General features: G+C 60.8%; 1 protein-coding gene across 1 annotated transcript; it reads left to right on the top strand.

Moving 5' to 3' along the window:
- The first annotated feature begins 85199 nt into the window (after positions 1-85199).
- NECTIN1 (nectin cell adhesion molecule 1) lies at positions 85200-133355 on the top strand. The gene is made up of 6 exons (XM_036258254.1): positions 85200-85473; positions 121613-121963; positions 122368-122670; positions 123269-123386; positions 124711-124862; positions 132771-133355. The coding sequence occupies exons 1-6, from the start codon at positions 85200-85202 to the stop codon at positions 133316-133318; spliced, it is 1746 nt and encodes a 581-aa protein (XP_036114147.1). The 3' UTR covers positions 133319-133355.
- Positions 133356-139996: the final 6641 nt, after the last annotated feature.

Raw genomic sequence — 139996 nt, 5'->3', positions numbered from 1 at the left:
TCCCTGCCACGCAGGAGGCCTCTCGAGTGCTCCTTACGAGAGAGCCCCTGTTTCCTGGCACCCCCATCCTTGAGCTCCATTAGGGAAGAGCTGAGATTTCTTCCGTCTGCAGGCGGGGCCCCTGTCCCTGCAGAGGGGGGCAGTGCAGCAGGCCTCAGGGTGCTTGGCCAGAGTCCCAGGCCCCCGTCCGCTCCCGGCCCCCCCTGCTCCCACCTGCAGCTCCAGTGACAGAAAGCAGGGAGCAGCCATCCAACACCACCCGGGGGACACGGACGGAGCCGCTGGGGCTCAGCTGGCCAGGACCGCGTGTCGCTCTGCTGTGCCCAGGCCTGGCAGGGTCCCAGGGAGGGCGGGGGGCTCCCAGACCCAGTGCCAGCCCCTGCCTCCGGGCTGCCCGGGCCCCTCGCCTCCTCCCTCCCCCAGAGCCTGCTGGGAGCCCCCGGGAACCGAGACCCGAAACAGCAGGTGATCTCGACGGTCTTCATTCGGTTTATAAATGCGTCGTTTGAAGTAGGTCTGGGAGCAAAGGGCAAGTCCTCTGCACCTTTCCTCTGGCTTGGGGACTCGTGTTTGCCTTTCTCCGGGCTGCCGGGGCCCGGGACCGGGAGGCGGTGGCCCCTGGGGGGGCGCAAAGCCCAGCCGGGCTCCCCTGGAAGCTTGCCCAGTGCAATGGTCTGATTAGAACCTTTAGACTCAGGTCCTGCCAAGTCCACATTGGTCCAAGCGTCCTGGGTCCCCTTCCCTTTCGGGCCCAGCACTGGGCTAGGGGCAGGACGGCAATGGGAGGGACGTGGCCGTATCGATGCCCAGGGCCCGCTACCACTGGGCAGCTGTCCCTGGGCGAGCAGAGCCCCTAGCTCCGTGACCCAGACTCCCCGGGGTCTCGGCTGACCCGTGCTCCTGCTGTAAGACGGCTGCTTCCCTCCTCCCTGGCCCCAGCCTGGCCACACGCCCTCCCCTCAGGTCCTGCAGCTCCGCGGAGGCCCCAGTGGTGCAGGTTGGCCCAGGAGAACCAGGTTGGCCCACTAACCAGGGAATTGGACCTCAAGGACACAGTGGCGCGGTGGGGCCCTCTAGGGACCCCTGGACCTCTCGTGTGCTCTGCGGCTGCACCCCGAGGTCTAAGCCAGGCTACAGTCTGCACTGCGCTTGTCCTAACCGCATGGCCTCTGGAAGTCGCTGGGCCTCTCCGGAGCTCAGCTCCTTATCTGAACAAACAGAAATACACAGCGTTTTGTCATCGGCTCTTCCCACGCTCCCCCTTTGACCCCTGCTGTCCGGGGATGCGTCCCACACACCGGGCTCCTTCAGATCTAGGCCAGGGGTCGCCCCTGCCCGCCGGGAGGACCTCCTCTGCTCTGGGACGAGCAGCAGTAGTGCCCTTGGGGACTTTGTCCTGGCCCCTCCCAGGGCCCCGAGCTGTCGGACGAAGGTGCTTTCCGGCTGAGAAGTGGCCACCTGCTGAGAGCCCAGGGCGAGCCTGGGGGTGCCTGACCCTGAGGAGAGACACGGATGTGGGTTAGCCCTGCTTTGAGGACTCGTGGCCACGTGCTGAGCCCGGTCAGCGCGCTGGGGGAGCAGGGAAGGCACAGGCCGGTGGGCGAGTGAAGACTCGGGGGGGGGGGGGGAGGCAGCGTTTCAGCCGGGCCCAGGGGGTGAGAAGGGTTCCCAGGCCGCCGCAGGGGAACGGGGCTCCAGGCAAAGGTCACAGCTGTGCGGAGGCTCCTGGGGCCACATCGCGGGTGCTGTCACTGAGTCCAGCCACGTCCTGGGGTGGGCTGAGCCGCTGGAGGCAGGGGTGGTCCCTGCACCCCGTGGAGAGACGGGACAGGTGCCGGCACCACCAGCACGTGCGCAGGGGAACTGGAAGGGAGCGGAGAGTTCTGACAAGGGAGCGGGGAGGGCAGGGATGTGGTCCAGCTTCGGGGGTAAAGCCTGGCTCACCTGGGCTTGGGCGGCGGGAGTGAGAGGTCCTGGGTGTGGGCAGCTGATGATGGGCCACCAATGTCAGTGTCCACGGGGTAGCCACAGCCACACAATTCGAGGGAGTCAGGAAGGGCTCAGCAAAGGCACGTTGCCGAATCTCTCATGCGCTCACGTGTAAGGGGAGGCAGACCTGTGACCACCTCCAGGCCCCCAGGGAGGGCGTGGCTTCCGGAAGCACCTGAGAAGCTCAGGACTTACGGAAGGAAGGACAGCCTGAGACCATCCGGTGGGGGCGGCTGGAATGACGACTGTGACTGCTTCCTGGTCCCCCAGATGCCCCACTGGGGTTCCCCATTAGCAGAGCCCTCAGGAACGAAGCCAAAGGCACAGGACAGAGGGGTGGACAGTGAGCCGGCTGTCTGAGCGTGTTCCCTGGAGCACGGCCATTCCGGTCCTAGAACCGCGAGGGGCCGAGGGAGACCGATGGCCAAGAGCTCCGCACCGACCCCATCGCCGCCCCTCCTCTTGGGCCTCCGGGACGGCGCCCTTCAGTGCCCACCCTCGCGGTGTTCGTCAGAGAAATTGTTTCCACGGGAGGGAACAGAGCCGACGAGCCCGTCTCCTGTCTACGGTGCCAACTCTTCGCCTTGCAGAGGACAGAAACCAAGTCAAACGGACTTTAGCAAGAAAGTAACACAAGTCATTGGCTCACATAAGTCCAGGAACAGATATCAGTGCACTCCCATGTGCTCACTCATGTGCACACCCACCCCATGCACACACAAACCCCGTGCACACACACACACCTGTGCACACACACACCCCTGTGCACACACACACCCCTGTGCACACACACACCCCTGTGCACCCTCAAACCTCTGTGCGCACACACCCTCACACACACCCAGGCATTCACTCCACGCATGCCTACCCTGCTCAGTTGCAGTCTCTGGGAGCTCGTCTCAACGTCACACACGCGTGCAGCGTCACTCTCAGACACTCCCAGCCTCTCCACACAGCCGAGGGTCCCTCTGGGAGCCCCTCATCTCACTCAGAGAAAGTCCACCTGAGTCAAACAGTCTCACACCCCCATTCCGACCCCAGCTGCCCCAGACTCCCTGTAGACATTCCCGTCCCCATGACCAGCCGTGACACTGCCCTCATCTGAGACCCACTCAGGAACGGTCTGCCTTTCTCCCTGTTCATCCACAAACACCTTTAAAAACTGTGTGTCTACTGCTTGTGAGGCACGCTCAGGTCATTCTATCCCACGGGGGCCGGCGAGTGGGGTCGCTGTCCCCGTTCACTGCGAGAACAAAGCTGGGGGGCGCTTCCCAGGGTCCCAAACACTCTCCTCACCCTCTTAGGTGCGTCAGCCAACGAGGCGCCTTCGTGAGATCATGGAAAGGTGCCGTCCAGGCTGACAGGCCCTGTGCCAGGCTGTTTGACTTGGCAACCCCACGTGGGCTCAAGGTCCTACCTCACCCACCCCTTGGGCCGGGCTCCTGTGTGCTGATGCGCACCTGGCAGCCAGGCTCGGCAGCTCTGCCCGGCCCACCCACCTCCTGGGGGGCCCTCCTCCTCAGCACGTTCCCCTCTTTCCCCTGTGCACAGACATGGCAGGACCCTGCCCCCGAACCATCTCTGAGGCCCGGGCCCTCCCTGGGTTTTGACCCCAACCCTCCCCCCCTCCGACCCAGGCCCCAGGGTGCAGGAAGTCCCTCCTGCTGGGCCCTGAGCAGGCCCACAGACAGCGCCAAGATCCAGTGCCCACCCTCGGGGCCCCTCCTAGCCTGGCTCCCTGTCCCAGGCACAGAGGCCACCCCATCCCTCAGAGTACTCGACTCCCTTTCTCTTTCGGGAGTTTTCTGGGGCCCCGTGGGCTGTTTGGTGAATAAATCAAGGGCAGTGGGAATAATATACCTGTCAGACAGCCGATTCCAATTTCCTCCGCAGTCCTGCCCCCCACACACACACACCACCCCTCAGACCAGCTGCTACAGCAACACATTTCCCAAGGTCACGCAGGGTGGGAGGGTACCAAGGGACTCCCCCTGCGGTGCATGCTGCCCGGCAGACCTAGAAGGACAGGGACTGCGGTGCGACAGGGTTGGGCCATCTGAGAGCCCAGAGGAGTCCAAGGTTGGAGGAGGGAGGTTAGAACAGCCCTGGGGACTTTCTCCACAAGAGGCGCAGGAAGGGTCATCGTACCCTCACTACAGGAGCTTCTGCCCAGCACTGGTCCCTCCTGATAAACAGGCAGGAGGAGCATTGAGACATGAGATCTGGGACCTGGGGTCAGAAAGATCCCGGGGTCAGGAATGCCGGGGCTCCGCCCCAGGCTGACCTGGTCTTTCATTTCCACAGGGGCTGGGAGATTCGTCAGTCTGCCCAAGAAATCTCCCCCAGTTCAGCCACAACAAGCATGTTAGTGTGGAAGTCCTTCCTCTAGTCTACCTGCTCGTGTGGCTTGAGCCTTGTGCTCTGATCTGATCTTGCAGAACAGGTCAGTGATGAGCCTTCACTTCTCGGGGCTCCGTCTTCCCTGCGCACCCCCCCCAGCCTCAGTCCTGCCTCCGAGCCTCACCTACAAGCCCCCCAAGCCGTCAGGGCCCCTTCCCAGTGGCTCGGCTGTGGGTCCCTGGTGGACACAGGCCTCCTTGCACATTCTCAGGGCACCTGGGACTTTTACACACCATTCCCGTGGGGGTCCCCTCCCTGGTCAATTCAGGTAGAAAATAGCCTGGAAATTGGACTGCAGGCTAGCGGCAGGGACTGGAGTGGGAAGCAGAGACCCCTCAGGCAGACGACATCCTGAAGACCGCTCCCCACCCTGGGTCTCGCGCATTAGCCAGAGCGGGGCCTGGCCCTCGTGGCTGGACTGTCACACAGTCCGCAGGACTGAATGTCCTCGGCAGAACGGAGACCGAACTCCTGGAGCACTGTGCTGTCCATGCAAAGACAAGAGAACCTCCTCAAAGCTTGGGGCCTGGCTCCCAAAGAACAAGCCACTGACCAGTGTCCGACTTCCAACGCTGCTGCCCTCTCCCTGGGCCCCTCCCCAGGCCGCTCCGAACCAGGGCCAAGACATTCCCTCCATTTTCCTCCAAGACTCGGGCAAGTGTTTGTGCCCAAGGACGTCTTCCCTCCAAGTCCCATGCCCTTGGCACAGACCATCGGAGGCGGAAGGGATGGGGGACCCTCCAGCCTGACTTACCGAGGAGAAACCGAGGCCAAACACAGGACCTGAGAGGAAGTGACCACAGTACGCAACCTCCTTCGGAGCCGGTTTCCTCGTCTGTGAAGGGAGAGAGACCCCAGGTCCGACGACCGACGGTGAGTCCACTCCAGAAGGCCAGGATTTTCTCTCTCTTGTTACTGCTGCATCCCGCGTGCTAAGAATTGTAGTAAGTACTTTTCATTGGAATACATTTGACATGTAGTAACATTGTGTAAATTTGAAGTGTTCCATATATTAATTGGATACATTAAACAGTGTGACATGGTTGCCATCGTAGTGAAATCAGCGTCTCTATCCTGTTACATTGTGTAGCAGGTGTCTTTGAATGAATGATACTGTTACTCAATGTCCTAGTCAAGCTAGGGGGAGACCCAGGCTTCCAGACTCCTGGTGCCAGGCCACTGTCCACCGCTTCGCTGCCCCTCCTGTGTGGTTCCGCCCCTCAGCCCTGCCACTCGACCCCTGTCCTCCCCTTGGGGACGTGGCAGTGGTCAGAGACGTGGTCTCCACGAAGGAAGGGGCAGCTGAGCCAGACACCCGCCATGTCACCACGGTGAAGGGCAGAGACAGAGCAGCAGGGCGCAGGACGGGCTGGCGCACGTGGTTTCTGTGCCAGGCAGAGGAGCAACCGCCACCCAAACAGCTCTGGGCGGGCCGCCCCGCTCCGCCCTCCCTGCCGAGCCACCGTGTTTGCTCTTGGGTACGAGGATCGGTGACTCCTCACCACCCACTGAGCTGGGAAGCAGCCCGGCCGGGCCTCCAACACACCCAGGGGGCCAGGGAGGCCTGAGACCCACACTCTTGCTCCTAGTTCTGGGGCCCTAGAGCCTGGGGGCCTTCCCTGGCTGTAACCAGTGGGGGTCAGGCCAGCTCCATGGGGCCTCCGCCCCCTCCGTCTGCAGCACATGCATCTGGACACCAGTGGGAGGGCAGGAAGCTTGGGAGCCTCTGGGTGTAGACACTGGCCGCTGGTCAGAGCCCCCCTGTGTCCGGGGCCGTGGCAGTTACCCCCCCGGGGCCAGTCCGCACCTGGAAGCGTGACTGAGGGAAGGCCCCTGGCTCCGCTCGCACCCAGGCCCGGCGGGCAAAGGGACCGAGTCAGAGGGGCCCGGCCCAACTCCAGGATGGCCACTCCCTGCGTCCACCACTGCTACTTCCCCACACGTCCCCACACCACGGTGCTTCCAGACCCTTTCGTTTTCCTCCCCTCGCACACAGGCACGGGCATGCACACATGTGCACACGCACACGTGCACATGCACACATGCACACGCACACACATGCACATGCTCACACGTGCACACACATGCACACGCACACACAAGCACGTGCACACGCGTGCACACGCGCGCACATGCACACATGCACGCACATGCACACACACATACGTACACGCACACGCAGCAGGATCAACCTCCCAGGCAGGGAACTGGTTGCTGCCCAGGGGGTGGGATGGGTCCTGGGGGCAGGTGGGCCTACGCTGTGCGTGAGGCAGACGCTGAGACGGCGGCACATCTGGAGCTCCACCCACCACGCCCCCCCTCCCAGTGAGGAGCACGCAGACTCCAGCTGTCGGAGGCTGGGAAGGTCTGGACAGCACCAGGCAGGGGCGTCAAGAACTGCCTCACACATTCGCCCTTGAGCACCCCAAGGGAGGAAACCCCATCCAACCGGAAGCCACAGCGTCCCACGCGGGCATCTGACGCCAGCCCAGGCCCCTCCAGGGTGCTCACCGAAGGTCCGGGGAGAGGAGGACTGAGTGGGCCTGAGGCTGGAGTGGACTCAAGCAGAGCCCCATCGGGGCCGCCGGGACGTGCCCATTGCAGAGCACATGGGACGCCCGCCCCAGCGGCAGCCCTGTGGTGACAACGCCCTTCCATTCCTGGTGGCCCTGCGGACCCCCAGTCCCCTCCCCTCTGCACCACAGGCATGTGGCATCCAAGCGGAACACTTTCTTCAGTCTCCAAGTACATTTCCCACGGACAGCACACACATATGCAGACGCACCGGCATGCACACTCACACGCACACATGTGCACACTCACACGCACACACATGCAAAAGGAGTGTGTTCTGCCTCCCGCCCTCTGGTTTCAGCTCCGGGCATCACCCCTCTGCTGTCCGAGGGCACCGCTGTGAGGGGGACAGCCTGCGGGGTGTCTGAGTGCGGCCGAGTGTGAACTCAGTCCTCCCCTGGTGTCCCACACAGGCTCCCTGACAGTGTGCGATCGGGGGACAGGCGGTGGAGCAGAGGCCTGGCTGGCTCCTGCCCAGACCGTGCCTATTGGTGCCATTCGAGGCCCCTCCTCCGTCTCCGCGCGGGACAGAGCATGTCGTGAGAACTAACGCGCGGGGGGCACACAGCGCATCTGCTGAAACAGTTGTTCCCGTGACCGCCCACCCTCTGCAGAGTCGGGAGACGCTGCGGCTGAGAGCTCGCTGGAGCTCAGTCAGCCAGGGCGCTGGCCACGTGTCCAGCCCGGGCAACGTCTGCCTCTGAGGCAGGACAGGACAAGAGAAGGCGGGGCAGGCTCTGTCCTGTGGGGACACGCCTGAGACAGTGACATCTCACACCCACTCACACCTCCAGAGGCCCTCCTCATGCCAGGGCAGTGCACACGGCCGCCCCCCAGACGCACACCAGGGGGCCTGCAGGACGCTTAACGGGGCACCGAGAGTGAGCGCAGGGGACCGGAAGGGGTGTAGCTCAAAAGAGGGGCAGCCCTCATGGCAGATGCCAGGGCCCCACAGAGAGGTGCCCATCCCAGCCGTGGTCAGGTGGATGCCCTGGTCAGAAAAGCAGCCCTGGGCGGGGTCCACCCAGGATGCCTGCCCGGCCCCAGGTCCCCCGTGCCACCCGGGGCCGCCAGACTGGCCGCGACCTCGTCGAGTTCTGAACCTCGAGACGGTGGGGCGCCTTCCGGGGTCTGTGAGTTCCCACAAACAGCAGGCAAACATGCATACGTGTGCACACACACTCATGTCCACACACGTGCGTGAGCCTTTGAACAGGGAGAGTGTATGAACCTCCGTCAGATTCCCAAGCGTCTGTCACCAAACGGATCTAAGAACTGTCATCCCACGTTGTTATGGGTTCACTTTGCAGCTGAGGAAAGTGGGCCCCCCCAGAAATCACCTTTCAATCCCTGCCCCTTGGGGACCGCCGGAGGTCTCGGGCAGGGATGCAGGGAAGACTCGCGGCCTGCCCCCCCGCAGGGGACTGAGCCGGTCTCCGCCTCCCCCTTTCTGGAGTGACAGCCTCGCCCCGAATTGTCCTCCCCACACACTCCCACGGAGGGCGGGAGCTCCCGCCTCCCTTCTGCTTGGCGCGTGAAGGACAGAGGAGGAGGAAGTGCTCCTGGCCTGACCTCCACCCTGCCAGCTGCCAGGTGCCTGGAGCAGGGCCAGGGAGCCGGCACCCGGCGGGCAGCTGTGCTCCTGGCAGCTTCCGCAGCCTCCCTGCCCCCAGCCCCGCCTGCCACTGAGAGCCAGGAGTTTCTCCACAGCACAGGGGTGCCCCTGGCTGGGACAGACCCTCACACAGGCTGGTGCGGGCTGGGCAAATGCGCTCACCCCTCGGCCAGCCGGCCAGCCCCTCGGGGAGGCTTCAAGCCCAGCCTGGTCCCCTGGCCCCGTGCCCACTGACCTCCACCCGGGCCCCTTGGCAACTGAGGAAGCTGTAAACACTCCGCAGGCCCCTGGGCACTGGCCCTGACCCGCAGGCGGAGGGCACGGCACCTCCAAGTTGGGGTGCGTGGAAGTCGTGTGGGAAGGACCATGTGGGCCTCTCAGGTGAGGAAACTGAAACCAGGGGGTGAGGGGTGACCAGAATCGGGGTCTGAGGACTTCTATCCAGGGCACACGGCCAGAAGGACGAGGAGGTCTTGCCCGTCAGAGCTCATCAACAAGACTGGCGTGGAGACCCCCAGGCTGCCCCAGCGCCAAGGACCGGCTGGCTGGCCCCTGGCTCACCTGCTGTGTCCCGTCCCCCACCTGTGCCAGGCAGGGGCCCTGGCTCACCTGCTCTGTGTCCCATCCCCCACCTCTGCCAGGCAGGGGCCCTGGCTCACCTGCTCTGTGTCCCATCCCCCACCTGTGCCAGGCAGGGGCCCTGGCTCACCTCCTCTGTGTCCCGTCCCCCACCTCTGCCAGGCAGGGGCCCTGGCTCACCTGCTCTGTGTCCCATCCCCCACCTGTGCCAGGCAGGGGCCCTGGCTCACCTGTTCTGTGTCCCGTCCCCCACCTCTGCCAGGCAGGGGCCCTGGCTCACCTGCTCTGTGTCCCGTCCCCCACCTCTGCCAGGCGGGGGCCCTGGCTCACCTGTTCTGTGTCCCGTCCCCCACCTCTGCCAGGCAGGGGCCCTGGCTCACCTCCTCTGTGTCCCTCTCCAGCCCACACAGGGAGCAGCCTGCCACAGCGGGGTGGGCGGAACTTGGCAGCTTCTACCCGGGGCTCGGGCACTGCTGCCCCGCCCGCCCCTGTCTTGCAATGTTGTTGAGAAGGAGCTGGATTCTGCCCTGGAAGGACAAGGTCTCTACGGACTTGTCAACTGTGCAGCCTCAGAAAAGTCACTAAACGTCTCTGAGCCTCAGTCCCCTTACCAGTGAGTGAAATGGAGACGTAACCACCTCCTGGCTGTGTTGTTATGGGAACTGGAGACCACGCGTGGACAGAACCTGGAGCACCCAGAACTCCTGGGTGCTCATCACCATCGTTGTAGCTCTTGGGGGACAGAGCCGCTCCCACCAAGAAGCCAGCACAGAGAGCGAGGGCGGCGGGATGAGCCCCCAGCGAGGAGGGGCCGCCCCAGGGCACAGGTCAGCCCTGGGGCTGTGCTTCTGCCCCCCCGTCCCCCCCGCAAGACCGAGAGTCTTCCCACCAGGAACGGTGGAGAAGGGGGAGTCGGACACGGGGCCGGCCCCCACGAGCCCTTTTCTGGGTTTCCTGGTCTGAGCCACAGGGGCGAGGCTGGAGGGGCCTCGGAAAGAACTCAGCCCCGGGTCCCCTCTTCACGTACAGGAGGACACTGCCCAGAGCGGTGTCCAAGGCCACCCAGTAGCTGAGGCCCCCGGCCCTGGCCCCCCCCCGGCCCCCAGCACCACCACCCCCGGGTCCCGGCTCCAGGTCCCGTGTTCTGTCCACCGTCCTGACTCCGCCCCGGGGCACGCAGCTGCCCCCCCAAAACCCTGCTTTTCCCAGCTCAGAATCCACCTGCTTACAGGGGAGGCCTCGGAGCGGAGGGGAGGATCGGACACTGGCACCCTCACCCGGGAGGCACAGCGGAGGAGAGGGGCCTGGTCCCCCCAGCCCCTGAATCACCCCCCAGTTCAGAAATAGCCAGGCTCCCTGCTCACCCCACACAGAAGCGTGACCAGGGCGCTGAGGGGCCCTGAGTGGGGCAGCGGCCGGGTGAGTCTCAGGGGCTCAGGTCCCACTCTGACCGGGAGACTGGGCTTCCCCTGCCCAGGGCTGGCTCTTCCCCAGCTGCCCCGCAGGGTGAGTGTGAGTCGGCCTCAGGGGACCCGCAGACGGTCATCTGGATGCTGGCCCGGGCACAGTACAAGACCGGCTGGCATTGCGGGGGGCTTCACCTTCTTCCTCAGCCAGGCACACTTGGAAAGGGGGTGCCTGGGCCCCTCTGGAAGGCAAGTGAGCCGAGACCCACAGCTCACCCTGGGAGCAGGCTGCACCAGCTGGGCCAGCCTGTGACCCCCGCTCGCCTTGGGAGAGGAAGGGGTCCCTGTGGGAGGCGGTATCTGTGTGAAGTTTTGGGGTTCTCTAAAGGGGAGTCGCAAGCCCCACCCGAGGGGCAGCAGGCACAGGGCCGGGCCCAGTCTCTCCTGTCTGGACTAGCATGTCTGTGTGACCTTGAACAGGTCATTGCACCCCGCCGCACCTCGCTTTGCTCGTCTGAAATGAAGACGTAAACGGTGCTGCAGCCCCCCTGGAGGGACCAGCGCACGGGAACGCCGGCCCCCCTCCTGCTGCCGCTGACCTCTGGCCCGCACCAGGGCCAGGGCAGAGCCAGGCCACTCAGCAGCCGCTGCTGGCAGGGCCGGTCTGGCCGGAGTAGGAGGAGGGTGGCAGGGATGGCCGGGAAGAGGGTGGGTGTGGGGGCCTCTCCCAGGTGCCCTTCTGCTGGCAGCCAGACTTCCTTCCCAATGCCAGCAGACCCGGGGCAGAGAGCCACCCACCAGGCCCTCCGCTCTGCCATCCTGCCTGGCAGGGGCTGGCACACAGGCCGAGTAGGCTCTGAACTGACCGCTCGACCAGAAGGTGCTAATTGAGCTGATTAACTGAGCCCATTACCTGGGCCTCCCGGGGGCGCTGGAGCTGGCCTGGCTCCCCGGACCAGGTCTGAGGCTGCAGGATGGGCCCAGGGGGGAGCCCAGCCCTGGGGTGGCGGCTTCGCTCTGTGCACCCAGACCTACCAGCCTAAAGGGGCCCGGGTGGATTCTGCGATGCCCGCTCCAGCAAGGGGAGACTGGGCCTTTGGGCAGGTCCGGGGAGAGCCCACAGAAGGGGAGCTGAAGTGGACGCGGGGATCCCAGACCGGGAGGGTGCACCAGGACATGCGCATCCCACGGGGAGATGACTCTCCCTTCCCACCGCGCCCTGCTCATTCCGGCATGTTGGATGCAGTGAGAGCCAGTGGGAAATGTGGATCGTCCCCACCGAGCCAGGCCGCACAGGGACGGGGCGCACCCCTCAGCCCTGCGGGCAGGTCTGCCCCTGCACAGACAGCACAGAGAGGCCCGGGCTGCTCCCTGGCTGCGGCCACATGCGAAGGGGCCCTCCCTCTGTGGTGCTCGGCCGGGCGTGGGGGGCTGGGGTCACTGGGCGTGAGTGTGTGGCCGAGCTGACCCAGCTCACACGTGTGCCGGGCAGGGGCTGTGGGAAGGGGAGCGTGTCTGCCCACAGGAGTGCCCCTCAGAGCGGCCGGTGCTCTTGGCTGGGTTCACAGGCCCCACCCCCGGGCCACACCCCGCTGAAAGCCAAGGACAGTCCATCGACCTTGGGGAGGAAGCTCCAGCCCCGACCTAAGGGGTGCACAAGTCTCCCCCCGTGACTGCTTCTCTTCCCGCCACCGCCAAGGTCCCCACCAGGTCCCGATCCGAGCCCAGCAGCAATCCCCACTCCCACGCCGCTCCCCCAGGTCCGCCTCCACACGAGGGCGTTGCACAACCCACCATCTAATCATAACTCATTCTTCGTTTTGTTTTGCAAATGGGATGTCTCTTTATTGGGGTAACAGAGACTATATTCATGTCAAGACCCAGTAAAAAGTGCTATTTTCACAAGTCACCTTTATGCACACGATTTACATACAGCAACATGCACTCGTCTTAGCATCTTAGGTGTGAATCTTGACCAACGTAGACGCCTGTGTGACCACCACCCACCCTCTTCCCATCATCTCAGGGGGCCCCTCAGCCATTTGGTCAACACTGCACACCCCTTTCCTAACCCCTCGCTCCCCCCTCCCCCAAACAGTCACTGTGAATTGGTTTTGCCTGTCCTAGAACTTCACGTAAATGGAGCAACACAGTATGTACTCCTGTTTTTTTCTTTATTGATTTTAGAGAGAAAGAGCTAGAAACATCGATGAGAGAGAACATCAATTGGCCACCTCCTACATGCCCCCCACTGGGGATCAGGCCCACACCCTGGGCATGTGCCCTGACTGGGAATCGAACCGGCGACCTCTTGGTGCAGGGTCCACGCTCAACCACTGAGCCACGCCGGCCGGACCAGTATGTGCTCTTTTAATGTCTGGCTTCTTTCACTCAAAACACTGTTCTCAGAATCCACCGTGTCCCTGGGTGTGTCATGCGTGATCACACGTCCACGTGTCAGTGGTCTGTCCCTCTCCGTGGCCTGCCGTATTCCACCGTGGGCTGCACCGCCGTCTGTCTGTCCGTCCACCCGTGCGTGGACATGTGGGCTGTTCCCAGTTTGGGGGCCGCTATCAGTAACGCTAACGATGAATATCTCAGACGCGTTGTTTTGTACACACAGACTTTTATTTTTTGTCTACTGAAGTAGAATCACTCAATAAAATGATTATGTGTTTAATGACCGACGAAAGTGCAAAATGGGCCGTTGGGATCAATGTGGAAATTCTTCAGCCTGAACCCCAGGCCCGGTGCCTCCTTCCCTCTTGCCTACTCCCATCAGCCCGGCTGTTCACGGGGTTCCTTCCGAGAGCACAGCTGCCTGGCCAGGTGTGCGGGTCCCGCTCCCCGGGATGCTTTCTCCTCTCTCCTCTTCGAACCTATTCCCCAGGGGCGTTCCTACCACCCCTCGCCCCGTGTGGGCTTCTCGTACCCTCAAAGCTCCCAGTGCCCTTTGTGGTGCACGTCCCAGGGGTGCTGAGAGATGGTGGTCACCACGGGCTCTGGGGTTAGTGCTCCTCTCCTCGACCCCAGGCCCTGAGCACAGGCACCGGCTCCGTGGGCCCGGCCCAGACCTGACTCCCAGGAGCGGCCCCATCACTATTCCAGGAGACGAAACGAAGACAGACGAGCTCCACACCCCACGGCCCGGGACGGGGTTGGCAGGCCCCGCCCAGGAGCCTGGGAGGCCACCCGCGCAGAGGCCGAGCCGGCCAGATCCCATGACCCAGGGAGAAAGGCAGGGATGGCAGGGAAGGAACGGAATGACTCATCTTCGGAGACGCGTAGCTGGGGGAGAGGGAAACACGACTCAGCAGCTCCTTGACCTTCTGCTGTGTGGCGACAGATGCTCCAGCCCCGTGAGCAGGGGTGGCAATCAGGTGCCCCCCGATCCTGGGAGAAACACTTGCCTGGGCCTGTGAGCAATAAATAAGGAGTGACTTCGCACATTCAGAGAGGAGGCATATTGCACATCCCTCCTTGTCCCCACCTCTGCCCCTGCCCCTCGTCCCCGAGCTCCCCCATGGTGGCTGTCCCCACCCCACCCCAGAGGCCCCGTGCAGATCTGAGGCTGGGAGACAAGAATACCGTGGAGAGAGGGTGGTTTCTCTCCCAGAAGGATAATGCAAAAGCAGAGGAACCTTCTTTTTCAAAAGCAAAAGGGCAAACCAGCCCAGGTCAGGGGCATGGACTTGCAGGACCACGCCCAGAGAACCAAGATGAGGCTTCGACCTGTGAACCCCGGGCCTGCTGGGGCGGGGGGGGTCACACCAGCTAAGCTAAGAAGGGCTCCTGGTGGCTCACTGGGCTCAAATTGTTTTGTTTTGTTTTTTTCTTTATTGATTTTCAGGGAGAGAGGAAGGGAGAGGGAGAGAGACAGAAACATCGATGAGAGAGAATATTGATTGGTGCCTCCTGCATGCCCCCCACTGGGAATTGGGTCCACAACCTGGGCATGTGCCCTGACCGGGAATTGAACCGGCGACCTCTTGGTGCTGGGGTGACACTCCACCACTGAGCCACCCCGGCCAGGCCTGGCCTCACATTTTTAAAAACAGATTCCAGCAGCCATCTCTGCAGAGGGGCCTCTCACCAAACTGCACCCCACAGAGCAGCTGGGCTGAGCTGTCCCCCTGCACTGAGTTCCTACCCTCTGAGCCCCCCTTATAAAGGAGCTCCGGGAATCCTACTTCAACCAATAGGACGGAGGCTTTCCCCAGCCAATCAGAGCTGCACAGCTCCAACCAATTAGAGCCGTTCTATGCTGCTTTGGACCAATCACACTTCGAGGATGTGGAGTCCTCATTTGCATGAGGAGGGACCAATGGTGAGCCAGAGCAGGGACTTCTGTCCGTACACAGAAGCCAGGTCCCCTCGGACTCCCAGCAGGCACTGACCCTTTCGTTCAGACTGGCCCTGGAACTGGTCTGCTCAGAGCAGAGGGACGGAGGCCATCACCGTCCAGAGAGGGGGAGCCTGGTGCCCGGACCACCGGCCAGAGCTGCCTCCCAGCCCTGCTGGATTCCTGTTGACGCTGAATTGGCGCCAATGAGACCACCGGTGATGTTGACGTTACTGAACCAAGCGCGGGGGGAGGATCCTCAGAAACCCTTTCCACGCATGGAGAAGTCGGGGCACAGAGCAGAGAGGGTGAAGCAGGGGAGCAGACGGCAAACGCTTCTCTGTAGGGGTCACACGGAGGCCGCTGAGCCTCTTGCATGGGAACCCGGAGGGGAGAGGCTGTGGGCCTGGGGGATGGCCCAGGCTGTGCAGGACCACAGGTGCTAATGCACGTAGCCTCCCTCTGTTTGTCACCCAGAGCTCATCGGGCAAATCCGCTTGTCACTTCTCACGGCCCAGCTCTTCCCCTGTGGCTCTGTGACCTTTTCTCCTTCACGCCGGGCTCGGATGACTGCTCCTGAGAGGGTCTGAGTCAGTCTGCCACCTGGACCCCGTGCCCCTGCTCCCTGCCGCACCCCCGAGACGAAGTCTGTTAGTCTGAGTCACGCTGCAGAGGATCTTGATCCCCTGGGCTGCTGCAGAGCAGAAGGAAATCCCGGGCCAGAGCCCAGGAACGGTCCTGGCAGGACCCAAGTTTCTCTGGGTTCCTCAGTGCACAGCCTCGGGTCAGGGCCCAGGCAGTGACGGTGCAAAAACACAGACTTCAGGTGAGTCAGTCTCTCCACCGAGCCTTTGTTCCCTAATCCCAACAGGGACAGAGAGACCAACCCCAGTAGTACCTCGTCGGGATTAAGTAAGGTAAGTACCCCCCCAAAAACGGTACAGTCAACCCTCTGTTTTGCGGGACTCGATTTAACGGGCTTCAGATTTAACACACAACCTTTCCGGCCCGTGTGTCATAGGTGAACATTAACGCCTGTTCGTTTTAAAGTGCCTTTCACCAAGATTTGCTTATCGTTCAATTAGCAAGTGATTTTGTGTTATGGATTCACTGTAATTTTTAACAAATTTTAGTGAATAGGCCATATGTTGTGGGGGGAACACTGTAGTCATTTAGCTGATATAAATAAATCTTACATAGCTACAACTGTAGTCTACATATTTAAATCTAAGAGTCCCCGCTTATACACAGTGTTGGGGGGAATGAATAGCATGTGATCACACCTCATCTCGCGTGGTAGTCGGTCCCCTTGTGGTTCGTGTTCCCTGGACGCTAAGCCGTGCCCCAGCCATGTACACCTGTTCAGTATAAATCTAAAACTGCTATAATCCACGCAGGGAACTTTCCTATGAAATAAAACTTTTCATGCATACTAATTTCAATCACACATATGCATCTGCATGAGTAAAACCAGGTAAATTAACTCCTAGGTCAATTTTTTCATACACGCATTAGGAGAACCTACTTTATTATGTTAGGGGCTTTCGGCTCCAACGGACACCCCCTCGCCCGGATTAGCCCGTGACGGTGAGGTTTTACTGTAGCTCATATTATGAATAAGGCATAAATTTATCACAGTTTCTTTTTGACCCTCACATTTTAATCCTTACATTCATAGTATTTTATTGGTTATGACACACTTCTATGTGTATACCATTTGACCCTTATAACAACGCTGTAAATGCACAGGAACAATGCTAGTAGCCCCATTTCACACATGAAATAGCAGAGGCCCAAAGGGGTAAAAAATTGTGCAATTTCCATAGTATGCAAAACCAGAATTAAACCTCCTGGCTTCTAGCCTGAATTTTTTCCCTTTGGACTTCCACTTTTTCATGCAAATCCCTGCCTCCTGCCCGACAGGTGTGGCTCAGGGGTTGAGAGTCAACCCTGCACCAAGAGGTCACTGGTTTGATTCCCAGTCAGGGCACATGCCCAGGTTGTGGGCCGATCCCCAGTGGGGGGCATGCAGGAGGCGGCCAATCGATGTTCTCTCTCATCGATGTTTCTATCTCTCTCTCCCTGTCCCTTCCTCTCTCTCTCTAGAATCAATAAAGAAAAAAAATTTTAAATAAATAAAAATCAACGGGAAAATATCCTCGGGTGAGGATTTAAAAAAAAAAAAAAGGAGTTTGCGAAATCTCATCTCACCCAATAGGACTGAGCCTTCCCCCATCCAATGGGAGCCATGCAGCTCTATTTCATTAACATCTTCACCAACCAATCAGATAAGCTCCATCTGGACTAATCAGAAGAGTTCTTTTCGGACCAATGAAGCCATTAGAATCTGGAGCCCCATTTTCAGAAGGAGGGACCAGAGGCAGGGACTTCTCTGTGTGTGAGTCAGCTCGTCTCTGGCCTGGGGGTGCATTTCCCTTTGCACACAAGACTGAAAACTGCAGTTTCTCGCTGTCACCCAACCTGTGCCCAGCACAGCAAGGTGGACCTGGCCGGAGCGGCCGGGCTGCCTCTCGGCCGCGCTGTCTTACAGTTAAGCTGGAGCCTTCGTGAGCCGCTCCAGGGCCATGCCGTCCACGGCCGTGCGGCACCATTACGCTGAATACATTTGCTTCTTCACTGCACCCCAGACTGGAGAGTCTGGTTGGCAATGAATTGGGACCAACGACCGTCAGTGGACAGGATGCTGCCCTGCCTGCAGCGGAGGGCGGAGGGCGGAGGGCGGAGGGCGGAGGGCGGAGGGCGGAGGGCTCCATCTCTGCCACAGAAAATGCCTGGGTGCACCCTTGACAATACTCAGGGTGTGGAAAGGAAACTGCCTTCCACAGAAGCTGGGCTGGCCCTGGGCAAACCTCAGGTTATCAAGGTGAAGGCGGCCCGGCCCAGCGTTCCCTCCTAACACACCTGCTCCCTCACTGTCCTGAGAAGGCAACATCAGGTACCACCTGCCCCTGCCTGCTGGCCTCACAGAATTAAGTCAAAAGTGGACACCTGGCCCAGCAGGAGACAAGTCACTGGTTGACCAATAGGCAGACGGATGGTCTTTCTTAAGGTTTCAGCAGCAGGGTCTCAGAAGCTGGGAGTCACGCTGGGGCTGGGCAGCAGGCAGTCGGAGCAGGCTCAGGGGAGACGGGGGGGCAGGCTCAGGGGAGACGGGGGGTCAGGCCCAGGGGAGACGGGGGGTCAGGCCCAGGGGAGACGGGGGGTCAGGCCCAGGGGAGACGGGGGGGCAGGCTCAGGGGAGATGGGGGGCAGGCCCAGGGGAGACGGGGGGGCAGGCTCAGGGGAGATGGGGGGGCTCAGCCCCAGGGGAGATGGGGGCAGGCCCAGGGGAGACAGGGGCAGGCCCAGGGGAGATGGGGGGAGGGGTCAGGCCCAGGGGAGACGGGGGGGCTCAGCCCCAGGGGAGATGGGGGGGCAGGCTCAGGGGAGACGGGGGGGGGCTCAGCCCCAGGGGAGATGGGGGCAGGCCCAGGGGAGACAGGGGCAGGCCCAGGGGAGATGGGGGGAGGGGTCAGGCCCAGGGGAGACGGGGGCAGGCCCAGGGGAGACAGGGGCAGGCCCAGGGGAGATGGGGGGAAGGGGTCAGGCCCAGGGGAGACGGGGGCAGGCCCAGGGGAGACGGGGGGAAGGGGTCAGGCCCAGGGGAGACGGGGCAGGCCCAGGGGAGACGGGGGGAAGGGGTCAGGCCCAGGGGAGACGGGGGCAGGCCCAGGGGAGACGGGGGGAAGGGGTCAGGCCCAGGGGAGACGGGGGCAGGCCCAGGGGAGACGGGGGGAAGGGGTCAGGCCCAGGGGACATGGGGGCAGCGAGTTGAGCATGTGTCCGTGGGCAGTGGAGAAAGTGGGTGTGCAGAATAAGGAGGGAAGGGGCTCAGACTGCTGAGGGTCACACTCAGAAAGGCATCAGGATAAGCAGGGAAGGTCATTCTCTGGGTCCCTGGGTGGCCCTCACCTCTTCCAAGACCTGGATCTCCTCCTGGCTGCCAGTCCCATCGGACAGTGTTGCATTTGCGATCGATGTCCTTTTCCTAAATGAGCGGCTTCTCTTTGGCAGTCAGATATCACGCCCAAGACCTGAAAGAGGGGACCCCGAGGGGCCGTGGTTCCGGCAGCACCACCAGGAAATGGCCCATGGGTACCTCACACTCACACGCGTGCTTTTTCAGCTCAGGGAACCAGAGACACAAAGGCGACACGTAACTCTTGCACCGACGTTTCCTCTGGGCACCGCCGACTCTGTTCCTTCCTGCTCTCCCCGGGGCGGGGTCCTGACAGCAGTGGGAAATAAGAGTCCGACCCCCATGGCAGGTGATTTTGCTCTCAGTCCCCCTGGGTAGAATAGGCAGCCTAAGTGGGCTGGTGTTGGCACAGGCGCTGGCCTTGGCGATGAAGCTATAGCCAATGTGAAGGGGGAGGACGCAGAGGGGCTGGATGAAGAACATGAGAATGCTACTGCATCCCTCATGAGCTCCCTCCTGCCTTCCCCACACAATTGTCTGTCTGTGGGTTGTGCATATGTGCATAGAAGTTCTTTGGTTTAACTCTTCCCTCCCCACCCCCTTCCCTTTGAGGTTCATCAGTCTAACAACGAATTTGTGCTTCTTAATCCCTTCACCTATTTCACCCATCCCCCCAGGCTCCCTCCCATCTGGCAACCAACAAAAAGTTCTCTGTATCCATGAGTCTGTTTACAGTCTGCTTGCACATTTTGTTTGTAGATTCGATTGTTGATAGCTATGCATCAATGGCCATTTTATTGTTTATATTTTTGATCTTCTTCTTCAAGAAGACCCTTCAGCATTTCATGTAATACTGGTTTGTTGGTCATGAACTCCTTTAGCTTTTTCTTATCTGGGAAACTCTTTATATGCCCATTGATTCCAAATGATAGCTTCGCAGGATAGAGTAATCTTGGTTGTAGGTCCTTAGTTTTCATCACTTTGAATATTTCTTGCAACTCCCTTCTGGCCTGCAGCTTTCTCTTGAGAAATTGACTCAGTCTTATGGGAGCTCCCTTGAAGGTAACCAACTGCTTTTCTCTTGCTGCTTTTAAGATTCTCTCTTTGTCTTGAACCTTTTGCATTTGGATGAGGATGTGTCTTGGTGTGGGCCTCTTGGGGTTCATCTTGTTTGAGAATCTCTGGGCTTCCTGGACTTGTATGTCTGTTTCCTTCACCAAGTTAGGGAAGTTTTCTGTCATTTTTTCGAATAGGTTTTCCATTTCTTGCTCTCTCTCTTCTCCTTCTGGCACCCCCATGATGCAGATGTTGGCACACTTGAAGTTGTCCCAGAGGCCCCTTACACTGTCCTCATTTTTTTAAATTCTTTTTTCTTTTTGCTGATCTGATTGGGTGTTTTTTGCTTCCTTATATTCCAAATCAATGGTTTGTTTCTTGCCTTCACCCACTCTACCATTGATTCCCTGTACATTATTATTTCAGTTAGTGCAAACTTCATTTCTGACTGGTTCTTTTTTATCCTCTTGAAGGTCTCACTAAGTTCCTTGAGCATCCTTATAACCAGTTTTGAACTCTGCATCTGATTAATTACTTTTCTCCATTTTGTTTAGTTCTTTTCCTGGAGTTTTGTTCTTTTCTTTCATTTGGGACATGTTTCTCTGTCTCCTCATTTTGGCTGCCTCCCTGTGTTTGTTCTATGTATTTGGTAGAACTGCTATGTCTCCTAGGCTTCCTAGGGTGGCCTGTTATAGTAGGTGTCCTGGAGGGTCCAGTGGCACAGCCTCTCTGATCACTCCAGCTGGGCCTTTGAGGTGCACCCCTAGTGTGGACTGTACATCCTTCTGTTGTAATTGAATCTTGATTGCTGTTGGCACATCAGTGGGAGGGATTTACTGAGGCTGATCAGCTGCAAGGACTGGCTGTGCCCACTGCCCACTGACCTCTGACTACCTAGGATGATCAGCTGTGCAGGGCCCACCACACAGAGCAAGACTTACTTCAGCAGGGCTCTGGGACCCACTGAGTCCACTCCTTGAGTGTGTCACTTGTGGAGGTGGTTGGGTGGTGGTGTTTCGATGTGGTGTGAAGCTGTCCACTGGGTGTGCTGGCTCTGGGGCAAGGTCAGCCACTGCCTGTGTTCTACCCGGGGCCACCAGGCATGAGCTACAAAGCAATTAGCTGATGGCTGCTTCTTGTGCTGGGCTTGGAGATGCCCAGGCGAAGCCAAGCTGTGAACCAAGGCTGGTGCTTCTAGTGCCAGGCCTGGGGCCACTTAACGGGAGGTATGGGGCTCGCTGAGGCCAGATGCTGCTTGTTGAGAGATTTTAGGAAACTCTGAAGCAGGAGCCAAGACAGGCCAATCCTATGGTAAAGCCACTGGCAACAGCTTGGGTGGGCCTGAAAGCTGGGTGGGGCGGGGCCTCAGGGAATCACCAGGGCGGGGCTACCAGTGTGAGCCAGGTTGCTGGAGTCCCAGATATGGCAGGTGTCTGCTACCCCAGAGAAGAGCTCACCAAAGGAACAAAGGCCTCTGACATCACGTCTGTCCAGGAGAAAGCTGCCCCTTCAGTCCTCGCCCCGATGGCAAACAACTCAGTTCTTCCCCGTATGTCTCTGGTGCCTTTCAAGCTGCCTCCACCACTCTGGAGCCCAGAGGGAGCAGGTCTGAGTAAGTCTGTGCACGGGCCCTTTAAGAGGAGCTGCTTGGGGTCCAGCAGCCTCAGCCTCCCTGAGCCTCAGTTCCTGTTGGTTTTCCAGCCAGAAGTGATGGGGATTCTCTTCCTGGCACTGGGACCCTGAGCGGGGCACCTGGTGTGGGACGGGGACCCCTCAGTCTTCAGGGAGGACCTTCCCAGCCGAGGTGTCCTCCTGATTTTATCCGCCACCCGTGGGTGTGGGACCAGCCCCTCCGCCCTCCTACCTGTCTCCATGTGGTTCTTCCTGTAATTGTAGAACTTCCACTCAGCCTGGTGTCAGGCGGTTCTGAAGAACAGCTGTTCTGTAGTTTAGTTGTAATTTTGATGTGGCTGTGGGAGGAGGGGCGGCCGGGGTTACCTGCACCATTTTCTGTGAATGCATTGTTTTTCTTTTTTTTTTTTTATCCTCACCTGAGGACATTTTTTCGTTTTTTGTTCAGATAGGGAGGGAGACAGGAGGAGAGAGAGAGACAAACATCGACATGAAAGGGACACATCAAGTGGCTGCCACCCACACGACCCAACCAGGGCCGGGGACAAACTGCAACCGAGGTACGTGCCCTTAGCGGAACCGAACCCGGTCTCTCTGGACCACAGGCTGATGCTCTCACCGCTGAGCCAGACCGGCCGGGGTCCAGCCCCCATGGCTTCACTGGTACAATATCGCGGCTGGGACAGAACACAGACATCCCAGGCTCTCTGAGACCCGGCCACCATGTACGCGAACCTCTGGAGGGAGGGGCCACGCCAGCCCTCCTAGTCCTTCCCCAATCCTGGTCCTCCAAGTGCCACGCCCACTGGGGTCCCCAGAACTCCGACTCACCCACCTGAGCCCTCAGCCTCTCAGGTGGGCCGTGGGGCCTGCAGGCACCTCTCAGCCTGCAGACGGGGCGGCCGTGGTGCCTACTGAATTCGTGGGGAAGCGCAGGTCGGCCCCACCTGCTCCCGAGCCGCTGCACGTCTGCGGAAGGTGCTCCGCTGACCGTCCAGGTTGCTTTACCACAGCGGGCACCTCACAGCAGGGGGCACTTTGAGGGGTCATTCCACCCATCCCCTGCCTCACCTCCCAGCTACAACCAAGCCAAGCCAGCCCCTTACCGAACGCCCTGGATAAATGTGTTCCACAGCTGTCAGCCCTGCAGATGTTTAGCAGCTGGGCCACCCCCACCACACGTGGCCAAGCTGAGCCCTGCAGCCAGGGGTGGGCGGGAGCAGTCTGGTTCCCCTGCCTGTCTGCTGCCCCGCAGACACCGAGCCCTCTCAGCTGGCAGGGGGCACCCAGGTGACAGGCTGCGAAGCCTGGAGCACCCAAGGCTGGCACACGGCGGGTCGATGCAGCAGGTCACCAGGGATGGGCATGAGGTGCGTATGAGGTCTCCTCACACCTCGGAAGGTAGGAGGGGCCCCTGCAGTCCAGCAGCCTCAGTTCACAGCCCGCTGAAGGCTCAGCGGCACACCCGGCCCTGCAGGTGGCTGGGCAGAGGTGGGTGGGGTGACTGCTCTCTCGCTACCACTGCTCAGCCTGGGAGACCTATCAGTGCCCACCCCCCAGAGCAGCAGGGAGAGCCGGGGCCTCCGCCCAATGCCAGGCGACCGGCTGGGCAGCTGTGGGCTCGGGAACCCCCTTTCTCATTCTCGGGAGGCTCTTTGCTGAAGGCTGAAAGCCCCCCACAGCTTCTGACCGGGCGGGACCCAGAGAGGGGTTGGTGGTGACTCCACCGAGGGTGGGAGAAGAGAAACGCACGAGGAAGGGGAGCAGATGATGGGTGTCTTGCCCTGGCCGGTGTGGCTCAGCGGTTAGGACGTCAGCCCGTGGATCAGTGAGTCCTGGGTTCAATTCTGGCCAAGGGCACGTACCTTGGTTGCGGTTCATCCCCGGACCTGGTCAGGTTGTGGGGGAGGCAACCAGTCAATGTGACCCTCTCACATCGATGTTTCTCTTTCTCTCTCCTCCTCTCTCTCTCTCTCTCTTTGTCTGTCTCCCTCCCACTCTATCTGAAATAGAAAAATAAGGATTTTTTTTTAAAAGAAAAGATGGGCATCTCTCCAAAGCAGCCAAGGGGACAGTGACTTCTCCCAGGAGGCAGGCGGAGTGTCCATGATCTAAGCCAAGGAAGCTGAAGGAAGGGGACCTGGGAGCACCAGAGGACGAAACACGGTGGGAGGAGAGAGGGGGATATCGGGGGGGGGGCTAGCCCCTTCCTAGAGCAACGTGTAAACCACACTCACGCTGCCCCATCACTGCCCCCTCCCAGGAGGGAAGGGTCTCTGCCTGATAGAGTGGACAAGCGAGGCTCGGAGCTCAGTGACTTGGCCACTGTCACACAGGGAGCACTGAGACCCAGGAGGAGACCCCGTTCCTCGTCTGGATGTGAAACCTCAATCCCCCCCAGGCCCTGAGTCCCACGTGTATTCTCCAGGGGCCCTGAACCCGACCCGCCAGGCGCCTCGTGTGGTTTCGGTGGGTCAGACCCTGAAATGCCCTGGAGATGGGCTGCCAGTCTCCGGTGTGGAGGCGTCTCAGAAGGTCCGTGGGTGACAGACAGCAGGAGGGAATCCTGGGCCACCTCTTGGAGGAGGAGCCCCCAGGGTCTAGGACAATTCCCATGGGAGGCCCCAGCGGCGTGGTCTGAAGTCACCTGCCCCAGCCCGTGTCCTCACCTGCAGGGGGGGGGGACCGACTAGGAGGTCCCTTCCAGCTCTGACTCCGACTGGAAATGAAGGGACACTAGCCAGGGACGCCCTCCCTGACCACGCCCTGGGTCTCTGCTCCGTCTGTCCGTCTGAGCGTCCGTGTGCCTAGGAGACCTATTCCTCTCTGCATCTCTCTCAAAGCCTCTTTCTGTCTTCCTCTGTGTCTGCCTCTCCCTCGTGGTGTCCCTGCGACTCGGCCCTGTGCAGGGAAATCCTCCTGACTCGGGAGGGCGCATGCACGGCCCAGCAGCCTGGCCTACAGCGGATCACCAGCTCAGCAGAGGATCAAGCTTTCCTGGGGCTGTGCAGATGGGGATGGAGGGGAGGAGAAGGGGACCTGCCTGCTTCCCTGGAGCCCTGTTTAATGTCAGGGACAAAGGCCATCCAGAAAGTGCAGAGGGAGCTCAGACGGCCATCAAGCCCAGGGACAAGGCCCGGCAGCTGGGAAGAGGGGGGCAGACTCATAAGCAGGCAAAAGTACCAGCTCTGACGGCCTGGAGGGGCCCAGGCAAGCTCACAAGGACACCCGGGGCCAGCCGGCCCGGGGCCAGATGCATGGATGGTGCACAGCCTTCTGGGAAATGCAAAGGCCAAGGAGAGATTCAGACCACGAAGGCCACAGGGAAGTGCCACCCGTCTGTCTTCTCAGCATCCCACCCTCTCGGAATCCGCTCCCTGTCTGGGGCCCACGGAGCCCAGTGGGCTCAGATGTCCCCGAGCAGGAAGACACCGTCCTTGAGGACCCAGGCCCTGAACCGACCTGGACAGGCTGGGCGGTCAGTCACCCCTCCCTCACAGCAGATGGAGGTGAGGGCCAGGCCCGTGCTCAGCGTGGGCTGCACAAGGACAGGACGGGCCAAGCCGTGTCTCAGCAGCTTGGGGAAAACAGCCACAGGGCTTAGCTGAGAACCAGCTTGAAACAAGACGCCCAGGCCACTGAACCGTCTCCGTGAGCCGGAAGGACAGGGGCCAGCCTCACCCTCTCCTGCAGCTCTGCCTCAGCCCTGGGTCGCCCGTCATACAGGGCACCCCGGCCACCGAGACGCCGCTGAAGGACAGTCGGAGCCTTGGAGCCGGGCGATGAGGATACAATGTTGCATATGAGCATTTTACAATTGCTCCTGCAACATTGTATCCCCCGCGCTCAAGTTCCCAGACGATTCAGCCCCCTCACGATGACTCCACAAGGCAGGTGCCCTGCCGAGCCCACTCGCGGGGAAGGGGGTATCGAAGCTCAGAGAGCTTGGCTTGCTCGAGATCACCCCCAAAACGTGGACCAGGACTCACACTCGGGAAATCCGGCTTCCGAATCCATCCCCCACCGCTGTGCCCTGCTGCCCCTCTCGTGCCCCATGAAGACACGGGGAGTCTGCCCACAGCGGAGACCCAAGAGCAGGAGGTGGGCGGGATCGGCACTGGGAGACCCAAGACGGCATCTGGGCATCAGGAAATGGGCGGGGGCAGAACCCGGCTCTGCATGAGGAGCGGGGTCCCCCTCACCGCTGTTCCAGGCTCCGGGGCTCTCCCCGCCCAAGTCCCCTGGGGCACTGTGCCAGCTCCTAGTCCTTCCAGATTCCCGTGTCTCCGACTGAACTCTTTTGAGGCCAAAGATAGTATTCAGTCTCCCCTGAACCTCCAACTGTCTACGTCCACCCCAGGAGCTCGCCGGAATCATGGGCTCTCGAGGTGGGAGGTCGACTCCCTGCGGTCCCCTCACTCATGCCGGCTCCCCATTGCCTGACCCCAGCGGCACGAGCACATCAGCCTTGGTCAGCTCCAGTGACGGGGAGCTCAGCACCTTTCGAGGCCCCTATTGTAGCCGTGGGCAGACAATTCTGTTACAATGAGAGTTTCTGGATGTTCTAGGACAGCTCGTTGGGGGAGCGGGGAGGGGGCAGGTGGTGCAAAGCAGACCGGGGCCATATAGGCTGAAATCTTCCAAGCGAAAGGAAATGTAGCACCTTCTATTTGTGGGGAAGCTGAGATCGCAGGTTGGAGCCTCTGGCACCGTAGAGAGGAAGCCGGAATGATGCCCAGGTTTACAGAAGCAGGGTGACAGGAACAGAGACGGCCAGTCCCAGATGATAGTCACAGAGTGAGGAACAGGAGAGATGGGGCAGGAACCCCAGGTTCTGGCTCTCGGGTGCTCGCTAAGCTGTTGGCACCCAGGGCAAAGACCGACGATGGAGCCCGGTGCTCATGTGCTCAGGTGACCCCTTCTCCACACCAGACGCTGTCTAAACACGCTGCCCACCCCACCCGGGGCCCTGAGCCCTGGACAGGTGACAACTGGGAATGAGACGCACTCAAAGTGTAAACTACACCATGGGCTTCTGAAAAGAAGAACGTGGCCTGGCCGGTTTGGCTCAGCGGTTACAGCATTAGCCCTCGGACCAGAGTCCGGGTTCGGTTCCCGCTAAGGTCATGTACCTCGGTTGTAGTTTGTCCCCGGCCCTGGTTGGGGTCGTGTGAGTGGCAACCACTCAATGTGTCTCTCTCATGTGATGTTTTTCTCTCTCTCTCTTTCCTCCTCTCTCCCTCCTGCTCTATCTGAAGATAAATGCAAAAAAAAAAAAATGTCCTCGGATGAGGATAAAAAATAAATAAAAAAAAGAAGAATGTACTACCTCATTAATATTTTTTTATATTCATTTTAGTGACACAGGGAGGGAGAGGGAGAGAAACATCGATGAGAGAGAACATCGACTGGCCGCCTCCTGCAGGCCCCCCACTGGGGATGGGCCCACAACCTGGGCATGTGCCCTGACCGGGAATCGAACCTGCGACCTCTTGGTGCTGGGTGGATGCTCAGCCACTGAGCCACACCGGCCAGACTCATTAATATTTTTAAGCATTGAACACATTAACATACTGCTACAGGATCACATAAAATATATTATTAAGCTTTGGAAAACTATTTAAATGGTGGCATCCTTGTGGACCCGAGACGCACGTACACGAAATGCAAAATCCCTGCCAGTGGAGGGGGTGGGGTGATGCGGGTGGACTGTGGGGCCCCTGGGGAGCATCGGGCCCTGCGAGGTTGGGGGTGCACGGCGGTGTCAGGTACTGTCAGGGAGGGGTGGGGAGAGGCCTTGGGAAACGGACAGAGAAGAGGTGAGAAAATGCCAGGGAGACGTGCCCACGGTGTAGGAAGTGGGGTGCGCTGGGGAGACTGGTGTGGTGGGCAGAGGGGCAGGAGGAAGTGGGAGGCAGGGGAAGTGTCTCCCGCAGAGGATTCCCCGAGGTCCTGTCTCTGTTTCCATCGAGGTCCCGTCTCCCTCACTCCCTGTGGCTTCTTCCCTCGAAACCCGTCAACGCGTCGTCCTTTAGAGTCACCGCCACGCGCCAGGCGTCCCGAGTCCGCAGGCCACGCCGGGAACACGGTGCCCTCCGCGCCCGGCCTCGGGGAGCTCGCAGCCGGGCAATCAGACAGGCAGGCCCGACGCCGTCCCCCCTCCTCAGACTCAGCCCTGAAGCAGCCCAGGAGCCGTGCCCAGAGGAGCAGCCCAGCCCGTGGCTCCCTCGGCCTCGCTGACCGGTCCTGGGCGGCCTCTGCATCTCGTCCTGGAAGCCCAGCCCCCGCCAGCCCGGGGCAGGTGTGGCCGTGCTGGACCCCGAGCGTGGGGGGCACCAGAAAGCAGGACGGGCCTCGTGCCAGGTCAGCCGGGTCCTGAACCCCGTCCTTGTGCTGAACCCGCAGAGAGGACTGCCCCCCTAAAAGGAGAAAACACTGCCGACCGGACCGCCCAGCCGCACACCCCTCGAGAAAACGGGGCCCGCGGACTTCCGCCCACAGCCTCGGGCCTGCAGACGTGAGTTCTCAGTCCTGCCTCCTCCGATCTAACTTCTCCCTCCGCCAAGTTCACGGTCCCAGGCTACGGGAAGCAGGGAGAGGGGGCAGGTTCCCCAACCCTGCCAGCCTGGGTCCTCCGAGCTGGATCTGCCATCCGTGTGTCTCCTGGGGTCCCCCAAAATCAGGAGGGGAGACACCTGTCATGTCAGTGCTATAACCTGACCAGCCCGCCACGCGCACGGACAGAGATGGATAGGTCTGGGGACGGTCCATGTCCGGAGGTCCCGGGGCGCACAGGCTCCGACGCATCCCCCCGTTCTCGTCACTACGGATACAAGACCCTCACTCAAGGACGCAGCTGGGTGAGGCCACTCAGAGGTGGGTGCTGGGAGGGCCGTCCGTGCGCCTGGAATCTCCTCCACTAAGGACGTTTGCCCTCCTTCACCCTCTTCCCTGCGCTCTGAACCTCTCGATGGCCGACCGATTCCAGAGGGAATTAAAGTGCAGCCAGAGCCCGGGCCATTTCTGCTCAGTGGTTAGGGCGTCGGCCTGCGGACCAATGAGTTGCGGGTTCGATTCCCGTCAAGGGCACGTGCTTTGGTTGTGGTTCCTCCCCGCCCTGGTCGGGTCGTGTGGGAGGCAACCAGTCGTTGTGGCTCTATCACATCGACATTTCTCTCTGTCTCTCTCCCTCCCTCCCTCCTGCTCTATCTGATGATAAATAGAAAAATATCCTCCGGTGAGGAATAAAAAACAGGAAGTGCAGCCGGCGAAACGAAAGCCAGGAGGGAGAACGAACTGCAGGACGGGAATCAGGAGAGGCCAGTCTGATGTGACCTTGAGGAGTCCCTTGTCCTCCGGGCCCCATCTCGCCGCGCAGGGGAGCGAGTGGTTGCTAAGACCACACGGTGAAGGCTCCGCGTTGGCTCAGGCTTGGCCCCCGGAGCCTGGCAGGCTGACCACATGCACGTCCGAGCCAACGTGAGCAACGTCTGTGCCAAAAGACAGCCGTGTGCCCACAGACAGCCAGCCTGGCAGGGCCTCTGTAAGGCGTGGTGAGAGCACACCCCTCCCCAGCATCCCAGCCTGGCGCACTGTCTGTCCAAACCAACGACAGAGCCTGGCCCAGCGCCTGGCCCAACTCCAGAAGGGCCCCCTTCCCTCTCTTCCCCTCATGCTTTGCACGGTTCCCGTGTTCTTACGGAGGAGGAGGCGGGGGACCAGGAGGAACGCAGCTGCCGTCATTAATCACCTTCCCTGGGAACCGCACCTGTGAGTCAGCTTCGAGGCTGCGGATGTCCGGGATGGAAGAGGCACCGCGACAGGCAGGCGGCCACGGAGGGGGCGGCGGCGAGGCCGAGTCCTGCTGTCAGGGTTGCATCTCAGTCGGACGCACGCACGCACACATGCACACGCGTGAACGTCGCTGTTCTGCCGGCCGCGAAGCCCCCTGCACCAGCTGCCACCCCATCTGTCTCGGGCCGCAGCCGCCCTGCCTGCTCCCCGCGGCCAAGCAGGACAAAGAAGGCGACTGCTATGCAATGTCTTATTAAAAACCCTTTAGAGCCGGGGCCCATTAGAGGGCAGCAACGAAGTAGCCAGGCAAACGGACACAGTGGGAAGCGCACGGGACGGCCTAGGACGCACCTGTCCTCTCCCACCTCACACCGCACCCCTGAGCTGAGTGAGCAGGCGCTGGCCGGTCCGTGGTCAACTCTGCTCCCCAGCTAACTAGCGGTGTGACCTTCACACTCACCTCTCCTCTCTCGGCCTCCAGGGCATCGTCTGTGCAATGACTGGTTCACGGGGAAGACTCCCAGAGCCCCGCCCGCCCCGGCAGTCTGTGAGCCCAATTCCGTAGCTGGTCACTTGTCCCCGCAGAGGGCCAACAGCGGGCCCTTGGCTGAGCTGCTTCCCACCGATCTCCTGTAAGGACTCTGCTCCCTGTCCACGCAGCGGTCACTGTTCACATCGGAAATTCTGAATTGACAGCTGTTTTCATCATCAGCCAGAAAGGTGAGAGCAGACAGAACGGAATTACAGGTGGGCTTTTCACAACTGCCGTCTGTTCACCGTCCCTCCCATGAATCTCTCTCTCTCTCTCCCCCTCTCTCTCGGGGTGGCGAGAGTAGACAGGGGGTCAATGGGGAAAAAGGAGGGACATCTGCAATACTTTCAACAATAAAGATAAAGTTTTTAACAATCTCTCTCTCTCTGGGCCCGATCCCCGGAGGGGGGTGTGCAGGAGGCGGCCAGTCGATGTTCTCTCTCATCGACGTTTCCATCTCTCCCTCTCCTTCCTCTCCCTCTAAAATCAATAAAGAAAAAACAAGAAACTGCAGAGCTGCTCGGAGTCCGGAGGGCCCTTGAATGACAGCCAGCCGGAGCACGGGCCTTCGGTCCCACCGCTGCACGGAGCTGGGTTCGAGGATTCTCCGCTGCGGAAGGGAACGCAGACCAGCCCGCACCTAGACGTCAACTTTATGAGACTCAGCAAAGAGCGGAGGAGGCTGTGCTGCACCTCGACTCACAGAATCCAAGAGACACGGAAGCATGTGTGTTTTAAACGGGTCTGTGTGTGGTCCTCTGTTACCCAGAAAGGGGGCAGGAACACTAACATCCAACCAGATAAAACAGCACCCGATAGCACCTCCCGATAGGACTTTGCCGGCACCGTTCAGCACCAGTGGCCTGCCTTCGTCACTGGGGATCGACCACGCCCCTCCCCCAGCCCCAGTCACTGCGACGAGGCCATGAAGGGAGACAGCTCCGCCACCTGCTCCCACGTGAAGGCGATGTCATATGGGCAGCCCTGTGCCAACACAGGGTGGCAGACACCACCCCAGGGGACAAGTGCCCTCTGCTTCTCCCGGCCCGTCTGGGGATGGCGCGCAAACCACTCTGTCAGCTTCCAGGCCAGCTGACAGCCCGGCCACGCGTGACGTGACTGCCCCAGGAGGCTGCCCTCTCCCACCTCCCTCTGGCACCGAGGGTGGCACCTGCCCTCTGCCCCTCCTCCGTCTGCGGGTCCCCTCCTGTCCTCCTCTCTGCTGCCACTTCTGGGTCACTGCTACAGGGGCCTCATGCCAGGTGACACCGGAGGGCAGGACGGGGCTCTGCACATGCCACACCGTGGCCCAGGCGGTAAGGGCGGAGCGTGGGCCCCATGCAAATACCCCCTCCAACCTCCTCTCATCCCCACGACATGGACCACTCCTCACTGATTCTCACAGGTGGAGGGTGAGCCAGGAAACATCCAGAGATGAGAAAACCCGATGGCCAGTCCCAGGGCCTCGCGTCTGTCCACCTGGCTCATGCCACTACCCGGGATGTGCCCAGAAGGCAGCTAACCCAACCCCGGGGCAGAGCCGTCTGCCAAGTACGCTTCCCCGGTAAGTAGCCAGGACTTGTTTCTCTGTCCCCTCCCCACACTTCCTGGTCCCCACACCCATGGATGAGGCAGGAAGTTTTCTGGGGCCGCATCCGAAAAGACATTGAAAGACCTCTCTGGTCCACCCTTTAATTCAGGGCAGGCAATAGCACTGGGCACTTGAACAACAGAAGGAGAGGAGGAAAGAATATCTCATAAATAAATCGCTGGCCCTGCCCAGCCGGTGTGGCTCAGTGGTTGAGGGTTGATCCTGCACCAAGAGGTCGCCAGTTCGATTCCCAGTCAGGGCACATGCCCAGGTTGTGGGCCCGATCCCCAGTAGGGGGCGTGCAGGAGGCAGCCAATCCATGTTCTCTCTCATCGATGTTTCTATCTCTCTCTCCCTCTCCCTTCCTCTCTCTCTAAAATCATTAAAGAAAAAAATTTTTAAATAAATAACTCACTGGCCCTGAAGAGGGACTTGGGGGATTGACTGGGGCTTGTCTCTACATGTCTACAAACGTCTGACCCTCCAAGGCTGGGGCCCTGAATGCCCAGTGCTGCTGACTTCATCCGCTCCAAGCGCCCCTCCGTCACTGAACAGGTCTGTCACTGCCCTTGGTTTGCACAGGCTGGGCCCTCGCACAGCGTGGTCTGGATGACGCACCGGAACCCAGAATCTCTGTGGCTTCTAGGAGTGCAGTCCTGACCCATTTGATTATTGTGAGTGAGGCCCCTGCACTGAGATCGGAGACCCTCTGTCCAGTCCTCCACAGGCGTGGCTCGGGCACATTGCTCCGAGTACGTGTCTGTCCAGAGAGAACACAGAGTGAGAGCCGCACTGTGTGCACCGTCCACCACGCAGTGCTTGTTGGTCAGCCGACGTCACCGCTAAGCCTCAGCCTCCCGGGTGCGCAGTGGGGATGTCCATGTCGAGTGTCTGTGCAGATGAACACAGCATCGTCCATTCCACAGTTACTAACTGGGCTTGTGCTCAGCCTTCATTCACAAATGGCATGATCACCTGTACGGAAAAGACAATAAAATCTACCCCCAAAAAGCCGTCAGAGGTCATAAATGAGTTTAGCGAGGCTGCAGGTTACAAGCTCGGTATACAAAAGTCAACTGAATTTCTCTATAATATCATCAACCAGTTAAAAATTAACCTGTAAAATGACTGTTAGAACACCATTGTAAAATACAACATATTTAGGGATACATCTAACCAAAAATGTGTAAGACCGGTACACTGAAAATGATAAGATATTGCTGAGAGCACAGAAAACCTAAATAGATGCAGAGATAAACCCTGTTAATGGACTGAAAGGTGTAATATTGTTAAGATCTCAATCTATCTAAATTCAATGCAATCCTAAGCAAAAACCACAGCAGCTTTCTTTGTGTGTGTTTTTTAAGAAATCGATGTGCCGGTTCTAAAATTTATGTGGGCATACAAAAGACCTGGAAAAGCCAAACAACTCTGAAAAGGAAGAAGAAGGACTCACATTACCTGACTTAAGCCTTCTCATGAGGCTCCAGGAACTAAAATACTGTTGGGCAAACAGACCCATAAAGCAAACTAGAAAGACTAGAAATAGACCCACACACGTCAGGTCAACTGATGTTGTGCAAAAGTGCAAAGGCAAGTCAGTGGATAAAGGAGAGTCTTTCAACAAATGGTGCTAGAATGATTGAATATTGTATGAAGAGAGAGTGAGAACTTCTATCCAGACCTCCTACCAAATACTCAAAGTAAAAAAATTAACCTGTAGCCCTGGCCGGTTTGGCTCAGCGGTTGGAACGTCGGCCTGCGGTCCGGAGAGGCCCGGGTTCGGTTCCCGCTAAGGGCATGTACCTCGGTTGCGGTTTGTCCCCGGCCCTGGTTGGTCGTGCGGGTGGCAGCCACTCGATGTGTCCCTTCGCATCGATGTTTCTCTCTCTCTCTCTTCCTCTCTCTCCCTCCCGCTCTATCTGAACAAAAAATGGAAAAATGTCCTCGGGTGAGGATAAAAAAAATTTAAAAAAAAATTAACCTGTAAAATAGATGCAAAGTCCAAATGTAACTCAAAATGGATCAGAGACTTAAAAATGCAAAACCTAAGACGATGCGACATCTAGAAGGAAACCTTCCTGACCAAGGGTTGGGGTGAGGCAAGGGTGTCTTAAACAGAATACCAAAAGCATGATCCATAGAAGAAGAAATCGATAAATTAGACTTCAGCAAAATTGAAAACTGCTCTTCTAGGACAGACACCAAGAGAAAGGAGAGACAAACCAAAGACGGGGCAAAACATTTGCAAATCACACAGTAGATAAAGGATTTGTATCCAAAATATAAAGTGTGTACCACAACTCAATAATAAGAAAACAAACAACTCGATGTTAAAAGCAGGTGTGAAAGACTTGAACAGTTTGCCAAAGAAGATCCATAAACGGCAAAGAAGCACATGAAAAGAAGCTTCACAGTGTTAATCACTAGGGAAATGCAAATTAAAAACACAGTGAGAAACCACGACATCACTATTTAGAGCAGCTAAACATCAACAGACTGAACATCCCAATTTCTGTCGAGGCTGCAATTCTCACACACTGCTGGTGGGAATGCAAGACTGTAGAACCATTTTGGTAAACAGTGTAGACAGTTCTTTTAAACGTTAAATATGAGCCAGGCTTTCCACTCCTGAGTATTTACCGAAGAGAAACAATTTGTACATAAATGCGTACGCAGCTGTATTTATAATAGCCAATCCCTGAAAACAACCCAAATGTCCATCAACAGGTGAACAGATAAACAAAAGGTAGGGAAAGGATTACAGTAGGAGAACAACTGCTCTCCATTTCCACTGTGGTGAACTCTAGGCTTAATTGACACTAGTAAGAATTTAAGGTAAACATTTTTTAAATCATCAAGATGTCCCTGGCTGGTTTTCTCAGTGGTTAGAGCATCGGCCCGTGGACCAGTGAGTTCCGGGTTTGATTCTGGTCAAGGACACATATCTCAGTTGTGATTTGTTTCTGGCCCTGGTTGGGGTGCAAGAGGCAGCCACTCGATGTTCCCTTTCATGTCAATGGTTTTCTCTCTCTCTCTCTCCCTCCCACTCTATCTGAACAAAAATGGAAAAATGTCCTCAGGTGAGGATAAAAAACAAAAAATTAGTCCAGCCGGTGTGGCTCAGTGGTTGAGCATGACCCTGCACCAAGAGGTCGCCAGTTTGATTTCGGGTCAGGGCACAGGCCCAGGTTGTGGGCCTGATCCCCGGGGGGGGGCATGCAGGAGGTGGCCAGTCAATGTTCTCTCTCATCACTGTGTCTATCTCTCTCTAAAATCAATAAAGAAAAATTTTTTAAAAATTAAATAATAATAAAAAATAAAAAATCATCAGGATGAACGGTAATGAAAAGCTGAAAACAAAGATTAGGAGGTAATACTTACATGGACAATTCTGAAAGTTTTATAAAAACAAAATTGATAGTTATCAGTTCAAGATAGCACAGGGAGCATAAAAGATAATTAAAAATAATCTTTGGAGAATTCCACAATGACGGCAGACTGAATGGAAGCTACATAGACCATCTCCAAGGACACAACTGGAATTACAACTAAAATAAAGACAAATCGTCAGGGAAAAGCAATAGAAAATGAGCTGGAGAGGACCCATATAACCAGGGACAGAAAGAGGACACTGGATTGAGCTTGGTAGGAACTGCAGAGGTGCAAGAGGGAGGGCTGGGTGCCCATGGATGGCAGCTGTTTTAGCTGTGAGCAGCTCCATCAGGGTTAACATCCCAAGCCGGCTCCACAGCACAGAGGGTCAGGACAGAGCACTAAATTAGCTACAGCCACTCACCTTGGGCTCCAGCAGAACAAGGGTGGACTAGACTGGAACTGTGTGGAGACTCAGGAGCTTGGAAAGCTGGGAGGACAATAAAAGTTTTGTGCTGAATCAGTCCCTCACAGGACAGTAGCCATCCATCTAACTCAAAGAGCCCCATCCCAGAAGGGAAGAAGTAATAGGCCCTCCCTCAGAAATTTAACACCACTCGGCCATACCAGAGAAATGCAAATTGAGGCTCATTAACAGCCAGCAAGCATCTGCCCCACCCTCTGGAAATCCTCTTAACTCTGACCACCTGAGGGATTTTTTTTCATTCAGTTTCAGGCTACAACCCAAGACACATCAAGTAACTGAGACTTGTAGTCACTAGGCAAAAAGCCTGAGGATAACTAAACCTTTCCTGGGCTTGCAAATCTACCCAGGAAAGTAAAACTCGACAGTGGTGTTTAATGTGGGTCCTCCCACACTCATCCAAACCCAGTAGAGGAAGCCCCAACCAGAAGAACACCAACACCCACAGGGAAAATTTGGCAATCTCCAAAACCTACTGAGACAAACAAAATGGTGAAACAAAGAAACAAATCTCAAACGAAAGAACAAGAGAACTCTACTGAAAATGAGATAAATGAAATGCAGTTGCGCAAGTTATCAGAGGTAGAGTTCAGAGTAATGATAATGAGGAAGTTCAACAGCATGAGTAAAGATATAGAAACATTGAAAATCAACCAATTTGAAATGAAAAACCACCAATTGGAAATGAAGAATGACAGAGCAGAAATAACACATTGGAAGGAAAAACCAGCAAAGTAGAGGAAGCCAAGGATCGGATCAGTGAATTAGAAACAGGACAGAAAAAAAATCACCCAATCAGAGAACTAAAAAGAAAAAACAATTAAAACACAGGAAGACAGCCTAAGAGAACTCTGGGACAATATGAAATGTAACAACATCTGCATCATAAGAATTCCAGAAGAAGAAGAAAATGAGCAAGGGTTAGAGAATATATTTGAAGAAATAGTGACAGAAAACTTCCCTAACTTGGTGAAGAAAAAGGGCATACAAGTATAAGAAGCACCAAGAACCCCAAGTAAGAAGAACCCAAACAGGCCCACACTAAGAAACATAATAATTAAAATGCCAAAAATTAAAGATAATGAGCTAATCCTAAAGGCAGCAAGAGATAAGCACAGGTTACCTACAAAGGAACCCCTATAAGGCTATCGGGTGACTTCTCAACAGAAACACTACAGGCCATAAGGAAATGGCATGAAGTAATCAAAGTCATGAAAAACAAGGATCTGAATCCAAGACTATTCTGTCTAGCAATGCTATCATTCAAAATAGAAGGTGAAATAAAGAGCTCCCCAGACAAAAAAAAAACAAAAACAAAAACAAACAAACAAAAAAAAACCCCTGAAGGAATATATTACCACCAAAGCAGCACTGCAAGAAATACTAAAAGGACTGCTGTAATCAGTAGGGAAAAAAAAATAGAAAGAAAAATATAACCACAGTAAACAAAAATGGCAATACATAAGTACATATCAATAATAACTTTAAATGTAAATGGATTACATCCTCTGATCAAAAGACACAGAGTGGCTGACTGGATAAGAAAGCATGACTCATATATATCTTGTTTACAAGAGACCCACCTCACAGCAAAAACCTGACATAGGGTGAAAGTGAAGGAATAAAAAAACAAACAAAAAAAAATTTCCAAGCAAATGAAAAAAAAAAAAAGTGGAGTAGTAATAGTGATATATCCAATAAAATAGACTTCAAAATGAAGGCTATAACTAGAGACAAAGAAGGTCACTACATAATATTGAAAGGATCTGTCCAACAAGAAGATATAACCTTGATAGCTTGATAAAAATATATGCACCCAATATAGGAGCACCAAAATATATTTTTAAAGTTCTGTAGGACTACAAAGGAGAAAGCAATAGCAATACAATCATAGTAGGGAACTTCAACACCCCACTGACATCCCTGAATAGATCCTCTAAACAAAAAATTAACAAGGAAACAAACTCTAAATGATGCACTAGATCAAATGGGTTTAATAGATAGAAATTACACCCCAAAACTGCAGAATTCACACTCTCTTCAAGTGCACATGGGACATTCTCAAAGATAGACTACATGTTAGGACACACACTAAGTCTCCACTAGTTTAAGAAGATTGAAATTATATGAAGCATCTTCTCAGATCACAATGGCATGAAACTAGAAATCAATTACAACAAAAACATTTCAACACATGGAGGCTAAATAGCATGTTATTAAACAATGAATTTGTTACCAAGGAAATCAAGGAAGAAATTAAAAACTTCCTGAGAACCAATAAAAATGAACACACAACACAAAATCTATGGAATGCAGCAAAAGCAGTCCTGAGAAGGAAATTCATAGCACTACCAGCCTCCCTCAGGAAACAAGAAAAGTTTCTAATTGACTATTTAACCTCACAACTTAAAGAACTAGAAAGTAAAAAAAAAAGAAAAACCCAGAGCATGTAGAAGGAAAGAAATAGTAAGGATCAGAGCAGAAATAAATGATATAGAAACTAAAAAACAATTCAAAAGATCAATGAAACAAAGAGCTGGTTTGTTGAAAAGATAAACAAGATTGATGGACCTTTAGCCAGACTCACCAAGAAACAAAAAGAGAGACCCAAATAAATAAAATCAGAAATGGAGCAGAAATAACAACTGATGCCACAGAAATACAAAAGATTGTTAACAAATACTATGAACAACTGGACAATCTAGGCTAAATGGACAAATTTCTAGAAACACAGTCTCCCAAAACTAAACTGGGAAAAGACAGAAAACTTGAACAGATCAATAACAACTAAGAAAATAGAAAATGTAATTAAGAATCTCCCAGCAAACAAAAGACTAGGCCCAGATGGCTTCACTGGGGAGTTTTACCAAATATTCAAAGAAGAACTAACACTCATTCTTCTCAAAATATTCCAAAAAGTTCAAGAAGAAGGAGGCCTTCTGAACTCTTTTATGAGGCCAGCATAATTCTAATCCCAAAACCAGATAAAGACACTATAAAGCAAAAAAAACTACAGGTCAATATCTCTGATAAACATAGATGCCAAAATCCTTAATAAAATAGCAAATTGGATCCAGCAATACATTAAAAAAGTATTCACCATGACAAAGTGAACTTCATCCCATGGTACAATATTCTCAAACAATAAATGTGCTGCACCACATAAACAAAATGAAAGATAAAAACCATATGATCATGTCAATAGATGCTGAAAAAGCATTCAACAAAATTCAGCACCCATTTCTGATAAAAATGCTCAGCAATGTGGGAATAGAGGGATCATATCTGGACCATATATGAAAGACCTACGGTCAACATCATACTCAATAGGCAAAAATAAAAGCATTTCCCTTAAGAGTAGGAACAAGACAGGGATCTCCACTTTCGCCACTCTTATTTAACATAGTACTAGAAGTCTTAGCCACAGCAATTAGACATGAAGAAAAAATAAAAGGGATCCAAATTGGAAAGGAGGAAGTGAAATTGTCATTATTTACAGATGAACCTGATATTGTACATAGAAAACCCTAAAGACCCTATTAAAAATCTACTAGATTTAATAAACAAATTTGGCAAAGTAGCAGGATACAAAATTAACATCAAGAAATTGATGTCATTCTTATACACCAATAATGAACTTACAGAAAGAGAAACTAAAAAAACAATCCCATTTACCATCATGGTAAAAAAAAATTAAGATACCTAGGAATAAAGTTAACCAAAGAAGTAAAGGACCTCTTCACAGAAAACTACAGGACATTGAATGAAGAAATAGAGGAAGATATAAAGAAGTTGAAGCATATACATTGTTCATAAATTGGAAGAATTAACATCCATACTACCCAAAGTAATCTACAGATTCAATGCAATCCCCATTAAAATACCAAGAACCTATTTCACAGAACTAGAACAAATACTTCAGAAGTTTATATGGAACCATAACAGACCCCAAATAGCCACAGAAATCTTAAAAAAGAAGAACAAAGTAGGAGGGATCACAATACCAGATATTAGGTTATACTACAAAGCCATAGTAATCAAAACAGCCTGGTACTGGCACAAGAACAGGCATATAGATCAATGGAACGGAACAGAGAACCCAGAAATTGACCCAAGACATTATGCTCAATTAACATTTGACAAAGGTGGCAAAAGCATACAGTGGAGTAAAGACAGCCTCTTCAATAAATGATGTTGGAAAAACTGGACAGCCACATGCCAAAAAGTGAAACTAGACCACCAACTTACACGCTACACAAGAATAAACTCAAAATGGATAAAAGGCCCTGGCCAGTTTGGCTCAGCGGTTAGAGCGTCAGCCTGTGGTCCAGAGAGACCCGGGTTCGGTTCCCGCTAAGGGCACGTACTTCGGTTGCAGTTTGTCCCCGGCCGTGGTTGGTCGTGCAGGTGGCAGCCACTCGATGTCTCCCTTTCACGTCGATGTTTCTCTCTCTCTCTCCCTTCCTCTCTCTCCCTCCCACTCTATCTGTACAAAAAATGGAAAAATATCCTCGGGTGAGGATAAAAAAAAAAGAATTAAAAAAAAATGGATAAAAGACTTAAATGTGACTCGTAAATCCATACAAATCCTAGAAGAAAATATAGGCACCAAAGTTTCAGACATCCCACGCAGCAGAATTTTCACTGATACATCACCAAAGGCAAGAGAAACAAAGGAAAAAATTAATACATGGGACTACATCAAACTAAACAGCTTCTGCACAGCAAAAAAAACAAAACAAAAAACAAAAAAACAAAACAAAACAAAAAACAAGCATCAAAATGGAAAGGGTGAGCATAATTGCCAGGGCTCCAGTGCCAACCTTGGCATTACTCTAGCATGTCTCACTGTGGCTAGTTATGTGTCTGCCTCCTTCTCTGGTCAAAAAACCACCTCTTCCGACTCCGTCCCCTAGGATGGCGCTGGCACAAGCAGGAGCACAGTGGATGTTTGGCATGTGAACCAGTGAGACAAGGAACGGCTGGTTCTCTGATTAGTTCACGAGAGGGAAGAGAGAAGAACATTTTGACGTGCCTCGGCCTCCGTGTCAGACCTTCTCCTGGAGCCCTGCCCACTGACCCCCGGATAGGACGCCGGTGGCCGCAGCCTCCTGCCCCCACCACCCAGAGTGGTGAGCGTGGTGGGTGGGGCAGTCACTGGTTTGCAGCTGGCTCCTGAGAAGGGCTCAGCTGGGCCCTGAGGCTGCACCGAGCTCTGAATGTCCGAAGTCGCACAGAGGGCTGTCCAGGGGAATGGCCCGGAATGAAGGTTGGGGCCAGGCCTGAGGGAGGCTTTTTGGAGACTCTACTCTTTTTGTGGGAGCCCAACAGCTGGTTTCCCTGTATGGGCATCCTGGAAATGGGGCACTAGCCCTGACTCCCCAGTCCCATGGGCAGGAGGGGGGCACATTAGGAAGGAACGGAGGATGGGGAGACACCTCGAGCACCCCTCCCATGACCCTAGGCATTGACTTGCTCATGAATTCAAGCATTTTGCAAACATTTTTAAAGATCACGAGTGTCCTAAGGGGATTAAGACATTGTCTCAACACTCCGTTGCTCACTGTCAAGAGTCAAGGAGAAACATCAAACAGCCAAACTATAGGCGGCGGCCGGTCCCCTGGAGATGGTGCCCCACCGGGTGGCATTGCATAGGAACAGAGGCCAGGGGAGACCTCACAGTGAGGTGCGTCAAGGAGGAGGCAGGAAGGAGGAGCAGAATCCTTCTAGGTGACGAAGGAGTACTGGTCGGTCCTGCAGGGGGCCAGCATGCACCGAGGTCAGACATGAGGACAGTGTGTCTGAGGCTGCAGTGGTTCACACAGCCCGGGCACCGCCCCAGCTCGGGGCCAAGGGAGATGCAGGGCTGGACCATGATGAGCAACGGGAGCCATTGAAGGACGAGGAGCAGGGAGAAGACATGGTCAGCTTTTAGGGTGTCCGCAGCCTAATGGATGCAATGAGGGTAGGGTGGGGGTGAGGCTTCAGGCAGTGAGGGCACAGGGGAGACCAGAGTCTGGGTGGGCAGAGAGCAGGTGGGGTAACGTCTGAGAGACGGATAGGGGGCCTTAGGAGGAGGAGGATGGACACAGCTGAGCCCCTAGGCTCTGGGGCTCCCTTTTATCCCCCACCTCTGACTCCTCATCCTGGGCACCCCACAGAACTGTGTGCCCCCAAAAACCACTTTCTTCCTCTGCAGCGTAGACGGGTACGCTTTCTGCTGACCCTAGCTACCCTCCCCACCTCAACCAAATGACGGTACACAGGGGATGGGGGAGCTACAGAGACAAAGCTGAAGAAGGGTGCCATGCTGACGGGCTGGGGTACTGGGTCTCCCAGCCGCCTAACAGCGCTCCTCTTCGGGGGACGAGGCCTGCCATTCTTCCCCTTTGCAGTCTACGCTCACATCCAGCCTCTGCTGGGCACCCCTTCTGAGCTGAGCATCACCCACAGAGAAAGATGGACGGGGCACCGAAGCCCGGGTTCTCCCCACCAAACCAGGAAACAGGAACCTGCCGCTGGGACGGCCAGAGGGAGCTGCTGAGGGTCAAAGCGTCCAGGTGAACGGGGTTCCCAGGCACCTCCCGAAGGCTGGGCTCCCAGGAGATCCGCACTGTACCCCCAGGGGTCAGGAATGCCCCAAGCATGGCATCCAGCAGGGGGAAGGGAGAGGGGCAGCAGCTGACCTCTTGCCAGGGGGAGTGGGCTCCAAGTGTTCGCTCAGTGCAATGTGACACCCAGGCCCCTTGGCAGCATAGACTCCCCATGTCACGGTGACACCACCTGACTTTGCCTCCCAGCACCCCTGTTGGGCCCCCCCCAGCCACTCCGCCCAGGCCAGGGGGTGAGGGCCAGGGAAGGAAGGGCTATGCCTGTGTCACAGCAGATTGTCACCACGGGAGAAGCCCTGTCCGGCCAGCACAGGAGGGCAGGGGACGGGGATTCTCCCAGCCTGTGAGCCAGCTGGGCAAAGGGAGGGCAGGACAGAGAGACAGAGAGGGAGACAGGCACAGAGGAGACAGACTCACGGACAGACTCGCGGACATGAGGGGGCAGGTGAAGACAGTCAGGTGTGACAGAAAGAGCCTAGACTCATCCCGGCTGCCACGCTCTTCGTTTTTTGTTTTGGTTTTTACCCTCACCCAGGACATTTTGCATTTATCTTCAGATACAGCAGGAGGGGGAGAGGGAGGAAGAGAGAGACAAACATCAACGTGAGAGAGACACATTGACTGGTTGCCACCCAAACACGACCCCAACCAGGGCTGGGGACAAACTGCAACCGAGGTACATGCCCTTAGCGGGAACCGAACCCAGGTCTCTGGTCCACGAGCTGCCGCTCTAACCGCTGAACCAGACCGGCCAGGGTGCCACCTCTCTTTGGACAAGTCCCTTAACCTCCCTGAGCCTCAGTATCTTCAATTATCAATGGATACGCCGCATCCCCTCAGCACAGGGTTCTCGTGGAAAACGGCCTGAACACGTATGGGAAAATGCATTGAAAGGAAAATGCTAAACCCAGATCCGTCCAGGGTGCGCAGGGATGAGGCTGGAGCCCGGGGCCCTGTGAGGAGGGTGTGCTGGGCTGGGCAGTGTGAACCCTGCAGAGAGAAATTTAAAAAGACACTTATTCGGAATGGCTCCCAGTGACTGACTGAGCTGAAATTTTTAAAAGCAGAGCCCAGCAGCCATGTCCGCAGCGGGCCTCACATGCAAACCACACTTCCGGAGAGGCCTGCCCTGGACTGGTCACTGGTCACCCGCCCTGCACTGCCCACCTGCCCTGGACTGGTCACCTGCCCTGGACTGGTCACTGGTCACCCGCCCTGCACTGCCCACCTGCCCTGGACTGGTCACCCGCCCTGCACTGCCCACCTGCCCTGGACTGGTCACCTGCCCTGCACTGCCCACCTGCCCTGGACTGGTCACCCGCCCTGCACTGCCCACCTGCCCTGGACTGGTCACCCGCCCTGCACTGCCCACCTGCCCTGGACTGGTCACCTGCCCTGGGCTGGTCACCTGCCTTGGCCTGGTCACTGGTCACCCGCCCTGGACTACCCACCTGCCCTGGACTGGTCACTTGCCCTGCACTGCCCACCTGCCCTGGACTGGTCACCCGCCCTGCACTGCCCACCTACCCTGGACTGGTCACCTGCCCTGGGCTGGTCACCTGCCTTGGCCTGGTCACTGGTCACCCGCCCTGGACTACCCACCTGCCCTGGACTGGTCACCCGCCCTGAACTGCCCACCTGCCCTGGACTGGTCACCCGCCCTGAACTGCCCACCTGCCCTGGACTGGTCACCCGCCCTGCACTGCCCACCTGCCCTGGACTGGTCACCCGCCCTGCACTGCCCACCTGCCCTGGACTGGTCACCTGCCCTGGGCTGGTCACCTGCCCTGGACTGGTCACCCGCCCTGAACTGCCCACCTGCCCTGGACTGGTCACCCGCCCTGAACTGCCCACCTGCCCTGGACTGGTCACCCGCCCTGCACTGCCCACCTGCCCTGGACTGGTCACCCGCCCTGCACTGCCCACCTGCCCTGGACTGGTCACCTGCCCTGGGCTGGTCACCTGCCTTGGCCTGGTCACTGGTCACCCGCCCTGGACTACCCACCTGCCCTGGACTGGTCACTTGCCCTGCACTGCCCACCTGCCCTGGACTGGTCACCCGCCCTGCACTGCCCACCTACCCTGGACTGGTCACTTGCCCTGCACTGCCCACCTGCCCTGGACTGGTCACCCGCCCTGAACTGCCCACCTGCCCTGGACTGGTCACCCGCCCTGAACTGCCCACCTGCCCTGGACTGGTCACCCGCCCTGCACTGCCCACCTACCCTGGACTGGTCACTTGCCCTGCACTGCCCACCTGCCCTGGACTGGTCACCCGCCCTGCACTGCCCACCTGCCCTGGACTGGTCACTGGTCACCCGCCCTGGACTACCCACCCACCCTGTGTCTGGTGAGGAGTTCCTGGAATCCTATTTCACCCAATGGGACTGAGGCTTTCCCTCTCCAACCAATCAGAGTGGCTCTATTGTGACCAATCAGGACAGTCCCTCTTGGACCAATCAAATTGCATGATTTAGAGTCCTCGTTTGCATGAGGATGGACCAATCAGGAACCAGGGGAGGGGACCTCTGTCCACACACTCGGCTCCCTGGGCCTTCCTGTCCTTGGCTGAGCTGCGACTCCGAAGGTGTCCCGTGGACGGAGAACGGGTAGCCGGAGAGGGGTCTGACCCTGGGGCTGCCTCACAGCCCTGCTCTATCACAGTTGAGCTGTTTTGTCCTGAATAGTCTCCTTCTTCATCTCACCCCAAATCGGGGATTCCCGTTGGCGTTGAACCGGCACCAGCGACCCTCCGTTGGGAGCAGGGAAGCCGAGTTCTCCCTCCCGGTGAACAGACGGTGCGGCCGGCACCTGAGCTGCGATGTGGGTCTGGCCCCAACTGGTCCTGGGGGATGATGGGGATCAAGGCTCCGGGAGTTCACCCCCCACACACAAGCCTTAACCAACTGTTCCTTCCCATTTTTCTGACAATTCCTGCCTGTCAGCCCTCACAACTGAAGGAGGAGGCAGAGACTAGGCAGCGGGTACCCCAACACCACATTCACCCCCATCACCGAGCCCCCTCACCGGGGTCCCCTCTGATGGGCTGCTCTATAATCTGCCTTGATCTTCAAGAACAAACCATCCTAACAGAACCACCTTGCCAGGTACATTGTATCGAGTAGAACAAAGTAACAACGCTGAGTGCCCTTAATATGTCCAGTAACAGCAGTGACAGCCGTGTTTGCAAAGCCCTGCAGAATTCACAGAGCACCTCCACGTTTAATTTTCTCCTTTAGTTCTTACTGCGACCCCAGGAAGTAGGTGCTCAGTTATCATCCCCATTTTCAGGTGAGGACATTGTGGCTCAGAGAGGTAAACCGTTTGCCTGAGCTCACACAGCTGTGCAGGGACAGACACGCGCGGTGCTCCCTCCTGTCCCAGCAGCACCGTCAGCCGACACGGGCTGAGCACCTGCTAGGTGTGGGCGTCACGGGCTGCTGGTGACACAGGAGGAGTGCACCTCGGACCCTCAAGGACAGAGACAAGAGCGACGGAGCAGAATCATCATCCCACACCAGGAGGGAGCCTGGGGGAATCTGACTCAGACTCTGCGTTTCCTAGGTGAGGAGATCGAGCTGCAGACAGTGGCCTCTATGCCAGGGGTCAGCAAACACTGTCTGGGAAACACTGGGAGTATTTCAGGTTTTAAAACCGTATGTGTCACCAAGCCCGCGTGGCTCAGTGGTTGAGCATGGACCCTGCACCAAGAGGTCACCGGTTTGATTCCTGGTCAGGGCACATGCCCAGGTTGTGGGTCCGATCCCCAGTGGGGGGCATGCAGGAGGCGGCCAATCCATGTTCTCTCTCATCCATGTTTCTCACCACCACCACCCCAAACCAGTGAAGAAAAAAAAAATTGTTTTAATAAGAAGTAAAACCATGTATGTCTCTATGCCATATTAGGCTTCGATCTTTGTTATTTGTTTGTTTGTTTGTTTGTTTGTTTGTTTGTTTGTTTGTTTGTTTTTACGATCGACCTAGCTTGAGGACGGCACCGGGCAGCCGGCTGTGGTCGGCGGGCAATACGGGTGGGAAAGCAGGTGTTTGCACAGGAAAGGCCGTGCAGGCCATGATTACGGCATTGGCCTCATAACTCTGTCCCATGGACCCAGCACTGTGAACCTACTTCGACCCCAGGCCCGTATTTGTGGAAGGAAGGAATGGATGGGTGGGTGGTGACAACTGCAGACCTGGAGCTCTGGTGCGGGGGCGAGAGCCCCTGTGACACCTGCCAGACACGTCTGGGGGAACCGAAGGGTTGCGCACCCTGTCCTCCTCGGGTGTTGAACAAAGTGGGCTGATCCAGCCTGGAAATCCTGCCCTGGGCCCTGGAAGCTTCCTGCTTCGTCCTCTCCCCACCCTGGCCGCCGGCTGACTCACCGCAGCCCCTAATCACACCCAAGCTGCCTTAATTAAGCCCCGTTCCCCAGAGCGTCCCAGCGAGAGAACAGGGTGGGACTCCAGCCACATGCCAGGCCGGAGGGCTCCGAGCCAGGTGTGGGACACAGAGGGCGGACGGAAGGAGTTCACTGGGAACCTGCCGCGGAAGGCGGTGACGATAACGAGAGAAGTAACAATAACAGTAATAACAGTGCAGGTGTGCAGAGCACCTCCCCTATGCCCGGCATGGCCCTGACGCGTCCTGTGTCGTAACCCTGACCTCCTCGTAGCAAACTGGTGACAGAGATACTGTCATTATCCCCAGTTTACAGGTGAGGAGATCAAGACCCTTAGAGCCTACCTGACATGTGCAAGGTCACACAGCTAGTAAGAAACAGGCGTCAAAAGACTCCCCTTCCTGCGATCCCTGGCCAGGGGGAGGGGTGTTCAGGGAGAGGAAGGGCCGCCGTGTCCAGAGCTCCGGCCCCGCTGCCCAGTGGGCTGGGCTCCTGCGATAGGAAGGCCCAGAGATGCAACTGCATTTTCAACTCCGCCGACACCACCTTACACCTGCTCCACGCAGACGGGAGTTGAACAGACAGAGCCCCTCCCACAGGAGCACGAATATACAGCGACCATCACAGACCCCGGTGTCGGGCTGGGGCAGGTCCAAACACCGACTGGTACCGGACACCGAGGCCGGCACAGCCTTGACTCTTCCTTCATGACAATGATGGGTGACCAAGGGCACACGGACGCAGTGTCCCGGCGTCGGGCACAGAGTCGGCATCAAGTTGGTGCTCAGGGAGCAACTGGAAGGAAATGGAATGAACCTAGTTCCTGCCCGCGGGGAGCTGTGGTGGAGGAGGGAGGGAGGTGAATGGCGTTGGCGATGCGGTGAGGCCAGCAGCCGGAACAGGGGGCGGGGCCATGGAAGCAGGACAGTCCCTCGTCCTCCGTCCTCCGTCCTCCGGGGCAGGGGAGCTGGGAAAGGCCTCTCGGGGAGGGAGGTGCTGGGACCAGTTCCTGAAAAGAGAGTGAGGACTTCCCAGTGAGATGGGAGGGGGCAGGGAAGAGCGAGGCAGGGGTACGACCCCCCAACTTGTTGAAGCAACTCTACTGGGCTTCATGATGCCGAATCACGGCTGAGAGGGGAGGGAGGCAAGAGACAGCTGGGCCGACCTCGGGTGGCCCTGCCTGCCACCCTGGGGAGACGGGGATCTCACTCCTTACGCAGTGAGAGTTCCTGCCGGGTTTCTGTTTGTTTTTGTCTTTTCTTTATTGATTTATAGAGAGAGAGGAAGGGCGAGGGAGAGAGAGATAGCAACATGGATGAGAGAGAACATCGACTGGCCGCCTCCTACATGCCCCCCACTGGGGATCAGGCCTACAACCTGGGCATGTGGTCTGACCGGGAACCGGGGACCTCTTGGTGCAGGGTCGATGCTCGACCACCGAGCCACACCGTCCGGCCAGGCCCGGCAGGGTTTTAAGCGGTTCCATTTGTTTTAGAAAATGGCCCTGGCGGGGTGCGGAGAGTGTGTTAGAAGAAGGTAACTTGGCAGGCAGACCGGTGTGGACACCGGTGAGGACGGGGAGCGTTTCAAATGAGCAGAAAGGGGGGGGGCAGTAGGCAAAGAGGCACCAATGCGAGACCAGCACGCAGACTGAGTGACCCTTCCGCTGTGAAGGGCAAAGAGGTCACTTAAGCTCTTGGACTCTCGGTCTCCTCCTCCTTAGGACGAGGCGAAGATGACCTGTCCAACAGGGTTGCTGTCAGCTTCCACGGCGAGGCCACACGGGGTCCCCCCTGCAGCCATCTCTCTGCCGAGTGGAGTCAGGGAAATGGACAACACTGGCCGAGGAGGGAGGCGCCCCCTCGGTTCCTGCCATCTCTGTGCCAGAGGCACGGACCTCGGGGTGCGATGGGGTGTCCTGCCCAGGACGAGGGTGCCACCTCTGTGAGACTCCAGGGGCCAGGCAGATCAAACCCGCTCAGGTCCGCAGCTCACAGGAGGGCTTTCTGAAGGGAATACTCAGCCCTCTCACTCAGCCCCCGAGGAGACAGGGACCGGGCCAGGCCTTCGAGGAACGTGGTTGTACAGGTAACAGAAGAGGCAGGACCCCCAGAGATGACACCAGCAAGAAACTGCCCCTTTTGGGGGCTGAGGGGGGAGGGGCTGAGGCCCCTGGACTGAAGCTAGAACCACCGCGGCCCTGGCAGAGGGAGCTGCGTGCCAACAGCCGCGGGGGACAGAGATGCCGCAGCCCCAGCTGGAAGCAGACAAGGGAAGCGATACCCCGGCTTTCCCCTCCTCCCAAGCGCCTCCTTTCTCCAGCAGCTCTGCTCGGCTGAACCCATCGGAGGCAACAGGCAAGGGAGCCTGGGAAATGTAGTTTCCGGCGCCACAGGACGGGGCCCAGGAAAGCAGGAAGTGGGTCTGGGAGCGTAGACAAAGGCGGCACCCGGATTCCGTCTTTCCCTCGCGGCTGGGGAGGGTGGGGGGAAGGGCCCCAGGCCGGCCCAACACGCTCAGGGAGGCCTGCGTGGTGTCCTTGCAAACTCAGGGACCTAAAGGAACCACAATGATGGCCCGGAATTTAAATTCTTTAACCAAAAGCGGTTTATGGCAGGTAGTCCTGCCCTAGGCCAGCATCTTCCCTGGCAAAGGTCAATGTTCACCTTGATGGGGCCGGTTGTCTTTTGCATCGACGATAACAGACCTTTGGGATGTAGGGCGACGTCCTTCTTTCCGGACCCCTCAGGGCACAACCTGTGCACCAGGGCGGAGACCACAGATCCCCTCATTGTTACTATCATCATGTTAATTGTTGACCGTTAGTGATCCTGTCCCCACCTCTGTAGAAGAAGGATGTGTCTGTCTATCATTTTTCTTTTCACCCAATCCCAGAGGATCCCACTGCTTTCTCCCGCCTCCCTAATCTATGGCCCACGGACTTCATGGAACCCACTTCCGCCTCATGTGTCAGTAACGTGCAAAACTGCCCTTCTGTCGAGGTTTGTCCACAGCTTGGCTCAAATAAACTCACACAATTCTTCACAGGTTCGATGCTTCTTATGTCGACAGGAGATAGTGACACACAGGAATGCCGGGTCCTGTCCTGCCCGGACTCACAGTGCAGCAGGACCTGGACGGTGCGGCCACGGCCCACCTCCCCCAGCTGCACCGGGGCGGGGCGGGGGCTGGTGCGGAGCTCTGTCTGGGGCCCTGCAGAGAGGATGGAGCCAGGCCCCGCGCAGGCTGGGGGTTCGGAGGGGCCAGGCGGGCGCCCCGCCAGCTCTGCCCCTCCTCCCCCCCACAGCTCACGCTCAGAACGAAATGACTCCAAAGGGGAAGAAAACCCTTAAATCCCTCGGTTTGTCTTTGGAGCCTGGGAAGCCAGGGTCTCGTGCACATGAAAGGGCTGCGGCTCAGAAGTCGTCTCTGAAACCTCCTCGGACCGGTTCTGTCGAGAAGCTGCACAGCCTTTCAAGCTGCCCAGCTCCAGGCCCCTCCTCCTCCACAGGTGCAGGCAGGGCGAGCTGGCTGGCGAGGCTGAGGCTCCTAATGCAGCAGGGAAGTCTCCAGGCGGCTGGGACGGGCTGCAGGGCTGGGGCGCTGCGTGCTTGCTCTCCTTTGCACACACACACACACACACACACACACACACACCCATGCCGCCCCTCCCCTGCCATGCTCCCAGCCGGGGACCTTCCTCCGGGCCCCACTTGCCCTCCCCACCCCTCACACTGCCCTGTGCTCCAACACCTCTGTCTCCTCAAGTCTTGTCTTCTGGGGTCTACCTCTTCCTGGATGACTCCTCAGATGTATCAGCCACACCCCAAGTCTCTGCCCTCCATGGGGCCCTTGGGCACACGCCTTCTCCCGGCCAAAGCTGCCCTCCCTGCGAGCAAAGAGCTCCAGCCTGGCCTGTCCCGGGGGTTCGCGCCAGCCTCGGGGACAGGAACGCCACCTCACACGACTGCTGGGCGGTGTGGCCTGAAGGGAAGCCTGTGGGGGGGTGGGGGGGGCACACCCCGTCTAGGCCTCAGCTCCTTGTCTGCGAAGCAGGGGTGTACCTGCCCAGGGTTCTCGACCTGCAGCCTGCGTCAGCGTCACTGGAGGACCTGAGCAGGGGCTGCTGGGCCCGTCCGTCCCCAGAATTCTGATCGAGCAGGTGCGAGGCGGGACCTGAGAATCTGCGTTTCTCATAAACCTTGGTCCTTGTCGGCTCTGACATTCCAGGGTCCCAGGCTCATGCCACCGCCTTCCTGGGCTCCTCCAACCTCCCTTTTCTTTGTGGTCAAGAAGGGGGGACAGCAAGAACAAGGTGGGGATCCAGGTCTCTTAGGGAACAGACGGAGAGGCTGGTGAGTTCCTGGGTCATCGAGGGGTACTCCAGCCCAGAGCTGCACTTGAAAATGGTGTGTGCGCATGCATGTGTATGTGTATGTGTGCTCGCGCACGTGTGCGTGTGTGCGTGTGTGTGCACGTGTGTGTGCGTGCATGCACGTGTGTGTGCGTGTGTATACGTGCCCGCTCACATGCACACACGGGTCCCTCTGCCTGCAGCCCCCACAGAGGGGAGGCTGGGCCCGGGTGGGTCGGAAGCTCCTAGAAAAGGGAGCAGCTGAGCTGTATCTGGACGGCCGGGGCGCTGCGTGAGCATCTGCGTGTGGGATGTCTGTGCGAACAAACACGTGACAGAAAGACTGTAGTCGGAACAATCGGGGTGCAGACAGATTCTAAATAAAGTAGGCGTCTGCTAGAGTCTCAATAGTTTAGAACTAAGCCAAAGCCGGTCGGTTCAAACCCTCTGGTACCCGGTGAGGACACTGACTTCCCCTGGTGCTGGCTCCGGGGCCACTCCCAGAAGGGCCTGCCAGCCGGTGGGGAGGGTGGGAGAGCCTGCAACAACAACAACAACAATAATAATAACAACAGTGAAAGGGGAAAGAAGAGGAGAACTAGCCTTTGAAGATTAACGGGGTTCCCTGGGACCCAGAGTTGTACACAAGGGCTGAAGGGAAAGAAAGTCCACCAGACAGGCAGCTGAGAAGCAGGGAGATAGATGTTTGTGTCAAAGGAGATGCAACAGAAAGACGATCCGATTGCGGGGGTGTTTGTGCAAACTCAGGAGAGACGGGCAGACTGCAGGGCACTGTGTAGGCGGAGGGGGAAAACATCCCCCACACACACATGCACACACGTGCACATACATGCACGTGCTTGCCCACACGCATGCGCGCACACACACGCACACGCACTGGATGTGGGTGGGGTTGGGAGCAGGAGAGCACCCGGAGATGAAGAGCTGTCAGAGTGAGCCAGGGCAAAGGTCTGCGTGTGTCTGAGAGGGGTGAGTGACAGGACAGCAGAGCCTGGCCATGTGCATGGTATGGGGGGTGCCCCAGGGGCCTGCAGAGAGCGTGAGGGCAGGTCAGCCGTGGGCGGTGCTCCAGTCAGCAGCCTGCGGGATGGGGCAACCCTCACACATACGCTTTCAAACTTCTGGGGGCCAGGAAGCAGCCCCCGTGTTCCCTTCCCTGGGACCCCTCTGACCGCCACCCTCAGCGGCTGCACAGTCCCCCCTGCCCTCACCCCGTGCCAGCCCCTCCCTTTTGCTGGCTTCCTCCTTCCTCCCAGGAGCCAGAGCCTGGACAAGTGTCTGCCCTCGCTCCAGCAAGCGCCAGACACCTGCCACCCCGGCCCGGCCCCACCCCACACCCACTCTGTCGCCAAGCCGGGCACCCAGCACAGACCTTGAGTGACACCCCCCCCACTTCAGAGTTTGTCTCTGCCTCTTGTACCGTGTAACCTCGAGCAGCACTTCGGTCTTTCTAAGCCCTAGTCTCTTCTGTTAAAAAACAACCAAACAAGGTCGCGAGGACTGAATGGGAAAACACGCGTGAAGCCCCTGGCGTTGTGCCAGCCACCGAGTAGGTACTTTCCTTCCCAGTCCTTCTCGTTCATGCTCCCGGGGTGATTCTTGTTGTAGGGCTCCAGGGGCTCCCCAGACCGCTCCACCTTCTTGACATCGCAAAGGTGGAGGTGGCTTTGGGGGTCCCCCAGCCCCCCGCCCCGGCGTGTCGGTGACGCTGTACAGACGCCCCTCACGCCTGTGATGACACCGAGACCAGAACACAGACAACCTGCTTCAGTACCAACAGCTTCCTTCCTCCGGCCAGAGCAGACCCGACCCACAGCGATGTTCCTGGGAGGTGTGCTCCCCACCGGTGTGGGGCGAGGCTGAGCCCTGGGGGCGGGCGAGGGCACAGGGCAGAGAAGGACTTCGAAAGGCAGGCAAGCCTCCCTCCAGAGTCCAGAGCAATTCAGCTCCGGCCCCAAACTTGCACCCCACTTAACAGAGCCACAACTCTGCAGGAAACCAATCCCGTCCCCATTCCCCACTGCGGCGTAGAAGGCTGGGGGGGCGGGGGGACCCTGCTGTGCCCCGCTCATGTGTCCCGGGAGATGGATCCCGCACAGTAAGGGAACAAAGGGTTTCTCCAAGCACCAGCTGTACCCTCTGCAGGCCTCTCTGCCACACGGAGCTCCCGCTGCACAGACCAGTGTGGCACCTGTCACTCTGGCTTTGTCCTGCGTCCTTATCAACCGCACCTGTGGCCAGCAGAGCCCACGGTGCCCGGGCTGCAGGGCTGTGCTGGACGGTGCCCGTCCCTGGAGGGCTGGCGCCCAGGCCGGAGCTGACCCTGGCTGCCAAGAGGACAGCAGAGGTCACGTTCCTGGGTCTGCTCACCCTCCAGGGGGAAGGAAGAGACGGCCGGAGAGAGCAGGACGCGCCGGGAACCCAGCAGCCAGGGAGAGAGGGGCTGAGAGGGGCACGGTATCGGGCAGGAGAGGGCGCGTCTGGGGCACCGCGTGCTGAGAACCAGGAGTCGGGTAAGTGGAAGCACTTTCAGGAGTCGGGTAAGTGGAAGCACTTTCAGACCCCCTCCCTCACTGCTCCTGGAAGGCAAAGCAATCCCGGCCCCCCCCCCGCCCCGTCCCCCCATCTGCAGGTGCTTCTACGGGACAGAGGCTGGGAGGAAGCAGAAGCAGGGCGGGGAGTACAGGGGTTCCCACACCCATGTGCTGTCGTAACCCTGGAGAGAGGAACGGGAACCACGAGTCAGAGACCCGGAAAGCACCCAGGGCCCTCGGGCGCCGGCTGGGAAAGAGACTTCCTCCGAAAAGCCCTTCCTGAGCCGCGTCCCTCTGTCCCTCTCCCGATACGCAGGGGCCCGTGGGCTCTGCTCGGCACCACCGCGGAGCCTGATCTGCAGTCACCTGGTTAACTCCCTCCCTCAACACCCACTTGTCCAAATGCAACAACGTTACACGTATCTCTCGCGGGGCTCACGTCCCCCTGCAGAGTTAGAGGCACGGACCCCGGAGCTGCTCGGCCGGCCTGACTCCAGCTTCGCCGGTGACGGCCGTGCAAGCCTGGGCCCCAACCTCTCCGTGCTCCGTTTCCGCACGAGACACAGGGATAGAGGACAGACACCTCACCCGAGTACTGTGAGGTTCGAATGGGTTACTTTGTGTCAAGAGCCCGGCATGATGACTGATACAGAACACAAGCTAAATACGACCTCGCTACCATTATGCTCAGTCATCAGGAAGTTGTTGGCTCGGCCGGTGTGGCTCAGTGGCTGAGCGTCGACCCTGCACCAAGAGGTCGCCGGTTCGATTCCCGGTCAGGGCACATGCCCAGGTTGTGGGCCTGATCCCCAGTGGGGGGCATGCAGGAGGCAGCCCATCCATGTTCTCGCTCTTTTTCTCCCTCCCCCTTTCTCTCTCTCTAAAAAAAATTAAAAAAGAAGTTGTTGAGTACTGACTACACGCCAGGCGCTGCCCCAAGCCCTGGGTCCCACGTGAACCATTCAGCCGTGGCCTGTGCTCTCAGGGAACGTGCATTTTAGTGAGGGAGACACATGTTCGATAATCCTGGAACACGACATATTCATGACGGTGATGAGAGCTACCACGGCGAGGAAGAGAGAGCACAGAGCATTCGGCGGGGTGGCAGGTGTGCAGGTCCGGGAGGCTATGTCCACCCCGGGCTGCCAGCACCAGAATCAGGGGCCCACCCGCGGCAAAGCCCACCCAGGCCCTTCACCTGTGCCAGCACGTCTGCTCTCTCCCAGGCAGGGCCCCGCCCCCACGACCCCCTGCCACCGCCCCACTTCTGGTCCTAGGAGCCTGGGAAAGAACCGGGAGTCCTGCTCCAAGTCCTCCCGTTGTCCGTTGCGGAGCAGACCCTCTCCCTGTGGGACATTCTGGCATTGTCCGGTCCCTCTGCCGGTCACAACTGTGCGCTGGAGTCCCCCCTGCTCCTTAGTGACCGTCTAAGCACCCCCACCAGGTGCAGTGCAGTCAGCAGACACTCCGCTGTCTCTTCGGTCACCACAGTGGCTCTGAAGCTCGGATGATTCTACCTCTATAGACACGGAAGCCGGGCTCTCAACGTGAAGCCGCCTCCCGGCCCTCGCCGCCAACGGGCGTTCACCCCGCGGTGGGACAGCCAGCCCGGCTTGGCCTCGTCTCGGCCCTTCAGTGCCACGACCGCGGTCTTTCTAATCACGTGAGTGACGGTCACTCTGATAGCAGCTGCTCGTCCGTAACGGTCTCCGTGGCGGGGCCCACTTTATAGGCTCCGTGCGTTCGATCCTTGAGCCCCCACAAGAACCCCGTGAGATGTCACCATCATTCTCAGTCCCCAGTGGGGGGAGCTGAGGCACAGAGAGGGTGAGGCCGGCTGGATGGGTCATGAGGACGGTCACCCTGAGGGAGTCACGGGGTGGCGGAGCCGGGGGGGGGGGTGGCGGAGCTGGGGTGGCGGAGCTGGGGTGGCGGAGCCGGGGCGGGGTGGTGGAGCTGGGGTGACGGAGCCGGGTGGTCTCACGATTACGGCAGCAAAGGACCCAGGAAGCTGGAGAGCGGCTTCTGCCGTTGTCCTCGCACCCAGCACCGCCCAGCACAGCTGGTGCACAGCCTCCTGGGAGCTTCGCCTCCTCCCAGGGACAGGGAGGGGCAGGGCTTGCTCAGGGGTTGCCTGCTGGACCAGCCCTCCGGGTGGCGGCATCTGTGGGAGCCAAGGGAGGGGAGTGGGGAGCAGGGTCGGCGAGCGGCCCACAGGCCAGCAAGGTGTTGCTGCTTCTCCCTCCTCCCTCCCGGGCCCATCTGCACAGGTGGAGGCTGGGGCGGCGCGGGAGGAGGGGGCCCAAGTGTGAGGCTGAGCCAGCCCCGGGCCACCTGGATGCTCAGTGGTCCCCGTGGGGAGGGGCCGAAGGTCCTTCTAAGGGGCCCCCTCCCTCCTCCTTGCTCAGAACATCCGTGAGGCCTCATGCAGAGCGAGTGTGTTTCTGTCCCCCACTTGGGCCACCAAATAAGAGGAGACACCTTAACTTTCCTGAGCCCCCTCCATGGCCAGAAGCCCTGCTGAGGGGCCCCTGGTCCCCCTCTAACTGGTCTTCCAAGTTCCAGGCCCACCGAGGGTGGTTCCCCACCATGACGGCTGGACAGGAAGAGCCAGCCTGGGGAGCCAGTCCCCACAGGCTCTGGGCTAACTCAGGACCCCGTGGGGTGCAAGCACCCAACCCTCCACCCAGGGCCCTCAGCTCACAGGAGCATAATCCCTTCCCCCGTGAACCTCTGTCCCTGCAAAGGGCAACAGGGCACAGACAGAGAAGGAGCTTGGTGCCGGGCTCCGGTTGGGACCCCGCTGCACCCCTGGAGAGCCCCTCCCGAGGCCAGCCAAGTAGGGGTGCTCAGCAAACACAGGTCGCTCAGCTACTGGGCTGGTCTAGGGGGATGTGGCCCCAGGAAACACGGACATCGTCTGCCTCCTGCTCCGGCTGCTGCTGTTGACAGGACGACTAAGGGGCCGCTGGATGGAGTCCACCGCCTCACTCTGAACCCCAGACACAGCCACCCGCCTCTCCTCTCCCTTCCAGAAGCTTCCAGCTTCCTCCTCAGTGACCACCAACTTCCCCGGGTACCGGGGCCTCAGAGTCTGTCTCTATGAGATGTAATTTCCAAGAGCCAATGAGGCCCACACTGGGAGCCTTACTGCCGGTAAAGTGATCTTGGGCAAGAGATTTCGCGTCTCCGTGCATCCGTGTCCCTGTCTTTAAAACAGGGGTGACAGCCCAGCCGGTGAGGCTCAGTGGTTGAGTGTGGACCCTGCACCAAGAGGTCACCAGTTCAAATCCCGGTCAGGGCACATGCCCAGGTTGTGGGCCCGATCCCCAGTGGGGGGCACGCAGGAGGCAGCCAGTCGATGTTCTCTCTCATCGATGTTTCCATCTCTCTCTCCCTCTCCCTCCCTGTCTCTCTAAAATCAATAAGAAAAAAAAAATTTTAATAAAAAATAAAGTAAAATGGGGGTAACATCCCTAACTCAACCGTCACTGGTCCATGAGATGAAAACGTTAAGTATGGAAGGTGTTGGGCATACCGGACAGACAGACACAGGCGAAAACATGAAATTAGATCACTTTCCCACACCAAACACAAAAATGACCTCAAAGTGGATTAACGCCTTCCGTGTGAGACCTGAAACCACCAGACTCCTAGAAGAACACGTCGGCAGGAAGCTCCTTGACCTTGCTCTCAGCGGTATTTTTTTGGATGCGTCTTCTGGGCAAAGACAAGGAATGGAATCACCTCAAACTGAAAGGCTCTTGCCCCCCAAAGAAAAGTATCGGCAAAACAAAAAGGCAACCCACTGAACGGGGAAGATATCCGCAAATGATATGTTTGATAAGGGATTAATATCCAAAGTCTAGAAGAAAACACCTACAGCTCAACATCAAACACCAGACAATCCTATTTAGAAAGGGGCAGAGGACCTGAACAGACACTCCGCCAAAGAGGACGCACAGATGGCCAGTAGACATTGGAAATATGCTCAGCAGCACTAATTATCAGGGAAATGCACATCAAAAGCACAGTGAGATCCCCTCACACCTGTCAGGATGACTGTCATCGACAAATCAGCAGGCACCAGGCGCCCTGAGGATGTGGAGAAAGGGGACCCTCGTGCACGGCTGGTGGGAACACAGATCGGTAGAGTCACTGCAGAAAACAGCATAGATTCCTCAGGACGTTACAAATAGAACTGCTTGATGACCCAGGACGCCACCACGAACTCGAAAAGACGTGTGTCCCTCTGTTCGCTGGACCATCCGCGTGTCCATCCGTAGACGAGTGGGTAAGGCTGTGGTGAGGAGATGAACCTAAGGACACATGTTGTCACCACAGACAGACGGCAGTGTGGCCAGAGGGAAGGGGCCAGGGCCGGGGGGAGGCAGGGAAGGAGGAGGAGATGGGGACCTCCGTCATAGTGTAAACAATAAAATAAGGTTTTTTTTAAAAAACTGTGATACACCACACACCAAAAATAGATTTATAGTTGTGAGTACATGAAACACAGAGTTGGTTTTTTTTGTATTATTGCTGTATTATTTATTATTATTACTAACCTACTTTTGCCCACCCATGTGTGTGTGTGTGCGTGTGTGTATATCTATCATCTATCTATCTATCTATCTATCTATCTATCTATCTATCTATCTATCTACATAATGGAACATTACTTGGCCATAAAAAAAAAAAGTGAGATCTTGCCCTGGCTGGTGTGGCTCAGTGGGCTGGAGCATCATCCCATACACTGACAGGTTATGGGTTCGATTCCTGTCAGGGCACATACCTATGTTGCAGGTTCAATCCCCAGTCGAGCCACATACTCGATGCTTCTCTCTCGCATCGATGTTTCTGTCTCTCTCTCCCTCCCTTCCCCTCTCTCTAAGATCAACACACAGATCCCCAGGCGAGGATTGAAAACATCAGAAGAAGAAAAAAGAGTGAAATCGTGCCATTTGCAACCAGGAGGATAGACCCAGAGGGCAGGTAGCTGAGTGGAATAAGTCAGACAGGGAACAAATGCCATCTGAGTCCTCTCGCGTGTGAAATCTAAGAAACAAATGAACCAACGGAACAGAAACAGACTCTGCTGCAGAGAACAAACCCAAGGCTGCCAGGTGGGGGTGGGGGGTGGATGAGAAGGGGGAGGGATGAAGTAGCCCAAACTGGCAATCATAGAAGCAGTCACGGGGATGCCAGGTACGGCACAGGGAATACAGTCAATAATCCTGTAATAACCATGTGGTGTCAGAGGGGTAGTAGACGCATCAAGGGGACCCCTTCATAAACTCCATAAACGTCTAACTACTATGCTCTACACCTGGCACTCAGGTAATCTCCAGTGTCCACAGTAATTGAAAAGTGAAAAATGTTTTAAAGAAAAGTTCGATGAAATTAAATCCTTGGGGGAAAAAAAAAAAGCTACGCGTCTATCTAATTGTATAGGTTCGAAAATGCAAATGTATTGCTTTAGTGAAATACCACGTTTTCAAAAAGCTCAGACATGCTGTGGTTGCAGAAGGGACCTGACACGTGTCCATGACCTGATCCTGGGACCTGAGCACACGTCACCTCGCACGGCAAAGGGACTCTGTAGAGGTGTTTGCCGTGCGGCCCTGAGATGCAGAGACTCCCTGCACCGTCTGGGGGCCCAACCTTCTCACAGTCCTACAGCAGCTTCCTGGCTGGGTTACACCACCCGCTTAGAAGCATTGAGATACAATGTTGCTGGCTTGAAGGTGGGGGGAGGGGCCCGGGAGGCCCAGAAAGGTCAGGAAATGGAGCCATCCTAGGACCCCCAGGGGCATGCAGCCCCTCCCACAGCTTGATTTTCACCCACTGACACCTGGGTCTGGCGTCTTACCCACCCCCAGAGCTGTGAGACAATAAACCTGTGTTGCTTTATTTATTTTATTTATTTTTTCTTTATTGATTTTGAGAGAGAGAGGAAGGAGAGGGAGAGAGGAACATGGATGAGAGAGAACATCGACTGGCTGCCTCCTGCACGCCCCCCACTGGGGATGGGCCCACAACCTGGGCATGTGCCCTGACCGGGAATCAAACCAGTGACCTCTTGGTGTGGGGTTGATGCTCAAGCCCTGAGCCCCACCGGCCGGGCAAACCTGTTGCTTTAAAGCCCTGCGTGTGCGGTCATTTGCCACAGCAGCAGGAGGAGACTCATACGCGCACAGGGCACATGCTGGTACCTGTTAGCTCTCCAGTAGCATCACCATCATTGCTGGGACGCAGGCAGAGGACACAGATACCAAGTTGCTTCCAGCCCCTGGCGCTGCTTCTCCAGCGTGAGCTGCCCGGAGCCCATCTCTCTCCACTGGGTCTTGGCGTCTGAGTGCCAGGCAGGCAGGGGGCACACAACGTCCTCCAAACGAAATGTTGCTGGACACGGGCACACTGTGGGTGAGGGACAGACAATCAGCTCCCTGCAGTCCCTCTCGGGTGAGGGACAGGAGGGCAGGCACCCCGGGGGGGGGGGAAGGTGTGGGACAGGAGGGCAGGCACCCTGGGGGGGGGTGGTGAGGGACAGGAGGGCAGGCACCCTGGGGGGGGGGGTCCCTGCCCCAGCCCAGCGGGGAGCATGCCCGTGTGTCCCTGCAGAGGCCACAGGTCCCACACTTCCTGTGCTCCCTTCCAGCCCCAGCTGCCAGGAAGATGGAGAGTCTGGGGGAAGCTTGGCTGTTCTGGGGGTTCGGCGCCCACAGCTCGTACCTGCGGCGCTGTGTGGGGGTGACAGAATCCGCGGGAGGTAGGACTTCTGCTCCCACAGGGACTTTCTCTCCTCAGACAGCACACAATGCAGGGTTCTCGGGCAGACGCAGAGGCTGAGGGGGGTGATTCCCCCAGCAGCCCTGTGCTGGGGGTGCAGGAGGGACATGACCTGGTCTCGGGGGGGCCCAGTGTGATGAGCAACAGGCTGCCTCACAGAATCAGCCCCTCCCCACACCCCCTTCTCAGTCAGGCTCTGGCCCCACACAACCCCCAGCCCGCCCACCGGTCCTTCTCCCTTCCAGAAGCCCCTCGCCCCCAGTCTTCCTCCTAGTGACCCCCATCCTCCCTGAATAGTGGGGCCTCCCAAACCTGTCCCCACTCTACCCTCCCTTCTCGAGGGCCAGCGAGGCCCAGTGGGCAGCCTCCCACAGTCCTCGGCTCCAAGGGACGACCTTCTGCCTGACACTGAGCCTGGGTGGACCAGAGACCTCCCCCACCTCAGGGGACAAGGGCCACTGACCCCCTCAGGCCTGTGACAGAAGCACCATCGGGCTGCAAGGGGGGGGGGCTGCCTGTTCCCCGGGGCCTGGTGCCCACGGGCCTCCCGGCCTTTGCTGACTAAGGGAGCACCCTCCACAGGGTCTCGCTCCTCAGAGAGCCCGGGAAACACCCCAGCCCTTCCCATCGCCCTCCGAGGGCAGCTCCCCAGGAAGCGCCCGACTGCCTTGGGGTGACAGAGACAGGAGAGCATGGCTCCCAGGAGCAGCTGCTCAGCCCGAGGCCCGTCCCAGTGAGGTGCCGCCCTCAGCTCAGCCTGCCTCCTGACACTGAGCTCTGACTGCTGCCCCCCAGGGCCCTGCCCCCCAGCACTCCAGGCCTTGGGTGGCGGAGCCTGTCCTGGCCACACCCCCCACAGTCCCTATGTTGTCCCCCAACACTTGGGATAAAGAAACTCCCTTCACACCGCCCCCCAGGCTGCCTGGGACCCTGCAGGTCCACTGCTGACCCTCCAGGGGTCTCGGCCCAAATGAGAGAAGAAGCCCCTTTGTCTGGGTGGACGCAGCCCCACAGGGCGCTGGCCCCCCGAGAGGAGCAGGAGCTGGACCCAGCCCGCCCACCTCGTGCCGGGTACCCCGGGCCCACCTGCCCACCGGCACAGAGCAGCCCTGCGGACAGACTTCGGGGAGCACAGCACGGAAGGGCCCGCAGACCATCCAGTCTCAGCTTCTCCTTTCACAAGTGAGGCAGGAGGTGGAGACCCACAGGGGGGCAGTTATCCAAAGTCCCTCCGGAGCTGTGGCGGGCCCCAGGCCACAGGGCAGGGTCCTGACCCCAAGGCCCCGCCCCAGCCTCGCTCCCGAGAACACGGGCAGAGGCAGGACAGCAGGGAGGCCGGCAGCAGCGCAGGGACCACACTGATCAGACCCGATGACCTCGCCCCTCTGCCCAGACAGCACTGAGCACGCTCCTGAGCTGTGTGTCGCCCAGCCCTTGGCCCTGGTGGAACAGAACACAGGTGCTCCCCCTTTGTGCCCCCAGCACCGCCGGCACCTCTGTGTGGGCCGGGACTCCCCAGTTCTTGCTTCAGACCCCTGAGCACACCGCACTCAGGACAGGACTTCTAATTGGACGAAGGCCAGGCGGTGGGATGGGGAGGAGAGGAAGGGGTGGGGGGAGAGGAGGGAGAGAAAGAACAGGGCAGCCCCCCATCTTCATTTTTGTCCAGAGTTCCCGTTGCAGTAACACCCCTGGGCTCTGCTTCCCAGAGGGGAAAACACCAGCACACACACAGTTGGGGTCGGGTGGCGCCCGCCGTCCAGTGTGGGGAGTCTGAGCCCCTGGCTGTGAACCCCGGCTCTGCCCCTTGGGGCTGTGAGACTCCAGGCAAGTCCCTTAGCTTCTTCTTGCTTCCGTCTCCTCCTCAATACCACACACATGACGACTTAGGCTCCTAAGAAGATCACGAGAGTGAGGACAGCAGGTGCTAGCAGGCACCGGGTGCTGTTTCCTGACAGCTGTCCTGGCCCGTTTTCCCGCAGGTGAGGGTGGCGGGCACTGTCCCGGCTGCGCCACAGTTTTCAACTCATTACTCCAAAGGTCAGAGCTGAAATGAACTGCCTTGGGGAGTAGTGAGCTCCCTGTCACAAGGAGTGAGCAAGCAGAATCCAGGTGAACATCTGGCATGGATGTGGCAGATGTCGCTGGGAGTGGGGGTGTCCCCTCCAAAGTCTCTCCCAGTCCCGAGAGACTATGTGACTACACCCACATTCCCAGCAGCCAGGTGGGCACAGCTTTGCCCACAAATGGGGACACACTTCATGGAGAAGCATTTTCAACCCCAGAGCCAGCAGCCCCAATCGCCCCGTCCCCGGCTCCAGCCAATCCCTGTGCACTCGGGCATCCAGGTGGCAGGCAGCAGCTTTGAGGCAGGTGCCAGGCAGGATTCAGCGACCTGTTCCCTCCCCCTCCCAGCTGCCCTTCCCTGGGCACCAGCTCCCGCCCCTTACTGCTCCTTGACCCAGACAGTCAGGGCGGGACCAGGCTGGGCCGGGAGCAGGTTGCTGGTTCTACCTCTGGTGCGGTGGGCTGACAGGGAACGGGGGCATCCTGGCCGTGCTGGCCTCCACAGGGCGCCCCGAGTCTGGACCCTGTGAGGTGAGGACGTCCCTGTCCCAGAAGTGAGGGAGCAGGATCCGCAGAAGCCCCACCTTGAGAGGGGCTGGGAAGAGAGATGCAGGAGATTCCTGCTGCCCCCCCCCCCCCCGCCCACCTCTGGGCCCCTCCCAGCCCACCTCTCAGAGACCCCCTCCCAGCCCACCTCTCGGAGCCCCCCTCCCAGCCCACCTCTCAGAGCCCCCCTCCCAGCCCACCTCTCGAGGCCCCCTCCCAGCCCACCTCTCGGGGCCCCCTCCCAGCCCACCTCTCAGAGACCCCCTCCCAGCCCACCTCTCGGAGCCCCCCTCCCAGCCCACCTCTCAGAGCCCCCCTCCCAGCCCACCTCTCGAGGCCCCCCTCCCAGCCCACCTCTCGGGCCCCCCTCCCAGCCCACCTCTCAGAGCCCCCCTCCCAGCCCACCTCTCGAGGCCCCCCTCCCAGCCCACCTCTCGGGCCCCCCTCCCAGCCCACCTCTCAGAGCCCCCCCTCCCAGCCCACCTCTCGAGGCCCCCCTCCCAGCCCACCTCTCGGGCCCCCCTCCCAGCCCACCTCTCGGAGCCCCCCTCCCAGCCCACCTCTCAGAGCCCCCCTCCCAGCCCACCTCTCAGAGCCCCCCTCCCAGCCCACCTCTCGGGCCCCCCTCCCAGCCCACCTCTCGGGGCCCCCTCCCAGCCCACCTCTCAGAGCCCCCCTCCCAGCCCACCTCTCGGGCCCCCCTCCCAGCCCACCTCTCGGGGCCCCCTCCCGGCCCACCTCTCAGAGCCCTCCCGGCCCACCTCTCGGGGCCCCCCCTTCTGTTGGCCACTCTCCCGAGAGGCCTGGCGCTGATGAACCGGGCGGCTCACCCAGCAGGCCCTCAGCCCAGACACATCCCTGCTCACTGTCTGCAGAACCAGCGACAACATCTCTTCCTGACCAGGTTGGCTTCACCTGGTATTGAAAGGGCCTGAGGGCCCCCAACATCTTTGCTGGGAGAGGAGACCCCTCCCCAGGAGGAGGGGGAGGTGGGCCAGCCTGGGGTGAACCACTGGTTGTGGATTTGCCCAGAAATGGATGCAAATGTCAGGGGAGGGGGACAAGGAGCTGGCCTCAGGGGGGCAGTGTTCCCAGGCCCCTGGTCCCCCAGAGTGCGGGGTGCTGCAGGAGGCAGGGCGTGTGTGTGCATGTGTGTACATGTGTGTGCATGTGTGTGTGCATTGGGTGCGTGTGTGTACATGTGTGCGCATGTGTGCGCATGTGTGTGCATGTGTGTGTGCATTGGGTGCACGTGTGGGTGTGTGTACGTGTGTGCATGGGGTGCGCATGTGTGTGCATGGTGTGCACGTGTGTGTGTGCATGTGTGTGCATGGTGTGTGCATGTGTGTGTGTGCATGTGTGTGCATGGTGTCTGCGGGTCCCCTCCCTGCTCCTAGCTCTAAGACAGGGTCAGGGCAGGGCCCTGCCACAACCTGGCTCCTCTTCCCAACCAAGAGCCTCTTCCTGGCCGAGGAGGGACCGGGAAGGACAGAAAGTGGGGGGGGGGGGGAGACGGACACCACCTCCTGGGTACCTGCTGCTGCTGGGCCCAGAGCTCCCCTGGACGGTCCCCACACTCTAACACAGAGGACAGGCGACAGGGGCAGCGACTGGAGCTCCCCTCTCAGGGACTGGGCAGTGCGGGTCCCCACTTCAGGGACAGGGACTCCTCACCGCCCCCCACCCCCACCCCGTCCACGCCCACTAGGTGGCACTGAGCAGCCAAGCACCTCCCACGGGGGCACCCCAGCAGCATGGAGGCTCCTAAGGCACTGGAGGTGGGCTGGGGTGGCAGGTGCCTGTTCACGGGACCCCGGGGTGCGGGGTGGGGGGTGGGAGCAGCTTCCCCTCCTCCGTGTATTCACATCCATTGAATGTCCGAGGCCCCGCACTCAGTCCCGTGTCCTTCCCCCGAAGGTCTGTGTGCCTCCCTGGCCCTCAGGAAGCCCACACCCAGAGACGCGACCCCTCAGGGGAAGGACTTCATCCAAGGTGCAAAGGCCCAGGGAGAGGAGCAGCCCCACTCGGAGCTCGGGACCCGCGTGAAGAAGACATCACAGGACTTGGGGGCCACCCTGACCGTCCTGCTCTGGGCCAGTGAGAGGGGAGGGTGGTCCCCCCCTCCCCCCGCCAGGCCTGGGCTCGCCCCGGGCACTCACGGGACCGGGCACAGTCCTGCCCGCAGAGCGTGGCGCCCAGTGAGGGGAGAGGCAGACACACCAACACGTGAGGGTTTCGGAAGGACGCGCCCACGAGCTCCTGGTCACTGCGCGAGCCCAGGCGGGTGGGCACGGGGAGGTCAGCATCAGGAAGAACAGGAGCCACGTCCTCTGGGTCCCAAGGGGCCCTGGGAGACTTGCTAAGGGCCAAGCACCGCCCGGCGAGGGTGCCGCTGTCCTCCAGGGAAAGGAAGGAGGCCGGCACTGGCGGTCAGCTCTGCGCCCGGCGTGTCTGTAAGTCCTCACTGCGCTCTGTGGAGCGTGTTCAGAGAAGGGGCTGCGCTCCGGGAGGTGAGGGACAGGCCGCAGGGGCCAGAGCCTCAGGCTGGGCCTGGACGGGAGCCCACGAGGTCCGAGTCCCGGCCCACATCTGCTGTCCTGCGCTGCCTCTGGGGCGTGTCCAGCTGCCCCGCTGGGGCCAACGCAGGGAGCGGGGGACGAAGGTGGGAGAGAACGGGGCGGACAGGCCGAGCCCGGGTCGTAGTTCTCACCAGCTAGTTGCTCCTCAGCCTCTCCTGACCGAACCTCCACACGCCCAGCGGTTTCCGTGCGGCTCCAACCCCAAATGTTCATCAACACACAGCAAGGTCATCGGCTCCTGGGAGGATGCACACCAGGCAATGGGTGCTGGCGAGTGTCCAGGGGTCCCCCGCCCCCAGCCAGAGCAGAGCCCCTGGGAAGCCCTCCTCCCAGCTCCGCCTCCAGCCCTGGCTGGGGGTCTCCTTCGCGCTGACCCAGGGGGCCCCCCTCCGCGCTGACCCAAGGGCCCACCCCCGCCCCACAGTGCGCCCAGCTCGGCCTGCGGGGGACGGTGCTCTCCGCTGTCCCCTGGGGTCCTCCCAGCAGCAGGGAGGCTGCCCTGCTGTCCCCGGAGCAGGTGCAGAAGCGAAGGTCTCGCGATGACGAAACCAGTGAGACGCAGCAGCATCAGAGACGAAGAAGGGCCCTCTCTCTGCCTGTCCCTTCGCCCTCGCCACCCCCCCCCCCCCCCAGGGCACACGCCTTGGAAGGAAGCTGTCTCCTCACCACCCAGTTGGGGAGCGGAGGCCTGGGGCCTGGCCTCCGTGGACTCGGCAGGCCGGACAGAAGGGGGCTGGCAGCCTGTTCCCCATTTCTGTCCGAGCCAAGCAGGGGACAGGGTGCTGACTGGGCCCTGAAGGCTCAGCCCCGAGCAAAAGGGGGGGATTCACGCTGGTGCAGGGGGCGAGGCTCCGAGGGAGGGGCCCTTCCCTGGTCCTTTTCTCTCCCTGCTCCTAGGACCAGACCTGAAGCCAGCCCAGCAGAGGGAGAGAGCGTGGAGCTGGGGCAGGGCCCGGACGGGACAGGACCCACCCAGGACGGCCGGGCTCTCCCGGGACCGCCGTGGCCACGCAGCCCTGGAGGAGATCAGACCTGCTGTCCCTCCGAGCAGTCAGTGGCTGCTCCCCGCCGGCGGGAGGTGTAAATGAGACTTTGTGGGGTTTCTAACCAGGGCCTCTGTCAGCTTCTACTCCCCACTTCTCGCCGCGGTGCACTCTGGGAAGGGTTCCGACCCGGAATCCAGAGCCCAGGAGCCGCCCGTCCTGGCCCCTGCTCTCCATCCCCAGAGCCGGACGCCGGGGAGCAGGCGCAGGCCTGAGACCTGCACTTGGGGAGTCTGATGGCCCCAGGCCCCGCCCCGTGGCACTTGAACCTCCTTGGACTCTGCTCCTCAATCGTCTGTTCACCTGCCGACCTCACGGGGGCGCTGGGGAGATCAGGGGGTCCCGGCCTGAGCCCTGGGGGAGAACCAGCAGCCCCTCCGCGGGCACCTGCACCACTGTCCTCGCTGCTGCGCTTGCGCGTGGGCTTGATGCGTCCCGGGCCGCGAGCCCGCGCTGGGTGCACGAGGTCCGACCCCGTCCGTGGACGGGCGGCCTTCCCCTGCTTGACCTGCCTCCAGAGGAGCACGCGCGTGTATATCGGCCGTGGGCACACGGGAGCATTTTAATACAGAACCAGACTAAACGACAATAACAGGACAAGCCTGTGGGCCAGGCACTTGCTGGACAGTTCGTGCAGGGCGCAGCCAGGGTGGGCGCCCGGGCACCGTGGAGGCTGTGTGGAGGCGCCCGCAGTGTCCCTGTGGTGCTGGGTGCGGGGACGGACCGTGTGCCCACTCCTCGCTTGCAGGAGCCGGGAACCTCCGTGTGCTGGTCAGGGTCTCAGCGACAGTGCGACGTGCGTGCCAGGGAGCCCGTGTGCACGTGCCCGTGTGTGCTCGGACATGCACACAGACGCCCGCCACCTCCCTGCCCGAGGATGGGGAGACTGCGCACAGGGACGCCCTGATTCGCTGCTGTGAAGCCAGGAAGCCCGCACACTGTGGGGACAGCCGCCTGCCTGGGGGCTGCCACTGCCCAGGGCCAGGTCTGGGCCAGGCAGGGGCCCCGCCAGGGGAAGGTACTGACTGACCACACCAGGCTGGGACCACAGGCGTGCTCAGCAGCGGGGCTGGGCTCAGGGCCTGGGAGCTGGAGACACAGCGGCACCTCCAGGTCAGAGGACCCGGCCAGACAGGCTACCCAGGCGCCTGGCCCAGGGACACCTCTTGGCACAACAGGGGTGGGTGCAAAACACCCGGCCTGCTCACTGCCCTCAGAATTACGTCCAAAGCCCTAGCCGCCTGCAGGCCCCCACAACCCTGGCACACGCCTCCCCGGCCCCCCTCCCAGGCCCGCTTATGCCGCACGAGCCAGATAGAGCTGCTCTTGGTTTCTGAGACACCCAGGGCCGGGCCTCTCCTGCTCCTCCCTCTATGTCTTCTCTCCGTGACACCCTGACAGCCCGTCCTCCTTCCGTGGGCTCAGCTCACCTCTGCGGAAATGCTTCCCTGCCCTCCGTGCCTCCTCGATTACAAAGGTCCCCACACAGGAACTTCCTACTGGCACCTCGATTTCCCATCACCCACTTCCTGGTAGCTCCTTCCTTCCCTGGGACACTTTGGCTCCAGGCAGGAAGGGACACGGCTCAGTAGTTCACGCTTTATTCCAACGCCTGGGACGGGGTCCGGTCAAATCTCAGTTGAGTGAATTGTTGTCACAAGCCTGTAGGAGAGGGTGACGCTCTGTATCTAAGTCACGGTGTGCGTTTGACCAGGCTCGGGGGTCTCTCCGATCTCACACCCAGGACGACCACTGCTTCCCCCACTCCGCCCCCTGCCCCCCCCCCCATTGCAGTCCCCATGCCCAACAAGTGTGCAGATGGCAGAGTTTAAAACCTGCTGTCATCAAGGTCCTAGAAGCCACCAAGGCCGTTTGACAGACGAGGAAGCTGAGGCACGGAGAGGCTGCGGTGGCTCGTTAGCAGGGCGACCAGTGCTTTCTGCGGAGCCCAGACCTTTCCCAGGTTCAGCCCTGGACGTCCCCTGTCCTGGGGGCCTCAGTCCCAGACAGACGGGGACCATCGGTCGCCCTTGGCCCACAGGTGGCGATGGCAGAGGCAGGACACAGTGGCCTCCCGAGGTCATGTCCCTGCCCTCTCTGCTCAGCCTCCTCCTGAGGGTCCTCAAAGGCGGGACCTGCCTGGTGCCCTCTGCCTCGGACGCGCCCCCAGGCCCCTGCCCCCCTGAAGCCCCTGTCGGGCAGCACGTGCTCAGGGAGAGCTGGGCCTTCACACCACTGCAGCGGAGCGGGGCCCAGAGGCCCCCTTCTGGGGGAAAGGCCTTCACACAACGTAGAAAAATTAAATCTATTAGTATGGCAACGGCGTAATGATATCAGAGCACATTTCAAAATAAAAAGCCTTTGCCCACGAATTGTTCCCATCTCTCCATGTCGCCTTCACAGCCCAGGTGTGGATTTTCACAGGGCAACGTGGACACCAGGCCAGTCTTCTTCCCCTTCCGTCTGCACCCGCCCGTCACGGGCACCCCCTCAGCTGCTCCGGGGAGCCCCGTTTCAGGGGCTGCTCCCAGGACTCCCCCCAGCAGGATGGCTAACTCGGCCAGCTGGGCTCCTGCAGGCTGCCATTGGAGCCCGTCCTGTGCACCTGTGAGGTCCGCAGGCAGGGGGACATCGCTGTCATCGGATCCTAAAAAGATCCGAAGCCCAGAGAGGTTAGTTGAGACCCACGGGCCCTGGACAAGCCCGTGAGGCTGTCTCCGAGCCCGGGCTGCTCTCTCCACCGGGCCTGGCTGACCCAGGAACCCTGGGCTCCCTCAGCACAGCCCGTGTCTCAGCTTCCACAGGGCTCTCAGGAAAAGAACTCAGGTGTTTTCTGGACAAGGAGCCCGTCCTGGTAACTATTGTGCCCAGAGCCCCTGTCATCCCGGATCTAAAGGCGGCGTCGAATGGAAGAGGGGGGGTGGGGGGTTGTGCCTTCTTCCTCCTTCGAGGTCCTGGTCCCTTTGGCCTCTGTCCACGTCGGGCTGCTCCAGGCAGAAGCCCAGGCCCTGTCCCGTCTCCTGGGCTACGCGTCCTGGTCCATGAGTCTCCTCGTCTCAGCACCACCCTCGAGTTTTAAGTATTTCCCCCAAGTCAGGAAGTGGCCTCGGTCACGTCCAGATTCCTGAGGACGGGGCTGTTGAGGGTCACAGGACGAGTCAGGGCTTCTCAGCAGGGGCAGGGCACAGACCTCTGGAACCTTCCTTCTGGACAAGCAGGTGGTTCGAGATAAAAGGGGCCTTTCCAGGAGACATGAAAAATGTTCCACGTCACAGAGATGCAAACTATGAGGTACCATCATCAACAAATCATCACACAATAAGTGTTGGCGAGGGTGTGGAGAAAAGGGGACTCTAGTGCACTGCTGGTGGGAATGCAGACTGGTGCAGTCACTGTGGAAAACACTATGGTGTTTCTCAAAAAATTAAAAATTGATCTGCCATTTGACCCAGTGATCCCACTTCTAGGAATATACCCTAAGAAGCCTGAAACACCAATCAGAAAGAATATATGCACCCCCATGTTCATAGCAGCACTATTTACAGTAGCTAAGATCTGGAAACAGCCCAAATGTCCATCAGTAGATGAGTGGATAAAAAAGCTGTGGTACATGTACACAATGGCGTACTATGCAGCTGTAAGAAAGAAATATCTCTTATTCTTTGAGATGACATGGAGGGACCTGGAGAGTGTTATGCTGAGTGAAATAAGCCAGTCAGAGAAATACAAGTATCACATAATCTCACTTATTTGTGGAGTCTAATGAACAAACTAAGCTGATGAATAAAATAGATCCAGAGACCTAGGAGCAGGGAACAGACTGACAAACCTCAGAGGGATGGGGGGGGGAGGGGAGAGAAGAGATTAACCGAAGTCCTTATATGCACAACCAATGGATACAGACACTAGGCTGGGGAAGGCAGGAGGGGGATGAGAGTAGGAAGGAGGGGATCAGTTGGGAAAAAAGGGGGACATCTGTAATACTTTCAGCAATAAAATGAATGAATAAATAAATAAATAAAACTGGGGCCTTTCTATCAGTGCTCAGAGCTCCAACACCCAGCGTCACAGAGACCCTGGGGCCCGCGGCCCACCAGGGAGAGGCTGGCTGCCTGTGAGCCTGCTGGCACCACTTAGAGGGGTTCGGTCCTGGGCCTGGGCGGCTGTGTCCCCTGCACCACTGTCCCCAAGAGCGAGCAGCCCGGGCAGGAGGAGGCCGAGCAGTGATCTGGGAGGAGCAGCGGTAACTGCATGTTGCTAAGCACCGCGGGACAGAGGCAGCACCATAGTCACCACGGCTACCGGCGAGGACAGCAGGGATTAGGGCTGTGGTTTCCCGGTGACCCCAGAGCACTGTCCGGGTGCAGGTGGCTGTCAGCTGAGAGAAGGGGCCCCCACCCGTGGGTCCTCTCCAGGGCTGGCCAGGGCTTTGGCCATCCTCCCTCCGTGACTCCGTCCTCCCCCTGTCCTCTCCCCGCCCTCAGCCTCAGTGACCCGACGGGGGACCCGGAAGTGTGTGGCCCCATTCAGCATGTTCAAGTTGGTCTCCTCCCAGCGGGCTTTCAGGGGCTGGGGCATCTTGGGGACTTCTTCATAGGGTTCCCCCACATCAAAGTGAGCGTTATGAGATAATCACTGACGACACAGAGGGGCTGAGTCATGGCCGGAGGGAAAGTCACTGTCGTATTGACTTTGGGATTTTCCAATCCTGCAGTGACTGAGTCTGGGGACAGTGCCCTGGGGATGGCACCTCCCGCAGGGCTGTCCTCTGTCTGGTCACTGCCCCCAGCCACAGGGCAGGTGAGAGAGCCGAGTCCAAGTGTCTGTCCTCTGGACGGCTGTCATTCCCGCCGTCGTCCAGCCCAGAGCCCGGAGGGACCTGGCTCAGCGGGCCGACTCTCGGTGCCGACAAGAGTCCCGTCCACAGCACCCTGGTCAGTGGACCTGAGCCTCAGTCTGAGAGGAGATGGAGGTCATTCCATTGTCGGTTCCCCGGTATTCTTAAGTCCCTCCCCCTCTGTGCCCGTGCGTCCTGACTCCTCTGTGAGGACACAGAGGAAGCTGCTCCTTCCCTTCCGGGTTGGACACTGCTGAGCCCTCCCCCTTCCCTTCCGCCTCCTTCGTTTTCCCGAGACCGGAAGCTACCGTCTGTCCGTCAGTCCGCTCTCCGCAGTTCCCCTCAAGTCCTGCTTCACTGCAACGACCTTGTTACTCACTTCCCAGTTTTCTACCCCAAACGTCGTCGGCCTTCAGGACTTTTCTCCTCTTCCCTCCAGGTCCAGGAAGGATGCGCCCCCCACTTCCCAAGGCTGGCCCCTCCCCCACCCTAGTTCACCATCCGAGCCTCCTCCAGGGCCTGACGCACGAAGCACCTGTTTTCACTTCCCACAGGGCTTCTCCCGTCTTCTCTGTCTCCTACCACCACTTCCTCTGCGTACAGGACACTCAGTGGCTTTGGATTTCCCCTCAAAAAGGAGAAACTAGCCCTGGCCAGTTTCGCTCAGCGGTTAGAGTGTCAGCCCGCAGACCAGAGTCCCGGGTTCGGTGCCCACTAAGGAAACGCACCTCGGTTGCAGTTTGTCCCCGGCCCCGGTTGGGGTCCTGTGGGTGGCAGCCACTCGATGTGTCTCTCTCCCATCGATGTGTCTCTCTCTACCCCCCCCTCCCTTTTGCTCTATCTGAAGATAAATGCAAAAATGTCCTGGGGTGAGAATTAAAAAAAAAAAAAAAAAGAAGAGACTAGACTCGGTGTGTGTCACGTGAACCCTCGCCCAGCTTCTGACCCCTGTGCTCATTCTGCCCACACGACCTCTCAGGCAGAGTGGACGCCGCTCCGCTTCTCACCTGCCGCTCGCTCCTGACGCTCCTGGGTTCTGCCCACCCCGCCACCAGCACCACTCGCTCAGAGCTCACCAGTGTTTCCGTCACTGTTCCTGAAGACCCCCCCGGGTCCCCAGCAATGTCCTTCTCCACTGAGTCTTCTCCTCCCCTGCCTCCTCGCTGCCTCCTCCCGCGCTGGCCAGTCCCCACCCGTCTGTCCTGCTCACGCCATCGCCCGAGTCTTCAGAAGGCACGGTTCCAACAGCTCCCAATGAGCGCGTCTCACTTTAGACACCTTCAGTGGCTCACCACTGCCTGCAGAGGAAAACTCCCAGAATTACAAAATAATGAACTACACGCAAGGCGTACTATACCACGCAATAACGTATCAGGGGGCTCAACACTTTTGGAGCAGCAGAACCCATTAAGAAATTTTTTTTTCTCAGAACCCCAAGGTTTAAAGAACATGAAACCAACATGCTTTTTATTTATGTGTTTATTTTTATGATACTATACAGGTACCTTCAAAATATATGCACTGAATACATTTTTAATTTTAATTTTATTTTATTCTTCAATTCCAGTTCACATTCAATGTTGTTTTGTCTTAGTTTCAGGTGTACAGAGGAGTGGTTAGACACCACACACTTTACGGAGGGTCCCCCCAGATGTCTCCAGTCCCCAGCTGGCACCCCACTTTATTACAATATTACTGACTAGGCTTCAACATGCCTGTGACTGTTCCGTAGCTACAGATTTTGTTCTTCTTAATCCCTCACCTCACCCAGTCTCCCAACCCTCCTCCCATCTGGAAACTATCAGTCTGTTCTCTGTATCCATGAGTCTGTTTCTGTTCTGCTTGTACATTTTGTTTGCAGGTTCAGTTGTTGATCGATATGGATTTATTGCCATTTTATTGTTCATATTTTTGCTCTCATTCTTCTTCAAGAAGACCCGTCAACATTTCATATAATATTGGTTCGGTGGTGATTAACTCCTTTAGCTTTTTCTTAGCTGGGAAACTCTCGATCTGACTTTCAATTCCAAATGATAGCTGTGCAGGATAGCGTAATCTTGGTTATAGGTTCTTGCCTCTCATCACTTTAAATACTTCTTGCCACTCCCTTCTGGCCTGTAAAGTTTCCTTTGAGAAATCAGCTGACAGTCTTATGGGAACTCCCTTGTAGGTGACTAACTGCTTTTCTCTTGCTGCTTTTAAGAGTCTCTCTTTGTCTTGAACCTTTGGCATTTTGATGATGACGGGTCTTGGTGTGGACGACACGCCGTTTAAATACAGCTCCGAGGAATATGAAAGCAGGGGGTGGGGGACCCAGGAGACTCGAGGGCTTCCGCCCACTGTTGGAAAACCACCGAGCGAATGATCCCCTCAGTCTGCGATGAGAAAACAGGCCCAGAGGTGAAAGGGGAGGAGTGGAGAGCAGCACTGGATGTGGGGCAGTCAATCGACACATTTTCATGAAGTGCCCCCCAAGTGCAGACACTAGACCCACAGGGTCCTGCCCTGGGGGGGGCGGACAGCCAGCAGGGAACTGGTCAAGTGTGTGAACAAGTACCGAAGCGGATCACGGAGCTGTGGGAGCGTGCAGGAGGGGCTCACCTGCTCTGCAGGGCACAGTGGGCCACCCTGAGGAAATGACACATGCAAACTGAGCCCTAAAGGACAGAGAAGCAGCTGGCCCAAAAGAAGGGGGGAAAGCGTTGGTGCAGATGGAGCGGCATGGGTGAGGCTGAGGAGGCGAACGTGATGGCTGGGACCTCAGGAGAGCCGGGCAGCTCCTTCCCCAGGCCTGGAGCTGTGTGAGGCCGGCTGACCAAGCAGGCAGCCTTGATAGACTCGACACCAGCCTCGGAGGCTGGTGGGCCCGAGGGTTCTCAGATGCTGGGGTCTGATCATTGCCTTAGAAGACACTCCGCTGCTAAATGCAGTGTGGCATTGTGCACAGGAACCTGGACCATGAAACAGACACTGGTGAGAAAACGAGAAATCTGAGTCCGTTCTGTAGTTCCACTGATAGGTTTATACATCATGCTAAGGTCTTCGTTTTGACAAATGTACCATGTTCATATAGGAAATTAACATTAGGGGAAGCTGGCCCTGGCCGGTTTGGCTCAGCAGTTAGAGTGTCGGCCTGCGGTCCTGAGAGACCCGGGTTCGATTCCCACTAAGGGCACGTACCTTGGTTGCAGTTTGTCCCCGGCCCTGGTTGGTCGTGTGGGTGGCAGCCACTCGATGTGTCCCTTTCACATCGATGTTTCTCTCTCTCTCTCTGTTCCTCTCTCTCCCTCCCACTCTATCTGAACAAAAAATGGAAAAATGTCCTCAGGAGAGGATTAAAAAAAAAAAAAAAAACATTCGGGGAAGCTGGATGAAGGACATATGGAAACTTTGTGTCGTCTTCGCAACTTTTCTGTAAATCCAAATCTATTTCGAAATAAAGCGTTTTAGCCTGGCCGGTGTGGCTCCGTGGTTGAGCGTCGACCCTGCACCGAGAGGTCACTGGTTCGATTCCAGGTCAGGGCACGTGCCCAGGTTGTGGGCCTGATCCCCAGTGTGTGTGTGTGGGGGGGGGGGCACACAGGAGGCAGCCAATCCATGTTCTCTCTCATCAATGATTCCACCTCTCTCTCCCTCTCCCTTCCTCTGTCTCTCTAACATATTAATAAAGAAAAAAAATTAAAAAACAAAATAAAGAGTTTTAAATATATATATTTCCCTCTGGCATCATGGCAGAGAAGAGCAAAACCGGATGTGGAGAAAAGATTACGTTAATACTAACGAGCAATACTCAACTAGTTCTTCCTGTGCACTAGGCATTGTTCCAAGCACTTAACCGAATCTGCACAAAACTCCATGACATAGGTGCAAATCTTTCCCTTCGTGACACAGAGGAGGGACCTAAGCCCAGAGAGGTCAAGCCACTTGCCAAAGGACAGCACAGCGACCGAGCGGCTGAGCTGGGGTTTCAGGATTTGAATGCAAGCGGCCTGGGCCTGGAGTCCTGTGTACTTGACCATCACATTTCATTCCCTCCCCTTGGTGGGCAGGGGCTTCACTGCCAGAGGACGGCAAACGGACTGGGCAGAACTCACGAGAGCGCAGGCTGGGTGGTAAGAGCACAAACGGACACCATCACGGAGATGTATACTGGAAGCAGAATCAACAGTGCTGGCATCTGAGTTGGAAGGTGGTGGTTGAAAAACAGGGAAGAAGCAAGAAAGACTCTGGACTTCCAGCTGAAGGGCAGGGGCAGAGTCCTGACCGGGCAGCTCGAGTGGTCAGAGCGTCATCCGAACACGACAAGCCTGCAGGCATGTCGTCAGGGCACATACAAGAATCACAGGAGTCCACCAACGAAAGCATGACTGAGTGGAACAACAGATCCATCTCGTTCTCTCTCTCCTATCCTCTTTGAAATTAAATAAATAAAAATTAAAAAAAAAAAAAAAAAAGAGCCCTGGCCGGTTTGGCTCAGCGGTTGGAGCGTCCGCCTGTGGTCCGGAGAGACCCGGGTTCGGTTCCTGCTAAGGGCATGTACCTTGGTTGCAGTTTGTCCCCGGCCCTGGTTGGTCGTGCAGGTGGCAGCCACTCGATGTGTCCCTTTCACATCAATGTTTCCCTCTCTCTCTCTTCCTCTCTCTCCCTCCCACTCTGTCTGTACAAAAAATGGAAAAATGTCCTCGGGTGAGGATAAAAAGAAAGAAAGAAAGAAAGAATAGGGAGCAGAACCTAGTCTCCTGATGGTCAGTCCTGTGCTTCCTCCCACACCTGAAGGAAACCTTCTCGACGGTTCAGTCTGTCTGTCCCTTTCTCTTACACATGCCCAGATGCAAAACAAACAGGACGCCTTGCTGCTCCCACAGGGGCGCTGACCTCTCTCACCTTCATGTCCATCTGCGAGCTGTTCCCGTCGCCAAATTCTCTCCTCCATCTCTTGGTTCAAATCTGCTCCACCCTGCAGGGCTCATTCCCAGACCACCTCTTCCCGAAGCCTCCCCTGCTCCCCACAGGAGACGCGCCCCCTCGCTCCTCCCTGGCAGCCCTTCGCCTGTAAGTCATCTGAGTGGGGTCTTCGCGGGAGCTCACTCTCGTGTCCTCAGCACCTGGCACCGTAGGTTCTCGAAAAGGCATCTGCTTCCTCTCTGAGTAAGCCCACTACACGCACTCACACTCACACTCACACCGCCTGGCACCCATGTTGGTGCTTCGCGTGTTTCAGGCACTTGTTAAAGGTGACGGGTGGGTGGCCACGCTCTCTCCTTTACTTGCTCCATGTTCTCTACCCAGCATGCTCGGGCAGCCACGCCAATGCCCAGACCCTCTCTGGAAGCCCATTTAAGAGCAGGCCGAAGAAGCCTCACCCAACAATGGAGAGGAGGGAGCCATGAGCAGGACATGCATGGACATCGGTGCGTCAGGACCTGCCCTCCAACCCACCCACTCAGCCGCAACACGCCAGGCAGAGTCAAACCACAGCAATGAACACAGCTCAGCCCTGGCCCTTCAAGGCCATAGACACCAGTGGGGAGGTGCCTGGCTGGCAGACTGGGCGACCAGGACCCGTGAGCAGGCACTGCCCAGGGTCGACCCTGCTGGGGCTGCCTGGTATTCATGGGTCTGCAGGCCTCCCCTCCCCAGTCAGGCTCAGGCTGCAACCAGCCCTATGGGGGCCTCACAGCCTTGCTGGCCTTTGCACCTGTGTCCGCGCTGACCAACCCACCTTCCTCCAGTGTCCCTAGTGCCTCCCCGTCCAGCACGTGCCTTTGTCTGAGGGAGGACCCACTAGCCCCTGTGGAGACCCCAACCCCTCCTTGCTGAACTGGGCACTTTCTCGGCGACCCAGCAAATCCTCTGTGCTCATCTCTAGGACACACCACCTTCTGTCTCTCCCTGTCCCCCAACCAGACTGAGTGCCTTGAGGACAATGGCCATGTCTCTGTATCCCCGTCCTGGCACTGTGCTTGGTAACAAGAATGCAAGGTTGCAATTGTTACAGGTAAGTTCCCGAGTGTGGGGTGCTCCTGTGGGGCCAAAGTAAACTGCTTCAGCCAGAAACCAAGAGACCCCAGGGCCAGAGCCCAAATACTGGGAAAGGGGGCCCTGCCTGCCGCCCTCCTGCTCCCCCTGCTCCTGGGACTAGAATCGCATTGTATGAGGAGCCGCCACAACCCCTCCGTTCTGCGGGCAAAGGGCAGCAGTGGGCAGAGGGGCATCCTCTGGCCAGGCTTCTGGGGAGAACGGGGATCCCCTGTGTGGGAAACCCTCTGCCTCCTCCTGGGGGAGAGAACTGGGACTGGAGGCCCAGAGAGGGGAGGTGAGGCTGGGATGCGCTGGCCCCAAGGGCCCAGCTGCCTCGTCCGAAGCCCCCCACACCGGAAGTGGTCAGTGGGGAGGAAAGGCCACGGAGAGGGCCTGCCCTGCGCGGACTGAGGGACACTGACCCCATGGATCACTGTCTCCGGAATCCCGAAAATCACAGCAGCTCTACTTGGGGAGCGCAGGGGTTCAGTTTTTAGGAAAGGAGGGGAGCAGATTAGAAAAGACCAGAAGCCTCAGTGCCCCCCGGCTGCCCACCCCGACTTCTCCGGTAGCTTCCAGAGGGTCCCGCATCGCGGCCTTTCCGTGGGGCGTCCAGAGGACCCCCAGAAGCAGCTCTGGTCCCAGTCCCAGTCGGCGGTCCGCCACTCTCCGCCCTGGGCCCTGGGCACGTGGCCTTGCCGCCGGGCCTGTGTCTCCTCCACGGGGAACGGGCCGGGATGGGAGCAGAGGGCCTGTGGACGCGGCTCGGCGGGGCCTCCGTGGACCCCGTATTCCGCCGACCGCGCCGGCTCTTCCACAGCCGCCACCCCAGAACCCCACGCCCGCGGTCTTGGCTCCACCCCCGCGGAGCCGCGTCTCCCCGCGCCGGCCGCCAGGGGCCACTGCCTCCCGCTCCCGCGCCCGGGGAGCGCGGCTGGTCCTCCCCCTCCCGCTGCAAGGCCTCGGATGGGGCGCTTCCCGAGCCCGTGGGCCTGAGCGGACCCGGGGCCTCGCTGGGACCCGCCCCGCGGAGGCCGGAAGGTGTGCGGCGGGCGGAGGCCGGGCCCGGAGGGGTTAACGCTCAGCCCTCCCCTCCCCCTGACATCACCGGGCGAGCGCGGAGGCCGGGCTCGGAGCGGGAGACGGACGGGAGGAGGCGCGCGGCTGCGCTCGGGCCCGGGCAGCTCCCCCTCGCTGCGGGTCGCCGGCCCGACTGAGCGGCGGCGGGGCCGCGGGCGCACCTGGCTGCCTGTCCTCGTGCCGAGTCGCCAGCCCGAGCCGCCCGGACCGCGGGCCGCCGGCCGCCTGGGCCCGAGCCCCCCGGGCCGCCCACCGCTGCGGGGCTCGCACCCACCACCCTCGGAGAGCGCGGGCCATGGGCGCCCGCGAGTTGGCGCCGAGCGGGAGGCTGTGAGCGCGCCGGGGCCGGGAGCCCGCGCAGCCGAGCAGCTGGGCAGCGGGCGCGCCGGGGGTGGGTCCCTCTCCAGACCTCTGCGTGGAGAAGAGGGCGGGACCGGCGGAGGGAGCGGGGGAGGAAGGGGCACGGCTCTAGCCACTGGCGGCGGGCATCTGCCGCGCCTCTGAGCTGCCGGCACCGGGCGGATTGCCGCCGCGCCCAGCCCACCAGCGCACCCTGCCCGGCCCGCGGCTCGGCTGACCTGGATCCTCGGAGGCCGGACCCGCCTTCGTCTTCCGGCCGGTCCCTGGAGCGCGGGGAGCGCCCTGCTCGCGGCCCTGCTCGCCGGCCCGCCGGCCCCGGATGGCTCCGATGGGGCGAGCGCGCGAGGCTGGACGCTGGTGGGGACTCGCCCTCGGCCTGACGGCGCTCTTCCTCCCAGGTAAGCGCGACCCGCCTCGACCTTCTTCTCGTGGTGTTTCCCCCGGTGCCTCCGCGGGTGGAAGCTGGGTGGCGGGCGCGTCTGGGCTGCGGGGAGGCACAGGACCCAGAAAGTTGGGTCAGGGCTCAGGTGAGGGGCGGGGAGGCCCCGGCGGAGGAGCGTGGGGAGCCGAGCAGCCCGCCCTGCAGGGTGGCGGTCGGATGCGAATCTCTCCGCAGCCAGAGAGCACTTTCTCCCCGCGGTTTCCACACAAATGATACATAGTCGCGTTCTGTGTGTTTAATGACCAGTCTCCGCTCCCGACGCAGTTTGGAAACACTGCTTGTTACATAAATGCGAAAGAACCCGGCAATCGGCGCCCCGGGGATGAGACGACAGCCCCGGGGGGCGGGGGGCGTCGGTCTCCGAGCTGGGGGGCCGCAGGTTGGAGGATGGCGGGGTGCTTCGTTCCTTTGTCAGACCCCTTTGCCAGGCGGTGTGGGGCGCGTGGGCCCCTCCCGCACCACGTCGCGCGGCCGGGGGTGCGTGGAGCCGGCTCCTGCGGCACAGCCGGCTGGTCGCTCACCTGCGGTTCCTTCCCGACCGCGAGGCCCGGCCGGCGCGTTAGCGCAACCTCCCGGCGGGGCGGGCTGGGCTCCTCCGAGCTCCGCTCCCGGTTCGGGGCTCCCCCAGGAGGCGCCGCGGGCTTCGTGCCAGCCAGGTGGCTGCATGACCCACTTTCCCGAGGGTGCCCTTCCTCCAAGCGCCAGCGACCCCCGAGGGTTAACCGGACGCTCCCCCCCGGGGTGGCCCGCAGTGGCCCCTCCTCGGGTAGGACAGGGCAGAGGCTGGGACCAGCCTGCGCGCTGTGCTGGGGAATGGACTGGAAAATGCGTTTAGGAGGCAAATCCGACCAAGTCCCCGCGCCTGGGTTTAACCCTTTGTGTCCCTGGGGAAGCGGCCGGCTCCCAGGGTGGCTGGTTTCAGGGTGGCTGGCGACACTGGCGCGGGTCCGGGAGGGGTAGGGCTCCCCAGGGAAGAAACCCAAGACCATCTCTCGCTCCAGCTAGATGGGGCTGGGGGGAGGGTCGAGGCTTGGCCAGAGCACGTGGTCCTGGCCTTAGGTGGCAGAATAAGGGGTCTGAGCACAGAGACCAGCTCCTTCGCGTGGGGCACGAACATGAGGTCGCGAGCGCCCTTGGCAGGGACGGAGATGAGATTCCGGCGATGCTGAGGACCCGCGGGCAGTTTTGCTTCCAGGGGCGCACCTGGCTGCCCAGTCTCAGGGCGGGGGTGCAGCCCTGGAAGGCAGGAGCCTGGCTTCATTCATGTCTATATCGGTCTGCCTCCAGCTCACTGCCCGGCTCCCCAGATCCCAGGGAGTGCCAGTGGGTTCTAAGGCACTTTGTGGAGGCCAGCACCATGGTGCCCCACTCCTGCCGCCTGGGGGTGCTCCCTGCCAGCGGTGTGGGGGAGGGGGACGCCCAAGCATCCTGGTGTCCCTGACCATCCAGGGCTCCTGAGTGAGACCCTCCTGGCAGGGTGGTCTCCAGAAGAAGGGAGGTCTTATCTCACCCTGGACCTCCTTGGGAACAGGCAGGACATTCTTCTGAGCCTGGCTTTAGGCTTCTGGGAACTTCCTACTGCCCACACCCAGAGCCCCAGAGGGGAGCCTGCCTGGGCTCTGGTTGGTCTGGCGCAGGCGGGGTTGACCTGATCTTGGGTCAGATGAATGAAGGGGAAGGTTTGAGGGAACAACTCACCCCTATTCTCCCCTCCTTTGGTTATTTCTTTCCCCCAGATTTGGGGTGCAAAGTAGTTAATTCCTGCTCTGGGGGCCTGGAGGCCTGCCCTGCTCCACCCCACTCAGGAAGTAGCAGTTGAGAGGTGACAGTGTCACCTGGCCCACGTATGGACACCCCACCCCCCAATCCAGAAGGAGGGGGCGGGAGGGAGAGGAGGAAATTCAGCCAGAAAGGCATTTAGTAGCAGCGCCTGAACCCTTGGTTGGTTGTGTTGTCACGACTGGGTGGCATCGGCAGCTGCCCGAGTTCCTGGACCCAGGCCCCTGCACCTGGCCTGTGCCCCTGGGCCTCTGTGCAGGGGGCACGTGGATATGGGGGTGCCTGACACTTAGATAGGCTGGTAGGCCCAGAAGTTGCCCCAACACACCCTCCCTCCCCACACTCCCAGGCCTGCGCTGCTTCTCTGGGGCACTTGCCAGCTGATGCTCTTCTCTGGGGTCTCCTGAGCGCCAGGGACAAGGAGAGGAGTCTGCAGATGGGGGGCAGGGAGCCCTGGTGAGTGTTGGCCCCGTGGCTCAGAACTATCCCCATCTAGCTGTGAACACAGAGGAGGTTTTCAACCACAAACCAGGCCCAGAGGTTGGTGAAGCCCCACAGGCCTCTGAGATGAGTCTCCCTACAGGGAGCCCAGGGGAGAGGGCCAGAGGGGCACAGGGGCTCCGTCCCAAAGGGGGCAGGAGCAGCGCGGGAGGGGGCAGAGGCCAGCCTAGGAGCAGGTGCAGAGCTGCTGTCCCACCTGTGCCACACCCTCCCTCGCTGGCTTCCCCAAACCCTTTGTCTGGAGAGAAGACACACCCCAGGTGTCATGCACACCCTCAGAAGACCTGTCTGGCCATGCTCACCCCTTCTCTGCAGTGGTGCAGAGCCTGCTGTCATGGTGGCTGCCTTTGGGACTCGGAGTGGCAGGTGGGTGTGAGTACCCTCTCTCCTGTGCTCAGAGTGTGTCCTTGGCCACGTCTGCTCAGGACCCAGCGCACAGTGCTGAAGGGAGTCAGTGGGCCAGGCCGGGGGGCGGAGGGTGAGCCCAGATGCTGTGTCTGTGATGCTGCCATTGTTTAGCAGCTGACTAATGTTCATTGTTCATCACCAACAGAAAAGCACCCCAGGGAGGTGTGAATGCACCTTCGATTTCTCCTAATTGTTTCTCTCCTGGTGAATCTGGCAAATTGAATGGCTCCTGCCCGAGAGGGGGACCCACGGGGTGTCTGTGGTTTTCACCTGGGATGTGAGCCAGTGTGCGGCTGGAATGGCTCTGGCCCCGGTGGGGCTGGGCTGTCAGGGTCTGACCGTCCACGTGTGGCCTCACCTCCCGTGGACAGCGGGGCGAGAGTGTGGGCGGTGTCTTGAGAAGTTAGCTACACCTCACGTGTGTGCCCAGGACTGGGGCGAGGAGGACGGTGCATTGGTATCTATGGGTCACCGCCGGGCACGGGTCATAGATCCAGTACGTTCTCATCGAACTGATGTCCTGTGTGTTTCCCACTAGGACTCTGTGAGGGACCCTGAGCCTTAACAGTGTCGTGTGCATGTGGGCGTCAGTGAGGATGACTTTGGGAGGAGACGTAGCATATGCCTGACCCAGCTCCTTCCGGGACAGGCGGCCAGGTCCTACGGGGTAGGAAGCCTGGACACTGCTTCCCTTCTGTGCTCAGCCCTTGGCCTGAGACGGGGCCTCTGCAGCCTGTGGGAGATGCTCCCCTGGAGAGAGTGTTCTCAGCCTTCCCAGCGCGGAGCTGTGTGGACCATGGTGGTAACCAGGCCCTCTGGGTCCCTGGCCCACTGGGCGGGACCTGGGGAGACAGGTTTTCAGCTACTGATTTAGCCCCTTGGCTTTCTGCGTGGATATTGGAGAAAAGCATCATCTGAGGGGAAGGGTCATACTCTGGGCATTTAAAAAGGGGTGTGAGCCCGGCCGGTGTGGCCCAGGGGTTGAGTCGATCCATGCTCCAGGAGGTCGCCCACTGGACTCCCGGTTGGGTTGCAGGCTCAATCCCTGGTGGGGGCATAGGAGAGGTGGCCACTCTGATGTTTCTCTCGTATCGATGTTTCTATCTCTCTGAGATCAATAAAAACATTAAAAATAAATAAAAATAGAAAGGGGTAGGAGCGTGGGCTTTGGTCCTCCACGATCAGCCCTTCAGAACCACGTGTGTGTCTGGGTGGCAACATGCACGGGCGGGAAGGCTCCCTGGTCCACGCAGCAGGAGAGGCAGCCCCTGTTGGAAGGGAAGTGGGGACGAGGGGCCAGGAGTGGAGGGGGCTCCCTGGGTGCCCGCACCCTGCACTGAGGCTCAGCTGGCAGGGTCTCCCCCGTGATGCCCACCCCTCCCCACAGAGACCAGGTCTGCAGGGGCAGCAGCTGTGCTGGGCAGGAGGTAACTCAAGATCTGAGCTGGGATCATCTTGCAAAGGAAATGCCCTGAGCTGAAGATAACACCCCGTCCAGTTAACCCTTTGAGCTCAGGTTCTGTGAGCTGACGAAAGGGAAGAACTAGGAGGGAACACCTCTTGCCTACCATCTGAACCCTGACCCATGCCCCCCGGACACAGGAACTCAGTGCAGCAGTAGAGACCCGAGAGGGATGCCAAGAGGGACTTCCTGACAGCACAGCAGATGGGGCCCTGCAGGGAAATGGACAATTCCCGGGTTGGTCCTGGTGCAGGGGAGGGAGCAGGTGTGTCCTCAGGGACCTTCCAGAGTCCCCAGGGCAGAGCATTGGCCTCAGGCCCTGGTCAGAGGGAGGTAGCGTTGTTCCCAGCCCTACGACCTGGAGGTGACCCCATGGCTGCCCCGCACAGAGACGCAAAGTGGGGGCAGGTGGACTGGGCTCGAGTCCCAGCACTACCGATTGCCAGCCGAGTGGCCTTGGTTAAGTCGCTGTGTGGGACTCAGTGTTCCCACCTGTAAAATGGGCTTCTGTGAGCACAGATCTCAGACGAGGCCTGTGAAGCTCGATCAACAGATGTACGGGACGCGCTCAGCACGGCACTGGGCCTGTGACACCTGTGCAGTGAGGGGAGCTGCTCCTGTCCCTGTGCCTCTCCTCTGAGGGTCCCTCCCTCTGCCCCGGCCAGCTGGGCAGTGTCGGCTGGGCACCACCTGGAGCTGAGGCTGCTCAGCTGCCCCTGCTGCCTCGCTTTCCTGTGTCCAGCCCGGACTGCTCTGATCCTGAGCCCTGCCCCCCTGGAAGTGGGGGTGGAGGCTGCAGCCCTGCGGGCTCCGGGGGGGGGGGTGCTGCAGGCACCCCTGCTGCTGGGGTGCGGCGGGGGATCAGCTGCTGTGCGGTCTGTGTTGGGCACATCACCAAGGGTTCTCCCAGCATCACCTGCTCCCAGGCTGCCGCCCAGCGGGACACCGGGACCACCTGGAGCGCTTGCTGTGGGAGCCGGGCTGGCGGGAGGGCCTGGACCCTCCCTGCCTGCCCTCAGACATCCACATTTTGGGGTCCAGTGGGCACCAGGCCCCTCTGCAGCAGTTCACGGTGCGTCTCATTCAGGGAGCCAGGCAGGGGAGGAGCCTCCCAGGTCCTCTGCCCACCGGCAGGAAGCTCTTCTCCCAGGTCCCCTGCTGCAGGCGAGTCCTCTGGCCCACAGTGGACGTGTCCCGGCCTCCCTGCAGCCCCTGCGCCGGCCGGCCCTGCACAGCTGAGGGGCGAAGTGGAGGCCCCCGCACACCAGTCAGCCCGTCCGTCCAGGTCTCTGACTCCCCGTCCAGGGCTGAGCCAGGCCGAGATACAGCGTGTCCAGGAGGAGGGCCGAGTCCCCCCCATGTCAGCTCTCCCCCTGCAATGAGCCTGGCAGCTCCCTGGGGGGTGGGGCCGCAGCTGAGGACATAGCTGGAGGGTGACCCGCAGAGCTGACCATGGAGCCGTGTCCCAGGCCAGCAGGGAACAAGCTGCCCAGCAGCAGAATGACAGGAGGGGGGGCGTCCTTCCCAAAGCTAGAGCCTGACCCCCGGGATCTGGTCTGAGACGGAAGCAGGTCCCCTGAGGTGCCAGCACAGAGCTCCGGGCACAGGGCCGGTGTGGGCCTGGCGCTGGGTAGAGCACAGGGCAGGAAGCCTGTGGACTCCGTGGAGCCGCAGGGGGCGGGGAGGGGGTGAGATTTGGCAGGCAGAGCCCCTCCCTCTCCGGGGCCACTCCCACCCCCTCAGTTCTCTGCAGACCCCAGTTTTATTCCCACTTTATGAGGAGTCTCATTACCAAGCCACAGACAATAGAAGCCACTCTGCCCCTCTGGCCCGGATCTCATTAGAGAACATTAGTTCCGCTGGCTGGTAGCTCCGCTGGGACAGCTGCAGGCGTGGCCCGGGCAGCAAACAGGCCAGGGGCCGTGGGCACAGGCATGTGCCGTTGATCTGATCTGTGGGCTCACGTGGAGCCCTGCCCCTCCCCCCTCCTGGAGGTCAAGCTTCCAGAGCCGGAAACATGGGCCCCTCTGTCCACTTGGACCCTCGCTGCTCCCTGCAGAAGGCGACAAGGATCCAGCCCCTCCGGGGCTGCTCACAGGAGTCTCCTTCTCCGGAAGGGCCGGCTGAGAAGCTGGGCAGGTCCCCATTCCATGGCGGAGAGTCGGGCGCGTGGACAGCAGGCCCACCCACCCCGGGACTGCAGACCCTGAGACGTGTCCTAGCGGCAGAGCCGGACTGTGCCATCCGCAGCGGCCTCGGCCTCGATCTCCGCCCGGCTGTCTGTCCGGAAGGTGGGGGTAGAGACCCAGGGACCTCATGGGGGACGCATCACCCCTCCCTATAGATAGCTGCCCCAGCGGGCAGCCTTGGCGGGCGCCCTGGTCCCACCGTGAGGTGTACGACTTGCCCACAGTCACTGTGGTGGAGCCTGGGGCTCTTCCGCCCCAACAAGACTTTCTTAGCGGATGCGAACGCCTGTGGGTGAGCAGGCTCCTCCCTGCCTGGACCCTCCCTCTCGGCTTCTTTCTCCCCCGAATCCTAAGTGCCTGCTGTCCCCAGAGCACCGCAGGCTCAGGGTGTCACCTGCAGAAGGGAGGCCAGGGCAGGGACAGCTCGCCTCCCAGTGCTGGGTCTGGGGAGAGTCCGACCCACCGAGTGGCTCTTAGCGCACCTGGGTGCACCTGTCTGCTCCCACGGGGTGGGGGGTCCCCGCCTGGCGGCTACATGGGTGCTTCTTTGGACAGGGGGTGATTATAATAGTAACAGCCAACTTCTGTCAGGACTGCTCAGCCCTCGGACACTGTTTTAAACGTCGTACGTAGAACACTTCACGTCCCTAACAGCTCACGGGGACACACGTCTGTCCTCCCCCTTCCCGGACGGAAACCCAGGGCCAGGGCCAGGCCGGGGTGACGTCCCGGGGTAACAGCTCGTAAGAGCAGAGCCAGGATCCAGATCAGGAGTCAGGCTGTGTCCATGATACACCGCGTGGCTAAGCGGCCTCTCTCCTGGGTGGGGGCGGAGGGTGGACAGCTCACTGCCCTGGAGGGACGCCAGACCTGGCCCAGAGTGCCCACCCCGCAGGGCGCTGCCCCCCCTCCTGCTCCCTTTGCAGCTGCAGGAAGAACTTGGGGCCTCCCTGGGGCGTTGGGGAGCCCCGTGCTCATCACCAGGGAGGCCCAGCAGCAGGAGGGCCGCCCTGCGAGACCTCCCCGGTACTGAAAGCACCGTGCCCCCCCCCCCCCGGGTACGTCCTCAGGCCTCACTGTTGAGTCTGGGAGTCCTGGTGCTGTGTGGAGGGAGGTGTCCTGATATGGTCACTCTTTGGTACCCTGAGCCTTGGGCCGTGCTGAGGCCGTCTGGGGTCCTTCACCAAGAGGCTGGAGGGGGTGTCATGGCTTCTCCCCAATAATCTGCCTGGAAGCGCCCCCGGCAGGTGTTCCCGGGCTGCCCCGCCCTCGATGGTCCAGGGCTCCGCAGGTGACCCTCTCCAGGGCCTGTCCTCAGCTTCGGGAAGGTTCCGGTCTCTCTCACCCCGAGTCCCCACAGATGCAAGGGGGGGGCTCCAGCTGGGGGCGGGGAGGGGAGAGGAGGCAGGTGCTCACCTGCGCTGGCTGCTTGGCTCTTGGCTGGAAAGACTGGCGTTTCCTGGGCCCCAGGCGGGTTCGGGCCAGGGAGCCGGGGCCCAAAGGGACACCAGCACCAGGCGGGGCCCAGAGCTGCCCCAGAAAAGAGGGTCCTGGGGGCAGAACAAGCAAAACCCGCTCCGTGTTGGGGCCCAGGACTAAGAGTGGACCCGACGGCCCTGCAGGTCCCCACGTGGGCTCAGGCCTCAGAACTCCCTGGCAATTAGGAGGTAACGGCTGCAGAGCCGTCATCTGATCTGTTTCGGAGCCAGAGAGAAATTCCTCCGGACCCTCCGCTGCTCTGGATTATCCACGGCCCATTAGCTGGGTCCCGGCAGCCTCCCTGCCCAGACGCGGCCAGAGCGGCCCTGGGCCTGGGCCTGGACCATTTCCTGCACCAGGGCCTGCTCGGGAGGAGGGCGGACAGCCCACCGAACCCCATCCAAACCTGGGGATGGCCCCCCAGTGCAAAGGGACCAGCTCTGCCCAGGGCCGCCTGCCCGGGACGGCTCCCTCCTGCCCCCCACCCCTGCCCTCGGCCGACCTCCTTGGAGGGTTTTGAGTCAGTGGCTGCGGCTTCCACAGCAGCTGTCGGTAAACATCCAGCAGAGAGAGGGCCGGGCTTCTCCCCGAGGGCAAATAACATCAGAGCCAAAGGGCCGCACGGCACCGGTTATTTTATGATGACGCTGGCCTCTCCAGCCCCTGGAACTGTCCTGCATCTCAGAGTGATGGACGGGCCCCGCCCCCCGCTGCCGAGGCAGGGTGGCCACCCGGCTACCCAGACACCGCCTCCTGGGCCCTCCCCAGATGGGTGCCCTGTGTTCATGATGCCCAGAGAGTCATCCGTGCCCTGGGCCAGCTGAGCCCCTGACTATGCCCTGGGTGGATGATCGGGCCTGTGGGGCACTTGGGTGCCGCCCTCCCTGCCCTGTGCCTGCCCCTGCCAGGCCCCTCCACCCTGTCACCTCCCCGCACTCAGATGAAGGCCTGGCGGGGGGTCAGCTCAGAGGGGTCGTGATGGACAGTCCCTGGCACCACCTCCCAGCCCTGCTTGGGGACGGCTGGGACGGTCTCTAAGGCCCCTCTCCCCAGGGAGCCCGGGGCAGGGACAGGCGGTGCCATCAGGAGCTTCCCTGGAGACCAGCCCCTCTGGTCAGAAGCACCTTCACGGGGAGCACCCGGGTCTGCTCTGCGGCCCCCCGGCCCTGTCACCCTGGCACCTGTGCGCAGTGGGTGTGGGGACGATCGTGTTGCCGGCCTGTTCTCTCCAGCGTTTTCACGGGTCCGTGTGCAGGGGAGGGTCAGGGCGTGTGCGTGCACATGGTCACACGCTCCGTGGGTGAGCACAGTCTGCTCATGTCTGTCCTGGGAGGTGAGGGCTCTCACCCAGCTGCGTGGCGCGGGGGCCGAGGCAGGCGGACAGAGGTGAGACCGTCTGTCTGTCTGTCTGTCTGTCTGTCTGTCTGATCCCGGGCCTGCAGTGCCCCCAGCAGCCCGCCAGGGAGTGGGGGTCCGTCTTAGATCACTGCTTTGTCTGTAAGACCACTGACAACTGGCCTGATGGTTCCCCCAGAAAGTTGACGGGACCCCTGGTGTTTGGAGCCGGGACGCCCCTCCAGCACCGACGTGAGCTGTGGTCTGTCTCATCTCCTGAACCCGACCGCCCCTCACGGTCAACTGGGGATGCGCCCCCGGAGGTTGCAGAGAAGCCCCGTGCTGGGAGAGGTCCTCAGGCCACCTGGCTGTCCTCAGCTGCTGCTCACCCGGGACCCTGCGTCTGGGGGAGAGTCTCCCCCGGCTGCAAAGCCAGGCCCGGGCCCTCCCTGCAGGTCCTGGCCCCGCGTACTGCAGGGGCTCCGGCAGCCGGCTCCTGTGACCTCTCAGGGGCCAGCTCGGGTAGGGACGCCAGGGGCTCCGGCCACGGGAAAGCCAGCCCCTGCCCGGGCATCACCTGGGAAGACACCTGGTGGTCCTCAGGAGCCATCCTGTGCTCTCTTCTTAACAGGTGGTTGGAAGCAGGAGTCCTGCGCTCCGACCCAGGGGCCCAGGTTCAAATGGCAGCTGCCCTGAGGCCTGGTGCCAGCAGTGTGGGAAGCCGCCTGGTGCGGTGCGGTGGGCGAGGGGCAGACAGGCGCCGTCCTGGCCCACGTCACCGTGTGTGCCCGAGAGCCTCCTGGGTCCTGGCACTGCTCGGGCGCGGGCTGAGCAGCAGGCACGAAGGCCCTGCCCTCCTGGAGCTCCGTCCAGCATGGGATGGCATCCGCCCTCAGCTCACACCAGCAGGTGACCCTGGAGGTGCCGCCTCCTAATGCCCCCGGGCGGTGGCCTGGCTGGGAGGTGGGGAGAAGGAGCTGGGCCTTGTGGGGTGCATTCTCCTCACCCTTCAAGGATGTTAAACATCTGAGCCCACGTGTCCCCTCCCAGTGGGGCCCTCAGCCCAGAGTAGCCCCTGCCCTACAGGGGGAGGGGAGGGGGACAGAAAGGGTGAGTCCGAGAATCCTGGAGTCTCAGCATTGGCGGGTAGTCCAATAATGTAACGTCCATTCACTTCTCACAACCCCTCTGCCACATCCCTACTGATTGGTCGATCATCCAGTCTCTGCTTGATTATCCCCAGTGATGGAGAACTCACCACCCTACTTAGAAACCCATACAGTTTTCTGACCTGCCCCATTGTTTCTTGCACTGAGCGAAACTCTAACGCTGAAGCTGCAACCCCTTCGGCCTGTGTCTGCGTCCGTGGGCTCGTGCGCGTCGGATTTTGTGCACGGGGTCCTTCCGACATTTAGATGGTCTCTGGTCCCAGCCTCCTCTCCCACGATTGTCTGCACCCCAGTCATAGGTGTACTGCTCCGACATGGGCCGGCCGGCCCGCGGAGGTGATCTGGGGTGTCCTCACCCCAACAACTGCCCAAGGATCCAGGAGGCCTTCAGTGGCTTGGCTGCCTCCCCATGCCCCCTCCGTCCCACCCCTTCCCAGCCCTGTTTTCCTTCCGATCCACAGTGAACCGCAGTCAAAGCTCCACTTACTCTGGTGGGAATGAGGGATGAAGTGGGTGGGGGGACAGAGGGCCTGAGAGAGGGAGCATGTTGAATGGATTCAGGGCTCAGAGCAGACTGTGGGGACAGTGGGGTGGGGTGGGGCCTGGGAGGCAGGAATCCTGTAGTCATGTTACCCCCGGATGGAAGGGTGAGCCCCCTGATTCTCCAAGCAGACTGTGCCCCATTGGGGTGGAGGGGGCCAGGTGAAATGTGTGTGAGGTCACCTGGTGGGAGGTGACCTGGCAGCCTCTTATGTCACCCATGGGTGCTTTCTGACACGATGCCCTGGCCCCATGGCGCCACGCTGGGCAAGGGAGCAGGGCATGTGCAGGATGAGGTGCCCCCATCAGATGTGGGCCAGACGTCCCCCGCATTCTGTCCGGGCACCAACAGCTCCCAGGCAGACCCCGGGGGCTCTGCTTTGGTAAGAAGGCTTAGCCATGGGTTCCTGTGGCCTGGGGTTAACCCAGAGGCTCCTTCCTGAACCCCAAGAGTGCTTAGGGTCTGCCCCCAAAGAGCCTTCACCCGCTCAGCTCCCACACCCCTGCCCCAAAGCCCAGGAGGTCAGCTTGGAGCCCTCTCCCCTGTCCCCCTGCGTGCTGCCCCTTGCCCCTTCCCTGCATCAGACTCCTCCTGGCAAGGAGTTCGGGCCAGGGGGCACACTTCCACTTTTCTCTTCTGTCCCCCAGGTACCTCCCCTGAGCAGGGACAGATAAGGAGCTGGGAGGGCCCTAGGATGGCCTCCAGGCCACCCAGCCCAAACCAGCGTGTCCCCAAATAATAGTTTCCATCACTGTCCTCCCAGTCTGCCCTGACCCCTGAGGGTGGCGTGGGGGTTGATATTCCAGAATAATAGCCACTGGGAGGGGAGGAGAGGGGGGAAGGGAGCAGGGGAGGGCAGGGCATCTAGAGATAAAGAGCCAGGCAGGCTGGGGATTGTCTGCTGGCAGGCGGAGGGACGGGAGACAGGCTGGGGGGAGGAGTTCCAGAGGTGCTTGGGATTCAGCAGTGACGAGGGATGAAGCCAGAAGGTGGGCCCTGGAGTCCAAGAGTCTAGCTGGTTAATAATTAGTCAATCTGGTTAATAAGTCATTGGTGTTCTTTTCCTCCGTTTTCTGAGGAAACCCTAGAGATACTTCGGGGCTCCTCCCCAGCGGCTGGAAAGGCGGGCGTGCCCCCCTCCACCCTGCCCCGGTTACCCCTCCCCACCCCTGCCTCCGCCCCCTCCTCCATCTGGCTTCTGGCATTTAATCTCCAAGAGAGATTAGTGACCTGCCCCCACGGGCTCTCTGGATGCCCCTAGATATTTCCCGCTGGGAGGGCAGGTCCTAGGACCACCCCAGAGGGTGCCTGTAGTTCTCTCCTGGGCCACACCAGCGGCCTCTTGGACTCACTTGACTGGCCAAATGGGGTCCTGGGCCCCCCCGTGGGTAACTCCTCCCTGACCCTTTAGCCGAGGTCACTCAGGGCACCAGGCTCTTTGGGCAAAGAAAACGTCCCGTAAGCGATGCAGATTGAGGTTACAGGCACTGTGTTCAAGGCTGATGTGGGGGGGACCCGAAGACCAGGTTACTCCCTGAATTCGAGGTGCAGGGTGAGGACAGCCCCCACGCCCCTGAGGGTTGCCTTCTGGTGGCTTTTCCGTCTCTCTGCTGAGCAGCTTCTCACCGCAGGTTGCCCAGGTTTTCCGCCTCTTCCTGGGGTCCGGGCGCCGTCCTGTCCTGAAGGCTGTCGGTCCTTCCTAGAGCTGTTTCTGCAGGGCCGGGTGGGGGCAAAGACAGGGCAGGGGGACAGGGGCACGTGTTGGAGCAGGGGCACAGGGCGCTCTCCTGCCCGGTGTGATCCTCCGCAGGAGCTGGGGCTGAGTCTCCCATCAGGTGTCACCCGGGCCCCTGGGGATGCCCAGGGCTGTGAAGGACACTGGCCACCTGGGGCACCCGGGGGAGACTCCTCGACACTGAAACCTGGAGACTGAGGAGCAGCCGGAGGTCGGGGCAGGGTGACCTGGGCGGCCTGAGGGAGGCTGAAGCCTCCTGCCTGTGGGGGGAGCATGCGGCTGTGCAGCATGGCGGCCCTGTGGGGGGGTCGGGCCTTAGGAGAACAGTCCCCCGATCTGTTCTGTCCGGCTGCTGCCCAACCTCCAGCTGCCTTGTGCCCGTCTGCCGTCCAAAGCTGCCCGGTCCTTCTCCTCCCAGGACATGGCTCCCGGCGGGCTCCTCCCTTTCGGTGCTCAGAACCCCACTTCTGCCCTCCCTGCAGCTGGGACTCCTTCCCCTTACCCCCCACATCGGACTTGCTCTCCGTTTTCATTGGTTCTATTTCTGCAGGACCCTCACCCCCGGGTCTCAGCACCAGCCTGCGCTGAGACCTCCTGGGGCCTGTCCCCGTCCGGGGCACCTGCCCCATGGCCCAGGCCAGGGTTCCCGTGCCCAGGCCAGCACTGCCGACATTCGGACAGGCCACTGCAGTGTGGGGCTGTCCGTGCATTGGGGCACGTCTGGTGGCACCGTGGTCTCTGCTCACTAGATGCAGTAGCATCATTTCCCCTCCCCCTCCATGTGACAATAAACATGTCTTAGGCATTGCTGAGTGTCCCCTGGGGGGGGGGGTGCAAAGTCACCCCTCGTTGAGAACCACTAGCCTAGGCTCTCACTGTGCCCAGAACCTACTTTTCCAAAAACGTCTCCCGCTACTTACCTGGGTCCCAGCCAGTTGGCACCCCAGCTCCCTCTCGCCCCTGGGCCGTGGCTCCTGCTGCTGGCTGACCCCAGAACCCCCACACAGCACCTGTGAGGTCCCCCTTCTCCAGGAGCCCCTCCCCCGAGGCCGCCGGCTCCTGGAGCTGTGTTGTCTGGTACTTTCTCTGCGCCCTGCACCCAGACCCCAAGCCTCTCAGGGCCAGGCTGTCCCTCTGTGCCGTGCACACAGCAGGTGCTCCGGAGATGCTCAGTGGACTGATGGCCGCTGGCTGGCTCCCTCGCAACCCCACTAAGCAATGAGGGTCCCTTCTCCACTTTGTGAAACCCCGTAGCAAGGCAGGAAAACCCCCGACATCTCCCATACCCACCTCGCGTTGGCAGCGAACAGAAGTATCTTTTTTCCCATTTAGTCAGCATGTGCTAAGTCTCTCCTGCGCATCGAGCCCTGGGGCCCGGGGCCCCGGGGTGCTGTGGGCAGTTGCGCGGGGGTCTGTGGCTTTGGCCCTGCAGGCTTGTGCTGTGGCTGTGGGCTGTCCTGGGTGTGGGTGTGGGTGTGGGTGTGGGTGGGGGTGGGGGTGGGGGTGTGGGTGTGGGTCAGAAATGTGCTGTCCACACCAGGGTTGTCCTGGGGTCTACCCTCCCACCTGCCGCTCTGTGCTCCAGGCCCCTCTTCTGCAGGCTGCTCCCCTTTCGCTCCCTTTTCGTCCCCACCGCCTGTGCTCTGCGAACTCCCCTCCGCCTCCCAGGGCGCCCTCTCTGATCTCCCCAAATTCATCGCTTCCTCCCGTATTGGCACGTCCAGCCATGTTGTTGGAGAAATGACCTGTGTCCTCCAGCCCGTGACCATATTGCATGTTGCTCATGTGTATGTGCGCGCACGTGTGAGTGTGTGCGTGTGTGTGCATGTGTGTGTGCGTGCATGTGTGTGTGTGCGTGCACATGTGAGTGTGTGCATGTGTGTGTGTGTGCGCGCGCGCGTGTGAGTGTGTGTGTGTGTGCACGCGTGTGTGCGCGTGCGCGTGTGCCACCCCTACTTTCAGGCACTGGCTAGAATCATGATACTTGTCTACTTAGCAAGTTGAGTTACGTTACTTTGTTTCCAAAGCGTTTTGTTCCTACCGCTCTGGGAGTGTCTCTGACTGAAGCCTTAGTTGGTGCCTCCTCAAGGGTCCCGTGTTCTATGCACGCAAACACGCACACACACGAGACCCACGCACACAGCACTGTTTGCACACACGTGCTTGGGTGTGCACATAGCACGCAGGTGTCTCTCTCGTTGCTTCTCTAGACCGCGTGCCCCCAAGGCTGCCGTCTCCAAGGTGGTGGTCTCCCAGCCCCCGGCCCGCACCTTCGAGAATGTACCCTCCCAGCAGCTTAGCTTTCTCTACCCCTGAGGAGTCTCCCCCTCCCAGAATATCCGCCCGACCTGGCCCCGTCTGCTGGGAGGGCCAGAGGCTCCGGCCCCTCTGCACGGGCCAGGTGGGCGGGGTGGTTGTGGGCAGAGCTCCCTGGGGCCCAGTCACATCACACCCCCTTCGGATCCATCTCTGCCCTGTTTAATTGGAATTTGGCTAGTGGAGACCATCTGTTCTAGTCCGGCCTGTTTCCATGGCAACCAAGTGGCTTGAGACTGAGGTTTGTGATGAGAGAAGTGGCCTGGGGGATGCTGGGAAAATCAGCAAAGTCCTTCCCGAACCTGCGCTGCCCCCCCCCCTCTGCTCTGCTCTCACCAGGAACCGGGGTGAAGGGAGGCTCCGGCCTGCCGGGGAGTCGGGGGGCCCCCAGCCCGGGTGAAGGGAGGCTCCAGCCTGCTGGGGAGTTGGGGGGCCCCCAGCCCGGGTGAAGGGAGGCTCCGGCCTGCCGGGGAGTCGGGGGCCCCCAGCCCGGGTGAAGGGAGGCTCCGGCCTGCCGGGGAGTTGGGGGGCCCAGCCGCACTCCCCGTCCTCACCCTGCTGGCTCTCTCCCAGGCTCCGTGGCCCCCACACAGGCCTCCTGCCCCTCGTAGCCTGGGGAGCTGGAGGGGCCCTGGGGGCAGGAACCCCTGGGGCGTGTGCCTGTCCCTTTGGGCCTCAGCCGCCCCGCCTGCCAAGCATCATCAGCTCAGAGCCCCCCAGCAGGGTCTCTCTCGCACCCTTTGCAGGTGTCAGAAATGCCACCCCCATGACGGCGGGTGCGCTGCCCCTCCCCAGCCTGTGTCTGGGGAACCCCAGCACCCACAGCCTTGCAGGTATCAGGGCTGGGAGAGTGGGTCCTTCGCCTTCTCCCCAGCCCCACACAGGGCTCCCCCAGCCACCCGGGGCAGAGGGACCCTGGGCAGGGGAGACTCGGCAGACAGGACGGCTCTGGCCCCTGGGGAGAACGTCGCAGCTGGGCGGCTGGGCGGCCCTGGTCCCTGTGGTCTTTCTCCCCCACCCAGGACTGATTCTGTTGGGGTGGGGAGTACTGGGGAGATCCTGGGACCCCCTCGGCAGGCTCCCTCGTGCCCCCACACACTCGGAAAGGCCCTGACACGGGTGTGAGCGAGACAGACAGTTCTCTTTTCGTGGAGTCGTTTCTGCCCTAATTCCCCATCTGTGGCAAAGCCTGTGCTGTGGGCGCTGTATCGCCGGGGGCCCCCCTGTGACCCCTGTCTTCACACATCAGTGCTGTGGCTTGTCAGGCGGCCTGTCTCTCGCCTGGTCCCAGGCATGATGTGCCACCTCTTGCATGGGGGCCGGGGGCACCTGCCCCACCGAGGGGGTCCCAGGCTCTCCCCCAGGCTCCCCACCCAACAGTCAGTCCTGGGTGGAGGCAGGAGGAAGACGGCCCCGACCTCAGATGGTCACTGCTGGGGCAGCTGTGCTGAGCTGGGGCCCACACTGGGGGTGCTTGCTCCCATTAGGGGTGGGCTCTGGCTCCCCACAGTCGGCCCTGCATGTGGCCCTTTTGCGTCGAGATGTAATTCACGCCCCATAAAGGTGCAGACTCTCACCGCCCAGAAGGACACTGGGGCCCATGGGCAGCCTCCCCATGTTCTCTCCTCCCGGCCCCTGGCACCCACTGACCTGCCTCGGTCTCTGTCTTCGCCGCTTTGGGCGTTTCGTGTACTTTGTGGTCCTTTGCAACTGGTCTTCCGCTGGGCGTCCCGTTACCTGTCTCCCGGTCACACCTGCTCAGGGTCCACGTCTCTGCTCCCGCAGGGCGGCGGGCAGACCCGTGTCTGACAGCCCTCGGCGGGCGGGCGCCCACTTCCCGTGTCACTGACCTCTGCACCCGAGCCAGCGCGTCAGCCACACCCACGCTTTCAAGAGGCTCTTTCTCCTCGCCTTTCCCTCCTGCCCTTCCGAGGGTGCCCTCCTGCCCTTCCGAGGGGTGCCCTCCTGCCCCTCTGAGGGGTGCCCTCCTGCCCCTCCGAGGGGTGCCCTCCTGCCCCTCCGAGGGGTGCCCTCCTGCCCCTCTGAGGGGTGCCCTCCTGCCCCTCCGGGGGGTGCCCTCCTGCCCCTCCGGGGGGTGCCCTCCTGCCCCTCCGAGGGGTGCCCTCCTGCCCCTCCGGGGGGTGCCCTCCTGCCCCTCCGGGGGGTGCCCTCCTGCCTCTCCGGGGGGTGCCCTCCTGCCCCTCCGAGGGGTGCCCGCTTGCTCTGCAGACAGCAGATCCCCTCACTCCTTGGCTTCTTCCCTGGTCCCCAGAGTCCCCTCCTCCTGAACCCCCGTCGCTTGGGTTCACGCGTCAGGAAACTAGCACAGCACAGCACTGGTCACTCAGGGCCATTTGCTGTCACATCTGGTCCCCTGCTAGACCGAGCTTCTAGACGAAGAGCCTCTTCTCCCTCTGCCTCCCGCTCTTGCCAGCCCAGCACCTGCCCCCGGACGAGGCCGGGCCCTCGTGCCCTGTGGGTGAGAGATGGGCCCAGCGGCCCGGAGCCAGTGCCCCATGGAGGAAGGTTTGACGAGGGAGAGAGCGAGGGGCGGCCCTGAGCCAGAAAAGGGCAGAGACAACGGGGGCGTCCCCAGAGCAGGCGAGGGCCAGGACCTAACACACCTGGAGGAGGGAGCCCAGGGGGGACAGGGAGTGGACAGCGTGAGGCCGGCTGCTGGGGTGAGCGGGAGCCTGGTGCCCGAGCTCCGGGACCCTGGAAGGCCGGTGGCCCCTGCGTCTGTGTGTGACGAAAACATCCCGTCTTTCTGGGGTCCTGTAAGGAGGGAGGGGCCCTCCCTGACCACAGCAGCCAGCACGGGTCAGGGGCCCTGCTGTCCCGGCCTGATGGAAACTGCTAGAAGGCCAACAGGGGGTTCCAAACCCGCCCCCACCCACGCCGGGGGGCAGCCTGAGGGCCGTGCTGGGTGCGGTCCCGTTCTGAGGGTCTCGTGAGCCAGGTGAGGGAGGAGACGTTGGAGGGCCAGGTGGGCTGAGCCGCTGAGGCAGCGCCAGGGCCTCTGGTTTGAAGGAACCGCCAAGACCCCTTCCCCTTTCTTGTCTTTTCTCATCTCCAGGAGACTGTAAACCCCGCCGGGGACGATTCCAGGCTATTTATTTGAAATAAGCTTGAAAGCAATCAGTAGTGATTTTCCGGGGGGCAGGGGACCGATCTAGCCTCCTCTCATTCCCAGGGTGCAATGTGCAGAGAAAAGATACAGGGGTGCCGGGTTGGGGGCCCCTTCCTGGGCACCCGGCCGTTCTGGAGCTGAGGGAAGTCTCCTTCCTGCGTCCAGGGGGCGGGTGAGGGGCCGAGGGTGGGACCCGGCGAGGCCCTCAGCCTTCACGGGAGACCCCCGGCGGAGGGCCCTCCCCACAGTGGGATCCAGTTCCCAAGGAGGGTGTCAAGACCTCCTGTCCCTGCAAAAAAAAACGTCGTCTAATTGCTTTTTAATCTGGGGATGTCGGCTGCTGGTGTTGGTGCTGAATTGTTAGGGACGATAGTATCTTTCCCTTTGAGCGAGAAGCTATTTGATCTGTGTCAGAGGGAAGCCTGTGCCCAGGGAGAGGAGGGACCCACGAGAGGTGGGGGAGAGGTAGGAGGGGAGCCGGCCCTGGGCGCTGCTGAGGGCTCCGTTTCCACCGGCACAATCGCATAAAGGGGGACGAGCATCTCCCTCCTCTGGGCCCAATGCCTTTGTCTTACTCCTCACCCCGGCACCTCCTGGCTGCTCCTCCAAGCCTGGGTGGGGAAGACAGCTTGTCTGCTGGGAGAGGGGACAGGCTGCCAGCTGTCCCACCCGGGGAGGTGGGGGAGGGGGAGGGGGGCTCCTGAGACCCGGATGCACTCCCCCCTGCTCTGTGTCTGGTCCCGGCTCTCGCTCCCCAGCCTCCCAGAGGCTGCTGAAAGTCCCAGGTGACTGCAACAGTCTCGCAACCAGCCTCCTGCCCCTCCCTGCCTGTGTTCTCAGCAGGCTCAGCAATTGATGGGTCCCTGGGCTGCGCACACTCTCCAGTGGCCCCCACCTCTCTGTCCTCTGGCCCGTGCACCTCCGTCCAGCTCACCAGCCATGGTTACTGGGCACACTCTCACCCTCGGGCCTGGGCACCTTCTATTCCTTCTGCATGAAATGTTCTCCCAGACAGCGTGCCGCTGGTCTTTGGTTCTGGGCTCTGTTCTCTCTCTGAATGTGGTCTTCCTGGCCACCCTTAGGTAGCCGTCTGCACACACACACGCACATGCACACACACACGCACATGCACACACACATGTACATGAACACACGTACGTGCGCGCGCACATGCACATACACACATGGGCATGCACGTGCATATGCATGGACACATGCACACACGGACACACACATATGCACGTACACACATGGACATACACACACTTGCATGCACTCGTGCACACACACATGGACATGCACACGCATGCACTCATGCACACGCACATGGACACGCACACACATGCACACAGCTCCTCAGTTCTGCTCCTGCAGCCTGCTCTGTGCCTGGCGGTGCCCCTCTTCCTGCTGTGTCTGCACAGTGCCCTCACCTTGTCTTCCTGGCACCCTCCAAGCTCAAGGTTATCCCCGCTTCACATTCGAGGAAAGCTCAGACAGGCTCAGGACTTGCTGGGGAATTGTGCACGGACTGGCGGGCTGTTAGCCGAGCTGCCCACATCGTCCGCAGGAGCTCCCCTGGGCTGGGGGTGGAAGAGCTCCATGCCCTCCCCACCTCGGATCTGATACCGGGGCCCAGGGTGCGGGCTCCTGGTCCCGGGAGCTGCCCCAGAGCCAAGGGCAGCCTGGGGGGAGAGAACCCCCTGAGTGCCAGGCACCTCTGTGCCCCGTGGCTGCTCTGACCCAAGGAGGAGGGTCAGACCTTCTCCGAGCCCCACAGGGCTCAGTGGCAGATGGAGAGGGGAGAGCCAGGCAGGCCCGGGGAACCGCTCACTGTGCCAGGGTATGTTCCCAGAAGCCCTCACTCCCAGTTCTGGGCTCTCCATCGCGAGAAACACGGGGTGACCTGGGAAGGACCCAGCGGGGGGTAGGGAGACAGCTTTGCCCTCGGGGGCACTTGGCAGATGTGACGGCCGCCAGGTGATGCCAGCTGTGTGGCCGTGGATGAGCCACCTGGGTGCTCCTGTCGCCCAGATCCCTGTCTCTGCGGACGAAGGCAGGGTCCCTGAGCCCCAGCTGGTGGGGCTCAGCGCAGGAGGCTTTCTGGAGAGCAGGGACCAGCCTTGGAGGGGTGGCGTGGACGCGGTGGGCAGTCAGGGGCCACGCGCGTGCGGAGTTAGCCTGGCAGTGGGCCACCTCGCATGTACGTGATCCTTTCGAGACCTCACCTTAAACACTGAAGAGCAGAGTCACCTAACAATGATCCCGGGTGCTGGGAATAAAACGCGGGGGTCAGACAGGAAGCAGGTTGGCCCCTGTGGGCCAAGTTGGCTTCGGGGAAGGAACCTCAGCCTCAGGGGAGGGCGTCCTGCCTCAGACCCTGGCTCAGCCCCCACGGCGCTGCCTGGCCTCGGGGTCCGTCTCTCGGCCAGAGGGTTGGATGGGGGTTCCCCTCTGCCTCTTCCGGCCGTGCCTGGTGCGCGGGGCCGTGGGCAGGGCCAGAGGCTGTGTTCCGCCTCTTGGTCGAGTCCACGCCACTCAGGCACAAGAGAACGAGGTGCTGGGGCGTCCCCGGGTCCAGCTGGTCTCTGAGCTCTGGAGACGAATGGGTGCCCTTGCTGGACAGCAGGGTGAGGCCGTTTCTGACCACCTGTGGCCTCCGGCGGGGGGACTGAGCGAAGGCAGGAGGGTGACTTGTGGTTGGAACCGGCCCCTCTGTCCCTGCTCAAGAGCATTTCTCAAGGCTGCCTGTGCCCCAGACTGTGCCTGCACCCCAGACCGTGCCTGCGCCCCAGACCGTGCCTGCGCCCTAGACCGTGCCTGCTCCCCAGACCGTGCCTGCACCCCAGGCCGTGCCTGCGCCCCAGACCGTGCCTGCGCCCTAGACCGTGCCTGCTCCCCAGACCGTGCCTGCACCCCAGGCCGTGCCTGCGCCCCAGACCTTGCCTGCGCCCCAGGCCGTGCCTGCACCCCAGACCGTGCCTGCTCCCCAGTCCATACCTGCGCCCCAGACCGTGCCTGCTCCCCAGACCGTGCCTGCGCCCCAGACCGTGCCTGCTCCCCAGTCCATACCTGTGCCCCAGACCGTGCCTGCACCCCAGGCCGTGCCTGCGCCCCAGACCGTGCCTGCGCCCCAGACCGTGCCTGCGCCCTAGACCGTGCCTGCTCCCCAGACCGTGCCTGCACCCCAGACCGTGCCTGTGCCCCAGACCGTGCCTGCACCCCAGACCGTGCCTGCGCCCCAGACCGTGCCTGCGCCCCAGACCGTGCCTGCTCCCCAGACCGTGCCTGCGCCCCAGACCGTGCCTGCGCCCCAGACCGTGCCTGCTGGGACAGGCAGCTGTGAGACACCAGTGACCGTGGGCAGCGCTGAGTTTTCTGCACGCCGCCCGGGCAGGTGTGGTTCGTGTTCTTGTGACGCTGTGGTCTAGCGAGGCACAGACACTGAGCACGTGTGGGCCGGGCGGTGGGGTCTGACCCAGGCCAGGGCGCTGAGCATGAGGGGCACTGGAGGGAGCAGGAGGAAGGGGTCGAGCGGTGAGGGCCGTGGGACAGGGCAGCGCCTCTCGGGCCGGGCGGCGCGGTGGCCGCATCGCCGACCTTTCCCAAGCACGTCCGCTGCGGCAGGTCCTGCTCCCAGCACTTTGCTTGTGAAACTCACTTTACCTCCCAACAATCTACCAGGAAGTCACTACCGTCGCTCCTTTACGTGAGGAGACAGGTCCGGAGAGCCCAGGGTCACACCGCTGGCCGGGTGCAGAGCTGGGGTCGGTGCCCGGGAGCCTGGGACCACGGCCGGTCTGCTGCTCAACGAGAGAACCGAGGTCTTCGAGGGGGTGACCAGCAGGGGCACGTGGCAGGGCCAGGCCCAGCCCGGCCAACACCAGAGGGCAGGGCTGACTCCCTTGGGAGCTGGTGTGGCGGAAGCGTCTTCCCTGCCCCACTGGCCTGGCCCCTGGTGGGAGCTGACCCTGTCCCGGCTCTGTATCAAAGGGCCCGAGAAACGCACTTGCTCTTCAGCGAAACGATTGAGATGAAGCCGCAGGAGGAATTTCCCAGCTGTCATGACCACAGGCGGCTAAGACAGGAGCCCAGGGCAGTGAGGTCCCCCCAGAGCCCGGTGCCTTGGTGGCCCCAGAGCGACAGAAGAGGCGAAGGGAGGCAGGGGCAGGCCCAGGGTCGCCGCTTGGCGCTGGAGGCGAGGCGAGGTCAGACAAGCGGAAATCACTGTCCTGCAGGAAAAGACGGTCAGCTGGCCCCACCCCCTTCCTGGGACCCTGCCGGCTCAGCCTGACATCAGATGCCTTTAAATTGCATTTTCCCAGAGCAGGGCAGACCGGTGACTGAATGACTCAATCCAGCTCGCTACACCTGTCGCCCCTGGAGCCAGCAGGCACACGGGAGATAATCGGGAGCCGTCTGACAGCTTAATGTGTGGGCCGGCTTCCCGGAGCGGTGGCGGGCTGAGCACGGGGAGCCAGCGAGGGGGAGCCCGGAGTCCGGGCCGAGCCTGTCTCACGCTGACCCTCCCGCACCGCTTACCCCTCTGGCTGCCCGGCACAGCTGGTTGGGCGGGAAGACAGCCCGGGGAAGGAAATGAGATCCGGAGAATAAATTGGCTCTCTATTAATTTGTCAGAACTAATTAACATGTCCCCCAGATTCATCTTCTCTTCAGATGCCCCCCTGAGCGGGAGGAAAGGAGGGGTCTGGAAGAAGCCAGACTCTGGGCTTGGGAGTCCCGTTTTAGGGGTTGCAAGCTGAGAGGGACCCCACGGAGTCATCTTGGTCGCCAATGACGGTGCTCAATCCCATCATGGGGGACACACCTTGGGGTGGAGCCCCAGCAAACTCCAGCACCAAGTCTGAGCTGCTGCACCCCTCTGAGCTCCCACCGCTCCGTCAGGGAAAGGAAGGGGTGTCTGCCTCCCCCAGGGAGGGGGGGAGAATGTGCAGCTACAGGTGCCTGTCAGAGGCGGCACCGTGAGACATGGACGGTCATTGTAGCGCGGGGAGGCCTTAGGGCTCTTTGTAGCCACAGGTCATTTCGGTCCAACCCTAAGTCATCTGGGGCGTTAAAGCGGACGCTGCTGGTCCCGCCTCACAGGTGTCAGAAGGAAGGACAGTGGTTAAGCACGCGGCTGAGGCCACAGAGAATCTCCATCTCCGGGCGAGCACCGTGCTCCGGGCTGGGCCTGTCCCCCCCTCCTGCCACCCCGGGCCCCGCAGAGACCTGACTCACTGCCAGTCTTACTAACAGACGCCTCACTTCCGGGGTGTGAGTTCAGGGTCTGCAGCCAAGGAGCCTCCGCAGACGGCCGCCACTTGGGCAAGGCCTGCATTCCCGGTGGAGTGAGTGCCTGCCCCGCACCCCACCCACCCCGCGCTCGCTCGAGGAAGCCCTTCCCGGCTGGCTGGCTGGCGGGAGCCCTGAGAACCGGCCCCACCTCGCTCGTCAGCCGCAGAGTTGTGCAACCCAGCGTGCGAGGCCAGCCCTGCCGCCTGGCAGCTCCCGGACCCCCGGGGACTCCCCGACCCGGCAGCATCTCCCTGGTGCCCGAGAGCCTGCTGCCCTCTGCACCCGAGGCCCCGGGGGCTGGCGACAGAAGGGTGACCCCCAGACTGGCCAAGCAGGCGGGAGCCTGAAGCAATACAGTGTTTTCAGTGGGGAAACTGAGGCCTGGAGAAGCCGTCACAGGCTTCCCGGCTCACGGCGGCACCCGGAGAACCTGGGCCCCTGACTCCCAGCCCACCCAGGCCTCTTTCGTGCTCAGTAAACCCGTCATAATGCAGCGAGTCGGCCCCACCAGGGGCTCGCAGAGTCAAGAGCAAGCTCGAGGGGCTGGTGGGCGTCCCTCAGCCCACGTCGCACCTGCGACACTTCTAGTCCTTCTCGGGGCCCTCGGGGCCCCAGTGTGCACCCAGGTCTGTGCTGGCCCAGCAGAGAGGGTGCTGGTTTGGGGTGGGGCAGTCAAGTTCTCTGAGACTCATCGTGAGCTTTGAGGCTGCCCATCCTCTGCAAGAGGCACAGGGCAGCCCCCAGAATCCAGACAAGTGGTAGCCCGGCCTTTGGGGACCGCCAGAGCCTCCTTCGGGGTGCAGGAAGGGCGTGCTTGCGCCGTAAGGCACAGTCTCAGCTTGTTGGCTCCGTCCGTGACCTCCAAGCACCTGCGTACACTGCTCCCTCCTGAGCGTCGCGCACACTGAGCGTGGACATGTGTTATTTTACGGGATCCTGATAGCCGTTTTGTGACAGAACGCTGAGTCCATTTCACAGACGAGGGCACCGAGGCTCCCTGGAGCTTCCTGCCAGGGAGCGAACGGCCCGAGCTCCCTTCCTACCCCTCCTGTTCTCTCTCCAAGAGGACTTCTCTGGTCCCGGTCTCTGGACCTGATCAACAAGCCCAAACACACCACCGGGCAGAGAGCTGCCCTGCAGCGAGAACCGTCGGGGGCAGACATCAGGAAGAACTTCTCTGCCAAGGAAAATGGTAGAAAGTCCGACCAGAGAGGCCCCGAAAGAAGGGTAATAGATGTCCGTGGCCGCCTGGATGAGGCCGCTTGGGAGCAAAACCTTGCTAGAGGCAGAGGCGAGCGTAGGAGAGTCCCTCGCGCTGGCCTCGGGGGTAGTTCGGAGACTCAGGCCACCCGCGGGCTGGGCACACCTGCCCCTGCTGTGCCCGCGTGTCAGGCAGGACGGACGGGGCCTGGGCAGGCGTGGTCCATGGCTCCTCCACTCCAAAACTCCATCTCTGCCCCTTTTCCCTTCTCCGCTTGCGGGACAGGGCTGGGGGGAGACTGGACGAGGATGGACCAACGACGTGAGCTTCTGACGCTCGCCCTGTCCTGGGCGGGGAGTCCACCCTCTTCACCTCGGCAGATCTGCGGACAACCTACACATGTCCACCCAGGCCTGTCACTCAGGGAGTGGGTTCTGGGCTCACCACCCTTCTCCGTGTCCTCCTCTGAGGGTGACGCCGCAGGACGGGAGTGCAAATGACACAATCCGAACCGGGAGACACGGCCCGGACGCTGCTCGGTGCACAGGGGTGCGGATGAGAACACTCCCTGTGGAATTCTGGGAGCAAGAAAGCCCGAATCCTGCCCACCAGCATTTATTTTTAGGGACAAGGGAGCCTCCAAGGAGGGGCCTGAGCCCTGTGGGAATTCGGGGACACACGCCATCGGTCTAATCACCTTGAAGATAAGGGGTCGCTGTAAAATGCCCACCGTTCTGATGGGACTGGGGCCGGAGCCGAGGTGAAGGGGCACGGCAGGGCAGGGTGGGTGAGATGAAATGTGTACTTTAATTGTTTGGGGTCACATGTCACAAAAGGGAAAAACAATGAAGCACAGGCCAGCCGCCTCCCCCTTTGCACTGTGAGTCCAGAGCCCGTGTTTCCTGGGCTCCGAGCATCTCCCGGCCCTCGTCCGCGCCTGACCTCCCCACCCACCTCCGCCATGAGGGCAGCATCAGAGTTTTCAGGCCTGAAGGGCGGAGGGAGGGGTGGGGAGATGGGGACCAAGCGGCACCCCCAGGCATGCCGGGGCTGCTGCACCGGGGCTCATGTCAGGGGCCCTCGCTGCCATCGGCCTCAGCGAGGGTCTCCCCAGACGGCAGCGCCTGCCCCTGGACCTGCATGAGCGCAGACGGGGGGCAGGGCCTGCGGCCAGGCTCCCGGCCAACGCCGCTTGGTGCCGGCCCTGGGAACCCACCTCTTTCCCTGTTCCTGCCAGACTCGGTGCCGTCCCCAGGCGGGACAGCGCTCCCAGCCCCTGCCTGTCCCCCCTGCCCTCCCCCGCCCTGACTCACTTCCCATTCAAGCTGTTCTCCGGGACGTGTCGGGACAGGGTGCCAGGTTCTGGTCCTGCCTGCTCTGGGCGGGGGTGGGGCACAGGGAGGATCTGCTCTGACCTGCTTCTTCAGCTCCCCCCCCCCACCCTGCTCCACGCCCCGGGCAGGCGGGGTTGAACTCCAGAGCACCTCCCGACTGCCACAGGGGCCCAGCCTGGGGGTGCCGAGGCTGAGTGAGGCCAGGGGGCACAGGGGTGCTGCCCACCTTCCCCTTGGTCTGGGCCCGCCCGGGCCTCCAAGCACTGGGCATAGGACACCAGCCTGCCCTTCGGACTCCCACCCAGAAGGCTGCCCTCAGCCAGGTCTGCGTCTGCCCGCCCCCTTCCTCGTCCTTCTGGAACTGGGAAAGCAGGAGACGGTCGAGAGACTTCGAGTCTCTCCCTAGCTCTTTAGTTCTTTTACTGTGTGACCTCAAGTCAGGCCCCCCGCCCTCCGGGCTTCGACGTTAACATCTGCGGCTGGGGCGGCACCTTCCCAGATCTGCACCTTCCCAGACGGGTCCAGAAGCCAGGACCACCATCTGGGAGAGGTGGAGGAACAGACTGACGGACCAGGCCGGGCTGGGGAGCAAAGGAAGGGGCCTCCCATCCCCACGGGGGCTGGGATCCGACGCCGGCCCAGCCCACGGGGCCTCTCGGCCGCTCTGTTACAAAGAAATCTTCCCTTTTTGCAAATGATCGCGGCGTCTCCAGGGAGTGAGCTCGTCCTTTGATCATGAGCTTCCTAAGAAGTCTTGATTAAACGAGTCTGACCGGAGAGGTCAGCAGAGCCCCGTGTCCCTGCGTCTGTTCCCTGAGACGTGACCGGCTCGCCTGGCTCTGGGTCCTGCGTGGACACGAGTGAAGGCCATGCCACGTGTCCTGGGGTTTCAGAGACGGCGGAGCCCAGCACACTGTCCAGGGGAGCCGGGGCCGTGGGACCTGGGTATGGAACGCAGGCAGGAGCTGTCCACGGGGGCGGCTGTGCAGGACGGGGGGCTTGGGGGGGACATCAGAAGCTGGGATCGAGGCAGGGACAGACTAACGAGTAGCTTAGATGTACCCCAAGGCCGCGGGGCCGGGGGCGTGCGTGACCGGATCCGATCTGCATTCACCCACTTAGCAGAGTGCGGCCGTCGGGGCCTCGGTTCCCCGGCATGAACGGCAGCCCCTCTCTTGGGGGATCTTTGTGGGGATGAAATGAGATCCTCCCAGAGAGGACTCGTCAGGGGTTCACTGTGGTTGGTTGTGCGGGTGCTGGGGTTCCAGGTAAGAAGCGGGGCCCAAACCCCTAGTCAGTCTGCAGCGAGGATGGGGAGATCAAGGGAGCTAGACACTCGGGGGCCGGATATGACGAGGGGTGGCGTGGTCGGGCCCTGAGAGGCACGGAGGTGAGGGAGCTGCTGGGAAGGGCACCCGAGCGTGAATTCAGGGCCCTCGACGTGGCGGCAGCGGTGAGGCCCTGGGCGGATGTGGACCCACCCAGAGTGGACCACGTACCCACCCCTGCAGCCTGCCCGCTCTCCCTTCCTATCTCGTGTCTGTTCCCTCGTCTCCTCCCTCCCCGAAGGGCACAGACCCACAGGCCGCGGTGAAGTTCGAGGGCAGGTAGCTGGTGCACCTGCACCTCCCCATCACCCGGGAGGAGGCGGCGGGGGGTGAGCCAAGCAGGAGGAGGATGCCTCCCCCCACCTCTGAGTGTGGACCTCGGGACGGAGATCCGCCCTGGGGTGCGGGGGTGGTGGTCTTCCAGACATGCAGCTCACCATGCTCACCTTCTGCCCCTGCCTGCCCCCCGGCTCCATGGGCTGTGAGCTTCCCCACAGACCGAGGCTGGGCCAGGGTGTCCGCCTGAGGCCCTCCCCTGGTGCTGTCGTGTCCGTGGGCACATCCCTGCACATCCCTGTGTCCCGCCCCTGTTCCTGCGACCGCGCTCTTCCCATTCCCACCAACGTCCTGGCTCCCGGAGGTGTTGCTTCCCTGGGCTCCTCCCTGCCCTGGTCTGTGGAGGGGCCCGGGGCCGCCCACCCTGATGTCCACCCACCCGCTGCCCTGGACGCCGTCCCTTCGCCTTTCCGATCTGTTTGTACACTAGACGCACCCACGACATCCAACTTTCCGATAGAATCATTAATTACCTCGGTCGTTAAACCCAATTAGCATGTGTGGGGGCCTTGGGGGAGCCAGGAGTCATTAGCCAGGGTGCAAACGCGTGGGAGCCGGAGGAGGGGACGCACCGCCCAAGTTGACAGAGGAAGTGGGGACAGCCCCGCAGAGCAGGGGCCCCCGGGAGCCGGCCTGGCTCACTGGCTGCTCTGACTGCTGTACCCTCGGCCGAGGAGCCTGCTGGTGGAGCAGGAGGGGTCAGGGCCCCTGCTCACCTGGGGCAGGCCTAGGCCCCAAGGTCCCCCAGCAGGTCTCCAGGCCCCTGTGCGGGGGGGTGGGGAAGAGTCTCTGCAGCCCACTTCCTGGGCTTTGGGCAGCTGACCACCCAGAGGGGTGGGGCGGGCTCAGCTGGGCCGAGAACCCAGGTGGCAGAAGCAGAGCAGGGTGGACGACGAGAAGGAAATAATCATCGTTGGGCAGTCGCTTGCCTCGGGCCTGAGGCTGAGGGGACCCCCGCGTGGGGTGCTTGGGAATATGGGGATCCCTGTAAATGACCAACACCCATAGTGGCTGAATCAGTGGTGGCCTTCCGTGGGGAGCCCTGCTTTCCCCAGGTGGAGAGTCCAGGCAGAAGGGGAGACCCGCTGCCAGACCAGCAGAGCGGAGACTGGAAGTCAAGTGTCTTCATTCCCGAGCCCGGAGGGAAGGGGAGCAGAGCAATGGAGGTTCAGTGTGTTCAGTGCCCAGTGATGTCCCCTCGGCCGGGGCGGCCCCCGCCGTCCCACAGGTGTGGGAAGGGGTATCGGCTTCCCCCCAAGCCAGCATGGGGGGGCGTCCCATCACCGTGGCTGCCGATACACAAGGGTCCGTGTGTGGGGTGCACCTCCCCAGCGCTCTGGGGCCTGGTAGGTGTGGGCCAGCCACTCGTGGGGAGCCGGACGGCCTGGGTCAGCGCAGCTCACAGACCACGTGACCTCGAGCAGGGGCCTGGGCCTCATCCGCACTGTGAGGCTTGTGAGGCGTCAGGGCGCTGAGCTCCCGGTGAGGATTGACCGAGCGAGTGATTTGTGCCAACGTTCAGACCTGGCCGGGCACAGGGGAGGAATCCGCCGATGTTAACTCTGTGCGTCCCTCAGTGGGACAGAAGGGACGGCCGCCTCCTCCCTCCCTCTCCAGGAGGGGCAGCATGTGGGCCCCCCCCTGGCTGCTGCACGAAGGGCGGGGCCTGGCCCGGGGGCTGAAGGAAGCGGCACCTTCCCAGCCCTGGAAGAACACGGGGTCCCTCCCCGTCCTCCCCCGCGCGTCCCTGCCACGCTCTCCAGCTGGGCAGTGTGGCGGGCAGGGCGGGAGGCACGGGGTGGGGGGAGGAGGCTCGCCGGCCCCAGAGGCTGGCTGCAGCGGGCACCGTGCCCGCCGCCTACGTGCTCGCTGTTCTGCAAGGCAGAACCAGAAGCGGGTCCTGGCATGCCGGCCCCTGCCCAGTGACTCCTGGGAGCCAGGCAAGTCTGAGCTGGAAGCAGAGCTGGGCGAGGCCCCTGCTGGGTTCAGGTGGGGCAGAGGGTGCTGGGGAGGGGGCGGGGAGGCTGGGAGACCCCACACAGGGCACTGCGACACTCCCAGCCATGGGCAGCGGGGAGGGGCAGGGCTGGGGAGTGAGCGAGTGGGGATGGTCCACCTGCTCCCTCTGGCCCCCAGACCCACAGGCTCTGCCCGAGGGGCAGGAAGGACAGGCGGGTGCCGGCCCGGTGGTGCGGGACTTGCTCCTCTCAGCATTTCGCCCAGGAGAGGCTGCTGACCTCAGTGCTCAGGGAAGGGAGGGGAGGGGAGGGGTGTGGGAGGGAGGGGCCAGGCAGGTAGGGGTGCCCAGGAGGCCTCCTGTTCTCTCTCTCTCTCTCTCTCTCTCTCTCTCTCTCTCTCTCTCTCTCTCTCGGCTGACCTCAGCCCACCTGGCAGCAGAAAGGCTGGGTTTCAGCACGGGCTGTGGGCTGCGCTGGAATAAGCGCAGGACGCAGGACGCGGCAAAGTGTGAGCCCGCCCACCCGCCTTCAGCCTCCCGGTGCCAGGGAAGGACCAGCCCAAGGAGGGCTTTGCAGGGACTGGACTTGTTCACCAGGCTCTGCTAGGGGGCGGCATGAGGAGGAGCAGGGACACAGGGGGAGCCCAGCGCCCCGTCAGGCAGCCCCCCCACGAAGGGCGGGTGATGTGGGACCCTTGGAGACCCCACCCTCTCTGGCCACCCCCAGGGGCCCTGTTTGGGAACCCTGGCTGCCTTCCAGCGGTGCCCCAGGCCCAGGCCCGGTTCACACCTGGAGTGGGTGGAGACAGGGCCACAGGTCGGCCACACCTGGACTTTCTCGGGGTTGAAACCAGGTGGAAGTGAGCACCAGGGCGAGAGCGTTGCCCAGGCCTGTGGTCCAGGCTGGCGAGACCGCTGTGGTTCGCTGGGGGTTCCCGCGAGTGGTTTTCAGGGTTGACTTCGAGGTGTGTCCTGAAAGGTTGGGGCGTTGGTGGGACCCAGCATCTGCTGCTTACATTGGGAGGCGTGGTGTTGATTCTTTACTTGCGCCTCGGACTGGACAGAGGATTGGGGTGGGGGGGCCACGCCGAGAGTGGAGGTGTGTGAAGGACGCAGGTTCTGATGGTACCGGTGGCAGTAGGACCTCTGAGAGACTGTCCTCCCCTTTCCTGCGAGTTCTGCTCACCCCGCCTCATCCGTGACCCGCCGCACCCCAGGCCGCACATGCCGCCCAGCCGTCAGCCTGAATCCCAGAGGCATCAGGAGTCTCTCCTCTGCGGGGTGGGTTCTCCCTCAGCCAGGGGACCCTGAGGTGTTCCGCCTCCTCTCCACCCAGCAGGCCTGAGGCCCTGTCTGCTGAAGCTTGGGGCCCTGCTGCCCTGGCCCCTGCAGGATCCCCTATAGATGAGGCTCTGGGGGTGACACCAACTGAAAAGTGGGATCAGGAGCCTTTGCCAGCCCCGCGCCCTGCCCCCCCTTCTGTCTGCTTGCTGTGCCGTCAGAGATGCCCCCCAGCGCTCGGAGGGTGGCCAGGAGGGCTTTGGGGTGAAGACAGCCCTGCACCAGGAGGTGTGGAAGGGGCTGAGCTGCTGGAGTCTGGGGCCAGGCTGTGGCAGACATTCGGGAGGGGCTCCCCGGAGGAGCGTCGGGCAGAGCGCTGCGTTCAGCACTGGGCCTGGTGGGACCCAGGCCTCCTTGGAGGGTGGGGTCAGGAGGCGCTCTCTCCACCCTCCCCGGCACCCCAGGGGGGACCCCGGGCACCGTACAAGCACTCAGTCCTCCTGCTTGGCTGGATGGTGCACCCCGTGTCCTGAGCTGACCAGGTGTCTCCGCAGCAGCCGAGCCGAGCCCACGCCCTGCGCCTGCGGGTCCCCGGGTGGGACCAGCAGCCCAGGAGCAGCCTGAGGCGGGCGTGGACGGAGGTGCCTGGCGGGACAGGCGCAGGGCTGGCACTGCAGGGTTCGAGGGCCACGGGAGGGGCTGGCATGTGTGTGCGGCTGGAAACTGCCGTCTGCCACCTGTGTTAGCAGGAGAGACGGAGGAGAGCCAGGCCCCGGGTGAGAAGAGCAAACACAGAACCAAATGACTTTAATGTAGGAGAACCTGCCACTAATGGAGCACACACCCCACTGATGCACACACCCCACTGATGCACACACATCCCACTGATGCACACAGCCCCCACTGCACACATCCCATTGATGCACACACCCCACTGATGCACACACCCCACTGATGCACACACATCCCGCTGATGCACACAGCCCCCACTGCACACATCCCGTTGATGCACACACCCCACTGATGCACATCCCACTGATGTACACAGCCCCACTGCACACATCCCGTTGATGTACACATCCCACTGATGCGCACACCCCACAAGTGTGCAGACCCCACGGGTGCACACACTCCACTGATGCACACAGCCCCACTGTACACATCCCGCTGATGCACACCCCACTGATGCACACATCCCACTGATGTACACAGCCCCACTGCACACATCCCGTTGATGTACACATCCCACTGATGCGCACACCCCACAAGTGTGCAGACCCCACGGGTGCACACACTCCACTGATGCACACAGCCCCCACTGTACACATCCCGTTGACGTATACATCCCACTGATGCGCACACCCCACCAGTGTGCAGACCCCACCGGTGTGCAGACCCCACGGGTGCACACACTCCACTGATGCACACAGCCCCATCGCACACACCCCACTGATGCACACACATCCCACTAATGGAGCACACATCCCACTGATGCACACAACCCCCACTGTACACACCCCACCAGTGTGCAGACCCCACTGGTGTGCAGACCCCACGGGTGCACACACCCCACCGATGCACACACCCCACTGATGCAGGGGACTTGTCGAGCCTCTCGCCTCGGAGCCCAGCAAGGTGAAATCCTTCCGAGGGGACAGCAGTTCACCTGCGGAGGGAGATGCTCCCGGCTCCTTTCTTCCCTTAGAAACAGAGCCCCGCCTCCCCGTGCACAGCTCCAGCCACCCCCCAACCCCCCGCATGTCCACCTGCCTGTGCCCCCTCGTGTCCTCTGGGGACACTCCTGCCCCCCGGCACCCAGGCAGACAGCACTCTGCTTCCCATCCTCCCCAAACACACACCTCGCGGCCCCTCCTCCTGCAGACCCCAGGCTGCACCCCTGCCCTGAACCCCCTTCTAACCTCCCCCCTCACAGTGCACCCCAGCCCTGTGTCCCCCTCGCCTCCTGCCCCAGCTTGCTCCACGCCCAGCCCCTGCCTGCCCCTCCCTCTAGGCCTCGGGTCTTCATTGGAGGCCATGGTGCCCCAGGGACATTGGGCCATGTCTAGAGACATTTTGGGGTGTCACAGCCGAGGGAGGTGCACAATGCACAGAGCAGCCCCACAAGAACCATCGGCCCCGATGTCCGCAGGGCCGAGGCTGAGGCCCTCTGCTCGGGCATCGTGGCCCGAGGGACACACCGGGGACGGGCTCGAGGTCACTGGGCGCCGGCAGAGTCGGGACGGAGACCCGCTCACCGGACTCCCGGGCAGCGTCCTGCCCCGTGACTGTGATGCCAGCAGCGCAGCCCTGGTGTGGCCAGCGCCATGCTGAGCATGCCCGGGGATCCTCTCTCGCCGTCCTCATGCCCACCCTGGGAGACGGCACCGTGACCGACCCCATTTCACACCCGACAGCGGGCGGCACGGAGCACAGGCTGGTGCCACTCGGCCGCCCAGCTAATGAGGAGCAGGCTCCGGCCCAGGGCCACTTGAATGGAATTCAGTGCCCACGGGTGAGTGACATCCACCACCAGCCACCTCCCCACCCTCCCTGTCCGTCTCCCGCCGGCTCCTCCTCTCACAGAGCCTTCCCTGGCGCGGGCACCATGCCCTCTGTACAAGCCCAGCCGCACTGTCCTGCAGGCCGATGGGAGTCTCCCCCTGCCCCCGCCGCAGCCCCTGCCTCCCCCCGCCGACAGGCCCTTGAGCAGGGTGCTGCCTACGATCGCACACGTGGCATTAGAAGTGCGCCCTTGCTCCGGGGAACCCAGGCTCCCACGTGTGTCCACGAGAGACAGCGGCGTCTGCCGCAGCGGGTGGGGGGTTGGCATCAGCCACAGGCACAGCCGTCTGAATGCCGGCCTGAGAGCGAGGCCTTCCCAGCCCCTCAAGGCCCCAGTGGCCAGGAGAAGCCCAGGCTGTGAGCAGGCTCAGGCCTCGGAGCAGGGCTCAGGGCCGCAGCGCGTGGGCGAGACGTGTGTCACCCGTGGTCTGGCGTGAGGGAGAAGCCAGGTGCCAGGAACTGGGACGGGAGAGGGGAAGCGGGCAGAGGACCTGGGTGAGGGGCAGGCAGACCCACACACTTTTGGGGTGTAGCTTCCTGGTTTCAGTCGGCCGCTGACGACATGGGCCCCGGCCTGCTTCGCCTCCGTGCGGATGTGAGACCTCCTCCTGGCTGTCCACCTGCCCACAGTGCTGTGCCCTGTCTGGGCCATGCCTCTCGCTGATGTGCCGTTTCAGACCCGAGAAAGGGTCAGCCCTGGCCCAGGACCCCAGCTGGCTCACGGGCTTCCCACCAAGCACGTGGGGCCCCTCTTCTGCTCGCCGCATGCCCGGCCCCGGGCCGAGGTCCCGGCCTCTCCCCTCGGTACGGGAGGCACTGACCGACGCTTGGGGCCCTCGGGTGCAGGAACACTTCACGCGAGGGGGAAGGGAGGTTCCAGGGAGGTCAGAAGTCAACGCTAAGGTCCCTCGAGACAGAGGAGCAGCTCTGGGGTGGGTAACTGGGTATGTTTTAGCGGAGGGAATGGATGGCATTGCTTGATGTGGCCGCAGAGAGAGGCGGCGGCTGGAGGCCGGGGCCCCAGGCCAGGGCGAGAGCCCAGAGGACTTTGGACTTGATCTGAGGCCTGCAGGAAGTCACGGAAGAATTCTGCGCAGGGCAGGATTTCCAGTGGAGAGTGGAGGGTGGACTAGCAGGGAGCCTGGGTGAGGGCGTGTCCACTTGGCATCACACTGTGGTGGACCAGGGAGGAGATGACCGCGGCCTGCCCCAGGGGCAGGTGTGGCGGGAAGGCAGGGTCGGGGGATGTCCTGGCGGTTGCTGACCTTCAAAGGGCTGACGCAGCGAGGCAGAGTCCCAGCCCCGGAGTGTTGGAAAAATAAGGGAGGGAGACTCTGTCGCAGCGGCGGGTTGGGGGCCCGGGGCCCTGGATTCCAGCCAGAGGGCAACTGAGCTCGGACGCAGCGGGGAGCTGGCATCCGCTGCCCTGCACGCCCGCATGGCGCAGCCCCGGGCACCCAGCTCTGCGGCCGGGCCGCTGGCACCGCGAGGTCCAGGCCGCCTTCCCGGAGCTGCCGGGCAGGGCAGAGGCAGGGCAGCCCCTTGGCAGAGACGTCCGGAGGCCGACCCAGGGACAGTGCGGAGCTGGGGCAGCGGCAGAGCAGACAGTTGACGTCCAGAGTACAGACTTCCAGGGCCCTGGGGTCCTCGACTGTCACTTTGTAAAGGAGACAGGCCGAGGAGGGGATGTGCCCAGCCTCGGGCCAAAGGGAAGAAAGTGAGCGGGTTGTGAGAGCAGAGCTTGCTCCCCTGACATTCGGTGGGTGCCCTTCCTCCCCGCTCCCTGGCAGAGGACAGGTACCAGGTTCAGGACCAGCCCTGCCCGGGCGCAGGGCCGGCCGCAGGAAGCAGGCCCGGGGGAGAGCCATGCGGGTGTCCCCAGCCTCTGGCTCCTGGGTGAGAGGAGGCAGAACCCAGGCCCCTGATTCATCCCTGCCCCCCGACCTGTCCGGCCAGGCTCCAGGAGGGACAGGACTTGCCAGAGCGAGCAGACCCTGCCACCACCACCCCGGGGCGTCCGTGCAGCTGGGGAGCGGCCGGCCCAGCCTGTCTGGGAGATGCTGGGCCCCCACCCGGCTCCTTCTTGGGGCTTTTCCCAGGCTGCCACACCCCTTCCTCTCCCACGCGCTGTGCTCACCGCCGAAGGCGCCCGGCGCCAGTCCCCGCAGCCCGTCATTAGGCAGCTCCGTGTGGGGATTTGGAGGTGGGGGTGTCAGCCCAGAGGAAAACATTGGCAGTTTCTGTGACCCCAACCCAGAGGTGCCTGGGTTTGGACAGTAGCAATTAGCCCTGACTGTGGGTTTGTGGGATGTTCTCGCCTCTGCGGGTGAGGCGGGTGTGGGAGGGACCCAAGGCCCAGGACCCGGTGCCCAGAGACCGTCGCCAGGGCCACTTCCACAGGCAAAGCCCCCCGAGGCAGGGGAAGCCGTACCCCGCCTTCAGGGCAGACTCGGCCCTCACGCCCTCCTGTCACTCCAGCCCCAGGGAGGTGTGTTTGGGGGTGTGAGACAAAACTGGGTCTCCTTGGACACCAGCCTGGGTACAAAGGGGAGTCTGGAGCCCAACTGGTGTGCCTCTGTGGACTGAGCGTCCTCCTGTGGACTGAGAGGTCCTGGTTCGATTCCCCATCAGGGCACCTTCCTGGGCTGTGGGCTCCATCCCCAGTGGGGGGCACGCAGGAGGCAGCCATCCATGTTTCTCTCTCACATCCATGTTTCTCTCTCTCTCCCTTCCTCTCTCTCTACAAAAAGAAAGAGAGAGAGAAAATCAGAGGGGAGCCTGGAGATGCAGCCTGTCACTTGGGGAGCTCCCCAGTAGTGGGGAGACAGACCAGGGAGCAGAGACGAGAAAGGACATGTTCAAAGAACTGAAGGAGGACGAGTCTTGCTCTTGTGGGTTCCTGCTGGTGTCTGGGTCCCAGCGACACTGACTGGCAAAGCCTTTGGGGAGGGGGGGCCCCAGACAGGGGCGTCTCTCCTGATCGCACCCCCTTCCTCTCTGGCCAGCCCTGGGAGCTGACGTTTCGCGAACAAGTTGCCCTGGGAGGAGGGACCTGCAGCGTTTGGGTCTCTGTGGTTTCAGCTAGAGGGCTCCCTGGGGTGAGTCATTTCCACTCACCACTGGGATGAGTTCTCGCTCGACGTCCCCTTCCCCTCGGCCGGTCTGGGAGGGGGAGCACGGAGCATCCTCGGGGAGCCCTCGGGTGTGGGTTCAGGGAGCCCTCCCTCGGCACACCCCCACTTTCCTCCCGGCCAGCCCTGCCTCCCTGCCCACTCAGGAGGGCACCCAGGCAGCGCCTCGGGAAAGGAGTGAGAGGCAGAAGGGGCTCCCCATGCCAGAGCCTCTGAGCCCCTTTCCCACGCCGGCCCAGGCCCTGTCTGTCTACTTGGTTGGGAGGTCTGAGGTCTCAAGGGGAAGGAAGAGAAACTGCTCAAGGTGGATATGGGGCACAGAGTGCCACCCCCACACTCCAGCTGCACCCTGCTGCGTGGGAATACGTAGCCCCTGCCCAGATTCGCTCCACGGTGGGCAGGACAGCGGGCAGGGCCCTGGGGAGCAGGTTGCTGGCCACAGCTCAGGAGCCTTTGTGTTTTGTGCTGAGCTGGGGTTTCCGCAGGTCCGTGGTGTCTCAGGGGGCCAGCCCAGTGCCCGCCCTGTCGGCTCAGCGTTTCTGGGAAGCCAGGAAAGCCACCCAGACTGCCCTACCCGAGCTCTGAGGGAGAAACTGAGGCACTGTCCAGCATCCCCTGGGGTCTGGGGCCTGGGGTCCAGGTCCTCCACTCACCGAGTGGCCAGGGAGATAGTGCCGTGTTCAGGGCCAGGAAACAGGCTCATCTTCCGTATCCCCAGGGTGTGAGAACAGTCAGCCCCGGGCCCAGGTTCCCCTGGGCCTCTTCACCCTTCACTCCCGCCTCTGGCTCCCTTGTGCTGGGGACGCAGCAGCCTCTCGCAGGTGTCCCCCCCTGGGCTCTCAGTGGTCCCCCTTCTGACCCACCCCACACCCCTTCATTGGCCTCCAGAGGGAGCTGCCCCCTAGCCCACAGGCCCGGTGTCTGCGGGTCCACCGGCGTCCGTGCGTTTCTCCAGGTGGCGGAAGCATCCAGGTGGCGCTCTGGGAGGGATACCACGCAGAATGGGGTCCTGGGTGCTAGACTGAGGAGCCGAGTCTGTTTTTACGGCAGGGTGGGAAGAACCCCGGGCTGGGCGCTGCTGTTCTGTGTCTCTGAGCAAGTGACCCAACCCCTCTGGACCCTTGTCTCCATAAGATGATGGGCACCTGGGCCACCGGGCTCCGACAGGCTGCCGTTTCAGTCCCATGCTGGGGCATCCTCTGCTTCTCAGGGTAAGAGGGAGCCTTTGGACAAGCAGAGACGGTACCTTCTGTGGACCAGCTCCGGCTGCCGGGGGAACCAGGGAGAGTCAGCAGGGTCCTCTCTACTCTCTGGATCCTGCCAGAGTCCGCTGTGATGACCAACGCAACCCAAGGCCAAGTCCACTCCTCCCCTCCCTTCCAGGGGCTTGTAGTCTGTTGGGAGACAGAGGGTAACACAACAGGAAACACACTACACACACCTGCCAGGACACAGAAAATAACAGGGTACAGATTCATTGTATATGTGGTTGGAGTATAAATACAGATGTCAGCTAAGTAGGAAGGGGTGTGAATCCGGGAGGACTTCCTGGAATGGGGTCCTAGGAGCACCCAGGACAGTGCCTAGTACTGGGTAGGTGCTCAATAAATATTTGTTGAATGACGTTTCAGGAAGGGAAGCCTACTGCTTCATAGAGGAGAGATGATTATGACGACGATGATGATGGCAGTGACAATAATGATGGTGGTGATGATGACAGTGGTGATGGGTGATGATGATGATGGTGTTTGTGGTTGATGGTGATGATGGTGATAATGGTGATGGATGATGATGGTGGTGATGATGGTGATGATGATGATGATGGTGATGATGATGGTGATGGTGATGATGGTGGTGATAATGGTGATGGATGATGATGGTGATGATAATGGTGATGGATGATGATGGTGATGGTGATGATGGTGGTGATGATGGTGATGGATGATGATGGTGATGATGATGGTGATGGTGATGATGGTGGTGATGGTGGTGATGATGACAGTGATGATGATGATGGTGATGGTGATGATGATCATGGTGTTTGTGGTTGATGGTGATGGTGGTGATAATGGTGATGGATGATGATGGTGATGGTGATAATGGTGATGGATGATGATGGTGATGATGATGGTGATGGTGATGATGGTGGTGATGGATGATGATGGTGATGATGATGGTGATGGTGATGATGGTGGTGATAATGGTGATGGATGATGATGGTGATGATGATGGTGATGGTGATGATGGTGGTGATAATGGTGATGGATGATGATGGTGATGATAATGGTGATGGATGATGATGGTGATGGTGATGATGGTGGTGATGATGATGATGGTGGTGATGGTGATCATGGTGATCATGGTGATGGATGATGATGGTGATGGTGATAATGGTGATGGATGATGATGGTGATGATGGTGGTGATGATGACAGTGGTGATGGTGATGGTGATGATGGTGATGATGATGGTGGGATAATGGTGATGATGATGGTGATGACAGCAACTAACACATATTGAGCATTCAATTTCTGCTTAGTGCTGCTTCTCTGAGTTTCACATGTGTTCACTCACGTAACCCTTACCATTTTGTGGGGTATGTATTATGATCCCCATGTAACAGATGAGCAGCCTCAGTGCAAACGGAGGCGCAGAGAGGTGAAATCGTTTGCCCAAAGTTTCCCAGCTTGGCATGGCAGAGGGAGAAGCAAACCCAGGCTGTGTGGCTCTTCGCCGCCCCACCGCACAGCCTGAAAGGAAGGTGACTGAACGGAGGTGGGGGAGCTTTGGCAATGCCGGTGGGACACAAGCATCAGCCAGAGCGGCTGGCGGGAGGCGTGGACCACCGTGGGGAGGCGCGGTGGTGATGGTCATGCTGGTCCGCATCACCATCTCCAAGGGGCCTCCCTCGATTTGCACCCCTTCTCCCTGGCTGCCACGTGGCTTTCTGCACAGAGGGGGACCTGTTTCTGGATTCCTGCCCCATATGCCCTTCTCCCCCTTTTCTCTGGTGAGCCCTGTTACCCCATCGACCAGCATTCTGACCCTGTGTGTCAGGATCACCAGGGGTCTGCCCACCTCTGAAAACCTCTGCCCCATGTGAGAAATGGGGGGTGGGGGACATTCTCCCTGAGCCTGCATCTCTGGAACAAGACAGGCAGCCCCCAACCAGAAGTTTGGGTTCTGGGTTCCTAAGCATGGAGGTTGCAGGAGGGGGAGAGGGAGGGTCGTCAGACCTGGCCGGTCTTCCCAGTCTCTCCCAGTTTCGTGACTGAGTCCCCACCCTAGTGACCCCCATGCCCCCCCTCCCTGAGCTTCTGGCTAGCAGTGACTGGGGGCACAGAGAGCAACGTCGAAATGAGTCTGCCTGCTCCCTGAAGGTCCTCCCGCTCCCTGTGCCCTGCCCACCATCACGGGGCAAAAGGACCAGGGGCCCGGAGACCCCGCTTTGCACTCAGCGAGCGGGCACATGGGCACCTTGTACGTCCCACCCCAGAGGGAAGGGCGCGGCCTCGCCCTGAAACACGCAGGGGGCGGGAGGCCCACAGCTGCCTGGGGACACTAATGGACGAGGTGCGTCCTCTGGGTCCCGAGCCCCTGTGGTGCCCTCCTGCCCCCTGCCTGGCTGCTGTCAGCCGTCCCCTGGCCCGCACAGCCTGAAGGGGAGGGCGCTGGTGAAGACGCCACAAATGGAGGTGTGCGGGACACTGGACCTGCCTGCCCCCACACTTGCGGGGAGATGGGCGGAGGTGAGGGCGCAGCAGACTCGGGGGCAGGCCCGCTGTGCCCTGACACCCACTCCAAGATGGCCCCTGGCGGCCACACCTCTCCCCCACCCCCAATCTGCACCCATGGCCCCAGCCCTCCCAACTGGCTTTTCCTGTTCTGGCTTTGAGTGGTGAAAGTTCCCCAATCATACCCACATCATCACAGCTGCCGGGCAAGCTTGGTGAGTGGAGGCGGGGCAGGCAGGGCTCAGGAGCACCCGCCCACTGGGTCTGCGGGACAGCCAAGGGCTTCGCTGTTTGCCACCTCGCCAGCCGGCTGGGTACAGGGCTGTCTGGCCCACTGACCTCACTGCAGGACGGTGCCTGGGCCGGAGCCACCGCTGGGCTAGGCTCCAGTTCCGGGAATCAGACAGTTGGAGCCTGTGAGATTGGAGAGTTAAGCCTGCTCCCTCGTGGAGGGGAGCGTAGGGCTCAGAGGGGGAGCTCCTGGGGGCTGGCTCCTGGTGAGCAGCCCTCCTCCCGTCCTGGTGGGGGCTCCTCCCTCAGGCTCCCACCCGCCTGCAGGGCTCTGTCCCAGGACACATCAGAATCCCACGGGCCAGCCAAGAGGACAGCTGGGGGGCTGGGGTTGTGGACCCCCGGTGGGTCTTGATGAGCCGTGTGGATGTGAGCAGGTGTGGAGAAGGGGGAGCATCGGGGGACTTGCAGAGCCTGCCAAAAGCTTATCTTGGAGGGACCAGAGATACTCAGTCAGCAAGCATTTCTAGAGTCCCTACTGTGTGCCAAGCACAGGAAACAGCAGTGCGCTAGAGAGAGCTGGCCTGTACCCCCTTCGGGGAGGAGTAGGGGGCAGCCTGCTTCACTGGCACGGGCTTTGGGGCCCTCAGAGGAAGGCACCTGCTCCTGGGGCCCCACCAGGCAGAGGCCAGCGAGAGCCCAGGCTCCCTCGGGGACCCATTGCCTCTGGGTCAGCACAGGGCCTGGCATTAACATTATTGATGGCACCCAGCAAATTCACTGAGGGAAGCCAGGCTGCAAGGACATGTGGGTACAAATGCAGGGCCAGGGACAGGGCCCCAGAGGGCGCTCAGGCAGAGAGAGCTGGAGACCCCTAGAGGAGGCCGCAGCCCCAACCTCTGGGGGCTGAGCTGAGCCAGGGTTAAGGGAGCTGGGACAAAAGCCATAGAAGGACCGGGAGACATGGGGAACATACTGATTTAATCCCGCTGAGCACTCCCTCCTTCTTGCAAATTGTACACTTTTTTTATTTGAGAGAGAGAGAGAGAGAGAGAGGAGAGGAGGAGAGAAACATCGATCTGTTGTTTCACTTATTTATGATCCTCTCGTGTGCCAGGTGGGGACCAGACCTGCAACCCCAGCGCATGGGGCCAGGGCCCCTGCTGGGTGCCAGAGGCTGGGCGGGGCCCTGAGGACAGAGTGGTGAGAGACAGGGACCCTGTCCTGGGCGCTCCGTCTGGTGGAGGAGGTGTGAACACCGGATTTCAAGGCAGAGAAGGGCTGTCACGGATGCGTCTGGGTTCACACAGCTGGCCGGGATCCGGGAAGCTTCCCGAAGCAGGTGGCCCCCAGCAGATCACCCCCAGGTGGAGGAAGGGACGCACCGGCCTTCCGGGAACAGCATGAGTGAGAGTCAGGAAGAAGTGTCGCCTCTCAGGCTCTGCTCCTGGGGGGCTGGGGCTGAACTGCGCGTGACTGTGATTCAAGTGCTGATCGGTGGCCAGGTGGTTGGACACATGGGAGTCAGGGACATGGCCTGTCCTGAGTGGGGTGCCGACTTCTTCCTGCCTGGCTGGGTGCGCGGGGCCAGCCGTGCACCCGCAGACTCGGGTGAGGAGAAGCCTTGGAGAGGGGCTCCCGGTGCCTCCTGCCTGCTGTCTCAGCCGGCACCCCATGTGGTTCTCCTCGCAACCCTGGGAGGTGGAGACCCCTGGATGACTCGCCCCCTTTGTCAGAAGAGGGACCCGAGGTCCAGGAAGTGACGGGGCTGGGCAGCTCCTGGCTGGGGCTGCAGTCAAAACGCGGCCGATCCCACCCGCCTGGTTAAACACGAGAAGGAGGGTGCGGACACGTGTTGGCTGCCACGGACCGCCAGGCGGAGGGCGCGTGGGGAGCGGTGCGGACGCAGGGCCCTGACGTTGTAGAGAAAAGTAATTGCGGGCCCGGCGGACGCACGCGGAGGGAGAGGTAAAAGGGTCCGTGCGGCGGGCGCCCGGGGAATCCCCGAGCGGTGTGCGGTGTGTCTCCCCGCTGCGCAGGGTTCTGATAACGCGCGTCACTCCGCGTCGGGGGAGCGGCGGGGAGGCGCGGCTGGGACGGACCGGAGCGCGGTCTGGCCTGTGCTGACCCCTCCGCGGCCTCCCCAGGCGCGCGCCCGCAGGCGGTACAGGTGAACGACTCCATGCTGGGCTTCATCGGCGCCGACGTGGTCCTGCACTGCAGCTTCGCCAACCCGCTGCCCGGCGTGAAGATCACGCAGGTCACCTGGCAGAAGTCCTCCAACGGCTCCAAGCAGAACATGGCCATCTACAACCCAGCCATGGGCGTCTCGGTGCTGCCGCCCTACAGCGGGCGCGTGGCGTTCCTGCGGCCCTCCTTCACCGACGGCACCATCCGCCTGTCCCGCCTGGAGCTGGAGGACGAGGGCGCCTACATCTGCGAGTTCGCCACCTTCCCAGCGGGCAACCGAGAGAGCCAGCTCAACCTCACCGTGATGGGTAAGCGGCCCGCCCGCCCTCCTTCGCTTGGCCAGCCCCAAAGCTCCAGGTGGGGCGCTTCCGGTGCCCCCGACAGGCTGCCCCGCGTTCACCAGGGATTGGGAGCAGGGCCTCAGCTTGGACAGAGCTGAGGATGCGCGTTCAGGGCGCAGCCCCACACGGCTCATCAGTGGGTGGCCGGGAGGCACGCAGGGGCGCTGGGCACCACGTAAGGAAAAGGGCCGACTGAGGGCCCTGGTCGTGACAAGACTCCGAGAGGCCTGCCCTTGACAAAAGGGGTGCAGATCATAGGAGAGGTCACACAGGGCCGAGGCGGGGAGGAGCTCGGGGAAGCGCAGCCGCAGCAAAGGCCAAGGCGGCCCTGGGGCCTCACAGCCTGACCCCGGCTCTCTGGTTCCCCGCAGCCAAACCCACCAACTGGATAGAGGGCACACAGGCGGTGCTTCAAGCCAAGAAGGGGCACGAGGACAAGGTCCTGGTGGCCACCTGCACCTCGGCCAACGGGAAGCCCGCCAGCGTGGTGTCCTGGGACACGCGGCTGAAGGGCGAGGCGGAGTACCAGGAGATCCGCAACCCCAACGGCACCGTGACGGTCATCAGCCGCTACCGCCTGGTGCCCAGCCGGGACGCGCACCGGCAGTCCCTGGCCTGCGTGGTCAACTACCACCTGGACCGCTTCCGGGACAGCGTCACCCTCAACGTGCTGTGTGAGTGGGGCGGTGGCCTCCGGGGTGGGCGCCTGTCCCGCCCCTCCCCTCCCCCACACGGCCCCTCCCTCCCCACAGCCCCTCCCTCCCCACAGCCCCTCCTCCGCAGTCCGCCCTGCTCTGTGCTCAGCTCCTGTCCTTCCCCCGCCCCCTTTGTCACCCCTCCATCCTTCCTTCTCCCCTCTCTGGGGGTACTCTGTCCTCCCTCCTCTCTTCCCCATTGCCCCCCTTTGCTCACTGTTTCTCTCCCCTTCTCCTTGTGCTCCTTGCTGCTTTTCTTTCCTTTTATTGATTTTAGAGAGAGGGAGAGAGAGAAACATCCATGAGAGAACATGGACTGGCCGCCTCCTGCACGCCCCCCACTGGGGATCGGCCCCCACTGGGCGTGTGCCCTGACCGGGATGGAACTAGTGACCTCTTGGTGCAGGGTCCTGCTCGACCACGGAGCCCCTCCCGCCGGGCTGCCCCCTTGCTTCTCCTGTGGCCTTGGCCGTCCCTGCGCCTCTGGCTGCTCCGTGAACTGCTCCTCCACCCTCCGCTGTCCACGTCCCCTGCCGCCCTGCCCTCTGACCTCTTCTTTCCCACCCCTGCCCCACAGACGAGCCCGAGGTGACCATCGAGGGGTTTGACGGGAACTGGTACCTGCAGCGGATGGACGTGGCGCTCACCTGCAAGGCAGACGCGAACCCGCCGGCCACGGAGTACCGCTGGACCACGTGAGTGCGGGTGGCACCTTGCGGGGCCCCTTGCGAGTCACAGAGGGGCCCCCGCCCAGCCTCCCGGAGCCTGGGCTAGGAGGAAACGGGGGTCTACACTCAGGTTCCTTTTTGTTTTTTCCTTTATTGATTTTAGAGAGAGAGGGAGACGTCGATGAGAGAGAACATGGACTGGCCGCCTCCTGCACGCCCCCCACTGGGGATCGGGCCACAACCTGGGCCTGTGCCCTGACCGGGAATCAAACCGGCGACCTCTTGGTGCAGGGTCGACCTCAGCCACTGAGCCACACTGGCCGGGCCAGTCTCAGGTTTCTCAGTGAGAAGGGGGGAGGTGAGGGACGCACACCCCAGACACCCCTGTGTTTGACAGGGCAGCGGGACGCCATTCTGCCAGAGGGGGCTTACCCTGTGATCTGCCTCCCCTGTGCTCCCTAACAATTTTGTCCTTTTCTACTGGTGATTCAGTCTGAGTCACCACCACCCCAGCCCCCAGTATTTATTTTTATCAAGGTGTCCCCAGGGAAGCTGGCTTTCTGAAGCTTTCCAGGTCTTTCTTTGTGCGCATTCCTTCTCTCCAACACCCCCAGGTTCTCGGGGAGCAGGCAGCAGTCCGCCTGTGTTCCTAGAGGCACCTCCGCGTCCCATGGCCTGGTCCTTGGCCTCTCAGTCTCTAGGCCGGGCCCCCGGAGGGTTCTGTCTCCCCTCCAGCTGATGGCCTGAGCCAAGGTCTCCCCAGAGACGGGACAGAGACAGGCGGGGTGCAGCCCGGCAGCTGGTCAGCGGGCAGTTGTCCACTACGCCTACACTCTTTCCAAGGAAGCCAGCCCCGCGAGACCACTGCTCTGGGGCACTGGGGGTGAGGAGGCAGGAAGGAAGTTCCCTGTGTTCTGGAAACTTCTGGGATGCTCCCGGCACGGAACAGGCCGGCGACACGCCCGTCAAGAACATAGAAGTGAGACGGACAGTTCCTAAGCAGGGGTCACCTGAGGGGCTTGCGAAAGTGCAGACCACCCCCCGGCCCCCGGGCCATGGCCCCAGTGTTCAGCGTCAGTGGATCTGGGGTTCGAACCCAAACATCTGTACGGTTAACCAGGATCAACAACGAGGAACCATGCGTACTAGAACGAGATTGGCTAAAGCTCCCCTCCTGCAGTCCCTTGGCCTTGCCCCCCAGGCTCCCCGCCCCCGAGGTGGGGGTCAAGTGTGAATGGCTAATAATTCGAACCAGCAAATGCAAGAAATGACTGTGGTTGTTATCCTGACGCCTGGCAGGCTTGGAGCCCGCACAGGAGAGTGACCCCTGCCTTGTCTCCCCACCCTGCAGGCTGAACGGCTCTCTCCCCAAGGGTGTGGAGGCTCAGAACAGGACCCTCTTCTTCAGGGGACCGATCGACTACAGCCTGACCGGGACCTACATCTGCGAGGCCACCAACCCCATCGGCACGCGCTCGGGCCAGGTGGAGGTCAATATCACAGGTAGGAGGCCGCGCCCGTCCCCAGCCCCCACCCCTGCTTCCTCCATGGCCCCGATTCCCTCCTGCAGGTGGTTTTGTTGTAAGAGGCTTGTGTCTCCTTTTCCCATGTCTCTCATGTGCCCTTGAACTCTGGCCACTGGTCTGGCTCTGCCTTTCTCTCTGCTCGGTTTAAGGCGGGTGTGAGACAGGGCGCCCCGGTCGGTCGGTGGAGGAAGTCGAAGCTGTGTGTACTGGGGTGTGGAGCCTGCCGGCCGCTGGGCCTGCCAGCTGGAGCTGGTGTGGTTTTCGGGGGGCTCATCTCCGAGCTCGGCTTCTGCGGTGCCCGGGTTCTCAGGTGCTGGAGGTCGGGCCCCCTCGGGGGATGCGGAGGGAAAGCAAGGTCTGTGAGCCCCGCCGCGGAATTGCTGTTTCCCCTGCGTTTTTCTCCGTCCGAGCGAGGAGGAGGTCCAGCCACCCGATCTCGCAGGGCTGAGGGGGCCCGGGCTGGGATGTTCCAAAGGAGACTGCGCAGGGGCCGGAGGGAGCTTCCGTGTGAGGCAGGGGCTGTGGACAAGCCCTCGCTGTAAAACGAGATCACACGGGGAGCCCGGCAGGGGTACACCATGTGGGCCAGCACTTAGCTCAGACCGGCCGGCCAGGAAACACCCCTGCCCCGTGACCGTGACCTGTCATTACACTGTTGAGGGAGGTCGGGAAGCCAGGAGGGGGTAGATGGCCATCGCGACGGCCCTGCCTTGTACCTCAGCCGGTGCGGGATGAGAAGGTGTCAGAAGGAACCTTCCAGAACAGAAGTGGCTGCTGTGTGTGTAGGAAGTTGCCTCGGGAGGCTGGGCCAGGCTCGGGGCAGCAGGCAGAGGCCCGGGCGTCAGGTGCACGGCTGCGGCGAACCCCGAGGATCCCCACTTCTGAGCCTGAGAGCGGAGGGAGGCTCCGTGTGGTGCCCTCGAGGCTGCAGAGAGAGAGGTCGAAGTGTCCAGGCTGCGCTCGGCCAGCCTCAGCCGCCTGTCACCTCTCTGGGGGTCGGGGGCCTCGTTACTTACTATTTTCCTCTGTCCCTGCCCTCGGCCTTCAGCTGTGTCAGGGAGGGGACGTTAGAGGTGGAACCTGGGAAAACTGAGGCAGCCCCCCCCCAGGCTAGGGTCCAGGGTTCCCAAAGGCTGGCAAAGAAGGGGCCAGAGCCGGACACTCTCCTTTTTGGAGAAAGTCCAGCGGAGGTCAGTAAGCACCTGGTGTGCCGAGGCCTGGCCGGGGCCGGGGGCAGACGAGGACGAGGAGTCTCCAGGGAGCCTGGCCACGCAGAGGGGCCTGATGTGTCCACACACTGGCCCTTCCTGCCCGTGTGGTGAGAACTAGTCCTTTGCCTCTGAACCTCAGCCTCCTGGTCTTTAACCTGGAGATAAGCAGGCTTCTTGGGATCACTCCGAACCCGTATTCCACTGCCTGGCACATGGCGGGTACCCCTTCCTGGTGGTACCTCACCCCAGGGGTGGGCCGCCCACACCAGCAATGCCCTCGGGCTCTCCGGGGAGCCCCTGATTCAAAAATGAGGGGAGGAGGCCAAGAAACCCAGGAGCAACTTCCTCCTGTTGACCCTAACCCCCGGCATGAGTGGACCGGCCGGAGGTCCGAGGCCCTGCTGGGCTTACGGGGCTCCTGGTGCTGCTGAGCCCAGAGACAGGACTGTGAGGTCGGGCCACCCCTTCCCCACGGCCCAGGGAGACGCAGAACGGCTGTGGGTGCAGGCTGCTCCTCAGGGTCACCAGGTCTAGGAGCAGGGGGGAGGACTCAGGAAGAGACTGCGGGGAGGTGGCCCTCTGTTCCCAGGCGGCCTGTGGGCAGGTGGGCCGGGCTGCTCAGGGCACACAGCATGGCCCCTGCGTCCCTGGAGGTACAGAGTGGACAAGGGTGGTAACTAAAGACACGTGTGGGTGGTGAGAAGGGCCCTCCTTGGGGGACCCCGTTGTCGGCAGCCCAGTGAGGTGGAGCCGTCCGAACCCACTGCGCCCCTGCCGGGCCCAGGAGCCGCTCAGCGGCCGTCCTGAGAAGGCCTCTCGGCCCAGCCCAGGCCTCTGCGGAGCTGCTCTGACCTCAGGGCAGTTTCTCAGCAGCCGCCGGTCCCCCCCGCCCCGCCGACTAGTGCCTGTCACTCCGGGGCCTCGGAGGGGCTCACCACGCCCCGCGCCCCCAGCCTCCGGTCTGGAGGGAAGGAGAGGCGGAGTGGACGTTGGGATTGTATCCTGTCCATTTGTTCGGCCACAGCTTTGCCCTGGCCGTGCGAGGGGCAGGCAGGGAGGAGGTGGGCAGCAGGGACTGTGCCTGGGTGCACGGGGCACCGGCTTCTCGGGGGATCCTGGCGGAAGTGGTGTTTGATTGGTTCCTGTCAGGATGCGTGAGTGGGCAGCGGTGGGGAGCGGGGTCGGGCAGGGAGCGTGTGGGGAAAGGGGAGGGAAGGGGGAGCCCTCTCTCTGTGGGCGAGGGGAGCCTCTGGGAGGGGCCCTGTGGCAGGCAGGTTGGTTTAGACGGAGCATTTGGGAGGCTCTGGATGGCGCCGGGGACCGCGAGGGGCTGGGCAGTGGGGGTTCCAGGGGTCAGGAGCAGAGGGGACACACCCTGCGCCATCCACAGGGCTTGAGCCCTCCTGCTGGGGGCGCGTCCCATGGGGTTGGCCAGACAGTCACGAGATAAACTACTGAGCTCTCCTCCCTTCTCCGGGTGGGGCAGTGCTGGGGGCTCGGGTACGGCCTGGACCCCCTGACGAGGCCACACGAGGCCACACGAGGCCCAGTTAGCGTCTGTCCCTGGGCCTGGGCGTGTTGGGAGGAGAGTGTCCGGGCCACTTGCAGAGCAGGGCTGGAGGCCCCCGGGTGCAGGGCGCCGCCTGTGCCCATCTCCACTTCCGGTGAAAGTCCAGGGTGTGCCGGTCAGGCCAGGGGCGCCTCGGGCGAGGGCTGTGGAGCGGCAGGGTCCGGAGGGAGGGGCTGCGAAGCGAGCGTGCAAGCCTGGTCATGCGTGTGGGCGTGTCCCCTGGGCGAGAGCGTGCTGAGTGTGCAGACGGGCCGGGGGCTGTGCCGTGGGCAGGCGGGCCCTCCTGCAGGCTGGCAGGCAGCCGTGTGGGGAGGGTGTGAGCACACAGCTGCACCCGCACCCGGCAGGCCTGGCTTCCCCTGAGCTCCGAGGCCCCGTCTGAGGGTCTGACAGATGGGCCGCAGCGGCCCACGGGCTCCTCACCCCTGCCCGCAGCACTGCATGCTGGGAGGTGTAGTTCTCACGGCTTCCTGGCCTCGGCCTCAGCCCTGGCCACGCTGCCCACCTGCACCGGCTTTAGAAGCAAGACCAAACTTTCTTTGCGACCCCCCAGCCTCCTCCCCATCCTGCTTCCCGATAGTAAACCTGACCCTTCCCTTGACCTCAAACCTATTCAGAGCCCCCACAACAGCCCGCCCACCTCAGTCAGGAAACCAGGACCCCAAAGAAATGCAGGGTCCTCACCACCCTGTAGAGGAGGCTACAGCCCGTCAGGACGGGGGGCCGAGCTGCCCCCTGGGTAGGAGGAGCTGAGGGCACAGGCTGGACCCTGCACCAGCGACCGCGCTCAGCCCTGTGCTGCCTCGAGGTGTGCTCCTGGCACACAGACGGGCTGCTGGCGGCAGGGACAGCCGAGGGACAGCGAGAGGGGCCCTCCATCCGCACCGGGCAGCCCTGCCGACCACTCCATCAGTCCCGACGGCGACCCTCCGCCGCACCTTCACTCCAAAGCCTGCCCTGCTGGGAGGCCATCCCAGCCCCTCTTCCTCTACCCGGGCCTGGTCCTAAAGGAGCCAAAACAGCCAGGGTTCCCTTTGCTCCGAAAAGCTGCCTAGGGTAGAGCAGACCTCGTTAGGACTAGGGCAAAAAAGCCACACAGAAGGGCCTAGAAGGGGAGGCCCAGTGTCTGTCCCCAAGCCACCGCTCAGCTCCTGTCCCCGGCTCCAATGGAGTGAGGTCCCCAGAGCATGCATGTATTTGAGTGTCTCCCTAATGTTTGTTCTGCCCAGAAGACAGAACCTGGCCTCGATGCAATTCATTCAAATAATTCTTGAAGTCCAGCCGCAATTTGGGGGACACATTTCTGAGCCACACAGAGTCCCCATGGAGCTGGTGTTTTACCGCAGAGGACAGACAACAGCAGTAGATAAAATACGTTCAGAAAAGTATTGTCGTTTTGAAGGTGATATGGAGAGAAGAACAAGATAAAGGGGTCCCAGGTGTTAGGGGTGGGGGGCGTGACCTGTAGCTTCAAAGAGGGTAGTCAGGTCCCTCCATATTGTCTCAAAGGGTAAAAGATCCTTCTTTTTTACAGCTGCATAGTATTCCATTGTGTAGATGTACCACAGCTTTTTTATCCAACTCATCTATACATGGAGGGACCTGGAGAGTATTATGCTAAGCGAAATAAGCTAGCCAGAGAAAGACAAGTACCACATGATCTCACTTATTTATGGAATATAGTGAACAAAATAAGCTGATGAACAAAATACACCCAGAGACATAGAAGTAGGGTTCAGACTGACAAACCTCAGAGGAGGGGCAGGGAGGAGGGGAGAGATAAACCAAAGAACTTATACATATAAGCATCACCAATGGACATAGACAACAATGCTGGAGGAGTGGCCGGGAACGGGAGGAGGGTGTCAATGAGGGCAAAGGGGGAAATATTTGTAACAAAAATAAATTAATTAAATAAAAATAAAGTGGGTCGTCAGGAAGGCCTCGGTGAGAAGGGGACATTTGTGCCACGCCCTGAAGGAGGTGAGGGAGCGACCATGCGCCCTGGGCTGCAGAGGCCCTGAGGGTACCTGGGGTGGAGAACAGCAGCCATGCACTCAGAGGTGGGGGCAGAGGCACAGACTGTGTGAAGCGGTCGAGCCCCTGTGGCTATAAAAACGGTCTCTAGCGGGAAAGAGTGGAATCGGGGAGACAGGCAGCTCTCAAAATCATCTCTATGAGAGAGGGGGGTTGCTTGGAGCGGGGGGGGGGGGGGGCGGCGGGTAGTGATGGTAACAAGTAGTGAAGTTCTAGATTCGCCTTGGATTCAAATGCGCAGACTAGTTTGGGACGCCAGCCACTGTCGTGAAGCAGGTCATACCGTAAACTCTCCCGTCCTGTTGGTGGGGTCCAAGAAGCTCAGTCTCTCTAGGAAAATGCAGGGGAGCCTCATTTTCTCTGGGCGCCTGCCATGCAGACAGCACGTGGACGTAGCGGAACGAACTTTGTGCACAACTGGAACACAGCGACTGAGTTCACCTCAGCTGTGGGGAAGCTGCCACGCCCTGCTCCCCTCTCCTCCTCCTGCAGAAGACAGGAGCTTGGGCCACCTGGACACTGGCCGGAGGACTGGAGCCAGTCACGGGGATTCGCTTTCATCCCAGAGTGTTCTGTCACAGGCTTTACAGTCGTGTGTCAGTACGTGACTGATGGGGTAGAGTTAGCTATTGTTTATACCAGAATGGGATGCGTAGACCATCGGTACCCAGACATGCTAGAGGGCAGAGATCAGTGGGAGCCGGAGATGGCAGCGTGGGGAAGGTGCCCTGGCAGGTGCAGGGGGGATCCCCTTGGACAGCAAGGACAGAGCGTTAGCCAAGCCCAAGGTCAAGTTACACGATGGAGGCTTTGAAGACCAGACCAGCGGGTGTAACCGGCAGTAAGGAGGTCATGACTTGAGAGAGGCAGCGGTTGTGTCCGGACGGTGAGAAGTAAGCCTGGTGATTGGGTGGAAGGGCTGAGCACACCCGGAGACCAAAGATGGGAGATTCAGGGGCCTGCTGCCACGCCACACCCGGCGTCAAGGGATGAGATGTCGCATAGGAAGGCTCAGCGAGATTTGATCGCAGATTTCGACCCTGGAGACGAGGGACAGAGTCCAAGATAAGTGAGGTTCCGAGCTGGAGGAGTGGACAGACCGGGGCAGTTGTGGTTCTGGATGGAGAGGGTCTGGTGAACCCGGCTGGGACGGATGCGCGAGCTGGTGGAGAGGCGGCCACAGGAGGGCAGGCACGCCAGAGCAGTTTCCAAAGCGCGTGCCGATGCTGGTCCTGCGAACAGCCCGCTGTCAGGAAGGGTGGGGTGCGTGTCCCAGGAGGCTGGGAAATGCCGCCGGTTCTCCGAGCTCACAGAGTGAACTCTGAGGGCTCTGAGGCTTTCCCCACAACGTTTCCTGACGTGTTCAACCCCAGTGTGACCGCTGACCCTCGGAGCCAACGCTCGAGGATCCAGGGAGCACAGTGCGGGAGATGTTGTCTGAGAGTCCGCTGGAGATAAAGTCCCAGAGTGGGTGCGAGCCAGAGGTACCTGGCGTTCGGAGAGCCAGCAGGTGACTCGTGACCCTGGCCAGGTCTGTCACGAGGAAAGAAAGCAGAGGGTCAGGGCAGGGGGTCCCAGAGACGGAGATTCAGCTGGGCGGCGGGAGCAGAGCAGAGGCCCAGCAATGCAGCCCACACTCGAAGAAAGCCCGGGACCGAGGAATCCCGGTGCCAGCAGGTGGGAAAGCCGTCCCTGAGCCCAGGCCGCAGGCCCTCCTGCGGTCCTGAGACGCCTTCTGCCGGCACCTTTGTGTCTCAGACTCCTCTGTCTCTAAGGGTGCCATCGGGTCCCCAGCTCGGCTCTGTGCTTCTCGAACCCCGCGACCACTAGCGAAGTAGATGCTCGGTCCCTGTGTGCTGACTGGGTGGGCGGGTGGACGGATAGGCAGGTGGACAGGTGGATGCATGGATGGGTGGTGGACGAGCAGGTGAAGAGAGGACGGGGCGCTGCCGTGTAGGGTAAGGACTGAGCAGGTGGGCATTCCCGAAGGGGCCGGCTGCCTCGGGTTCCCTCGGGCAGCTCTCACCTGGTGGGGAGCAGGTGTGCGGCCCTTTCAAAGGCGGCAAACACATGGGACCTGGTGAACCAGGAGGTGGCAGCGAGGACGGACACTCAGTCAGTGATGACCGGGCAGCCACGTGGGACCTGCACTGGTCAGTGCTGACAGTGGGAAGCTCTCTGCCCACGCCTGCATGTGGAGGGACCAAGACAGGGGTGCCTGGGGGGCCCAGCCCAGCCCTGTGACTGGGCAGAGCCCTCCCCTCCCTCAGCCCTTCCCGCCTGAACTGGAAGGGTTCTCTCTTCTGCTCTGCAGCCTCTGCCCTGCGCCTCCCTGCAGAGAGCTCCCAGCCAACACCGTGCGCACAGGGGCGCCCCCCTGGGAGGGGGTGTCTCAGGGGGAGCAGGGCTCCACGGAGTGCGGGGAGCCGAGTCAGGGAGTGGGCTGGCAGAAACTCCTTCCCAAAGGCCGGGACACAGGCACAAACCCCCCTTCACCTCGGCCGGAAGAGAGGAGGGATCAGAGCTGGGCACCCAGCCCCCTTGGAGAGGCCCTGCCCATCAGGCCTCCTGACCAGGCCAGCCGTGGTCTCCGGTGCCACCCTGTGGTGGTGCTGGGAACCGCCTCCTTAGCCGGCCTTGGCCCCCGCGGCCTCTGGCCTGGCCCTGCTGGCGAAGCCCACCCAGCTTTCTCCTCCTCCCACCTTTCCTGCCCCGTCTGCATGGCCCGCGGGGTGCGCACATGCGCACACGCGTCACAGCACCATGTGCCCCACACGTGCACGTGGCGTGCACGCATCACCTTTAGTACATGCTCCGTGCTTCTTTTCCGCACATCCATGCTGAGCGCCAGCCCCCGCCTTGTCCTGCAGGGCAGACCGCAGCCCGGAGCCACAGCCTCAGTTTCTGCAGGGACCGGAGGGCCTCCTGAGCCCGGCAGGGGTGGGCTGGTTGTCTGTGCGAGCACCCCTCCGAGCATGAGGTCGGCGCGGGGGCTTCGCGAGGGTCTCTCCCTCCCCTGCCTCCCTGAGCTGCCCTGACCCTGTCCCCTGCTCTCTTCCTCACCCAGAATTCCCCTACACGCCGTCTCCTCCGCAACACGGGCAGCGCGCAGGGCCGGTGCCCACGGCCATCATCGGAGGCGTGGCGGGCAGCGTCCTGCTGCTGCTGGTCGTGGTGGGCGGGACGGTGGTGGCCCTGCGGCGGCGGCGGCACACCTTCAAGGGCGACTACAGCACCAAGAAGCACGTGTACGGCAACGGCTACAGCAAGGCGGGCATCGCTCAGCACCACCCGCCCATGGCCCAGAACCTGCAGTACCCAGACGACTCGGACGACGAGAAGAAGGCCGGCCCCCTGGGGGGCAGCAGCTACGAGGAGGAAGAGGAGGAGGACGGCGGAGGAGGGGGCGACCGCAAGGTGGGGGGCGCGCACCCCAAGTACGACGAGGACGCCAAGCGGCCCTACTTCACGGTGGACGAGGCAGAAGCCTGTCAGGACAGCTACGGGGACCGGACTCTGGGTTACCAGTACGACCCTGAGCAGGTGGACATGGCCAACAACATGGTCTCCCAGAACGATGGGTCTTTCATTTCCAAGAAGGAGTGGTACGTGTAGTCCCTCTCCGAGCCTCTGTCTGCACCCCTCTCCCCAGCCCCCCTCGCACGCCCCCCCACCCCCACTGCCCCTCCCCCTCTAACCCTCCGGGAGCTCACAGACTCACCCAGCCGCCCAGAGCCAGCCCCACGCTCCCTGAGAGCCCGGAGCCTGGGCAGACCCCGCCCGGCCTTGTTTGGATTCCTCCTGCCCCGTCTCCCCGTGGTGGTGTCCTCACTGTGGCTTTGATGCCCCTGTGCCCCCCACCCCGGCCGCGTTCTCCTGCGCTGCGTGCAGGGAGCCTTCTGTCTCGTGCGCCTGGACGTGCAGCCTTCCAGGGATCGGGGGCCAGCCCTCCCCCACCCCAACACTGGAATCTGTGTTCTCTCCCTTGGGGGAGGAGGCCGAAGGGCCTCCACGAGGAAAAGCCTCGCCCCCAGATGCTGCTCCTCTCTTCCCACGAAGAGGGACCCCCGTGTGAGCTGACGCAGCCAGGAATTTGAACTCGGTCTGGACGGCGCTTGCACCCGGTCGTCCGGGTGGATCAGGCTGAGCAGCGCTGAGCACCTGCCGGGGCCTCCAGCAGTGTGTTCTCCAGGTGCCGTCGGCCTCACATTCTTTCCTCCTCATCCTACGACAGCGATGTCCTCGTGACCTGCTTTTCCTGCAGCTGCTCCCCGCAGAGTGGCTCCAGGTGGACTCTGGCCCTTACTCACCACACCTGTCCCCACACACAACACCTCTGTGTCTGCCTCCGCACCCCCGCGGGGTCGAGTGCCGTGCCCAGGCTGGACACTGCCCGAGGCTTGGCCCTCTCCGCCCCCTGCTCCCGGCTGGCCACCTCCAGGAGCTTCCGGGCCGCAGACACGAGGCCCCAGAGCCTCCACCCTGGGTCTCAGGCTGGCCCCAAACTGCTTCTTACCACACGGACGTTCTCCAGCTCCTCGTCTGTAAACACTAGGAGCTCGAGTCTCTCGAGGAGCCAGGGTTGGGACCCCGGAGAGGTCAGCGAGGGCCAGTGTGGGCAGCACGGGGAGGCAGCCGCATGGAGACGGTCTGCCAACAGCCCACCCCCCTGCCGAGGCCGTGCGAGGCGAGGGCCCCGGGGTGCTGACCCCTCCGAGCTCCAGCTCCTGCTCTGCCCCTGGCCTCTGTCCCCACAGGTGTGGGTGCTCCCGCTCGGAGGATCTTCCCTTTGAGCTGTCGAGTTCCTGTCAGTCACCCAAGACTTGGTCTTCCCATCCGTACAGTGGAGGAGGGCTCCCCCGGCCTCTCAGTCCCCCCTCAAAGTGCCTCAGCTCCTCCCTCTGCCCACCCGCTGCCCCATCTCCCGGGCACTCTGGACGGGGAAGACCCTGGGGCGGGAGAGGCAGGCTCATGCTGCCCGTTAGGGTTCCGGCGAGCTCAGCCCAGGGCGTCAGGAGCTCGGGGGGATGGCAGGTGTTGGGGGAGGGGCAGACCACTCTGTGCCCCGCAGGCCTTGGCCAGCTTCCCGGGGGCGCTGCCAGCCCCCCACCATGTCTCTCCCTCCCTGGTGCTGCTGTTGGACTCTAGCCAGCTCCTGGCCACCCTAGCCCAACAGGTGGGCCACCCTCGCCTGGCCCCCACTGCCCTAGCCCCAGCCCAGGCCACCCAGTAGCCACGTAGCAGAAATCTGAAGCCATGTCAGCCCCGGCCCCCTTGGCATTGAGGGCACTGGATGGAGTGGAGTTGTGGGAGAACATTCTGGGGGCTTGAGCCCCAGGGCGGAGGGGTGGAGGAGCTGGGCAGCTTCTCCCAGTGTTAGCGTGACCCAGGGCAGAGGGCCGGTTCTTACGTTGTATCACTGCCCATCCCACCCCATGCCACCCCGATTCCTGGTTCCCTTGCCCCGAGGCAGGAGGAAATCCCGGGGGCCTGCCTGGTAGAGGCAGCCTCTGTCCCCTTGAAACCGTGACTGAAACGGCTCCTCCTCCTGTGTGGACCTTGCTCTGCACTGCCAGCCCTAATTCTCACTCTGTGACGGGCTGAGGCCCCGGCCAGGCCAAAGCACTGAGTCCCCCCTGAGACACCTGCACACCCTCCCCCCAAGCAAAGCACAAATTACGGCGGCCGAGCCGGGTGCACGGGCCCGTGGGAGCTCCCGTTGCCAGGAGCCCAGCTGCAGGGCTCCCAGCAGGACCGCTGCTGCCCAGGCCCGAGGCCCGAGGCACGGGGCTTTCTGTGCCCCAGCTGGCACGGGGGGCGGTGGCCGGCAGACGGAAGAGGACTTGTTGCTTCTCCAGGACACCGGCCTCTGCCCGCGCTGGGAAGGACATAAACTTGGTACCCGCTGTGCCAAGACCTCCCGGCCGCCACTCTGCCTCTCGTTGCCCGCCCGTGCCCACCCCGCCCACCTCCACCCGCTCCCTTACGGTGCTGATGTTGCTCTAACCGGGACGGAACCACCTGAGCCCCACGGACGAGGACCCGCGGGCACCCGGGGGAGGAGGGGCCGTCCCGCTGCAGCCAAGAGGAGCGGGACCTCCGGCTCCCCGGCCACAGGAAAGACCCCAGGAGCTGTCTCCTGCGTGTGCCCCCTGCCAGCCCCCTCCATGTGCCCACATCACTGGTGCAATAATTGCTCTCCGCCCTGCACGCAGAGGGACCAGGGTTGGGGGTGGGGGGTTGCGGTGCTACCTGGGAGGAGGGAACGTGCCCAGGCCTCCTGGGGGCCAGGCAGCCCTCCAAAGTCTGAGTGCCACCAGTGACCCTCTCCTGGGTGGGCCTCCCAGCCCCGCACACCCACGGGGGCCCAGGAAGTGGCCCGCGCCAGGGCCCAGGCAGGGAGGGGTCCGAGGCTTTGCTGCTGCCGCTGCCCAAGCCCAGGGCCAGAGGACCCGCCCACAGGGGCAGAGTCTCTGCCAACTGCGGCTGTGACGAATGGGTTCCTGGCCGGAAGAAGAAAAAAAAAAAAAAAGGTCCTTTTTTATATAAATGAAAATAAAGTCCAGGAGAAGCTGCTGCCCCTCCCCCTGAGCTCGATGCGTACCCTTTGGTTTCATCACCGGTTGGTCTTGGGTCCTGGGGATGGCCCAGCACATTCTCCTGGTTCTGACCCGGGGGTGTTTGCATCACCCTCTTTTACTTGTATTAAAAAAAAAGAAAGAAAAAAAGTCATGGGTTGAAAAATGTACTGAGCAAAAAAAAAAAATGTACTTTTTTATAATAAAGTGTTTAAAACAAGGTCGGTCTCCTGGCGTCAGTCTGAGCCCCGTGGAGTGGCTGTGCCCTTCCTTCTGGGCAGCGCGAGGGGCCGGGCAGAGCTGCAGGCGCGCCCAGCACCCCAGTGGAGGGACGGCAGCCTCTGCCCATGTCCAGACCCTCCCGGGCTGCAGACCCCTGCAGGAGCCCCAGGCGCCATCTTGCAAGAGCCCAGGGGACAAGGTGAGGTCCAGCCTGAGTCCTCCCCGAGGCTCACAGGTGCATTGACCCCGTCCACACAAACAGCAAGACGAGACCTCAGCATCGCGGGGCAGGCCTGGGCAGCACTGGCAGGAGCCGTCAGGGAGCTGGTGAGGCTGCAGCCCGAGGGCCTGGGCACAGGAGTCCTCCGTCCTGAGCCAGGCCCCTGCTGCCTCAGAGGTGTGGGGCTCACTGAGGCCCCCGGTCCTGCTTCTCCCTGCCAGGTGGCGAAGCAAACAAGCTGCCACGCCTGTTGTGTTCCCCCCTTGGGCCAGGTCGGAGCCGGGAGCCGGGTCCTTTCCTCCGTTTTGCGGGTGCTGCCAGCCCCGTGGCCTGCAGGCCCTCTCTGAGACCCAGCTCCTGTCTTCCCAAGGGGCTGCGGCAGTGCTCGGAGCTCCCCCTCCTCGCTCCTGCACCATCTGCTTCGCATCCCCCGGCTGGAATGCAGGACGAATCCGGGAGCGGCAGGGCTTCTGTGACCAGCCCTCCCCGCCACCCCGCCACCCCCGTAGCATTTCCTTTCACTGAAATTCACACCATGGACCTCTGAGGGAAGGGGGTGGGGATGTTGGGAGCCAAGGAGGCTGCCTAACAGAGAGCCCTCCTGCCCCTCTGGGGAAGGCGACATCCCGTGAAGAAGCCGCAGCTGTGGGCAGCCGGCTGGGCCCCCCCCGGAACCCAACCCGCACCCCAGACCGTGTTTAATGTTGATACCCCAGTGAGACGCAAATTGGTCAAGCAGTGACTCCCTCCGTTTTCCAGGCTGTCCCTTTAAGTTAATTTTTAATGTGTGCGGGCAATAAATGCTAATTACATTATTAATACATTGGGAGGGAGCGGTGGACAAGGCGTCCTAATTGGCGTTTAACTGAAGCGTTCCAGCAAATTAACCCAGACTCTCTCCTGCAGTGGAAGGAGGGAGAGCCAATAGGTCCCAGGCACAGCCTCCCTGGGCTGGAAAAGCCATTCCCGGCCCATCCCCCCGGGCACCAGGAGTCCGGGGCACCCCAGCTTCTAGCTGAGCCAAGCTTAGGAAGAACGTTCTGCTGGTCAGGGTCCTGCCACTCAAATCTCAGCCCTTGTCCCCAGCCCCCCACCTGGTCCTCAACACAGCAGAGGACCCAGGCAGGCTGGCCTGGAGACAGCTGTGCCCTCGCTCTCTCCGCAGTGGGCCCTGGACGAAGACAGTGGGCAGTCAGCTCTTCTCTCTGGACGCCACGGAGGCCCCTCTCCATCCTCACCGTGTCGCCTCTGGTTGCAGGCGCTTAGGGGAACGAATCGCGTTCATTCTGGGCCGGGCACTGTGCGATATACTGTGAGAGCCCCCCCTTTCCCCCCGCCAGAGTCTCTGCTCCGAGAGAATCCAGGTCCTCCGAGCCGGTGCCATGCGGGCGGGGGCCGGGGCAGGGCTGTGTGTGGCGGCCTGGGGCGGCGCAGAACGGGAATGGCTCCTTCTGTTTGGGAAGGTCTGAGAGGTGACATTTCTCCTGGGCCGTGAAGGGTGCACAGGAGCTTTTCAGACCACAGGTGTGTTAAGAGTATTCCAGGCCAGCCCAGCCTGGCATCAAGAGATGGCCGGTTCGATTCCCGCTCAGGGCACACGCCCCGGTGGTGGGCCCGATCCCCAGTGGGGGCATGTAGGAGGCGGCCGGTTGATGTTCTCTCTCATCCATGTTTCTATCTCTCTCCCTCTCCCTTCCTCTCTCTCTAAAATCAATAACAAAAAAACAAAACAGAGTATTCCAGGCCAATTGAGAATATAGCACCTTATATTTGTTGTCCTAAAAGAGACCATCTTAGGAGGCGAAATAGGTGGTGACAGATGATTCGACTTTGGGTGGTGGGCACACAAGGCAAAATATAGATCATGCGTCAAAGAAATGTGCCCTTGAAACCTATATGACCCTATTGGCCAGTGTCACCCCAATACGTTTAATTAAAAAATAAGTAAAAAAAAAGAGTCAAAGGCATCACCCTCGTCGGGCATGTGCATTTGGCACCTAGCTGAACCCGACAGGACGCTGGCGATGACCAGAAAGCATGTCCAACGCACGCCCAAGGGCGGGCACGTCCTTGCATCAGCAAGAGGCGAGGGGTCTCCTGCGAACCCCATGGGCGCAACTGACCTGTGGGAGCCACGGAGTCAGGGCGGGGCTGAGGAGGACCCGTCCTTGACAAGGTGATGCGATTCTTACACCCGTTTATTTTATTTTATTAAAAAATTTTTTCTTGCCCTGGCCGGTTTGGCTCAGCGGTTAGAGCGTCGACCTGCGGTCCCGAGAGACCCGGGTTCGGTTCCCGCTAAGGGCATGTACCTCGGTTGCAGTTTGTTCCTGGCCCTGGTTGGTCGTGTGGGTGGCAGCCACTCGATGTGTCCCTTTCACATCGATGTTTCCCTCTCTCTCTCTTCCTCTCTCTCCCTCCCACTCTACCTGAACAAAAAAATGGGAAAATGTCCTCGGGTGAGGATAAAAAAAAAAAATTTTTCTTTATTGATTTTAGAGAGAGAGGAAGGGAGAGGGAGAAAGAGACAGAAACATCGATGAGAGAAAACATGGACTGGCCGCCTCCTGCACACCCCCCACTGGGGATCAGGCCCACACCTGGGCACGTGCCCTGACCGGGAATCAAAACAGCAACTTCTTGGTGCAGGGTCGATGCTCAACCCCTGAGCCACACCGGCCGGCCAATCCCGTACTTTGGTGTTAATGTCAGGGTGCTAATAACACCAGTACTAACGGCCCTAAGGTTAGCGCACCCCCTGCGATTCGTGGAGGCCACTCTGTACCAGGCCCTACGCTCGGATCACACTTATTTCTCCCGATGTACAGAGAAGGAAACTGAGGCTCAGACAGTTCCGGTCACACTGCCAGAAAGTGGGGATCCGGGCCACCGTCTCCCTCAAAGTAGCCCTTTGTGAGGAGGAGAGAGAGCTGGGAGCTGGCAAGGTAGAGGGCGCGCCCAGCCTTCGGTGAGTGACAGATCAATGGCCTTCCCCACCTGGCCAGGCAATATCCGTGGTCATCTTTCTCCCTCGGAGAGGGCTGGGGTCACATCCCTGCCTGGCAGAGTCCCCAACAAGGACACAGGCCTTCTCCCCTCAGGAATGTGTGTGAAATCCCAGTAACTCCCTCCAGCTGGGCCTGACCTGGTGGGGCTGGAGCAGGAGCCCTGTGGGGAGGGGCCCCCGGGGGAGGAGATGTCAGGCTCCTCGCGTTTCTTTCTCCTCCAAGGGGCAGCTCAGAGGGAAGGGCTGGGGGAGGGGCTGGGAAGCCC

Source organism: Molossus molossus, unplaced genomic scaffold (genome assembly GCF_014108415.1).
Source record: "Molossus molossus isolate mMolMol1 unplaced genomic scaffold, mMolMol1.p scaffold_m16_p_13, whole genome shotgun sequence".
In the NCBI taxonomy this organism is placed as follows: domain Eukaryota; kingdom Metazoa; phylum Chordata; class Mammalia; order Chiroptera; family Molossidae; genus Molossus; species Molossus molossus.
This window is presented reverse-complemented; position numbering and strand designations above follow the sequence as displayed.

What these genes read in the sequence shown, in the direction of transcription:
- NECTIN1 (XM_036258254.1), top strand. Translation starts at nt 85,200, where the DNA reads ATGGGCCCCTCTGTCCACTTGGACCCTCGCTGCTCCCTGCAGAAGGCG. An exon ending in ACGGAGTACCGCTGGACCAC is followed by an intron (nt 123,387 to 124,710) that starts GTGAGTGCGGGT and finishes CCCACCCTGCAG; the next exon opens with GCTGAACGGCTCTCTCCCCA. An exon ending in GGTGGAGGTCAATATCACAG is followed by an intron (nt 124,863 to 132,770) that starts GTAGGAGGCCGC and finishes TTCCTCACCCAG; the next exon opens with AATTCCCCTACACGCCGTCT.